Source organism: Harpia harpyja, chromosome 4, assembly GCF_026419915.1.
Source record: "Harpia harpyja isolate bHarHar1 chromosome 4, bHarHar1 primary haplotype, whole genome shotgun sequence".
Lineage (NCBI taxonomy): Eukaryota > Metazoa > Chordata > Aves > Accipitriformes > Accipitridae > Harpia > Harpia harpyja.
Window position 1 is genome coordinate 4,944,043 of NC_068943.1, and position 135,339 is coordinate 5,079,381.

Here is a 135,339-nt window from a genome sequence, read left to right on the forward strand (position 1 = left end):
CGGACTGAAAAGTACTGGTGGCACCTACCCTTTTTGAATTCCAATTAAGAGTGGACTTTCTCTGGTCAAAGCATCCCTTTATATATGGAAACAGGAGGAATGGAATCCCACTAAAAATTAAACCAAACCCAGTATGTTTTAAGTAAGCATATATATATATATATAAAAATATGCATATATGTGTGCATATATATAAACACATATGGTGTTTGTGTGTTCATGTGACTCTCCTAACAAAATAGTATTTATACTAGTTTATATAAAATGCTTATTACTATGGCTACCCAGTTAAAGAAAGCTAATCTCATTTAGGTTTTTCTTGTGGAAGAACACACACAAGAAATTAATTGCACTTATCAAAAACCTCTGTTAGTTCAAATGAATACTGTGCATTTATTTATCCTTGAACAGGTGCAGTACCCCTACAACATGACAGTGGTAGTTCTGGGTGTTTTCAAATTTGGGTGCCTTTGCAACTGCATACATACTCCAAATACACACATGTTTGAGAGATGGGAGTCTTTGAATACAGACTTTTAATTTTCTTCAACAAACTCTTAGCTCCAGTTAAATTCATCAAACCAATACATAAATATTCTCACTCGCTCTCTGTATATATACATATGCATACACACATATATATGCATATACATATACACATATATACACACTCACAAACAGGAAAGCCAAATATGTTGCCCTTTGCCCAGTAACTTGCAATATGTTTTGCTTGCTTGTTCTTCTGCTTCAGACAAAAATAACGAGACCTTTTCTCCATCACACGTTCACAAAGGCACAGACAAGCACTAGACAGCACAGGTTGGTACATGAACCAGCCGCAACAGTCAGACAGTGCTCACTAAGTAGCAGGCAACCTTTAACACTTGTTTTGGGAGAGGAAAATGGGATTTGGTAAGTATGGAGCCCAATCATTCTGAATCTTAGCAAAGAGTTAAGGCTTGAGAACCTGGCGGCTTAGCAGGCATATTTCCACAAATACAAACCTCACTGTGGGTGTATTTCAAAGTATCACATAACCGTCTAGGAAAGTCCCCGATAAATTACTCCGATGCTGTCTCAAAAGACAACATTCCCAGTCTAGTAGAGAAATTTTAACAGCAGCAACTGCTTTTATTTCAATACCAAATCTCGGCTTTACTAAAACCAGTGTAAATTTCCTAGGGACTTAAAATCCTCTCCGTAGAAAAGCATTCTGCATTCTCTCGCTGCCTAAAAAATATTGCGTCACACACAAAATGGAAACTGTCCAATGAAACATTCAAAACTGTATTGGAGAAACACTGCATAGGCTGTGAAGAACACGCTCCTTGCATTCCCAGAAATGGTCCACGGAAGTTTCACCATCAAGTGGAAATCGAGTTGTTTTCCAGCTCTAATGTATGAATCTTCCTTCTACAGTTCTTGCATGAAACAGGAACTGTGTTCAACAGCATCCAAGACTCCTCCTTTTACCACTTCTTCTTTTTTTTTTTTAAATTGGAAATCACAACCCTGGAAGCATTTTGAGCACAAACTGTTCTCACAGATGTCAAAGGGAGTTTTCAACTGACATCACCATGGCCTGAATTTTACCCCTTATGTTTGACCATGTTTTGTGAAATGCCCAGCAAAATGGGGTTTTCCACATTTGGGATACCCCTTGTACAGATAACAGTAAGAAAGGATTTAGACTTGGAGAATATCCACTTACAGGTCCCAGATGCCACTCAATGCGTTTTAAAATTCCAAGGAATAAATGCTCTTTGTGCTTGTCCCTAGAGCAGGGCAATGTCTGAAAGGGCACAGGTCATATTTAATTTACCCTGGGCTAGGTATTATTTCCTACAGACAAAATTTGACTTCTGAAGTAATTCACTAGTCTTTATTGCTACTTTTGGTAAAATACTTGTGAAGGAAGAATCTGTATGTTTCAAAATTAAAACCTGTATTTGTTTCAAAACATTTAGCTAGTTTGCATATACAAATTATTCTAGGGCTTTTTTTCTTACATTTGCCCTTTGCTTTCTCAGACAGCAGGTTTCCAGAGTTCTCTGGGTCCAGAAATGTTTTTAACCTACACACACACAGAGCCACTCAGCTTCACACAAACAAAACCTTTCAATTAAAAAGCAGACCCTGCCTAAATAATGTGATCATAGCAGCAAGCCAAACCCTGAAGGAGGTTGATCAAAGTCCAGGAAAACACAGGGTCATTCCAAAACCCCTTATTCCCACCCACCCCAGAAAATACCAAAAAGTACATACAGGACATTGACTTTATTAAAAATTATGTCATGTGCCAAAAGCTGCACAAATTTGATGTCATTTCTGGATAAAGACTTGGACGCCTGTAGGACTTTTTTCAGTTTTTTCAGTTAACTAAAAAAGAAAAAGAAAGGTATCTCTCTCTCCCTAAATCCTGTCCTGTAATTGCCCAGGCCAAGTGAGACTGCGCAGATCTGTACTTTGGTACACATGTGTTCATCTGGATTTCCAAAACATCCCTTCTCTCTCCTGTATTCGTTCACCTCCTCCCCTTTGCACCTGCTATTGCCTTTGTTATGCTTCTGATGACCTATATCTTATTCTAAATGTATGTATGCATTAAATATGCCTGTGTGTATATAAATAGACACATATACACAGGATATACAAACACAAGTACATACAGAAACATACATTAAATGCTTGAGATACATGTGTAAATTGGTTTCACGGAGACGCAGCTGGCAATCTTGTATTACTTCAGCTTAGTTTTATAGAGGTGTGCTCCTCTCTCCACCCCACCTCCTGAAACTCCTAAGGTGCTAATACAGAGCACTTCTGAGAGTCAAGCCAAGCAAGCTTATTTATCAATCTAAACTTCAAAACCAATATTGTACTACCTTGGCATTACCGTCCTGTTACCTCCTGTGTTAGCCTGAATCACCCTTAAGGTTAATATTCCAGCCTGTGATCAACAGTAAGTTGCTTCAGACAGTGAGGATTCAGCAAATGCAGGGTCATCCACGTCTTTGACAGTAGAAAACTAGAACTATATATAGAAAAGTTAGCTTTTTATCATTTTCTTTTAAGACAGTATATAGCCAGCTCAAAAAATGAAACCAGCACATAGGACACTGAGCATACATCCATCGTTACAGAAGTCAGTGTGAATTAGACATGAAGTCATTCAAATCATTTCAGTTCTGATCTTACTGTATCATTTGATTCACCTTTATTGCTTCCAGTGAGTATCTTCATGACCTGTATCTGACTAGCAATTCACTCAGTTTGTAAAAATTTAAATTTACAGCGCTCACTTACCACAGCCTGCAACACGCACATGAATTTTCTCTCATCCTGTCTGTGTATTATGTGCTGAATGACAACTTTTATTTAAAAAGGAATTCAAGAAATAAAATATTGCAGGCATTAATAAAACTTTCCAAAGAATGACATAATAGTCCCATAACCCTTTACTGAGTTGAAAACGAAGTGATCTTCAAACCTCTTATTACTGTCATCAAAAATCAAGTACTGTAAAATAACATGTAAGCTAGAGAAATTAGACTGGTAAATGAAGAAAATACAATTTTTCTTAATAGGTGAATCTAGTTGTTGTGGTTGTTGGAGCTTCTTTTTGTAGTCATTAAGTCTGATAACATGTCTAACAAGGATTTACAAGAAAAAACCCACCTACTTTATTTTAAAAATAAATTTAGGTGATATCCAGTAATAAGTAGAAACTAAAGTTACTTTGAAAAGGATAACCAGACTAGAAACCACCAAGTGATCTGAAGGCTTGGGAACAGTTCACGTCATTCATTAACATCCCTTTGAATCACCAGTCACGGGGAGCCAGTTTCTCTTTTTCTCACGCTCTTGCGGGGATGACCTTCGTGAGTCTGTCCAGCAGGTGGCTTTGATCCTCTTCCAAACGTGTACAAACCCATCAAGTGAAGTTCCTTCACACTCAAAACCATCAGTGCTGCAGTAGAAAATTAGTGGCTACATTTAAGTCATTATTTGAAGCCCTCAGGGCTTCTAGAGCATCTCCCCTGGAAAAGCCCATTTCCATAAGTCGTGCAACCTAGAAAAGAAATAACATAACAACAGTTTAGAGTTTTATTCATGCTGTGTGCGCATTAGTCACGTTAACAGTGTCAGAGATCTCTTTTCCACTGATCGGGCTGTTCAAAAGCTTACTTTTTCAGAGAGTAAGCAAGCATGGCTATGCACTGTCACAAAGACATATCTGGGACAATATGCTTGAGAACATTGCCAAAGAGATGACTGCTTTCTGATACTTTATCCAAAACCAACCGTTTGCTTAAAATGCCACACCTGTATTTTCCTAGCTGGTCCAGTTTTGAAATAAGAGTAAAATAGAAAGTATGGCACCACACATGACAACTACAATCTGACCTTGGGGCTTGCTGCTCTTGACAAGAACAGGACCTCAAGAACCTGACACTGACCAAAATACAGAATTTTACAGCAGATGCGAAAACCTGTCTGGACATCCTTAGCTCTACTTTCCTTGAAAAGACCTACTTCTTCAGATGGCATTAAAAACCTCATTCTGGGTAGTTTTTAAAATAAACCTGAAAGTTAGCCCTAAAACAGAGGCAGTACAATACTTAAATGGGTTCAGTAAAATTCTTCAAAGGATTCTACACATTCTCAAAACAGTGTAAGTCAGTGACATTTGATGGAAGAATTACCTGGAAAAGGGCACATTAAGACAGTGATTTTGGTAATCAGTAACGACTTGACCACACCTCTTCATAATATCATGTACTCGACACCCAGCCTTTTTGCTCTGTGCTAACAGATATTCAAACTATCACATGTAAAGAGCTATGTATGTATAACCAAATTTAAAGTACAGTTAAATTCCAATCTAAAGTACATTTAGAATCTACAATTCTCAATTAGGTATGACCAAAAGTCACAGTAGAACTCATCCACTTTTATGGTTAATCTTCCAGAGGGGGGAAAAACAAAGCGAGAGGGTGCAGGGAGCAGCACGTAAAATTAACTGTGGCCACTGGCAGCATAAAGCATTCCCCATCCTGCTCCAAACAGCCTTGTGACCAGACACCACAGCTCCTGAACCTGGAGGTCCTGGGCTACAGGAGCTGTCTGCGAGCTACCACTGCTCCTCCTCTGCTTGTACGGAGCCTGCAGCAGCAGAATGAAGCTGAGCAGGGACGCGGCAGAGGCCATTTACATCTCAGGAGCAATCTTCCCAGGGTGCAAAAGCAATGTGCACTGGCGCTGAAAGTACTTTAAATGCCTTTTAAAAGAAAGGTGCCGTTAAAAGCAACCTCCCCTTCCTCTAAGACACGTCCAGAACTTTTAGTATTTTTAATATTCTCTGTTTTGGCAGCTTACTGAGAAACATACTACTGCCAAGTATGCCCAGAGGTGGGGGTCCTCCTTTTCTTAATCTAAATACACTGCTACAAAACATTCGAAAATGGCTGCCTTGGTTGTCAGAATATCAAATATGGTACTGATCATTTTTGTGCCTTTCCCCCTTTTCCCCCCCTTACAACCCAATGTCAGTTTCTCACCTTCTTGTAGAGAGAGAAATGAATTGCTACTTTCGACACCTCTGCAACAATAGTGTAACTTCAAACTGGATTTCATAACCCGTAACTTTCTGAAGTTTCCTCTGTCTGATTTTTCATCTAAGATTGTGTTTTTTTATGAGAAAAAGGGCAGGCAGTGGAATAAAAGCTAACCACAGAAAGACGTTTCAGAAGAAAGGTTTTTACTGCAGTTGCCATGAATTCTAACCTTAACAAGTGGTGGATGGAACTGCAATGTTCCCATTTACAGAAATATCCAGCGAGCATCACAGGGAATAGATTGTAACAACAAAAAGCTTTTTGTCTGAGAATATTTTAACCACAGGAACTGAATCCAGCTCCAGGAAACAGACACGTATACTGGTAACGGTAATTTAAGGTGCTAAAAAACCCACAAGAAATGCAGAGATTTTTGTACCAAAAGCATTGCAAATGCTTGCAAATTTTAATCTGAAGAACAGAAGAAAACCTTGCATTTCTGCCATTTGAAGACAACTTGTGCAGTTATTGGTACAGTCCTGAGAAATCAAAAGTGCTTAGATTACTTTTTTTGCAGGGTAACTAGACAGCACTGCAAATGACAGCAATCAGGTGAGCTCTACAACTTCCATGCATTAGAAAATATAAGCATATATTGCTTTCATAAGTCTGGACCTAAAGGCTTTGGGTAAGAATCCAGCACAAGTCAGAGTAATAACTATTTCATTAGTTCCAGCCCAACAATAAAAGTTCTCATAAGCAGAATTTGTCAATAAAACAAATAAACAAACCCACCCAGCAGGTAGATCTTTTGGTCCACCCCATACCTGGCACCGAGTAGGCTTTCAGGCTGGCCAAAACTAAGTTTTTAGGTTTTGTCCCAGGTGTTCTTTGGTGTGGGGGTTTTATTTTTCTTTTTTATTTTTTTTTCCTTTTTGGACATAGCCCAGCAGGGTTGCAGTCAAAACCACCAATGCAGTTAAAGTTTTGAACATTTTGAATATAATCTAACATTGGCTCAAAACTAGAAATCAGATCACAGCAAAGATTTCTGGTTGGGACAAGCTCATTTTAAACTAACTAGAAATGACAGCATGATGCTAGCAAGTGTTGATTTATCTCCCTAAAAAAGGAAAAAGGGAAAGAAAAACTCACCCTTGAAACCTACTCTTGTTCAAGGGTAGCAGAGAACTTAGACTATAAAATGGCTAACGCACCTAACTGCTACATAGGTGCATAGATAGGCTACAACCAGAGAACTTGACTGTATGCAATAAATCCGAATATAGAAATAAGACCAATCTTAAATTCTTAAATTTCCTAGTAAATCATCCTCTCTTTTGAGAAGAAAACTATCAATAAAAATCTAAAAATCTAAATCCATACAGTAAGTCTAAATCCATACAGTAAGTCTAAATCTATACTTGATAGAAAAAACACAAACTTCTCTATGGCATCACTATGTGAAGTCAGTCAACCACATTATTGAGGGAAACATCCAAGTTTCGGACCAAAAAACTTATTTCCAAAACTTTAATTCCAAAAAACTACATGACTGAATTGGAAACTTAAGCTGGAGACCTCAGTGAAGGAAAACCTGCATGTCTACAAGACAAACAATGAAATCTATTTGTCATTCTTTCTTCTTTGAAACATTTATTTTATCAGATTTGAATAGCCCCCACTAGTGAAACTGTCTCATCTTTAAATGCAAAAGACAAGCAGTTACACATAAAAGCAGAAACTCCCAAGTTGATCTGTAACTCTGGTTTGGATGGTAATGACAATTTGCTGTCTCTGTATTGTGACTGTTATCTGATATTCTAACTTGTGCTGCTATAGAGAACGTTTAAGAAACTGTGTCAACAGATTATAAAAAATTAGTAGAGGTAATTCCTAACCAGTTTTTTTAAATGCCATTTTACAATAGAAAAATGTTTACCTGCTCTTCAGAAACCTCGGTAGGTGGAGGTGTGTCTTGTTCAGATGGGCGATGATCTTGGTAATTCGCATTATGTCTATGACGTAAAGGAGGAAACAGTCTATTCCAGTTAATCATCCCACCCTGAAACCAGACACTGCTGTCAGTCTTTGCAAAAAGAACTGCAGATATTTTTAAACAAAAAGATCATCCATCCCACACAATACGCAAGGCAAACGTTTGAGTAAAATACTTTATTTTAAACAACAAAAACTGCTGCAATGTCTTACGAAGTAGAAATTGGGACTGGTTACTGCTTTACTAGTTATTAAAAGTAATGGCTGTAAATTAAGGAAAAGTACTAACAGAAGGAGGAAAGGATGTTTCACATCCATTGTGAAAGATTTGGTTTACTACAGTGCTAGATTTCTGAGGCTGAAGGATCGCTCTCTTTACTGATGGGGATTTGCCTGGCCAGAGATGGAACACTGGGTCCTGCAAGTGTTTTGCAAGACTGCCGCTGGAGTTAACCAGGGAGAAAGAGTGCAAGAAATAACAGAGAGGAAAAAGCAAAAACGGATTCTCAGTGCATCAGCGAAACCACATCAGGAAACTCAGAAGCAGCCCAACCTTCAGGATACCTGTGATTTCCATGCAAGTGATTACTTCTGTGACACCAACACGACTATTACAGACGCACAGACCACCTCACCTAACTTCCGCCTACTAAATAACATTGCAAAATCTGGCCGTGTTCCAGTGCCAAAACATTTTTAACTACAGAGTAATAATACAAATACACAGCAGCAACATATGTACGGTGTAAATCACAGAACTGAAACTTTCTTTTAACAACCAAGCTTCAAGTCTTGTAATAGTAAGACATTTAGAATATAAAGTACAAATACTAAAGTACAAGCTTTATAATTGTCCAGAAATAATTAATCCTCATTTTATTAGCTTAAACAAACATTTTTTAATTGTGTCACACCAAAACCACAGGCCCTGCAAGCAGGGAAGAAGAGCAAACCACAAATCTCTCTTTTCTATACAATTTGTTAAAACACTTTTTGCAGTTTGCCTTGTCTTCTTCCTCCTCCCCTGCTCCCTCCGTTACTATGGAGAAGATCCCCCTCCCTTTCTGTATGTATAGGACAGGGACTTCCTTCCTCTAGTTGCTCTATTTTAGTTCTATAATGTCGTTTCTCAGAAGACCTTCCTCTTAAGAGGTTTTTCTTTTCTCTCTCAGCGAGGGCTCTTCCTGCCTTTATGTACCCCTAGAGCATTAAATGCTCTCTGCTCAATCAGATTAGCAGCAGGTAAACCCGCTCCTAGACCAAAAAAAAAAAAAAAAAAAAAAAGTTTTCCAGCCCTTTCCTTTGTTTTCTTCCTTTCTCTCCAGAGGAGACCCAACCAGCCCAGACACCACAGGGGGCAGTGCAATAGCACACTTAAAAAAACATTTGGGGAGTCACGAGATTTGAAACACTGGCTTGTGAACGGTTCCAGTCCCTTATATACTAGAGCACATTTTTCCCTGTGAAGATGTGCAATAGCTAGGAGTCATCACTGGTTTTCAAGACATAGTTTCCACTGTTCGTGATTTTGAATTTAAAAAATGATTATGTGTCTACATTTCTATTTAGCGTACTGCATAAAACATTTGCTTAAAAGTCATGAGGTTTTAACCAAAGGATTCTGTATAAGCCTTGCATTAGCCAAACAGCGTAGTGTAGTAAAAAGGAGAATTGGTTTGTAGTTTAAACCCAGAAAGGAATGTCAGACCTTCTACTGACACCATGGCACTACTCCGTGGTCTTAGAAAATCACATCCTGTACTTCCCCATCTATAATTTCCCTTAACTCAGAATTATGTTGAGTTTTAGTTCATTAACGTTGAATTTCTGAAAGTCTGCTAAGCTCTATAGTTCAGCAAGAACACTGCACTAATGCTGCTTTGCCTGTTTTCATTCTTTTGAAAAGACCTGAGGAAGAGAAAATAACGCTTCCACGGGTCATTCACATTAAATCGGTGAATTGAAAAATGCCAACAGCACTATGAGACATTCCTTTGAAGCACCAGAAGTCATACAGAATAATGTATATGAAATATAAAATCTACAATAAATGTATTAATTTAGCAGTATCCCAGCGTATCTGAAGACTGAAATAAACGTACCTTTCCAGCTATGCCCTCAGCTTCAATACTGAGCTGCCTATTCCAATTTGGTTTTGCATTGTCCCTGTCTTGCGTGCTGTCACCTAACACTACAGAGACATGTCTACTTCCTTAGCCTAAACTTACAAAGCATTTTAAATTAACATAAGCAGAATTCATTACTTTCAATAAAAAAAAGCAGATTCCTTACCAAGGTAACTATTTGGTTTTGAAAGTTTACAGCAGACATCTTGATAAACTACAGATGTGGACTCATGTATTCAGAAGAGATCCACATGAAGACCGCGAACTCTTTCCCAGAAATAACAGACTAGAAAACTTAGATCAAAATACTTGTGAAAAGATCTTTTTCAGTTGCCCTCAGAATATTTCAATTACCTTTGGAAATTGCGACAAACATAACCCATCAGTTCTTAACTATAATGGTATATGAACACTTATGTTTAGGATTAATCCCAACATTATGGTCCACTTCTCATCTGTGTATTACTTTACAAACTGCACCAAAACCAGGCACATTAGGCTTCTTTATCTTGACTGCAAGAAAATTGTTTCCCCTCACAGACTTGCCTCTAATTACATGATAGACACGCACAAAGTCAGGCTCGAAAGAGCAGAGGTTTGGGGAACAGCAGCAGGAACTATGGGACTGGTACTGTGCCCAATCCCGTACAGTAAAGGTAAGGAAAAATTAGGAAGCGCAGCTAATGACTCAGATCCACAGAAGACGGAGATCAAGGCTATCGATTTCCAGTGTGGATGGTGACTGTGTAAAGACTTTCAGACAACTTTAACTATCACAGCAGAAATACATGAAGATCTGTGAAGTTTAATTTGACCCAAAGCAAACAGCAAAAAATGTCTTAAATTAAGTAAATATCGCAAATTCCAGTTAAAAAAGTGTGCAGAAGGAGATTTCCAGACCAATACTCCTCCTTGCCTCACAGAAATGATTTTGCAGACATCCCCTTCATAATTTTACGACAATTTCTCTATTACAGTGGTTTTGACCATGCTAACACACTTACTCTGCGAGAAGTCAGGAAGATTTCACATGAAGATATCCAATCTGACGCATTTATTTAAGTGATGCTTCTAAACCACCTGAAAGTCCCTACTGGGGAATCAGCAAACAATATTTATGCATTTCACAATATACTTGAGCCCTGGCACCAGCACCCAACAGCACAGATGAGCTCACACCCATCTCCTTATCCTCCACAGGAGCCTTGTCTCAGGTAACAGAGCAATCTGGAGTGGTCCAAAACAGAGGAAGAAAAGGAGCTAAGAATTAAGCAGTGAGGATGATCAAGGGTCCAGTATGTCAGCTCCTTTCCTGAGCAGCACCTTCAGTGAGAAGTGTCTGCCAGTCCAATCCATTTAATGAAATCCAGGCAGTTCTTCTATGATGCTGGTTTGTCCACTTGTTATAAAAAAAATTAAGTTTAATACTAAATGGTTTGGGGGCTGGGACTTAACATGACTTAGGAGTAGGTAAGGAGGATGCCTTAAAACCTCTTACATTCAGGGCTAGTTTCCACAACTGACAGACTCAGGCTATCTTGCACCGAGATTATCTCAGGTGACATTTTTCTTCATCCTGAATCTTAGGTATTGGCGAGCAGCAAGCGCAGGTGCTGCTCCAAGAGGAAAGGGAAGCTGAGAGCCAAGGGTGACAACAAGGCAAGCAGAGGCAGTGGCCTCACCGAAACGTGCTGTGTTCCCACAGGATCCAAGTGAGAAGAGCAAAGCAGGTCCAGTGACAGTAACCATGGTCAGCCAAAAGTCCAGACTGCCGGGCAGGTGTAAGATCAAGCCTAGAAGTCAAAGTCAATGGGTCAGGAGCAGGGAGGGAGATACACTGGTTGGCACATGTGTATCCACAAAGCTCAGCAAGGACCAAGGGCAAGGATCTGAACTTAAAAGCGACTCCCAGTCGAAGTGGGTGAGGCCCCAACAAGGCTTCTCACAGGTATTTCTAACCACAGCTCCTTCTCACACAAGTCTGCTCCAAGGCTGAAGAGCTGTACTGTACCGGAGCTGGCCCTCAGCACAGGTAGCCAAACCCCTAGAGAGCCTGTTGGGGCACTCGGGGACACAACATAAACCAATGCCTTCCCCCAGTCAGTGCTCTGGACAGTAGCCACTTGTCACATTTTCTACGCAAAGGTAAGATTTCTTGTTCACGTCAGCTTCCTTAGTCCAATTTTTCCATGTCCAATTGTGCGAATGTTGCAAGATTTACTATAGCAAAAGGAAATTTTTTTTTGCATTTAATTCCTCCACTGCTTTGTTTGTGCTGCAGGATGAGAGGCTCAAGGTGGCCCTCTCTGCTTATGGCATGAAAACAGCCCCAAGCTCACTGTAGTCAAGAGGCTGAAGGTTCCCATCAATTTGCATGCACTGGTCCCAGGGCCTGCAGCGGGATGCTGTGAAGAACATCTAGTCTCCATTGCCAGCTGTCATACTTGTTTTCATGGCGTTAGTCAGAAACTCTGTTTTGGAAGTCCTGACCGCTGTGCTACTAGAGAGAGACAAGCACTGAAAAGTTCAGTCTACAGACTATCATTCATAAAAATACTTTGTACAAATTGGTGACCGGACCCTTATTTCTGTCTGCAACACAGTCTTCCACATTGCAGCAGGAAAAACACTTGACAAAAAGACTGCTTCATTAATTATTTGACTACAAAGGTGTCGGACACACCTAAGAAAGGCCCCTATCAGCCCTTCCTCCTCCCTTACTCCTAGGTTGTAAATTTTTAACTAAAGAAAAATTCAGTTTCCTTTGGTTTAGCAGTGCAAAGACTGGGTTAATCGGTTGATTGTAAATTCTTTGTTACTGCCTGATAGGAGACAAACATACCAAGGAGACCATTTTATCGGTCTCTGATAAGTCACTACTACAAGTGGATTAGGAGAACACTGGTGATGTTGGAACTTCTGTTACAGGAAGACAACAAACTGGTCCCAAGTTTAGATGACCAAAGAATGAGATTTAACAAAGGACTGGATTAAGGGAATGGGAAAATAGCAGCTCTTCATTGCAGAAAAGATTGTAAGGAAATGCCATATTGATGACTTATTCTTGGATAGGTGCCGGGGCTTTACGTACTGAAGTTGTGCTTATGAGGTCACATCCTTGATGTCTTTTTTTGTTTTGGGTGTTGGGTTTGTTTTTTTTTTATGGTGTCTGGTACAATACTGTTTACAAGGAAAGGAGTATCCTCCTTTCCTACAGAATAAGGAAGAGGTATCTAGAGCTAGCAAATGTCTCTGTACAGCCTGCTAAAACGCCAGTTATGCCATGTCTTTTCATGTAATCTCCTTCCTCTCTTTTTGAAAAGCAGGTCTACCTGCTTCCCATACACATACCTGCCATGGCATATTTTGTAAAAGCACTTCTTATCCAAAGCTTGACAATTAAAAATGTTGTATTATGGACAATTAACAAATATCCAGTTAAGTAGCTGTCACATCTGCACATATTTTAATTAGACTAATTTCAAAAGAAATGAAAGAAAATGCTTTATAAAAGTCCTCTTGAAAGTGATGCATGTGGTTAAGATATTTTGATAACGTTATCTCATGTATATGGTTAATGCCAACTCGCCATCTGTTTGCACAAACAGGAAGCACCTCCTGATATCTGTCCTGTTCACCTTTTCTTAACATAACAACCGCAGCAAGAGAAAAAAAAAAAGAAAAAAAAAAAAAGGAAATTGCTTTGCATTTCATCTTCTAAAGTAACATTTTTAAAATTTGCTACTCTGCATAAGAGCCATTACTTGGTACAGACATAAATATCGTCTTACTTCTTTCATATAAAGCTTCAATTTAAAAAATTTACTGAAAGCAAGAAACACTTATTTGCTTTTCAGACCTAAATTTTTCTACAAGTAATTGACTCCAAAGTACACATACTAATGATATAAACAAAGAAAAAGCATAGCCATGAATGACACAATGATACCTGCTGCCCTGAACACTGCGTAAGAAAGATCAATGGCAATGCTGAAATTTCCAGTAGACTTATTCAAATGTCTAGCCTGCTTTTTTCCGTGAGGACAAAACTCTTCTGGGTTTTTAGGTTGGTTTTTTTTTTTTTTAAGTTTTTTTTTTTACTTTAATAACTTCCTTCTTTTGAAAGAGAGTAGAAATGTAACAGTATTAGTGTTCTGAGCATCGTTCTTAATGATGGAAAGAATTTTTCACCAAGGAAAGCACTACAGCAATTTCTAATGATATTCCAATTTCCTCTGGAAATTTATCCTACAGACAAGTCTCTTTAGCCAAGAGGCTCTGTCTCCAACTCTTAGCTGCTGCATCCTGAACTTTGATGCCTGCACTGTCCCAGAGGAGCTCACGTTTCACAGAAGTTCAGAAATCCACATGTGGTCTTTTCTGAAGCCTGATCAGCTATTTCCTTTGAAATCTAGGAGGAACACCTTAATCTGGCCTCTGAGGCTGCCCGAGAGACAATGGAAGGCATTTCAGCACAGGCACGATGCCTTCATAGTAGCAGAAGCCAGCAATGCCAACGGGGAGGCACGTCTGCTCCTTGGAGGCGAGGTGGGAAAGGCTGCCTCTGCTACTGCATTCGAGCCAGATGCAGACAGCTGTGAACGCTTCCTCGCGTACTTGTGCATGCCCAAGCTCTTGGCCCTGTAGACCACTGCTTGTCGCACACGGCAGGAAGGGGTGCCACTGTTTGGCTCAGACACACGACTGGCTGGCAGTAAGTGAAGAGGCATGTAGGTACTCCCAAAAACTGGCGGTTAGCTCAGAACACTGCAAGAGTCAGACTACTCTGCATTTAACCTGTTACAGTAAGGGTGAATACCTATTCTGTACCAAACTGTGCATCACAGTAACATTCACTTTTCATTACTGCTGTGATGCAGTAATTCAACCAGAAAGTGATGAATCATTATGGCAAGAATAAAGAAAGATATTTCATATCAAGCAGAAGTTGAAAGATGGCATTTTTGAGCACTGATGTTATTCATTCGTCCAACATCAGGGAAGTGTTGAGCAGAACTCTCAGACTTTGTTTGCAACAATAAATGAGGATTTGGATCTTCTCTAGACAGCAGAGACAGGTCTTCAACCACCTTTTCAAAGTACTTCCTTTTCCAAACTTCCTGGCTTCCCTTGCTTGTGTTTTTCATCCAAACTGGGTTCTTGCTGGCGCTGTGACATCACAGATATGGTCACGGCTACATCAGTTGAAAACATGCATCCATGTCATACTATTGGCAGTGGGCCTTGTCACTTTTTCCCACAGAAATCTCAGGTATATATTGAAAAGTAAGTTCCCATTATTAAAAATTAATCTTATAAGTGAGTGCCTTGTGAGAGGTGAAGCTGTCAATCGTAATCACCAGCTAAATTTTAAGGAATGACATGATTTGGAGCTGTTCTTACGTTTGGCATTCAACACTTGCTGAGTGAGATAATCAGGAGGGGGGGTCCAGTGAGCCAAATGCTGAAGGCAGGTCCACCAGCATGAACTCGCAGTCTGTACTTGAGGAAATAATGTTAGCTCCGTTTTAGACATTTTACACAAAACAAAGACAGTTCTAATCCTTACTACATGGCTCTTTGGATGTTGACTGGTGACAGTGGACTGTCGTTAAAGCATTATGATTAGACAGATAAACCTTCATTCACCTCCTGTGCACAAACCTTTTCAAAGAGTAATAAGTAGAGGCTGAAAGAAAAGTGAGAAATCAGAGTTCCAAAATTGTTTTGATTTGACAAGCTGAGATAACAAACACTGGGCACAAAGAAAACTCAAACCCAAATTCTCCAACATACTAGCATAAACACATACCGGAGTATATAAAGGGCTAGCCTATGATGACGTAGGGAAAAAAACAGATTAGCATCCCATTTTGGGATGTAAAGATTCAAGTTCTGTCTTAGGTTGCAAATAGGAGGGGCTTCCTTTTGTTGACATCTCAAAGTCAACATACAAGGATGGTGTCATACTTGCAACACTGTTCCGCGAAACTTTTTTATCTGTTGTGCCTCTTAAAGGTAGTGCATTAACGAACGACTGGTGAAACCTGCCTGCAGTTGTTAGGTGTTAATATCAGAGTTCTAATCAGAAAACCTGAATACTAAGATGGACCACTTACTATCTGAACTACATGCTTCTTGTTTACTACACGCTATGGAAGATGACACTAGGAAAAAGAAATAGCCCATCAAGACTCTCTCAGTGCAGACTGGAAGGACAGCAGAAGCAGCCCTGGAATCCAATAACCAACCACCCCCAAAGTGGATGCCTTATTTGCCCCATGTTCAAAGCCAGAAATGAAGTGACAGGTACAGCTAAAAAGAAACTTGTCTTCTGTAACCAGGAATTGATCAGACAACAGAGAATTACATACTCTGGAAATGCTTGGGGAGATTTGTACACCAGGAGGTTTTTTCCAGGGAACTGCCTCAAGTTAAATTGTTAGAGGAAGAGAATACAGAACAATCACACAGGAGAATAAACATACTCTATTTCTCAAAAAAATATTTCCTTTGAAATAAAACAATATTTTGCTTTAGGAAGCTGTCCAACCACTGTATCAACCACTGCTTCTCCAGGGAAATTGATTACAAATAAATCAAATTCAAAGGCTATAGCTCAAAAGCCCAGTCAGACTGAAAGAGAATTTCATAATTTCAGTCCAAGAAAAAAATGATAGTTCAAAGTGTGAGCGGTGTGCTACCGAGGAGTAGGAGTCAGAGATAGTTAGCCTTGTGACTGTGACAACTGGCTGTTAATGAGACACATTCAGCTTATACTAGTGGTACTACTAGCGTCTGTCAGCTTGTGGAATTGCCAACTTCCATGAAAAAGACAGAAAAATAAAGTGATAGTCTGTAGAGGAGAGAGTCATAAACTGCTCATTACCTGAATCAACACCCTGGAAATTCATCATTTTTAATTTCACACCTAGAATCCATGAAAAAAGTTATTCAGAAAAAGAAACCAGAAATATCTAAATAGCAATGGGTTATCAACTGCTGCAAATCTTATTGAAGTGAAACATTAAAAAACCAAAGAGTTCACACATGCCAACATCAGCAGTACATGCAGTTTTTATACTCAACAACCTCTAACAGTAAAGCTCCCCTTTTGAAATAAAAACAGGATTATTCTCAACACAAAGAAAACATTATTAAACAATTACAGAGAATAAGCAAGAAGAAAATGCCAGAAGAGTGCCAAAAAGCAAAGGATGAGTCAAAGACTCACGGAGGTCTGAAGGAGAAGATACTGTTTTCTCTACAAAAACTGAAGCTTTCTGCGATTTGAAAAAAGGCTTGGGTTGTGTCAACTCGTATATCGGCATGCAGAGGAAGGGAAGAATGAAGGAATACTGAGTCTAAATTTAGCCACCACGATTACTGCTGCAGCACACATGCTTCATTCATGGGCTGAAATAAACCCATAAATCACTTACTAGTTAACAGAATTCTTTAAAAATATGATGTCAAATCTTGTACACACATCTCGGGAGTCTGAGCTCCATTAACTTTTTTATCCTATTGGTACCCTACGTACAGTTGTCTTTGAAGTTTATGGCAAGGTTGCTAAAGGCAGTTTCTATTCAATTATGTCACAAAATCCCAAAGTAGCCTTAGGTAACACAGACTAGTTGGAATGGAAACCTAAATAGAGAAAAAGACTGTGTAACACTTGGCTGAAAATCTCACCCGTTTATTTAGGTAAAGCAGTCTGGTAGATTCCTTCCGGACAATGATACGTACATCTGTGGAACAATACGAACAGGCTGCTTCCATCCAAAGTCCTGGCCGTAAGAGCAAGAGTTTATATGGAGCCAGCAACGTATAAAGGTTGCAGAAGGTCTTCAGGGTTCAAAATGTCTGTTTGAAGGACTTGTTGTTGGTACTCAAACTTGTGAAGTTATTCAAGAAGACTTCATCAAAGTGGTATGTCTCAGTGCCAGTGGGAGAGCTAAAGAATATGCTCAGGTCTGGTTCTTACACTTCTTTGAGAAAGCAGAAATGGACTATCTGGGAGTATATTCACTGAGGGATTTTTTTCTACCATCGTGAATGAGGATAACATTCCTGAGGAGGAATTCTTGGTGCCAGGGAAGTCTTCACTCCATTAATCTATTTTTTTCCAAGGTCAGGAGTTTACCACTTCCATATAACCAGAAGGTAAACGAGCGATCGAGCCTCACAGTCCTTAGTTGACAAAATGTGAAACTTGCACACTTCTCAGGATATGAGACTCCCCATAACAATAAAGCACTCAGTGTGCCTACCCACAGAGCATCCCTCCAGTGTCCCAGGAGAAAGACATCTAACAAATGAACAATTAGAGGAAGTCACATTGTTATAGAAGAAGTCTGGTCTTTGCAAGCAGTAGAATCTCATACAGAGATGCCGTGTGATATGAATCAAAGGAGAATCTGGCCTCACTGAAAAGTAATGGCAGCTGGAATAGAAGAACAAAAAGACAGGAAGCAAAAGACAAAATAAGCTTAAAGTGGACAATAGGGCAGAAAAGAGGTAGTGAAATGAAGATTTTCATATATGGCTGTAGGCTTATCGCACAGTCTGAAGCAACCTGGTGAAGCTCTTTTCTGAGCCAAGAAATTTAAGAGGAACCAGTAAGCAGGGAACATGGTGTCTTTAACACGCTCCGCACGAATGAAGGAATAAATGCTCTGCGGATACAGAAACCATTTTTACAAGGTGAAGGGACTGAGGTTCATACACTGCCCCTCCTGAATGGGCAGAGGGATGAGCGCTCACTCGAAGGAGAAGTGGTACTTAGCTGCCAACAGAAGGCGCTGACCACCTTTTCTGCAACTTTCCAGCACCTTCCACATATCTGTCTTTAGCGACAACAGTGTTGTCAATAGTACCTAGGCACAGACTCCTCCCTTATCTACTTATCTACTTGCAAAATATCTGCCAACCTCCCTCCAAGTTTCTCAATAGGAAGTGAAAGTCAAGTTGACTCCCTGCTGCCACACTGGTGCACAGATGCAGCAGCTGCTTCCCTTTTCTCACCAGAGCTTTCATTTGGGTTACAGAAAGGATAAACTTGAAAAAAAATGCTGGGAAATGAAAGAGATCAAGAAATAGAAAAGTCAGGAGAGGAAGACCAAAATGTTCATTGATATTACAGTATCGAAAGGATAAAATAGTGCCCAAAGACCTCAACTACATCTTGTCTGAACAAGAGAAAGGCAGGAGGCATCCAACCCTAAAATCCTACAAGCTTCATGATGCATCAGCAAATGATTACTGGTGGTGAGACACGATGGGAGAGAACTTTCCCCCAAATGAAGAATTTTGTACAGGAGCAAACACAAACTATGGGAAACAATGGAGAGGAAGGGGAAGAGATGATGAAAATGTGAGAGGAAAATGGCATAGTGGGGAATGAAAATGGGAAAGTGATATGAAGGGCAAAAAAAGATCAGATAATGGGAAAAAAAGAAAAATAGGATAAATTATTTAAATTAGGAAACAGGATAGACAAAAGAGCGGGAAAGAAAAGAACTAAGAATCTAAAGTTTTAAAAGCAGTAACAAAATAGCAAGCTGATATTTTTTGAGGGAATGAATACATATGGCACGCATTTTATCCTACTGCCTCAAAAGGTGCAGGGAGGTGATGCTCAGTAATTCTCCATTTGTGACAAGTTCATAATTTCTCAGGATTTTCCATGGAAGAAAAAAAAGAACAGAAAGTTTTCAATATGCACGCTACCATCTGTTTAAGGGCTGTATCCACAGCAACTAGAAACCAAGACAAAAATCAGTCACCATGCAACCACACTCCCCTGAGAAACTAGCAACGTAAGATAATTTTTTCAGTTTCTAACAACATATTCAGACACAGTACCACTGAACATTTAAGGGCTAAAATGAGGTACATCAAGTAATGAAATTGGCGGTTTATGTTCAAATTCTACCCCATACTCAACCTACTCCTCGAGGTTATGGGTGTCTGACAACCCAGCACTCACATGCACAGCTCCATGCTTCAGGCTCCTCCAGACCAGAACACTGTAGCTAGAGAAAGACTGGGAAAGGTAAAGCTCAAAGAATTGCCAGTAAAGAAATTCTGGGATGGTTGGGGTTGGTTTTTTTTTTTTTTGTAGAAAGCATCCAAAGTGAATTTTGCTTTGGATAAAAGAGCTTAGTGAACAGCAGGAAAATAAAGATAAAATTATTTACATCCCAGTATCTTGGAGGTACAGTAAAAGCAACTTATGAGAAAAGTTTTTTGCCCAGTTTCTTTCCCGGTTATGGTTTTTTAAATTATTTTTTTAAACTCTTACTCTTTTTGTGTTGGCTTGCATAACTTGTCAGGCTCACGTTCTTCAGAATTTCTTGCAAAGACCTGAAGAATAAGCTTACTACAAAAAGCATCTGTGTAAGAAAGGGGCCTCCTTATGGCCAGAACACTTTCCCATGCTGTGCGGACAATGGATCACCATTAAAACCACCTATCACGTTCTTGTGTTCTTCCATAATGCTACCAATATACAGGGAAACTTCATTGTCTCTTTTCTCAAGCAGATGAACTGAAGAGCAAAGGAGTAAGAGGAATGAGCAGAGCACCTTTTCAAGGGGCAGCTAAACAAAATTGTTGCACTATGGCATACAGAGGAAAGTTAAAGTTCACTTCCCTCACCAAACAAAACGTAAAGAAGGAGAGAAAATGTTGGTTTATCTCACTTATGACACATTACCTACAGATAGCATATTAGGACTCCACAAATCTGCACAATGTTCTCTGAGAATATAATTCAAGGCCATATTTGATGACTGATATACACTTTGCAGCTTTTATTATTTTCAGTTTCACAAAGAAAACCTCCCTAAGAAATTGATCTGCATTCTTTATCAGCTTGACTCCCACTGGTAAAATTATCATCTAAATTCCATCTCTAACGTGATCTGTTCAACTCCACTGTCTTCAAATCATACCGTTGCAAGCCTCTGAAGGCAAAAGAATTGCCCAAGTACAGCAATCCAGAAAATGGTTTTCAATTTTTTAAATATTATTTTGAGATTGAAATTAGCCTGCTTTTCATTTTTACTGCTTCATCTCAACATTTGTGAATGATGCTTTTCATGATTTAGTTGATGGCCAGTAAATTCTGTGACTGAGTCATTAAAAAAAAGGCTAGTTAAAAGCTTTCATGACACAACTTTTCTGAAGAGCCTCTCTGAAACATTCATACATTGATCCCAATGCCTTCCGATCACTGGTTTCACAGATCAGCACTATCAGTTAACTAAAGACTGCACTCAAGTTAAATGCCAAACATGAAGGTTGTTACTTGAAAGTGTTTCGGCAACTTGTAAAGGGAAGCATCTTACTGATGTTCAAACAATGTTCATTTATTTTATTTAAACCCCTCCACCTTTTTAAAGAAGTCTATTTGAAGTCAAAGATGAAAAGACATTTTTCCACTTTCATTGTTCATAGTCTAAGGAAAGGAGCAGATGAGAAGATGTTATCAACTCTTCTTTTATCATTTACCGTTCTGAACGTATTTACCACATTTTGCAATTAAAGATATATTATATATAGTCCTTCATAACTGGAAATGGCTTCTTCCTCCTATCTGAAGAAACTTGGCTGCACTCCTCCCAGCAGCTTGTAGCCCAACAGACACTTTTAATGCATTTTCTATTACAACGGCAATGTTCAAGAATTGAGTCATTTCTAGTTCAGTTCTTATGCTAAAACCGATTAATGTTCTAATGGGAATTGAGAAAAGTAGATCAGGATCTTTCCACCCGAGGAACAATTTCATCAGACTGAAACGTTAAGAAATCAAGGAAAACAAAACTATGTTATCAGGGACTGGAAACAAAGATTCATACCCCAGTTGTTGGCCAAAGCTTTATGCCATCACACCTCTGATTCTGGCAACCTATTAATGGTAACATAGCTATACCTACTTTCACTACATTACCTCAAATACAAAGAGAACTTGTGTATTAGTACAGAGCCGTGTTTCAGACAGAGGAATCTCAGTCAAGACCTCAAATTGCTAGGCTGTGATTAAATTATGAGCAATATATGTTCACATAGAGCAATGCAAGGCCTATGTTGTCCGCTACGTTTGATAGAGTAGTAACACATACATCTAAGATACAGGAAAAAGTGAACGGAGACATCATCTGCCTTGTTTTACTGCCATAAAACACCAAGTATGTGAATATCTGCGTTTGCTGGTTTGACGAAAACAGAGAAAATAAAAAGCTTCTGCTATTCTATTCAATAAGGAAATAAAACAAGAGCATTAAACATGGCATTATTACATTATTCAAAGTACATCTGCAAACAAAGGAGTTACATAGACAATTTTCAACCTCTCTGAAAAGGATGCTAACAATACAAATACTCAGAAGAGTCAGGAGCATTATGACTTCCTAACTTTCCACAATGGCTCTTACTAAAGATCACCGAGAGGCAATCACTTTACCTTTCAGCCTCATTTTTGGTGAAAGAATGCCAGAAGTACCAATATCGTTACAGGATTGTCTGACATTCTGCTTACACTTTGTGAAGCAGTTTTAACATATAAAGCTATATAAAACACTTAAATGCCTATTAGCAGTACAACAGTTTATGAAAAACTGATGGCGAAGAATAAAGAAATACATTCTTTTTAAGAAACAGGAACCTCAAAGTATATATGAACCAAACATGTATTTTTCCCGTAACTTAACGTAATCCTTACAGAACATATATCAATACCTGCTGCTGCCTTTGCCGCCTCATTTGGGCAACCTGAGACATCATGATCTGACGATCCAATAACTCCATTCTCTGCTGCCTCTGGATGTCAACTGTTGCTCCCATTCCCACTCGAACTTCATTCATTGGTTCCGCAGATGAGAAGATTGGTTCAAGAGTCCAAGAAAATATCTTTGCTACCCAGCTGGGCACACAAAGAATTCGATGAACTTTTAATATACTGCTATTGTAGCAAATACCAGAAACCTAAAACCAAAAATGAAATGTTAAAAAAAAAAAAAAACCAAACCAAAAAACTTAAATACATCAAATATACTTTGTATTTAGCTGCGGATAGCAGTTGGTCATTCTGTTTTTTAAAGCACTTTTTGTTATACTTACCCAGAGTTCTCAGACAAGAATCAGAGAAAGGATAGGGGATTTCTTTACCTCCAACTTCCCCACAACTACAGACTGTTACTTTCTTAAATTTGTGTACTGCATTGCCTATGACTCAGAAAGCTGCTTGGAATTTTTTGTTTCCGTATCTGAGCCCAAACCAAGACACCCTTTCTCAGGCAGGTCAAATTCAAACAAAATTTTCATTTCTAGTAAAGGAACTGGTCAGGGTATGCTGCATGCTGACCTGAGAAGATTAAGGCTGCCCTTGAGGATGCTGAAGCATTGTAAACACTCCCTAGAAAAACAACCCCCCTTAAGGATTCTGCCCCTACCACCCAAGTCTCTCCTTCCCATAAAAACAAAAGCAAAACCACTGATTTGAAGTTAAATCTAAGAGTATGCACAGACTTATTCCAAAAGGATCCCATCTACCTTCTAGGAGAAAAAAACCCAAAGGTTCAAAAACCAGTTCATTAAAAACTGTGATATTGAAAAAGCCAGTTTTTGTGATGCCCTTCTCTCACCTATAAGAAAAACACCTATTCCCTGCGTTCACACTCATGCTTGCCTTGGGGCTTGATTTCATTTCAGATTCAGGAGGAGCAACAGAAATTCATGCGCCCCATACATAAATGATCTACAGTAATCACTCAGCCATCATTTTAAATCCCATTACGAAGCCCTACCACTTGTGCCCAAAGTAGTCCAGCAGAAAGGCCAAAGTTCTTGCACAAACTCAGAGGCTGCATTCTGCTTTATGCCACATTTCAGTATTTGTGGCTATTTACTGTCTGTTATGCCACAAGAATTATGCTATGACAACAGTGTGAAATGAACCAGAAGAGATACGAATGCCCCAAAATCCGTAAACATACCCAAACAATCCAATTATGCTAGAAGCAATGTAGAAACTCCACACCTGAGCTATTTAACTGGGGTTATTTATTTTATCTCACTGACATTTGTATATACATACCAAATGAATTGCTGCATATACAAAGACAGACAGTATATAAAAATGCAACATTCTTTGGGAGGGGGCTATTTTTCAGATTATTTACAAGGTTATTGGTAATTATGCAGTGAGATAATGAGACTTGCAACAAAAATACATTCTGCTTTGGGAAACACTGATCTTCATTTTATTCTACTTTCATTTTATGACTGCTCTCAGGGTTGGATATAACACCAAACACAGGCTACCATTCTAAAATGAGAAAGAACAGTTTTAAACTACCCTTAATGCCTTCAACCTTTTTGTGCTATGAGAAAGGAGGTAAATGGGGTGGGATAAGAGGAAGGCCATAATCTCTGGCATCATAGTGAAGGCTGCCTTTAACAAAAATTTTCTGTACTCAAAGAAAGGTCCTGACTGGACTCCAGGAATGACAGGGTGCTGGAACAGAAGCTTCTTCATGACCTCAGAAATTCTTTCCTCAGCTCTAGTGAAACTGTTCTAGATGGCTGTAAGCCCACGACCAAAACTTGTGCACATCAGCTGGAAACTAAGATAGAACTATAATTGCCAAAGAGTAAGTGGAGGAAAATTCGTACCACTTCTGCAACTCTTCTACTTTTGGTATGTAGTACTTGAGGTATCTACCCAGCAAGAAGGTCCCTCAGAAGCTAACCACCTGGTCTCAAGACAGTTACGTAGATAGGCTCCTCACTCAAGAAAACCTAGATTATAGGGCTACCAGGAAGGCTACTTTTTTGGGAGCAAGAATTACTGAACCAGGTTGCAAATATTACACACACATTTAATCTGATGATTTCTTAGATGTAAAATGCATAAGCAGCACCAGAACCTACAAATTATCTTCCTTCCTCCCACCTTGTATCATGAGGTTATGGAGCCAGGCCTCCTCTTTGATCCCAGGGATTCTGCATTCCTGGTTGCACAGGGGTAACCAGGCAGGGAAAGCGCTCCTGCTCAAAATACTTTGTCCAACATCACAACAGCATTCCCTCATGTCTTCCAAATGTCCCTCCCAGATACTGATCTCTCTCTGCTCACTCTTATCACCTCCTTTGTTAAGGTCTAAGCCCTAAGGTTTTCAGCGCACCCTAAATCTTGAACGTGTTCAAAAAGTCACAAGAACAAAACAAAGCAAGTGGTGATAGGAAAATCTACATCTCCCTGAATGTATGACAAATCTTGACACGTGTCTGAACACATTAACCACAAACAGAATCATTCTCTTATCAACTCGAGATAGAAAATACAGCAAAGAGATAGCAGCAGCATGTTTTTAGTCTCAGAACTTTGGGACTTGTTTGTCTCAGAAGGAAAAGTGTACTGCAAGCAACAATTAGTAGCTGCATCAGTAGAAGCATTCTCATATTTTTCTAAGTGGAGATGGCTAACCATAGAATCACAGAATCTTTTAGGTTGGAAAAGACCCTTAAGATCATCAAGTCCAACCTTTAACCGAACACTGCCAGGTCCGCCACTAAACCATGTTGCTAAGCACCACGTCTACACATCTTTTAAATATCTCCATGGATGGTGACTCAACCACTTCCCTGGGCAGCCTGTTCCAATGCTTGATAACCCTTTCAGTGAAGAAATTTTTCCTAATATCTAATCTAAACGTCCCCTGGTGCAACCTGAGGCCGTTTCCTCTTGTCCTATTTGGGAAAAGAGACCAACAACCACCTCATTATAATGTCCTTCCAGGTAGTTGTAGAGAGCAAGTCATTCCAGAGCATTTAGTCAGAAGAAAAGGCTTTATAAGGCTAAAAGATTATGGACGCTGCTAAAATGGAGAATGGCACTTAGCACTGTGTGTGAGACTCACATGCATGGCTCCCACCTGCCTTCCTAGCTTTACTGAGCTCATTGGAGTAGCGTGCCTGGTCTACAGCCAATGCACCAGTTGCAGTGGGCTGTCTTCTCTCTCCTTGCTCCTCAACAGCAGAGTAGTATCTTGGCCCCTCCTTGTCCTGCCTTGGACAGAAATTCATTGCATAACCCAAACGGGTATACTTCTGTGCTCACAAAGCAGGAAGTCGAGAAGTTTGGCAATATAAAGTTCACAGTAAAATCTAAAATAAAAAGCACCTGGTGAACGAACAAGACAAAACTGTGTGGGACTAGCAGAAGAGCAGTACATCTTCTGCATCTAGTTGCCAAGAAACTTACTGTGGACCAGTAATTGTTCAGAGCAATCGTGTGAGACTGCAATTCTTCACAACTATAAACAGATGGAAGGACAGACTCAGCAGTGAAGAGCACCAAGTGTACACCGGCAATCCACCTTGTTACCTGCACATCTGTTAGGATTTCAGTGCCACTCCCCTTCCTCTCTCCCCGATTTACTACTCCGATTATAAAGCTATTAGATGGAAGTATAAGACACTTTAAAGGCTGTGCTCAGCTTTATCAAATTTTCAGGAAGTTTCATCTGGTGAGGAAGAGATAGCTATTTGCATATTTCCAATAAACCCAGAATGGAGACATTTGTAGTTAAAACAGGTCTTGTGATTCAGTCTGGTTTAGCATCATACACTCATCTTAATGTCAAGTATTTCCAAAGTACTTCCTCTTTAGCTGGTTCATATGCAGAACTTGATATATATATAATTAAAAAAAAACCCCAAGCTTTGGCAAAGTATAATGTAACTTTTTACACCATTTCTGTTACAGACATGTAGTGAATTTCTAGTGTTTAAGAAAGTAAGCCAACTTTGTTTATTCAATGAAGATAAGATGATCTCATTATATCCCAACTTCAGCACTGTACATCAGATTAAAGGTCTACTTCCCCAAACAGATGAGTCTCCAGAGTATTTTAGGCTCTAAAAAGTCACCACAGAAAGACATTGCAGTTAAGTTCACATTGTTAGAATGGAGAATTTTTGGCTGGCAACATAAAACACATCTTAGTTGTTTTCTGTTAGTCACACCACCATAACCTACAACCTCATCCACTGTATTGTATGAGGCACAATGCTAAGCAGAGGAAATGGAGTTTGCTGGAAATTGGGTAGCATGCTGCAGTAAGAAGTGTGCTTACATTTTTTCAGTTTCTTAACGTCATGGCTTAGTACTACTGGTCCTTCACATGAAGTTCCCTAACCTCTTCCCGCCCCTGTATAAAGCCCAACTTCCCCTCCCCTTCCCTCATGTCCCTCCGAAGTTGTACACTTTTTAGAAAAAGGAAGTAGCTGTAGTTTCTCGTTTACATTAGGTAAACCGAACACAGAACCTCTCCAATATTTTACATCACAAAGACATGTATGCTCCACTACTAACTGAGATATTTAAAATTACTGTACTTGATTAACACTAAAAAAGGAAATCAAATGGAAAAAACAGTAGGCAGATAGGTGTAGAAAATGAAGTTGAAAATTATTTTGCCTAATGGTTAGAAATTGACAGCAAATACTCAACTATTTTGTTCTGAATAGTTTAAATATAGTCATCCTATGTATTCAAGACTTTGCTATTTGCAGATATCAACAAATTGAAAGCAAACAGCAGTATTCTTAAGGTGAAGTGACATTTTTATACCCATTTTATCTGCTTTATCTTTAGTATGTTCTGAATCCTACACAGCTAGAATCAAAACAAGGGGTTAAAGTTTGTGTCAAGATTCTGTATTTACCTTGATTAGAGAAACACATTTATCAAACCAAGAGAGATGGTGTGAAAATCACCCAACAAATAAAACCACTACACATGTATTTTCAACTTGTAGTTATAACCTGCAATGTAATTGTAACACAACAGATTATTTTGTTTGGGTTTTCTCTGCGGAAATAGTTAGTAAGAGTATAAACAGCTTTTTGCAACAGGTAGCTTGACAGAAAAAAAAATTATAATAATAAACTAATTCTCTTCAATTTCCTTCCCAGTTGACTGGGCTCATAAATTTCCCAGATACCCTGAATTTTTTTTCTTCAGAGTCCATCAATGCTATCTTCATTGGTCAGGTGCAATCATTATCAGATCTTAATCATTCTTTGTTTATGTGCAAGCACGGCTGTACTGCTATTTCAGCACAGCACATCTATTCCTAACTTGTACTTGTGACCTAAGGATAGGTTCCCTCGGGTTTCTGCTAAAGTTCTGCAGGCGATCGTCATCATATTGTTAATCAAAACTCTTTACATAAAAGACATAGGAAGACTAGGGAAAATGTGAGCCCTCTCCGGAATGAAACAGGAGACCTGGTTACTCAGGACATGGAGAAGGTTGAGGTACTCAATGACATTTTTGCCTCAGTCTTCGCCACCAAGTGCTCCAGCCGCACCACCCAAGTCGCAGAAGGCAAAGGCAGGGATTGGGAGAATGAATAACCACCCACTGTAGGAGCAGATCAGGTTCAAGACCGTCTAAGGAACCTGAAGGCACACAAGTCCACAGGACCTGACGAGATGCATCAGTGGGTCCTGAGGGAACTGGCGTATGAAGTGGCTAAGCCACTCACCACTGTATTTGAGAAGTTGTGGCAGTCTGGGGAAGTTCCTGCTGACTGGAAAAGGGGAAACATAACCCTCATTTTAAAAAGGGAAAAAAGGAAAACCCAGGGAACTACAGGCCAGTCAGTCTCACCTCTGTGCCTGGCAAGATCATGGAGCAGATCCTCCTGGAAACTATGCTAAGGCACATGGAAAAGAAGGAGGTCATTGGTGACAGCCAACACGGCTTCACTAAGGGCAAATCATGTCTGACAAATTTGGTGGCCTTCTAGGAAGGTGTTACAGCATTGGTGGATAAGGGCAGAGCAACTGACATCATCTACCTGGACTTGTGCAAAGCATTTGATGCTGCCCTGCACAACATCCTTGTCTCTAAATTAAAGAGACATGGATTTGACAGGTGGACCGCTCGGTGGATAAGGAATCGGCTGGATGGTCACACTCAAAGGGTTGCAGTCAACAGCTCGATGTCCGAGTGGAGAGCAGTGACGAGTGGCGTTCCTCAGGGGTTGGTATAGGGACCAGTGCTGCTTAACATATTTGTCAGCAACATGGACAGTGGGATTGAGCGCACCCTCAGCAAGTTTGCTGGCGACACCAAGCTGCGTAGTGCGGTCGACACGCTGGAAAAAAGGGATGCCATCCAGAGGGACCTTGATAGGCTTGAGAGGTGGGCCCATGCAAACCTCCTGAAGTTCAACAAGGCCAACTGCAAGGTCCTGCACATGGGCCGGGGCAATCCCAAGCACAAATACAGGCTGAGCAGAGAATGGATTGAGAGCAGCCCTGAGGAGAAGGACTCCAGGGTGCTGGTTGATGAAAAACTCAACATGACCTGACAATGTACGTTTGCAGCTCAGGAAGCCAACCGTATCCTGGGCTGCAGCAAAAGAAGCATGACCAGCAGGTCAAGGAAGGTGATTCTCCCCCTCTACTCCACTCTTGTGAGACCCCACCTGGAGTACTGCATTCAGCTCTGGAGCCCACAACATAAGAAGGACATAGACCTGTTGGAGTGAGTCCAGAGGAGGGCCACAAAGATGATCAGGGGGCTAGAGCACCTCTCCTATGAAGACAGGCTGAGTGAGTTTGGGTTGTTCAGCCTGGAGGCTCTGGGGAGACTTTATAGCAGCCTTCCAGCACCTAAAGGGGGCCTACAAGAAAGCTGGAGAGGGACTTTTTACAAGGGCATGTAGTGATAGGACAAGGGGTAATGGCTTTAAACTGAAAGAGGGTAGATTTAGATTAGATATAAGGAAGAAATTATTCACTCTGAGGGTGATGAGGCACTGGAACAGGTCGCCCAGAGAGGTGGTACATGCCCCATCCCTGGAAGTGTTCAAGGCCATGAATGGGGCTCTGAGCAAGCCGGTCTAGTGGAAGGTGTCCCTGCCTGTGGCAGGGGGCTTGGAACTAGATGATCTTTAAGGTCCCTTCCAACCCAAACCATTCTACGGTTCTATGATCATGACTGGATTTATCTACCTCAACACAGACATCTGCAATTTAAAAGCCTACTTATGAGCTGGTTGTTTGAAGTTGGTTTCATAGTCAACAGAGAGAAACGGGCACCGTTATGATGTGACTCATCCTACGGCAAATGTCTCCAAAGTACGCACACAGCTGAATTACTCTCACAGATTCCCTCTCTAAACAATGGTAACATTGCAGCCATGATGGTGTACGTATACAGGCTAGAAAAGCTTGATAGAAGCAATCTACCTCTTACTGAACTAGTTGGCACAGTTGACCAAGTAGACCAGATTTGGGGCACACAAACTCTTCCTCAGATCTGAGAGAGAAGCTGAGAAGTTATAAATGAAATACAAACTGAAAACTAAAATCCATTTTTCTACAGGATCTCAGAAGCCATGGATATAAAAGAGAAAATATCTTATGACACATTATTACCTTCTCCCCTCCTTTCCCACTATTTTCTCCTCCTTCCAGAATTGGAAATATCTGCATCTCCCTCCTCCTCAAACAATTACAACCTCACTTCCACACTAACATCCCCTATATGCCAGACGCATCAACTGCTTTTCTTTTCAGATGCTTTAACTGATGCAGGAGTAAGTATCGTCAGCTTAGTCAGTCGTCATGTGTTTACATGTAGCAAGTTGTCTAAGCTCCCACCACAGAGGAAATTAAGTTAATAGAGTCAGTAGAACGTAGAGACACTCATCTCAAATTAAGTCACCAACAGTCACTCAACTGAATATCGACCATTGCCCACATGCAGATACCTCATGTTAGTTTTGGGTAGTATTCAGCACATCTGTTAGCTTACATACGGATATCTGCACCTGTCCTAAAGTCAGGAGACAAACAGACAATGCTTCTTTTTCATTTCCTAATCTCTGTTATTCTATTGCTTTTCCATTTCTTATTTCAGGCTATGCACTTCACAACCTATATGCTGAGCTTCCTGAACTGCATTGCCAGCAAGCAGGTCAAGGGAAGCGATCTTTCCTCTTGTCTCAGCATCAGCGAGGCTACACCTGGAGTATTGTGTCCAGTTCTGCACTCCCCGGCACGGGAAAGACATGGTCTTGCTGGAGCAAGTCCAGCGCAGGGCCACAAAGATGATCAAGGGACTGGAGCATCCCTCACATGACGAGAGGCTAAGAGAAGTGGGACTGTGGCCTGCAGAAGGGAAGGCTCAGGGGGATTTTATCGAAGTATATAAACGCCTGAAGGGGGAGAATGAAGAGGAAGGAGCAGGCTTTTCTCAGTGGTGCCCAGTGACAGGACCATAGGCAACGGACACAAACTGAAACACAGGAGGTTCCCTCTGAAAAATCAGGAAACACTTTGTCACTGTGAGGGTGACCAAGCACCGGCACAGGTTGCCCAGGGAGGTGGTAAAGTCTCCATCCTCGGAGATATTCAAAAGCCGTCTGGTCATGGTCCCGGGCAACCAGTTCTGGGTGGCCCTGCCTGAGCAGGGGGGTTGGACCAGATGTCAGCCTCAGTGATTCTGTGACCCGTCTTAATACCTGGTCTTTGGTGGGCAGTTCTATCAGCGAAGGGGAATCACATCAGTTACACATAAAATACATGTTTTTATTTAGGAAAGTACTTAAGCATAGGCAGAATTTTTAGTAAGTGAGTAGTCTCACTGATATTAGCAATACTACTGATACATATATTGTAAAACCAATGTCAAATATTCAGAAATCACAACTCAAGTTCCAAAAAGTCACTAGCAAGATTGTCTTAAAATCATAAGGGTTTAAAAAACAACCAACCAACCAACCAACCAACAACCTCCTCCCCCCAACTTTCCTTCACAATTTCTAAGCCTTAGGGACATTCTTTTGGATTTTGAAGTGGTAGTTTACATACAGGTTAAAAGCTTATTTTACTACTATGAAAGCTGACATTCCCCAAAAATCTTTTGACTCCTTGAGCTAGGACTTCAAGAAACACTGACAAGAAAAAGAAGAAAAAGAAAAGAAATCAAAAGCGTTGGTAACACTTTCTGCATCTTTACAAACTTTCCTGAAAAAGAGCTGTAGTTATCCATATAATCCAAAAAAGACCCTGTAGTACTGGTGCTTTAATTTTGAGTATCAGGTCTTGAAATTTTATCCTGGTCAATTTTTTTTTTTTTTTTTTGCATCTTTTATATAGCAAAACCTTTTTTTTTTTGCTGCAGTTTTTAGAACATAAGAATCAGTAATGTGCAATTTGATCCAGCTGTAGAATAAAGAGCTTTATAGCACTTTGTTACATGGGTAGGTGTGTATATGGGACCTTTGCTGACAGGTAAAACAGGATCCATGGAAGTGCCCTAGTGTGGTGCTCAAGCCTGAGCTAAAAAGCCCAGCTCATGAAGTAGGCAGAGCAAGCCCAGCTCTATACCGAGCAGCCCAGTCTATCTGCAGAGCAACACGCATAGGGTGTTTAATGGGATTTCTTGATGGTGTGGTCAATGATACTGGGTAACCAGCTGAAACGACATTTTGGCCCACTGTATCACTGGCGCATACGCTCAGCCTTAGCTGAAGAGCCAATGGCAGTTCAAGCTCCAACCAGGCACACTGATTTCAAACACAAAGGCTCAAATACCAGTTGCAATTAAAGACAAGACACCAGCAGGAAACCTTTAAATAATCTACATTCTCGGATTTATTTAAATTTTCTTAGTTATTTCCTCTAAAAATTACGTTTCTTGCTACTGAAAATGATAAAAATATGTTCCCCTGTGATCATACAATATTTCCACAAAACTAAAGACTTAAATAAAATAAAATTAAAAAAAAAAAAAAATCAATGAGAAGGCTACATTTAAAAGATACTGTTAGGGATACCCCCTTTTTGCGTCAATTTTTCAAGTCAGAAATGCACTGTGAAGCAGTATGTTACCAGGCATTTGGGTGAAAACAAGCTCAAGATGAAAAAATAGCAGAGTTTTTTTAAAGTACTATTAATGCTATTGTGAGTGCGCTAGATTTTACTTTACACAAAAACAATATTCAAAACAGTAACACATCATTTAATTATTTCTTAATTTTCATAATTCTAGTAAGTTTTGCTTTCAGTATAGCTTTTCATAAATTCTAAATTTAAAAGAATGAATTAAAAAAGTGATTTCAGTTATTGCAAATAATTAACTTTTATCTATCCTGAACTCCAATTTAAATATTGCTTGGCTATAAATCAACAGCATAAAAAACAATTAATGCATAACTTTCATATATTTTTTTAGATTATCCAAACTCAGTCCTATTAGACTGACTCTCTTCTGTGTCACCAAAGGAATACCATAAGACATTTAACTAGATATAAGTAGACTTACCTGAATCACCATTTATAATTATACAATTACAAAGAATTCAAAGCATATCATACTTTGACATTGACTAAAGATCTACATAAGACTAAATGTAGATGACTGGAGGATGTCCAGACTAACCGGAGGATGAAGAAGGACGCATGGCAGGACATGAATGTGGAGGTAACTGCATACTACATTATCAGGTTCTGATCAAAGATTCTCTTCGAGAAAGTCAGCATGTATTCAATACTAACTTTAAGTATGTAGAAGGGATGATATTTTAAGTGTCAATACTGCACTGTGTGTGTAGAGTAATACAAATGCTTCTGCATACCCTTCAAAACTTTTTTTTAAAACAACAAAAAGAATTCAGTAAGGATTGTTCAAAATCACTCAAGAAAGATGTGGAAGAAGAGTAATAACAACAAGAAAAATCAACGAGTCTTAGGTCTGATCAGATATTAACTACCTAATGTTACTTTTAAAACAAGAACTAAAAAAATGAAAGTCTGGTTTAAATATTTTGCTTCCCAGCCGAACACATCTTATCCTGTAAATGCCGATTCTAAAGAATAGGAACTCACTATAGAAAAACACCTCAGCTGAATGAATAACAGAAAGGGTGAATGAAGTTCTTAAGAAACTGAACTCAAAACAATCCAAAGTATGCTCGAGAGCATTTAACAACAGATACCTGTAGTCTGTGTAAAACCAAGTCAGCAATTTCAAAGAAATATGAATAAGAACTAAAGCATTCAAAAATCAGAACTGAAATTAAAACCAAGCACTCAACACTGTCTGAACTTTCTATCTTAACCTTAAGCCTTTAAAGTACATGCTCTAGATTACAGATTCTCTACAGTTTTCCAATATCTGAAATATAAGAAGCGCAACTTTTCATACAACCCGAGACAAGGAAATCACAGAGCCGCACAGAAACAATGCAGAAAGCTGTTGCATTTGGCTTAGTGAAATCTGCAAAGTAAACAGGGTTTTAGAAACTTCAGCATTTGTAAGGTTAAGACAATTTCAATTTCCTAAGGTTTGAACTGAACTTTACACAAATTCAAGGCAGCTCACAGAAGATTTGGGGTATTCCAAATTTTGAACTTTATGCAACAGAGGTCACCTTGCAAACAAATAAACAAATGACCCTAGGTAAGAAGAAAGAGGCTACAACACTAAAATCACAGAAAGGGTCTGAAAGATACCTTTCCCCTATGAAATATAGCCCTAGCTACAAGGTTAGCAGAAACCCTGGCATGTGATCTGTACGACGACAACATTATACTAATGAGTGGAGGGAACTGCATGTCCCAGTGGGCATCTCTCATCTGCTGGTACCAACCTGAGCTTACTTCTTAAAGCAGGTATGGTGTAGCTATGATTGAGCAAGCCTTGACATGCCCCTCAAATTTCAATCCTGCAAGAGTATAGCAATGAGAAATGTAAGCTGAGAACCCAAGAGACTTTAAAGGGGGGGTGGGGGAAGAAAAGGCGAGAGAAGATGGGTTGATATGTATGTGTCCAATGAAACACTCAAGTGGATACCATTTTCTAAGGTGTTTTAACTGTTTTAAAGAAAAAAATAGTAGGGAAACTGCTTCTGGCCTTCACTAAGCTGAGTCATATGCGTTACATGGAAGCACTTCTGTAAACAACTGTTGAAAGAATTTCTGGCTTAAAAGTCAAATGCAAATAGGCTGTATGACTTCCATGATACATCTGCAACTCTAATATGAAGTTTCCTAATTTTATGACATAAAAAACACCCTATCATAAGAAACAAATCTGGACTGTATGTACCAAGTATGGTATATTCCTGGCAAAACAAATCACAAGAAACTAAATTAGTCTCATAAATCATAAGAATAACAACATTACAGATTACTGATTACATCAGATTTGTGAATTTGTTTACAGTCTACTTTTTAAATTCTCCCCTTTTTGTAAATAAGCATCGTGTATTAAACAGCATGTTTTACAACACAGCAGCAACTGAAATTACCAGGCCCATACTGACATAACAAAAGAATGGTAATTGAGAGGCACTCCACTTCCATCGGGAGAGTAAAGAAGCTGCCTTTAAGAGTGTATTCCTATGTTGATTCAAAATTAGAGAACTAGGAAGATATACCTCATGGCAAAGACAGACACAGTAGACCTTTTGTATTCCAATAACAAAACACATGCTGTCATCTCCGTAACTGAGAAAGATCCAGCATCAAACTACAAATTGTCTAAAATTCCCTATCACCAGGCACATTACATCAATGCCTACCTGCATACATGAGACTCATACACACACGCAAACACATTTCTGTAATGATGGCATGGCTCAAAACCACTGAAAACAAGAATTCAAGGCAGTACAGTTCCCAGTTGCTCTACACCCTGCCTGGAATTTACAGGGAAGTCTTAACAGCATTAGATGAACAGCAAGGATGAACACAGAAATCCATCTCCAGTGCCACATATTGTACCTGGAAAGTCAGATCCCATTTAGTCTAAGAGTGTTCATTACATGTCAAAATATAAATTGTGAGAATTTATATTAATGTTAACCGGGAACATGGTGGAGAAAGTGGAAACTGACAACAATTCAGAAATTGTGCCAGCACCATCCATTTTAATACTCCACATAAGCAGAAGTGCAACAAAAGCTAAATTGCAGAACAGCTTCATATACAGTCATATGGGGGTCTAAGTGATCATTAGAGCTAAAAATACAGACAGTGAAGTCTCTAACAGGCAATGAACTAGTGACTAAGTATCACATCTAGCTGACTTGATGTTCATGCATTTACTCAGCCGTTTTGTACAAATACATGAAAATTTGATTCAACAAAGATATAATATTGTCGTGGTTTAACCCCAGCCAGCAACTAAACACCACGCAGCCGCTCACTCACTCCCCCCCACCCAGTGGGATGGGGGAGAAAATCGGGAAAAGAAGCAAAACCCATGGGTTGAGATAAGAACGGTTTAATAGAACAGAAAAGAAGAAACTAATAATGATAATGATAACACTAATAAAATGACAACAGTAATAATGAAAGGATTGGAATGTACAAATGATGCGCAGTGCAATTGCTCACCACCCACCGACCGACACCCAGCCAGTCCCCCAGCGGCGATTCCCCACCCCCACTTCCCAGTTCCTATACTGGATGGGACGTCACACGGTATGGAATACACCGTTGGCCAGTTTGGGTCAGGTGCCCTGGCTGTGTCCTGTGCCAACTTCTTGTGCCCCTCCAGCTTTCTCGCTGGCTGGGCATGAGAAGCTGAAAAATCCTTAACTTTAGTGTAAACACTACTGAGCAACAACTGAAAACATCAGTGTTATCAACATTCTTCGCATACTGAACTCAAAACATAGCACTGTACCAGCTACTAGAAGACAGTTAACTCTATCCCAGCTGAAACCAGGACAAATACGTTAGAAAACATCAAGAGCAGTAAGAATTACAAACATACATAGGTTGTTGGAATGTCTTAACATTGATTTGACAACCTACGTATTTCTGTAATTGTACGTATACATACGTTATCAAGTATCTACACTTGCAGTGCTAAAAGGTACCTTTATAGTGTTTCATATCCCTCTTCAGATTATTTAATATACTGTGAAATTTTACTCCTATATCAAGTTTTCTCAAAAGATCCCAAATTATCATTGCTAACAGAGGAGAAAAAGAGACTTCTTATTCACAGGAGTGTGACACATATGCTGTGCAAAAAATGGCTGAAATTCCCAACACAAACTTCTTTCCAGATTGTAGCACTTATTACAAAATGGTAGAGTGCAGCTCTCCGCTTGCTGCAGAAAAAATTGAGACTGAAAACACATCATCATTGATGATGACTTAATTTATGCTGATTGAAGCAATATGAAAACTTCGAATGATTTTTTTAAGCCTTCCTGTGACACAGAGAAAGCTCAGTTTATTCCTATGGACTTATACCTATGTAAAACACAGTGTCAACCTGCAATTAAAAAAAAGTTCATTTATGAAAAAGAATCCTAAGAATGTTGCATTATACAACTGAATAAAACTGTACATTAAAAGGGAATCAAAATAAGAACCACATAATATATTATGAAAAAAAACCCCCACAACCAAACCTATTTGAGCCATTCTTTATAAGTCTGTATAACCAAGTACACGTACAGTTCCTGCCACCAGGAAAGAGGGAGTTAAATTGCCTTTCCTTTTCTTTCCTTTCCTTTCCTTCCCTCCTAATGAACACCTGTTCAAAAGGAAGGGCTATTAAAAGAGCCAGAAGAGTAACAGGAAGGGTAGTGTGTTTGGAGGAAGTCACAGATCCTTAGGTGGGCACAGAGGCTTGGGCTGATCTGCAGGACAGTGAAATTCTGGTTTGTTAGTTGCACTGTATTCATCGATATTTAAGGTCAGACCGAATTGCTTAGCAGACTTCATTATTTACTGCTCCGTCACTCCTGTTAGTTATCCTGTGAGCTCACAGAATATTTTGGAACAGTCAACGCAAATGCTAAGAGACCAAACTACTGAGTTATAGCAGCATTATGTGAAGTGTCCACATGCATTTCACTCTGAGCTCACCATAAATTCAAATTAGTAGGTTCTAAATAGCAAGGCCACAATTTAAGTTCTTAAGATTGCATCAACTTAATAATGACTTTCTTTGGAAGAGGTGGCACTTTCACTGTTTGAAAAGCAGACAGTATTTTGGGTGAAGAAATCAGAGTCTGAGCTCCTAATTTCTAAGTCTGTAAAATTTTAAAAGAAGCTTATCAGTATCTAACAACCTGTTTTAGCACTAAGTGCCTTAGTACCAAGAACAGAGTGAGAAAGGAAAAAGATAGACCACACCGACTTTATCTGACTGGTGTGAAGAAAGTGATTTTGCACCCTTACTGCCGTTACCATAGTGAGAAACGGCTACACTACAGATGTCCTATGAGAACAGCAAAACATGAAAAATCCTCACAGCAAAGTTGTTAAAAGTTGCTTTTTGGAATAAAAGCTTGAGGCTTGCTGAAAACTGAAAAAAACCCCCAACCAATAGGGTAAACATTTCCAGCATTTCCTCAATAGTCTCATTTGTAGTGGGTCTAAAGCTATATCCATAGCAATAAAATTAATTCAGAGAGCAGTGGCACCCTGCAAATATTAACCAGCTCTTTTGTTGTCTGTCAGTTTATCACCCGCCAGCTAGTGCTTTACACCTTTGGAAGTTGAAGACGAAAACTTTCTACTTACTGTCACAAATAAAAATATTACTCAGTAATTTCAGTTCTTTTTGAGTCCAAATATACTGCACTGATTGTATACATAACAGAGCGGTTTAAGCAACACATGATTTTTAAAACAGTAAGACTTACCAATCCACTTAAGGCTAAAATCCAGATGTAGGAACCAGAGGTTAAGAGCTAGAAGACAAGAGCAGTGATTTAAAATTTTAATTTTACAAAGCTGTTGTTGTCTGAACTACTATGTTGCAATATTATATAGGCTATGTACTTATCATGACAATGGGAGAAGTCAGACACTTATCTCCATGAAAATTCAGTTTAACATTAAAAAAAGATGTATTCCAGCAGCAGAAGTGGAAAAAACACAGGGATCCAACAATTGTTCTCCTTCTACAGAACAATACATTTTATTTTCATATAGCATACTAAGTATAACAGGATGTCAGTTATAGGCTGCACAGAAAAACAAGTCTGAAAGATAGACTGAAGCAAAGGAAATGACTCAGCAGCAATAGAAGAGTTCCAAGCAGGGCAGGCAGTGCAAGTGAAGCTCTCAGATGTGCAGTCACAGAGAGACTAAGCATGAGCATCAAAATTAAAGAAATAAAGTTCTCACCCAGCAGCCTATTTGTCGACATAAAATCCAGAAATAGGTTGGAGTGAATTTTTAAGAAAATCCTGATAAGCCAACAGGGCAGCCCATTGTTTCTAGTAACGTGATTAATCACCTGGAAAAGGTTATTACCAACTGGAAAAATAGGCTGAAAATTAGACTAATGCTGGTTACTAAAATAGTTCTGCAAGATGCTGACTGAATCATGAGAACACCTTCCCTCTAGACTTCTGACTATGGAAAGAGTGACTTGAGATAAGGGCAGAGTTTACAGAGGAGGAGAAGGCAAATGACTTTTCCCTCCGCCTCTGTGTGATGGCAGCAACCGTTCGGTACACAGCAGGGAAAGATCCAGCGAAGATACAGTGATTAGTAACAGCAGTGATCTGTACCGAAGGTGGTGTGTGTATGAAAGCAAAAGGCAAAGGACACGATGAAAAAGAGCTCAGACAATATCATGGCTTGCCCAAAGACCGGAATAATAGTGGTATTCATGGGTTTGGAAGAGAGGAAACAAGATTTCTGAAAGATCAAGAAAATAAGGTGTTGGAGCAGAAGTTGAAGGAATCCAAAGGCTGAACAGCAAAAGGGATGAATGAAATGTTCAGGTGGAGCACAAGCCAATATTCTGAAACTGACCATTCATTCTAAAATACTCACTACCACGCTTCACATAACTACGGTGCTTTCCGTTGCTAGTGCTAGAGCTATTTTTGAGTCCCTGTAATATATAAAAATGAGTATAATTTCTCCTAAGTTTGCACATCTCCTGTTTCATAATTCAGGTTGTGACATGAGTGTCCGTTCATTTCTAGGCTGCTGGGGGTTTTTTGTTGTTGTTGGTTTTGAACAATTATTGCCTTTCTGTACCAAGTACCTATATTTTTCCACTCAAATTTAACATAATACTACATGATATTGCTATGCTCTACATTACACTATTTTAAATTATCTGTCACATGGTAATGCTCAATATACAAATAATATTAATTTATATAAAAGTGGAATTCAGCCAAAACCTTGATTATTTACTGACAGTCTTACCATAGAAAAATACTGTATTCTATAGCTTTGTTTGAGCTCTAACAGACAAGGGGAAAATAAACAAAATCAAGAATACAAGCAAATTAGAAAGGTAAAAAGATACATATGCCTTATCATCAGGTTTTGTTTTCATCTGGTTTTGTCTAGTTCATTTTGTTGACCAAAAAAAAAAAATTGTAGAATTGTCTATTATATTATATTATATATATATTATATATGTCCTGTGCAAGACAATCAAGACAGAAGACAATGGAAGAACAGATCACTTGCCCACCACTTCAGCATGTAGAAATGCATACTAGCAACACACGTTTTTCAATATTTTAGTTGATGGGACAGTCACTAGCTAAACATATGTGGAATCATACATGCGGAAGCATCAAAATTTCATAGATGAACATGCAGAAATACTAATTACTACATTAGTAATTCATTAAAAGATGAACAAGCAAGTACATACCATACCTGTAAACCCAGTATGTAGACCAGTGTCTTGTTTGTGATAGAAAAGTGGCCTAATACTTGTGCCACCTGCACTCTTGGAATGGAGGAATAAAATGGTACAAACAGTGCAAACACAGGACCCAAGCTGCAAAAAGAAAGATATAGATGGTTAATAAGAATGATATTAGCAACAGTAGTGCAAAACAATAAAAAAGGAATTAATCCTAAGTACATAACAATCAAAATATAATAACCACCTTGCAAACAAAGGTGTTCCTTGGGAACCAACGATTAGATAACTTGCAGCATTCAGGATAATAGATTCATTAGCAAATATGAAGAAAAGGTGGCAAAAAGCATCTTATTTCCAAATGTTTAGGATTGGAAGCAGCAGAGAAGGCAACATATTTAGTCTAATAGCAGACTTTCTACGAAACACAGCACACAAAGAACAGCAGTAGTCTCCTGCATCAGAACAAAACCTCTTTGATTCAAATGGACAAATGGTGAGGATTATACCTTTCCCAAAGGTTATGGAAACGACTTCACTTATGAAATTAAGCTCCTATTATTTGCCCAGGCTGTGTTACAGGATTGCCAATAGACTGCAGGATCTAAGACGGGAATATCAACAGTTTGATTTAACTTCCCTATGCCAGCGACTTCCACGGCCCTACAAATAACTAACTTTCTTTAGGGTCCTCACCTTAATCACAGCACAAGATGTTTATTAAGTTTCTAAACCCTCACTGGAAGCAGTTTCAGAAATTTAAGACTCAAGCACCTTTTACAATGACCAGTACCTAGATTGAACTTGTGAACATAAACTAGCGCATCTCATCCATATACCCAGATACAAAACCTGTGTTCCTCATAATAAAACACCCAGAAAACTGAACGATGTATTAATGACAACACAAGAGGCCACAGCAGAACCAATGCCAAAGGCATGAATGTGGGAGATTGTAGAACAAAAATACTTCCTAGGATAGAGAAGGGGAACAAAAAAGGTCGCTTCAGGTGCACATCTCCCCCAGCTGAATCCTTGCCCGTGGTTCTGTGTTGTCTTGTGTCTGAGAGGTGTGGGATGCTGCACGGGGTAATTTTTCACTGCTCACCAGCTTATCAAAACTTTCAGGAGTTGCAGTTTCCACAGGCCTTTACATGAAAGGGATCTTAGCTGGAATTCTGCAAATAGCACAAACCAGGACCTAAATAACTTGAAGTGTTCACTCAAAAATACATTTCCCTTCTGGAGGAACTATTGATAGGAATAATACTATGTGAAATGACTATCTGAATATCAAAACTTACATTTCCTGAATAACTGCCAAATGCAACACCCACAGCTATGAAAAAAAACCCCTTCAAATATTATTTTTACCCATTTAATGGGCTGTGGCTTAAAAGCATTTCATTATAATTTTGTTATATCTGAAGTTCAGCTTGCTGAAAAGCTTCCTCTCTGAGGACTTAACTACAGCTTAATTATAGAAACATTTTTAGTACCATCCGTTTAACACACAGTCAGATGCACTTGAATGTATAGAGAATGCTAACTCAGGAACTACTGAAAAATGTTCAATTTTGCATATAATCCTTCTTACATAAACAGAAAACACCTGTATAAACACACACAACACATTCTTAAAATAAATTTAAATTATTTAAGTTGTAGGAGTCTATAGGCAGAGCTATAAGAGTGCCACATAGAAAAGTAATTCATCAGAAGTGCTTCCATTGTGGACAATATTCACTGAAGTAAACCAGATTTTATAAGTGAAGAGAGATGAAAAACAAAGAAAAAAGATCTTTTCCCTTCTTAGAAAAGTAATTTAAAATGATTTCTTTCTACTTTTACCAAATGACCTGAGGGAGCACCAAAATTGTGGTGTGCTTTTCAGGTTTTATTCCTCCTGTGATAAATAGTGACTCAGAAACAGAGATTTCACATGCAAGAGTGCACTCAATCGTAAGATGGGAAAGTACAAAAAGGAATTTCCCATGACTGCAAGTGCATTTTAAAAAGAGATTAGAGAATGTTGAAAGGTTCCTTAAATGTTAAAATTCACCATTAATGTAAACAGAGACCACAGAAAACACCACCCCAGTCGAGGGTAGTGACGTGTGTAATTCAAAGTCCAGTGTCTGACACTGCTCAGTATCTGAAAATCTAGAGGAGCTAGAGGAAACCTAGTGATGGACCTTTTCTCCTAAAACAGTAAGTTCGTAGGCACCACAGACATATGCCTCCAAAGACAACAGGTGGGTTTTTTTAGACAGAGTTCACATCTAGTATAAATAGGTATTACACAAATATTCAGGAATCATTTTTTAAAATGTCAAAACTAGTGCCCTTCAAAATATTTTGTGAAACTCATTTGTACAGGTGACTCCAGTGTGTGAAAATTTATTCTGATTACTTTTAAACTTTTGCCCTCAACCTTCATTATGTAATTCTGTACTTTTACCTTGAAAATTTCAATTAATCTTTTCTGTTGCCTTCAGAATTTTCTATACATCACTCACGCCTTGTTTTAGAATATCTATAAGGAGATGCTGCTTATCTACAACGAGTCTGTCAGAGGAGTTACCTACGTAACAATACTAGAATATGACTGACATAGTCAGGGACAACAAAAGGACAGCTATGGAAAACGTGGACCCATTGCCCGGTGGAAAAAGGGACCTAGTGACAAAGGACATGAAAAAAGCCAAGGCACTTGATGCCTTTTTCACCTCAATTTTCCCTGGTTAGTTTTGCCCTCGGGCCTCCCAGGTCCCCAAGCCTCCTGCGAGACTGGAGCAACACCTGCCCTAAAGGAAGACAGTTAGGAAGCTCTTGAGCCCAGCTGGCCATACTGGAGTCAACGGGACCAGATGGGATGTAACTCAGGGCGCTGAGGGAGATGGCCCATGTTATCATCACCGAAACATCATGTTGATCAGGGCAGGTTCCCGATGACTGGAAAAATGCAAATGTCACACCCATCTTCAATGAGGGCAAGAAGAGGATTCAGGTAGCTACAAGCCTCACTTCTGTCCCTGGGAAAGTCATAGAGCAAATCTCCTAGAAGCCATTGCCAGCCACACGACAGACAGATTGCTAATATCCCGTATGGATTTACCAAGGGTGACTCTGGCGCTGTGGACAAGGGAGGGGAAGGCAGCGAATGTTGTACGCTCTGCCTTTAGGATGGCCTTTGACTCAGCCTCCTCTTGCGTCCATGAAGAAAAACTGGGGAGATATGGACCGGATAAGTAGATTAGAAGGAAACTGGGTGCACTGCTGGACTCAAAGGCTTTTGACCAGCAGTACAAAGCCCAAGCGGCAGCCAGTTATCAGCAGCTTCCCCCAGGGATTCAACACTGGGGCCAACACTATTTACTGTCTTTATTAACAAGCTGGATGATGGGACAGAGTGCACCCTCGGCGAGTTGGTGAATGGCATCAAGTTGGAGGGAGCAGTCAACGCTTGGGAGAGCAGGGCCTCATTCAGCTGTTCCTTGATGGGCTGGAGAAATGGGCTGACAGGAACCTGACGGAGTTCAACAAAACTAACTGCGGAGTCTTCCACCTGCCTCGGAATAACCCTGTGCAACAGTATAGACTGGCTAGAAAACAGATTTGCAGACAAGGAGCTAGAGAATCCTTCGAATGTTAATCAGCAGTTCGCCCTTGCAGGAAAGGTCAATCGCACACAGGACTGCATTACCAAGCGCGTAGTCACCAGGCCAAGAGAAGTGATTGCTCAGCACTTCTGAGCCTGAACCTGAATCGTGGTGTCCACTTTTGGGCTCCTCGCTTCAAGAAAGGCGCTGATATACTGGAACAAGTCCAGCTGTGGGTAATAATGGTCCAGTACTGTAGCAGGTTGCCCGGAGCTAGAATCTCCATCCTCAGAGATACAGCCTGGACACACAGCCCTAAGTAACCTGTTCTCGTTGGACATGCTTTGAACCCAGGGTTGAAATAGATGACTGCCAGCGGCCCTGCCAAACCTAAGCTACTCTATTCTTCTGTGAATAATCAAAGCCCTGTTCCCGAAGCTCATGATCATTGGAGGAATTTCTGTTCCTGTATTTCAGTAGGCAGGTACAAACATCCATCCATGTACTGCAAATAAAAGGGCTGGTTCTTTTAATTATGTTAATTAATTGTTTGGTAACATACAGTCAGATTAAACATCTACAAGTGGAGAACATACTCTTATTGAAGGACTACTTCAATTCTCTCTTTTCCTTCACTTCACTCTTTTCCTCTTATTTTTGCTTTTCCCCTCATCCTTTTTAAGCTCCTTTCCTCTACTTTCCCATACTTTCTCTCCTATTCCAGAGACCTTTGTCCCAGCCCTTTGTTTATTACTTTATGAGAATATCAGGAACATCAGGAACATTTCAAGCGCCATGATTAACTTCTGCTAGAAACTTGAGATGTCTGTGTGCAAAGAAAGGCCATATACACAAATGCATGCTGACTCTAAACTGAGTTTATGCCCACTTCATGTTCAGGAAGTTAATTTCAGTCATGAGTTAGAAAATAAAACTTTCAAACAAAACAGAAAGCTCTAAACCCCAAAAGATTAAATTCTAGAGTTGGAACACTCTATATGGACACCATATCCATCCCAAAGGTGTACTGTAATAGCAGGCTCTACAACAATTATATCCTCATTTCAAAGAGCATGTTAAATTTCAACATTTGCAGTGAAAAAGAAACACAGCAGACCAGACGGGAACATTCTACATCGTATGAGGTGATGAGATTGGTTTTGCAGAGAAAAAAAAACAAAACAACAACTTGAAGAAACAATAACCTTGAAAAAAATAAACCAGAGACGTAGAAACTACTGGCAGAGAAGAAAGAATCAGGGGCAAGTACTTCTCATAAGAGAAACACGCTACTTAAATTTTAAAATGGTGAATATTAAATGCAGATTAAAATAAAACATTTTAACATCAGTAAATATATGCACAAAATACAGAAAAAATGGTTCTAAAATGTATGAACAAACAGGTAGAAAGCTAAATGTTACTTCTGCAAAAATATCTGCTGTTGTTAATGGAAGTTCTGCGGGATTAAACTTGCAGAAATAACCTGTTATTTTATTCAGAATGAGTCACTACACTTACCAACTGTGGTGCTGTATTTTTCTTCATTTAAGTTCTTCATAAAAACATTAACGTGACAAATTCACAACCACGTATTTTGGGGGGAACTAAAAATATCAGTTGTAAAAGCAGCTGCAGATAATACAGAGCATGTAAACAGCGTGCTTGTAATTACGTATATTATGTAATATGTACTTATGTAATTATGAAGTTACTAAGTTACTTCAGTGCTCTGTGTTCCTATAGACTGTCCAGACACTGCCATATTACACTTAAGATGCCAGCCTTCATTCTGAAAATGTTAAACATTCTTAGTAACGTTCCTTAAAATGAGGTAGCTCCCTGGAATATGACCACCCTTGATAGTTGGGATCCTCTGCCTGATGGAGCCCAGGACTCAAAGGAACCATTTATTGCACCCAACCCTTCCACTACAGGGGAGCAGGACATCCCAGTGCCTGAGGCCTCTCAATACCAGCAAAAGCATTAGGGTACGTTACCCAATACTCATGTATCTAACTGCCAGTATTTCACAGGAATGCAGGAAGAAAGCAGAAAAAAAAAACAACCAACCAAGACAAAATGTGAAGTTGTGCATCTTGAGGAGAAAATAAAGGTTCCTCCCGTCCACGGATATCTCAGCAGAATTACTGCAACTTTGGGTTCATTAAAATATGAGACCAACCAACCAACCGAATGCTTTACAATCCCTTCATGAAGACAGCAGTCAGACACCCACATCTCCTAAAATCCTGGCATTTATTTTTTCATGCCAAGACCATCCAACAATTTATTTTGTAAACTGCTCAGCTCCATTGTAAACCAGTTTCGAGTTCCCCTCCTTTCCCATTGGTGAGCTAATATAGACCTCTCCTCTTCTGCTGACTAGAATCTTTCTTCCAATTTCAGTTTAATTTATTCCTCATTAATAAGATGCTAACATATGTAATCATTATTCTTTAGCTTTTTCTAGAAAGATCAGTTAATCCTATCTCCCCTCAACCTTTGTTGTGCAAAGCTGACTTACAGTACCTGACCATTTCTAATCTACCAGGCTGCTGCAATACACAACATAAAATTTCTTCAGCTAGGCATTCACAATGTACTGCCCTCAGGGAAGCAATTACTGCAGACCATCAAAGAATTATTCAGGTACACCACTGTGAAGATAATGTCTATTTTTATTTTTTAAATCAAGGCCCCTGTCCTTTATTTAAATATGATTAGCATGCTGCCATTCATGCGAACGCCAAAGTATGGAGATACAGACGAAACCGATGGAGCGGTATAGGAATGGCTGGCCAAATCCTGTGCCACAAATGAGTACAGTATCACAGGGACAACTGTTTACCCTTAACTGATAAGTTATTAATGTCAGCTAGGTGTTACAGAGTTAGTTACCCATGCTTACCCACTAACAGTTGCTGCTCTGCATCAGATGTCTGCAGCAAGTGATTGATGATAAGAGCTTACCGGGTAGCTTTGCTTTCATGTCTGATCCTATTAACCAAACCAGAGTTTGAGTTCAGCAAGAGAGAGGAGCTTGCACCTTTCTAAAAGGCAGGGGCTCCCAGTGAATCCTATACGCGGCTAAATCTGGCACAGAAACTGGAGCTAGGCAGAAGACATGAAGGTGTGAAGAAACGTTGAAGGGATTTAGATGGCAGAGTATTTTGTTGAGGAGGTGCAGTTTAACAGCTGTATTGAAATTTTTAGTGTCCTAAATTCATTTAGACTTGGGTGCTTAATTTCTTCTTCTTCATCTAGATTAACCTAACACATTTTATTTGGCCTCCACAGAGTTACTGTGACTCACTGGTGAGTCATCATTTACTGTTCCTCTAACTCAAATCACTTGAGAAATCATGTTTGTCCTCAAAAAACCACAGAATTCAGCTACAGGTTAGTTCTAGACACCTGACATGTCTCCCAGAAAAGAAAAGGAGTTAATTTTAGAAGGAAAGGCAGTTTTGCAGTTAAGAAACAGGCTGGCTGGATTCATTTTCTGGTTGATCCATAAACACCCTGTGTAATTCAGAAGTCATTTCTTACCTTGGGTAGTAGCTCGCTAGATATGGAATTGTGAAGTTAAATTCAGTACCATTTGTAAACTGCTCAAATAGAGTAGGGACTAAGTAAGCAGACAGAAAATAAATCATCACAGGCATCACAACATACTGGTCAAAATATTAACTGCACTCCTTTGATGTCACCACCTCTGAAAGTAACAAATTAGTATATTAATTTACACGTTACTCTCCTTGCATGCCAAAAGCAAAACAGTAAGCTTTTGCACACAAACAGTAACACCAAACATATATCACGCTTTCTGAAGCACATAATTTCTTGGTTTAAATGTTCAAATCCTGGGACAGTCAAACAGATATTGGAGAAACAGCAGCTGTGTAAGAACAGAAAACAAATAGCTAGAAGGATAAATAGCAAGTGAAAGAATGCAACCTCTATCATTTAGTTCAAGCAATTAACATCACATCATGCTAGGCTGGGTTGGTAGCTAATACATCAGTGTGACTCAACGGGTACAATCTAGTAATGTATCTTAATCAAAGGAAGGCAATATTTTATCAGATCTGAGCAGGAAACACATATTGGCATTATTTTATAATGGTAAGACTATACTGAAATAAACATTTCCTTTAATATGAAGCTGTGGTACTAACATCAGCCCTTGAGCGAAGACTACTACATGCCTGTGTATCTCAAGATTTCCCATTTCTACTACATATTTTTGCTGCTGGACAGGGAACCACACTGCAGTATAACTTTATGTACATATGAAGCAAGCTCCCTGTGCAATTTCCCTTTAAATAGTCTTTAATTCTCATTACATCATTTAAAGAGATTCTACTCTGTGATGAAGCTGAATAATTAAAAAATAATTCAAAAACAAGAAAGTAAAAAAAAAACAGAATAAGACCAGTAAGTTCTCTCAAAGACTTTCTGAATCTCGTGTTAAAAGATAAATGCCCCATAAAAACCGAGGAGTTGAAAGCCCTAGACTGAGCCCTTCAGCTCCCTGGCATCTAAGGGGAATCAAGCCATGTCTGCACTGGGAGTTCAGCACCTGAAAAATCAGTGTACAGTGCCAACTAAATGCTCCAAGTAGGCACAAAACTAGCTCACAAGGCTCTACTTCGTTCTGCTATAGCAAAAACATTTTCCGTAAGACAAGGTACATTTAGTAAAGTTTAACTTTGTGTCATTAGATCTGCATTGACTTTAGGCTTTCTGATGAGATGGACATGCTAGTTGAGATCATATATCTGCACACCTCCAACACTACAATGTCAGCAAAGGCTTATACCGTGAACACAGCCCTAACGTTTGGAAAGAGGCATTCTACCCACCATGGGTTGGACACATCATCATGCCTACTTGCTGGTTCTTTAAAATCAGGCCACTAAATGAGGCCACTTTAAAGACAAATAGTCCTTTGCAGTCATGAACGATCAGTATGAGTTCTGGGGGAAAATCCCAGGTAACTCTCAACCACAGCCTCTAACAGCAAACGACAGGGTTTTCCATCTATCTCTGATCTCCAAAACCCTCTTAACAAACACACAATTTAACTCTTAGATCAACATTCTTTGCCCAGAAACAACGTTATTCCAGGTAACAACGGGTTACCTCACAATTTGACATCCCATTCCTTTCCTATTCCCTAGCTGCCCATTCTTATCAATATCATTTTAGCGGAATCAGATACGTGTTTTAAAAGCTTTTTATCTTTAATGTGTTTACCTTACATGTGTATTATTATTACTATTATCCTTGCTCAAAATCCAATAAATGGCTTACAAAGGCACACATCCTCATTAATCTCTCGAACCACCAGAGCTCTTCAACTCCCTTACATATTTTCAAAGGGCATTTCTGTAAAGCCTCATCATTACGATACTAAAACAGTGCTGGGAATGTACACAGGCTGTCCAGACGTCTGTTTTTACACAGTATCTCAGTATGCCTCAGTTCTGAGGTTTGCTTGTGCTCTGTCAGATTTGATCAGTAAGAAGCAGTTTTAAAGCATGTATTGATCATACAGTTCTTTGCTACAAACTAAATTTAAGTTATTTTTAAATGCAAATGGCATATAAACAAAGTTTTTCACTCAGGGATTTTAGTTGGTCAACAGTTAGTCAAGCAAACCTCTGGGTAAAGTCCCTTCTATGAAAGTCGGTAATGCGTAACTTCAGGGGGGAGGCAGGAGGGTTGTTTCTAATTACTCTCTTTGAACAGACTAATTGTAAAAGGATTAAAAATAGATGCTTTCACATCCCATAAAACAGTAGGCAGCAAATCAAGACCAGCGTACAAACAAGGGTTTTTTTTAAGCACTTGAAAAAACCTACCCCTCCCACAAAAGAGACTCACGTCATCAGTCTTGAAAACAATGTGCAAGGGTAAACTTTCGCAGTCAAGCCATCCTGCTAATGCCCTTAACTGCTCAAAGGATCCAAGAAGCTACAGATATGTAAGTACAGAAAAGAATTAACTTTTAAAAATTTTTCACTGAACAACAGCAAACAATTCCAGAAAGATTATTTCTTTTTTGCATTATACTGAATATTTTCATGTGGTAGGAAGGATAAATGATCTTTGGATGGGAGACAAGGCTCGTGGAAGAAATTCTGTGATATTTCATGTTTACACATTAATATGCTGCCAGTTAATTTTTATTTAAAGGATCTGTTGACCCACAGCATCAACAAGTTATTTCAAGTCCTTTTTTATAACACAGCCTTTCGGCAATCACAGGGAAACACTGGATAAGCTAATGCAGTATCAAATTTTTTTAGCAATAGTAATTTAAATTATGCTAATGCAGAAATAACAGATGTACAAATAGTAAGGGAAGCATCTTAAGTCATTCACCGAACCTTGCAGCCTTAAACAAATCCACACTATGGTCATGAATGCATAGCTTGCTCTATCACATGTGCTTCTCACCTATGAAACAGCCTTTACTATCAGCTCAAGAACTCCTCAGTCACTCTTCTCATGCTTAAATATTGCAACAGTATATTTTAAGAATTCAAAGTTTTACAAGCTAATTCCTCTTTTACCTTCTGACATGCATTTCTTTCAAAGTTTTCAGAAGGAATTCTTTTTCTGAATCACACTCACCAAATGTCTTTCTCCTTATTACTTATCTTCATGCCACAAAGCTGAAGAAATATTTAAAGTGGTACGATTTTTATACATCTTCCCAATTAAAAAGGATCCATTTTTCCCATTATACTGGCAAAACAAGATAGACTGTTCAACAGACAATAACTCAACTATTATTTATCTTAAAAAACAGAGACGGCATGCATGCCTTTGAGCACAGAATACAAGAGATCTGTCTAACATTTTCATGGCTCCTCCTGAAGAGATGAGGGAACTGAAAACTTACCTGGCAATTAGTCTTTAAAAGCTCAAATCTCATCCCTTTCTGTTCGAAAAATTGAGGAATCTGTATCCATGTAATAAATAATGAATTTAAGCTAGAGTTCTGAAGTTGTAATCCCTAAAATTAAAAACTGTACCTGTACAGGTCATATAAAAGGTGTGCATGTTTTCTAGTACTAAAATACAAATAATTATTTGACCCCTTTTTTCTTCTGCTTGTAGGAATGTAATTGTCAGTGGCTCAGCTTCTTATTTTGTTTAGTTGCTACATTTTAGGATCTCTCCTTTTTACATTCAGTATACTTAGGCAAGTAAACCAAAGGAAGGATAATCATCTCTGCATCAGCACAGCTCTTCACATTAACATGCATCTCTGGCAGAGATGATTTATGTTAGATAGTTCTCACACTTTTCATAGGACGGATCACATTTGGAAACAGAGATCTAACAGATAACAGCAAGACATGTACACTTCAAATGACTTCCACTTTTTAACTAGTTATGCAGCACTTCAACTCAACTTCTTTATTTCCATTTCGCTTACTGTAGCTGCTACTATTTTTAAGCGCCAAAAGTAACTGTCGTACAACTTTTTAAAATCTGTAGTAGTAGATAAAAGCAGGACCATAAAGATCCCACCCACAGCGTATGCATCTGCAAATTTTGTTAAGCACTTAAAGAATATTATAATTCTTCATAGCCATCATTAAGACAATTTCATTCATGAAAGGCATACTTCGGATTCTCTGACACGTGGCTTACAAATTTGGCTTTAGTACTCCAACGAATTTGGGTCTATACCAAGGAAGAATAAAAGCACTAGCCTGGAAACTCTCCCACCAAAATTAGCTGTGGGTTGTGACCTGGGGATTCAGTCTTCAGGTCATTAGGCCTACTCGTTGTCATTTAGGACACAAAACTCAATAGCTTTTGAAAAAAGATAAATTAACATAATGCACTAGAAGTGTATGAGTATTAAAGTATTAGAAAGGAACAGGAAGCTTTAGGACACGCCTGTCTCTTGCCTCAGCTTTTATTAAACGACATGCAGCTCCCAAGCTGCCAATACATACACCTAGATATAGGTACCTTAGGTATATGTTCTTTTTATACTAACAGTGTGTTCTACTATGCAACTTAGCATGCACACTTTTTAACATATATAACTTAGTTGAATCAAGCCTTTTTCTCAGAGAAAACACTCTGCAATGAAGATCACTTGTATGGTAAATTAGAAATTCAAACAGTAAATATGACTGGTCAACAGAAAACAATTAATTTTAGAGATTAAGGTAAAAATTAAACCTACATAACCACAGCACTGCATATTTCCCATCTTCTACTGTTTTGAAACTGTAAGACTTAGACAGCTTAACACCTACAGAGGATTGCAAGCTCAGTAAATCCTCAGGTCAGGCACTGCAGGGAAAGAGAATTCTCTTTCCCAACCATTCCTTTTAAATCATTTACACTCTTTATGCGTACATAAACAACATTATTCCCCAATACTGTTTGTTAAAGAAATATTGTCCATCTCAAAGTGACTAAACCATACTATGTATAGAGCCAGGAGACATCTTTCTAATGATCTGCTGTGCCTTTCCGAGAATTTAATTAGTATCCCTCTTAAATTAGCTACTGGACAGATGGACCAGGGATTCATCTCCAAAGAATGAAAATTATGACGAGAGACAGACAAATCACACATTAGATTACAATACACAGTTACAGCCTTCTACATGTTCCCTGTTCTGCTGAAAAGACAGATGGTGCTCCTTCAGCAAAAGCAGGAGATGAGAACAAGAAGAAAACCCATTTTGCATACAGAGAGCCTTTATCACTGCTTGCACACAGTCCAAACCCATGTAATCTAAGGTTGCAACACTGCAATTGCTGGCTCATCATTTAAGTCTCTGCTTGTCAATAGTTAAAAGTATGTAACATTATGACACTACATATAAAGCTCATCATACATGAACATCTTTATGAACCAGGGCTTTGGATTATGTAGTACTTCCAGACTGGAGCCACCATTCTGTTCGACAAACACCTTTTGCAGCGGGGACTCTGCTCTGAGCTGGGCTTTTGTATACTGCAGTATAAATGTAAAACAAATGAATGATGCTAGTCAAATGACTTCACAGAAAACCAGTCTCCTAAAACAACTTATTTTCCTTCTTTGATGAGATTACAAAATTGGCTTAAAAAGGCACCTGCACAGATTTCAGACATGCTAGATTTTGTAAGCAGCTTGACATGGTACTGTGTTTTTTCTTCCCCGAGTGGATACTATTGCTATCAAATATCAAGAGAGAACACAGAATAGACCAAAAGCTGGCTAGCTAACAAATCTCATCAAGTAATTGGCTAAAGAAAATATTTTTTTTCCATTGGTGGTCAGAAAGCAAATACAATGCTAAGACTTAAAAACAGCAAGTGAGAGAACAATAAAGAACAACCTGCACTGGTCGTAAGCCTGGGCATAACATTAAAATTAATTTTAAACTCTCCCAGGCGTAAGGTCCTCCCAGCTAGAAGCAGAGAGCAATGGTCATGCCCCTAGACTGGAGATATCCTAGGACACAGTGAATCTGAGAAGTACTCCAGGATCACAGCGAACTCACTTCCCAAGCTTCCAGTGCAATGCTACACAACTCTATCTCGGATACCTAATCGACCAAGCAGAAAAAGCAGGGCCGTAGTGGTGAGTATGTTTCCAGGTACACCAGTACCAAGAGGCACCTGGAACCCCATTTCCTGTGTGGGACTAAGCTGAGGTTAGAACAGGCGTCACGGGATTATTTTGCCTTGCGATGAGACATTTGAGAACTTCACCTTGAATTGCCAAAACCGTGAGATTGTATAAAGGGGAAAGGCTCAACAAAAACAGCAACTGCAGATTAATTTCAGAGAAGTTCAAACAAGACACAGCCACATTTTTTAACAGGGAGGTTGATTGACCAAAAACTACAGTACAAATGGCTAATTTGCTTTCTCTTCAGTTCTCCAAATCAAGACCAAACAGCATTTTAGAAAATATGCTTTAAATGAAAAGTTAGTGGAATCCATAACAAATAACTAAAATAGTAACATAACCTGGATTACACAGGAGGTCACATTAAATGAGTAAGTGGTCTGTGTCACTGAGCATCACGTGTCTGCAGACTCAGAAAACATAAAAACCTGAACAATCTTCTTTACAACACCAATATAAAGACAGGAATTTTAAATACTTTATGCCTTAAAATTTTGCATGTACCTCTATGACAAAAAAATGTGACAATGTTTTCTAAAATTATTAAATTGGTAAGGTAAATTAATGTTACCTTTTTTTCAAGTATATACTTCAAAATAGTATCACTAATAAACTCAGAAAGCCACTGAGGAAGGGTATTTAATCCAACAACCTAGAGGAGCAAACATTTTGGTAGTGATTCTAGGGGGTAGCTTCAATGGTGCATCTGGATTTGGGACAGTAAATGGCCATGTTCTCATAAGGTATTCAGACACACAGCTCATAAAATCAGTAAGAATTAAGTCCTGCTAGTCTGAGGTTTGCAGCAGTAAGGAGGTAACATTCTCCATTTTTGCTCCAAGAATGCAAAACACACAAAAAATACGCAAAATGGGCCTGTTGCTGTTTTTTCAGATGCATTCTGTGGAGGATGTCATATGCTTTGTATGTATAATAAATTGATCACTAAGGACTGCTGCCAAGAAATAAACAGCAACCTGACACAAGGAATAGGATTAAAAAAGAAGTCTTGTCTTCCTTAATAGTCTAGACACCTTTTAGGAAGAAAGTGTTTTTTTAAATGCAGCCCTGTTCAAGATTGACAAGAAAAGGTTAAATACTTGCAGAGGTGAATGGAGTTCATCCAACAACAGTAAGAGCTCAGATGTACAAAGAAGTTACCATAGGTCAGGTGATGTGCATAAACTTGATGGCAGCAACTTCATCATCTGTTTGGGCCCCAAACCAGATACAGTATCTCAGGTTTTGTTGTTTTTTTTTTTTTTTAAATGAAATATATTCAGGTAATATAGCACCTAGACACCATGGGCAAAAATGCCCATACATACCTACCTATAGAGAAAATACTAACACTCATGTAGAGTATTATAAAATGTGCTCCCTATATTAACAGCCAAAATATTTGGGGGATAAGAGAGGATCAAAAAGAACACTTTCCCCACCCAGGGCTGATTCCCACAGCAGGCAGAAGAGCCTGCTGACATCCTCTGTCAAGGAGCACAGCTTAGCTGACGTGCACGCTGCCCTGGAAGGCCCGTGAGCTGTGGTCCTCCAGCTTTCTTCTCATCTCTTTGTGGCCAGTTTGTCCTGCCATGGAACTGCTCCCCACGTATACCCATGCTAGCACCACGGATAGACACAAACTCTCTCTCAGCTAGGACTACTTCTCAATATAGCCGTGGTTTTATGCAAGGGTGAACATCCTATTTTAAGCAACAACAAGTTCTAGATGAATTTATTTAGATTCTGGATAGAATTTATTCTGGATGAATTAAAGATCTGACTTCATAGCACAAAATTAGGTAACATGCATTTTAGGAAATTCTACTCTTAATATTAAAAAAGTATTTCACTGAAATTATGGAATTTTTCCTAAACCATAGTTAAATGTGTTTGTATAATAGATATTCTACATTTTACAAACATTTATAGAAAGACAAATGAACGGACCTGACAATTATGGACATCATTTATGAACCAAAACTATTACAACTTTACAGTGAAAATAAAATTATGCAGTGATATGCTGTAGCTAGCTACTGCAATAGAACTGTTTATCATAAATGGTAGATTATTCTTCCTTACTTATGTTTAAGAAATTATTTTACCTAAATTTCACGGAAGAGATGAGTGCAAGATAGATGTCATGCTGGGAGGGTGAACAAGTAATCAGAAGCACTTAAATAAGAGAAAGAAAAAAAAATACCTCACTGACTGTTATCCAGGTGCCTACACAAAACCCACGCCATCTTCTGCAAAAAGCAGTCTGTTACACTTATATAAAACAAGAGCTACCCTACAGGCTTCTATAAGTGAAAAGACGAAATGGAAGGAAAGTATACCAGAACTGTCCTCAGGGTAATAACTACTGCATTAATCAATCCTCAAACACACTAACACCAAGATACTGTGAACGATGCAGATACAACTAACATAAAATTCCAGACTTTCTTAAGTCTGAACTACAGCTGGACTTGCTATTTACCAGTTTAATTCCCTTATTCAAACCACAAAACTCCCACTTCAGATTTGACTTCCAACCCTGAATGCAGTATTCCCACATCTTGACACATGGTACATACTTCACGGGTGTCTAACAATCAGAACATTGTACATCTATCAGTCAGAAATCACTCACCTGTCTTTCCTACTGCCTGTGCAACACAGCAAACATACACTTACTATACTACCTGGATGCTAAATTTCTTCCTTAAACGTATGTAATATAACTCATTTATGTATTCTAATACACATCATCCACTACCCGCAGGTTTACTGTTTACAGAGAACCTTCTGCACCCTGCTAACCTAGCCAGAAGTCTCATCAGACTTATAATACAGTATGTGTTGCAGGTACATTAGTTGTGAATAACTTGAAACAACTAGGACAATCTCCTCAAAACTGAAAGAAGATACTAACCTTTTAATGCTTTCACAAGTTAATAAAAGAATAATGAATACTTTCTAAAATGCAAAGCTTAAAACCCTTAAAACTGAGATTTTCCAGAAAGACTTTTTTAAGGTACAACAGGCTACAGTTGTTTGTAAATATTGTGTGTTGAAAGGCAGATCCTCAGAACTAACCTAGACATTTTAATTAAAGGTACCAGATGGACTTAAAACTCAGGTTACAACAGCTTTTATCTCCAGATAGTATTCTGCATTAAAGCAAAAGCAATCTTGTTTTGACTGCTGTTTTAATCCATAAATGGTGCCTCCAAGAGGCACCATTTTGCAGAACAGCTGCCTGAGGAGTAATGTTAGGTGCCCCATCCTTTCTGACATTTATGCTTACACTACGCAACTGTCAGGTAACAACACACCTAAGAAATATTTCGCACTGGAAGCAGTATCAACAGGATGGGGTCCTTTCCGTTTCTGAAATTCTACCGGATCATTTTTTATATTTTTAAGTCCCCCAAATCACTGCCACTTTGCAGCTCTTCCATGCTACTTCTGACTGTGCAGGTTAAACAATTTCTAAAATCTGCTAAATTGACAACGTGTAAAATATTTCAGCTGGGTTATCTCTCTTTTGCAGCACCACTAAAGAGTGAGCACAACTAAAGTTGTAGTCTTAAGAATTTATCTATGTAACAACATTTGAATTAGATTCCAAAAGCCAATTCTTAAAATTAGTGTTAAAAAAAGCTGAATTACTATAATGCCAATATGGTAAGAACACTGAAAAAAATTAGTTTCTCTAAACGATTTAAACCATCACAACGTGAATTGTTAGAAACAAAAACTCCCTAAAAATTAACTGAAACACATTTAAAAGATTTTGTCTGCTTGTCTGACTCTTGGGGACTTATGATGATCCTTTAACATGTGGTTTCTTCACACTCCTTTTTCCCCTCAGACTGCTTTAAACAGTCTCCCACCTCCTGAACATCTATAAACTTCACTTTCCAAATACATTACATCCCTGGTTTATTATTTTGCCTCCTGTCTGATTTTTTTCAGGAGACAAGGAACTAGGATCCAGTACCTAAAGGGGGCCTACAAGAAAGCTGGAGAGGGACTTTTTACAAGGGCACGTAGTGACAGAACAAGGGGTAACGGCTTTAAACTTAAACTGGGTAGATTTAGATGAGATATAAGGAAGAAATTCTTCACTGTGAGGGTGGTGAGGCACTGGAACAGGTTGCCCAGAGAGGTTGTGGCTGCCCCATCCCTGGCAGTGTTCAAGGCCAGGTTGGATGGGGCTCTGAGCAACCTGGTCTAGTGGAAGGTGTCCCTGCCCATGGCAGGGGGGTTGGAACTAGATGATCTTTAAGGTCCCTGCCAACCCAACCCATTCTATGAAAACAGAAAAGCCAAAAAGAGCCATCTTTTTGTTTGTTTTCAGAAGGAGGTTTGGAAAGCATTTCACCATAATGAAGTTTCATTTCAGTTTTTTACAATCTTGCTTTTTGTAACAGAGGTTGGCCGTTGTTATGCAGAAGAAGTTTATCTATGTTTATTACAAAATGTTCCCTTTTGGTTTTCTTTTCATGTTAGGTCTACTGAGCTTCCTGCAACAACAGTGGTTACAGAAATGGACGCTTTCACAGCTTCTCAGACAAACAGTTCCACCTGTGACTTATATGAGCACAAAGATACAGCACGGATACTACTGTCTGTCTTCTACAGCTCCATCTTAATTCTTGGGGTGCTTGGAAACGCCATTGCCCTCACCGTCATTTTTAAAAACAGAAAGAAGATCAACTCCACTACCCTCTATTCAACAAACCTCGTCTTCTCCGATCTCCTGTTCTGTATCGCTTTGCCTACAAGGATAGCCTACTACGCCCTGGGATTTCACTGGCCATTTGGAGAAGCATTATGTCGAATAACAGCTCTCTTGTTCTATATCAACACCTATGCAGGTGTAAACTTCATGACATGTTTGAGCATTGACAGGTTTTTCGCTGTTGTCCACCCCTTCCGATACAAGATCAGAAGGATTAAATATGCCAAGGGCATTTGTGTCTTTATCTGGTTTCTTGTATTTAGTCAAACTTTCCCATTACTTATACAACCCATGTCACAGGAAGAAAAAGAAAGGACTACATGTATGGAATATCCAAACTTTGAAAAAATAGCACATCTACCATTTATACTGCTTGCTGCCTGTTTAGTAGGGTACCTTATTCCCCTGGGGATTATACTATTTTGTTACTCTCAAATTAGCTGCAAACTTTTTCAAACAGCCAAGGAAAATCCACTGACTGAAAAATCAGGGATAAACAAAAAAGCCATCAATACAATCATATTTGTAATTATAGTGTTCATCATCTGCTTTACCCCTTATCATGTTGCAATCATAAAACACATGATTAAGAAGCTGCAGAATGAACCCTCGTGCACCGAAAAGAAAATTTTCCAGAAGTCACTCCATTATACCGTGTTTCTGATGAATTTTAACTGCTGCCTAGATCCTTTCCTCTATTTCTTTGCATGCAAAGGATACAAGAGAACTGTAATGAAAATACTGAGGAGACAAGTGAGTGTATCAATTTCAAGTGCTGTCAGGTCACATCACGAAGAAAGCTCACGTGATGTGGGAGAAACGCAAATGACGACACTTGCAAAATCTTCCAATGGAAAGATACCTGAAAAATAAAGTCTGTAGTACACCACAGTGGAGCAAGCTTAAAAATCCAGGGTCCACAGTAAAAACTCTTAGTGCTCCCTGTACAGCAGCTTCAGTAAGATTCTGTTTTTCAGGATGTCAGGAAATCAAGGAGTGATGTTGGACTGAAAAAGAATTGTCACAGGTCAGCAGGAAAACTCAGCATTATAATTTCCTAGCTGTATCATTTTGACTGATCTCATTATTTTTTCCAGGAAATATGCACCACTGTGAATGTTCAAATTCCATACTGCACATATGTATGCCTGGATGTTATTAACTCAAGCAGAGACTTGATTCACAGTTTGGGTGTCTGAGAAAGGATTAAACACAAATAGCTTACAATTCAGACTGACTACAACCAGAACATCTGAAAATTGCAAGACCTCTAGCTGAGCTTCAATTACAGCAATGGTTTTGTTAGCCAAGTCACACAAGGAAAAGAAATCAAACTTTGAGATAAAACGGACAATTTCTGTGCACGCTTGACTATCACTGGTGCTGAGTTTATAGCCCTTTAGAGGTGAAACTGCATTTTATAGTGTTTAGAGCACAAATGTCTTATTGGACAATCCTCGTACATAACATTGTCAAATGTAATAGATGAAAAGTTAATGAACTGTTTGGTCCTCCTCAACACTCGAGTATCTCCTGTATGTTAAATCACTCATCTTTGCAAGGTGTATTATCTCTTTACTCCTTTTCCCAAAGGAGAACTTTTATTTCTAGTGTGTATTGTAATGAGTCTCTACTCTAGTTGTATATAAATTATTTATAAACACAAAAAATAAGTTGAAGCAGGAGACTGTAATATGAAAACTGCACTGTTTCAGTTAGAACTGCAGTGATATGGGGTTCTTCAGAACTTCTGCTGAAGTCAGACATGGACACAAGACAAACATTTTGGAAACAGGAATAAATGTTCACAGTTGAAGCCATCAAAATGTAAATTAATGGGTTAATTCTGATGGTGTGAGATGGCCACCTCTTTTTAAGCGCTGTTTACCTGAGAGATCAATAAAAGAGAACAGCAGGATTGGCTGGGAAAGAACAAGCTTTCCCATCACGCCTTCATACAGCGTAACCGGGATCCCTTTGGGCACACTGAAATTGGGCCAGGAAAGAGACCAAATGACTTAAACGCATCCTGCTGGAATCGGCTCAATACCAGTTGAGTATCCAGGATGCAAGCCCTGGGTTCCTGCTGTCGTGCCCTTCCGTCATGTGTCAGTTTCCTTCCCCACTTCATTCCTGGCCCCCCGTCTTTTCTTTTGTCTTCTATCTTATTAATATACCTTCATCTGCCAACACAACTTGGTAATTGCACCATGAGGTTGTGATGGAAAAGGAAAATTAAAGAGCGCCTGATAATTACTGGTAAAAGCTGTGCCAGATATCATAATAAATGTTATTTATTGCAGCTGTACCTCTCTGGCATTGAGGTTGTACTTCAAGTCAGACAAAAATAGTTACATTTGTCATCTTTGCAATTCCTTCCTTCCTCACGTGTTGACTTCCGCCTACCTGCAAACATGGAAGGGTCATATCTGAACAGCAGTATGGAAACATTAAATTAACAATTACTTTCTTATGGGAAAGAAAATGCAAAAGACCCTATATTTCATACCACTTAGATTGTCAAACTTGAGTTTCTAATTACAAAAGACACTATGCAACTAACGAAAAACAGAGAAAGAAAAATAATTCTTAACAGAAGTTCTACTTAATTCTGTACGCTATAGCAGTTCTGTTCTTGTCAGCTTTTTTAATAAACTATTTTAAAATATTATTTAAGAATTTGTTCCTATTGGAGTAAGCAAATGATGACCTGAAAAAAACACCGACAGACCACTCATGAATACCTAGAAACTGTAGAAATAAAATGTATGTATTACTAACATCACACCAGTACAAGCTCATTTTATTCTACTAATGTCTTCTTTTTAAATTTTTATATGTGTTTCATCTAACTGTGATTATAAAACCTGAAAGGCAAGAAGTCTTTTTTATATTTGTCTGTAAAATATAACTCATGTATTACAGCACCACATAATGCAGATACCTATTCTCTTCTAAGTGGAAACAAAGTGAAGATCTGTATTGAAAATGTTTCTCTATCCCTGTTTTCTTATGTTAGCAATTTTGTTATTTTCAAATTTAGACTTTGTTTTTCACAAACACACATCAACGTTCTCAACCAGCTAACTTTACATCAAAATACCAGTTTTGCTCTAATAAGCCTTAGAGTGTTGGTCCAGTCAGATATGGGTTTGAGAAAAGCTGGGTTTTTTTCTCCCTATTTTGATATTTCTCAAATGCTGAAGAAACCAATAAAATAAAAACCTTTAAAAGCTAATATAAGCTCAGCTTCCTGACAAGAGTCCTAAAGGCACAGACACACATACAGTGACAATTTATAGCTGTGGCAGCTGATGCCACTGCTTCCCCTCACTACTTGTCAGCGTGCACCCACAGCTCATGCACACTCATATCAATGAGCAGCCTCTTTTCTGTGTGCTTATCTGAAACTGCCGAAAGCAGAGGTGGTGGTTTCAGTTGGCCTGGGACAACTGCATTGAAGTCATTTAGAGAGCATCTGTCCTATTTCTTCTACCAGCTGTGCTGTGGGGCTGGTAGCCATCACCACAGAGATCTAACAAGCTGCTGCATGGGAGCAAGGGAGAGCAGTAATATTGAAAACTTACAGCTGTTCTCCAACAATTGGTTTTCTTCAAGATGCCCTTATCCATTTATCCTGCTGGTACTCTTCCCCCAGTACTGTTTGTTGGAGTATTTTTACGACAGCAGTTACTTGTAGTGGCACACCTCAGGTCCCTCTCCTCCTGCATGCCACACAGACATGAAAGAAGGGGGTAAAGCCATACCTGGCATCTCTTTTCCTCTCCAACACCAAGTACATAATGGATGTGTCTGTCTTAAAAGACACGAGCATGCCGTGCCATGCAACATGTGGCTGAAGCAGTACGAGCTTTGCAAAAGAAAATGAGCTTTTGCTTTGGCAAAAGCTTTTGATATATTCTAGGAAATGCCCCCTCCTACGTGAAAGGCTGGGAAATGGTCATACAGATCTGGAGCTCGCTCACTCTTTTCACATATAAAACCAGCAGCTGACAAGTAGCAGCAGGTTCAAATGGCTTGCTCATTATGGAGATCTGACTGAAGTTCTTTAGAGAAATTGGATCTCTATTTGGAGGGTGAAGTCCAGTCAGGATCTTAAAACCCGTGCTCATGACAAAACGACAGAGTAGCTTTTAACTTTGCACTTCAGAGTATAGGGCTAGGGCAGTTGCTACGAGGACTCCAACTACACTACATGTCCACTGCTGACATGTCTCAAATCTCACCTGGTAGGGAATGCGACAGAGCACACAGAAATAAAAATGATGATGGGGGCCAAATGGTACGTTTTAGCTGTCTCTGTCCAAGTCCAGAAAAGAAAGTTGTATAGACTCTCGTTGTTGAACACATGACCAAATGAAGGTGCATCATGCAAAAAATCTCAAAACACAAGCATTTTCAGCAAAAGAGCATTTAGTGCCTTCACCTTTTCTTTCACTGAGAATGCAAAACTAAGGACTACTACTACAAGTGCTCAGATGGGTTCCCTCAGCTGCCTTCGGCTCAAAGATATTGAAGCCTAACTGAAAGTGTGGAGATAAAGAATGCCATCTCCTGTGGCTTACAGTCCCAGCAGAAGAGGACAGGTATTCCCCAAGGCATCGCTGCCTGACTCTTTTGGCTGTGGCCGTGAAAGCTATGCAGATGAGGAACCTGTCAGCAACATGGTTATCTCCTAGCAAAAGACAGTAACAGCAACTGTCCGAAGTGATAAACAAGCTACCACAAATAACACAACTCCTGAAGGTGGTTAATGACTCCTCTTAAACCAGCAAGCTCATTAGTATAAAGAAAAAAATGGAGGGTTTGGGGGTTTTTTAAACAGATGTTGCATTAAAGACTAACATTGTTCTGAAACTCAAAAGCTTTCAGGTAAGCAAAGAATGAATAGACTCCAAGAAAACGATGAGACGGCCTGCAACATAAGAAAAATAAATAGGGTGCAGCTGAAGAGAAGGTTTGCCTTACATGACCAGTTTTGGAGAAACTGAAAAGCAGCGATGTACTCTGTCTCATTGATCTCCATGTCCGTGGTACACAGCAGGGGAAGAACTCAAGACAAACTAAGGTTTGTATCTTAGCAGTATCCCACTGTACTGGCTCAATACAGACAAGGTCAACGGACACCAAGAATCACTAAAACATCAAATTCATCTAAGTGAAATATTTCCCATACAGTCTTGGCTAAGCTGCAGCCTGCAGACTAAGGCTCTGGTACAAAATGAACTCAGCCAAGCTGCAACCCTTTTCTGAAGAAAAACAGGGAATTGCTGTTTGTGTAGTAAATGCTCAGACATATTTCCTCATTTTTTTTTTCTCCTTACAATACTCTCTTGGCTTCCTGCAATGTCTAACTTTGGACGTCCTGAGGCAGATTTCTCATCTTTGCACATGACAGTCCTTGATCAATTTTTCTTCCATCAGCCTGTCTGGTCCCTTTTTGAACTCAAATAAAATGTGCCTGCAGCATCTTGCAGCAAGAAGTTCCACAGACTAACTACCCATGGTGTCTGGAGCCATTTTTTTTCGCTTGTGACACCTGTTAGTTTCATTTGAAGTCCCTGCTTCTTGTACCAGAAATGAGTGAAAACAGCAACTCCCTATTTACCCTGCCCACATTACTCGTGATTTTACAGACCTGCATCAAATCCCCTTCCTTCAAGTCATCTAGTCTCTTCTCCTATGAACAGTCAGATCAAAGCTGTTCACCACTTCTTCCAAATTATAAAGGAAGGAAAGAAGGCAAGTACAAAAAAAGAATGGGAATCCAACTGTGTTCGAGCTGGGTGGCAGAAGAGAACAGGGTATCTCTATACAAAGGGAGATCAACAGTGTACTGATCTACTTCTCCTACCACAGTAGCATACAGGTACATCTCAAAACTAGGATGTTACCCCACGACTACCAAATTTGGATAACCTTGCTCAGATGCATTAAATACAGAAGAACAGGACCTCAATGGGCTGGAAAAATGTGCTCACAGGAACCTCATGAAGTTCAGCAAGTCAAATGCAAAGTCTTGCATCCAAAATGGAATAACCCCATACAACAGTGCAGGCTGGGCACCACCTGGTTAGCAAGCTGGTTGGCAAAAAAGGTCTGGGCACCTGGTGGACAACAAGTTAAAGAGAAGTCAGTAGCGTGACCTCACAGTCAAACACATACGGGACCGTGTTCAAAAGAACGTCGAGGCAAGCAATCCTTCCCCTTCATTCAATACTTGTGAGATCATACGTGGAGTCCCGTACCCAGTTTTGGGCTTCCCAGTACAAGAAAGATACTAATATACTGGAACAAGTCCTGCCTGCAGAGGGTCACCAAAAATGATGAAGGGGCTTGCAGCACATGCTATAGGAGGAGAGGCTCAGAGAGCTGAGATGGTTCAGCCTGGAGAGGGAAGACTGAGAGGAGATGTTATCGCTGTCTTCAACTGCCTAATGAGCAGGGGTACAGAAAAGATGTCAACACCCAGTAACAGGCAGAAGTTGCAGCAAGGAACAAATAAACATTAGGAAGCATTTTTTTCATCATGAGGTTAGTCAGACATTGGGAAAGGTTGCACAGAAAGCCTGTGAAATCTCTATCCTTAGAGATACTCAAAACTTGACTGGACACAGCCCTGGTTAAACTGGCACTGCCAGGGTTGGACAACATGATCTCCAGAGGCTCCTTTCAACCTGCATCCTTCTATGACTAACAAATCTGGTCAAAACTTTAAGTTAGACAAGAAGGCAACACGAAACTCAGTGGCCTTGCAGTAAAACTAGCAAATGATAAAACTTTAAAATCTCCTAGTGTTGTCCTCTATTTAAGCCCTTATCAAAATGCTGTCATTAGCATCCTCCTAAAATAAAGAAAGGTCAAGACACGGCCTAGATTTCTTTCCAAAAAGCTGCATTCATTTTTCCTCAGTGCAAAACCATGAGTTTCTCCTCTTCCTCTTTTCTTTTCCTCAGTTGTGACAGATGTTGTGCAAAGGGCTGAACTAAAAAAGCAAATTTTGCACCTGTTCTGAAGGCAGCAACATTTGTGGTTATCCTATTCCTTCCAGAAGAGTATACGTTGTCTTATACCATGCACAAGGAGATCTATGTTCCTCCCTCTAATAAGCTAGACTTAGCAGTTTCATCCTTCCTGTGGCATGTAACTTTCGAGGGAAGTTGTGGTTAGTTAACAGAAGGCACTCCGAGGCAGCCTACTTTAAATATAGAGATGCTGAAAACTGATTACTCTCAACTTACTAGCCTACAAAGCAGCCAGATAGCGTTTTATCAGCAGCTGCTGATACTAAGGGGCTAAGAACTTGATGAAACCTTAATATTACAACTTCTGAGTATGGAAAGTTCCAGCAATTCTGTCTAGAAGTAACAATGACAGATCATTGTCCCCAGTTGGACAGGAAGAGATGAAGCATTCCTGTCAGCTGCACACGTAAGGCATTTTTGACAAAAAGAGACAACTGAAGACTCCTGACAAGTTATCAGACTATAAAGGCAACTCCAGGACAATTCTTTTTTTTTGTCCTTTAAAAAATAAATACAGTGTATTCACAATGCCAGCTACTTGAAACAGCCCGAACACCCATGAGAACCTTACTCTTTCACTCACACAGATGGGGGCAAACCAACTATTTTAAATGTGTCACAGCTACCTACTAGGATTGATACATAATAATGTTATTTATGCTAAAAGAGGGAGAGAGGGCAAAGCTTCACATTCATATCCCCAACACGTAACAACATCTCATGATCTCTCCTAGTGGCTTTGTTCTAGACAAAAACTGACATAAATGATCAGACAGGGCATCTAGAAAGAGGCCCGCAAGAAGATAACACATTGTATTTCACTATTGAAAACGTCACCTGGAAGAAAAGTATCTCAGTTCTGTGGACAGGAAAAAAACCAATAATCAAGCCACCTGAAATTAGTGATGTAACAGATTACATTGTATTAATCTCATTAAACGAAGGATCTTTCCTCTTTAACTCCTCTTAGCCCACAAGCTAGAGCAGAAACTCTAAAACTAGCATGCTTGGATACCACTGGCAAGCAGACCTAGTGACCGCAAACGCCAGGGAAGACTCCAAAAAGAGCAGCTTACAACTCTGGGCGCAGCCAGGACATCTCTTTGCCCCTCCTTGCTTTTCTCCTGCACCGTTCCAGCCATTCAGCTAGCAGCCGCATCCCATACCCTTGGCCGTGAGGAGTCCCTCCGTACCCAGGAGCGCAGGGAGAGCTGTCCACAGCTAGGCAAACCTACAGAGGCCAAGCTCATGCTGAGAGCAACTAGCTGAGGACCGCTGTAGATGGAGAGCCTAGGGTCAGGGAAATGCCTCCTGTTGTCTGAACAGATTTTACTGCCTCCATAAAAAGTCTCTTTACATTTCCTCCACTGCACGTGGAAGCTGAACTTGGAAAAATTAATTCCCCTGGCTACGGCCCTGCCTTCCTAATAGCACGGTTGCTGGTGCTGTGGAGGCACTCCCTGTACTGCTCAGCATCTCTACTGAAGCAGTCGAGCACCACTGCCATCATATATCCCTTTGCAGTGCTTCTTGTAGCTGCAACTTGCAAATTCCTGCTGAAATTAAATGATCAATGATCAGAACTGTAATTAAAAAATGTCCATAAAAAAGATTTTTTGGAACAGATATCAATAAAGAGTTAGTACCATAACTTACTTTAACTACAGATGAAGTCTCATTGTCATAGGGCCTAGATAAGGCCCTCACAACTTTAAAAAAAAAAAAAAAAAAGAAAGAGTAGTATTTGTCTTTAATGTTTTAATCAGTTCTTCTAAGACTGAGCAATCTTTATTGGTTAATTTACATCCTCTGTCAAAATAGCTACGATTAGCAAGGCATAAAGATGGAGCTTGAATTCTGAAATTACTTCTCAGAAATCTGATTCTAATGCTCTTTCACAAGGTGCCACTTTCTAGTCACAAACAAAAACAGGAAGCAAGCGTGCCTGACCGGCCACAGACACGTTGGAAGAAGTTTTTGCTACTTTCTTTTCACAGGTTTATCCAACTTTGTCAGCATCTCAAAAAAAGGTCGAAGCAAATAAAAACCATGATTTACGCTCCATCTAATCTGACGATATAACTGAACTGCTCACAATAGGACTCTTCCACACACAGGACAATGACAGCAGTGGCCAAGTGGGAGGGGAAGAATGTCAGGGCATACCAGCAAGACTCAGCAAGAGCTGCGAAGTGCCTCAGAACTATAAAGGAAATTTTACTTTAGTTAAGTGACCTTTGCTTAGAACAGCAATACTTCTTCAATCCATAAGAAATCAGAATATCAGCAGTACTTTGAATCAAAATGCTTGCAATTGCAGAAGTAACCTTACCAACAATGATTTGTTTATCTACTGTAGTAGCCAGCAGTGGATGACTATTCTGTGAAGCGTTAGTGATCCACATAACCACTAATCGAGGTGTATGCCTCTGTATCATGGATACTGTGTGACCGCTAGTTACTCAAAGTGTATCTAATCAATAGTATAATTAATCAGTGTATGCCCAGTTAATACATAATTACTCAATGCGTAGTCAATGTACATGTAATCTTAAGTACATGTATAGTGTATTGTCTCATTCATGTGAATGATTATATGCAACAGTTCTGGAACTGCAGCTTTATTAATGAGATAAGAATAAGAGAGTATATTGTCCAAGGGAGTCTTAAAAGCTCAGTCCTCACTCCTGGCTTGATTCTGTCAGTGACTGATGAATCTGTACGGTGAGCAAGACCCTGGAGGAACACCAGTGATCTCAGAGCTGGTGAACCGCACCATGGATGGGATCTGCACCATATGCTGTCCCTGACCAGAGGTTCAGCCAACGCCGTAACGTCTTGGGGTTCCCAGCATTGGAAGGGCCATAAGATTTCATAACTTGCTATTGGCTCTTCTGGGCTATTAATGAATAGTTATCTGCCTTGCAAGTGTTTGTGCCTTTCTTATCAGGATCCAGAAAGAACTGTCCTCTCCTTGGTGCTAAACACTTAGCATTTTATTTATCACTTTTCCAACTGTCAACACCAGTAGGATAAAAGATGAGTTGTAATTCTTTTTCTCCAAAAAGTATTCTTTCAAATCAGAAAGATCAAAGTAACTAAGTTAAAAAACTTAAATTAATGAATTTTTGTTATGAGCAGAACAAAAGTGGACAAACTAATGATAAGGTTTTGTGGAGAATAATAAAGAAAAAAAATGCAAGCAAATTACTGGTCATGGAGAACTTAACAGTGAGCTATCCTAAAATCTGTGAGAGAGAATCAAGCAGCGCTCCCTCTGAGAAAAACTGTAATCAAGCAGCGGTTGTAAGAAAACAAGGAATTAAAATATGAATTTGAAAAAAATCCTACTTTTTAGGGTATTTAGGGTGGCGACAAACACTCAAAAATATAACAACCAATTAACGCTACATGAACTTTGAAAAAATGGCTAAACATTTGTAGTGATTTCTGTGTTTCATTCATAAAAGCTTAAATACTAGTGTCAACAAAACCACAAATATCTCAGAAGCTAAATAAACTTGTGTTTTATTTGTCAAAAAAAACCTGGTGAAATAACAAGATATCTTAATTTGAAAACTTAGATTTTACTATTTGAGTACTCTTATCTGTGCTTCCCAAAAAGCACTTGATGGCCTTTGGTAACAGCACCAAGCAAATGAAATACCGTGGGCAACATCACAATTTGCTCTCCCCATTTGGCTTCAGTTTTAACTTTTTAATATTTTGCAACAGGCATGAAGCAAAGATTACCAACAGAGTGGCTACAATTCTATTGAAACAAACAAGTTTTCCATTCTTTCCATCCACCTCCCTCCTATAGAAACTGGCTGTATGGGGAAATAATTTCTGACTGAAATTTTAAATTATTTTATTTTTTAAAAGTATATTATTGCAGACAAAAATATTGTCTGTTTTTATTTTAAAAAGTTTTGTAGAAATATAAAGGGTAGTAATCAATTTATCTTTCCTCTTCTTTCAATTTAATTTTTCAAAGTTCACAATGTTGGTACAAAGTAACTCTCGGTAGTATCACCTCCCCCCTGCCAGCTCAACCCAAACTTCATTCCCATTTCTGTTTCCTCACACATAATAAGAATAATGGGAATTGCCACATCAAAACACATTTCTCTCTAATCTGCTACCCTGATTCTGATAGACAAATATTAAAACACTCCGAGAGATGCAACGCCTCATAATAATATGCCTATTGTGCAGTTTCTTCATAACAATTACTGCTTCTTCTAATAGCCCTTGTTTAAAATTATCCAGTACAGAAATCCAATTACAGCTCATTTATCTTTAAAAAGGGTTAAGACGGCTGGCAATACGTAGCCAAGTTGGCAAAGATACATGTAATGTTTACCTCCCTAAGCTGCTTACAGAATACTGACTGCAGAGATTAATCCTGCTGCAGGGCAGACCAGCTTCTCTCCCCTTAAATAAAAACACATTTCCAATCTGAATAATTACACTTAGTTCACAGATCTTATTTAATAATGACATGCTTGATACTTTCCACTCAATAAAAGCAGTTAAAAACAGTAAGTGTGAAAGTGGTGACAGCCTGCAATTACAAATGCCACTTAGCACTCTCTGAATTTGAAAGGGGCAGCTCAATTCAGGGAAGCCCTTCCAGAGGTGTACCACCTTGCTTCCAGATACATTCAACTACTGGTAACACTTTTTGTTAAATTACCTCCACTGCTTTCTTCTTCTTAAATAATGTTACCCAACTGTGTATTTTGTGTGCATGCACGTGTGCCTACCTGAGAGGTGCAAGAGCAGACAGTGTTCACATCCCAACTGCAAAGCAGAGGTAAATACCCTAATTACTGTAAAAATGGAGCATTGCCCCATTTCAAAAACACCCTCAAAATCCTCTGCAGATCCTGATACCAGTTAAGAAACAGCTGATTATCCATTTGTTATTATAGTCTGCTATCTCAGATAGCACAGCTTTGTATAGGGCAGAGCTTTGGGCCGATAATGACTTTTTGGTTTCTTCTTACAGTTACTATAATCGGGGCTTGGTGTGACAAACTGTGGAGAACCCCAGTTCAGAGTTTACGGTCTTCTGCCCCATCTGCCCCCCTCCTCTGGCAGACGTTACTGACTCCACAGCAATGCACACCTTAACCTCAAGCCCCCGAACCCGGGCTGAAGCAATCAACTGTGAATCCCGTGGCACAGGGTAACAGAAGGAGGAAATCCCTGTTCTGCCTTCCAGCTACGCGCTCCCATTGCTTTCCTTGCTCTGGTGCTGGCATTCATCCACCCAAAAGTGAGCAGGTTTAGAAACTTAAGCCAGTGGGAAACGATCCCTGCAAAAATACATATGTATACATGGTTTGGTTTTTTTAACATTATTTTATCTCCCTATAACCACTGCCTGTAGGAGGTCAGATGACTTGCACTGCAAGTGGTAGACAGGAAAGTACAGGCTGGGGCCAAGCGCTTGCTCCATAAGCAGCACCCTACACTTCAACTGGCTCAGCCCCGCTATCGAACTGCACCTTCAGCAGGTGAAAAAGCGCCACACGCGCTTGTTCTTGCTGCCTCCTTTGCAAGGCTCTGGTAGAGGAGTGGAGAACACCGCTGGGGAAGCCATGTTTTATGTTTTGAATTAGCACAGCTCTTTCTTTCCATCAGTTGAACGCAAGTCAGAGCCCTCAGTTCAGAGCACGGGTGCCTCAAGCTCCCTTACGCTGATTAAGTGTCACTTTGCATTTGTTAAGACTATTTTTTGTCTACCGTTATTCTGCCTCTTCTGCCCCACGTATTACGATCTTCATAGTTCCCTCAAGAGTCTAAATACTCTAGGTCTCATTTTCTGATCCTGTCCCCTTACTCTTTAATCTCTTTTCACAATCACTACTGTATTAAGCAGAAATTACTTCAGTTGAGTTTACTGGTGTACATATTTGACCAAGATTTTGGGGGGATGGGATAATTCATTCACAGTCTGGAAGTGTATAACTTAAGCACGTAGGGGCAAAGACTTTTAGCTTAAGAATACTAGTAAGGTGGACTCCTGACTGTCTACTCCCCTTGGTGGTTGAACATAGCGTGGAAGGAGTGAAGCACACCCTGTCTTTCCCATTTGCCCATCTCACACTTCCGACACAAAGAAGGGGCTCGGCAGTAGACGAGAAGATGGAGGTATGCATATAGAGAACACATCCCAATCTCCAGTTATAAGCAAGTAGTCCTTCTTTTCCTTTGAATGAATATTTGTATGAGCATTCACCAGGATTATTGCAAACACTCACCCCTCTTAACCGCAGCCCAAAGAAGTTCCTTGAAGAAGGAACGTAGTGCTCAGGGTAAGAGAGATCAGACTGCACAATAGCTACTGCAAATGCTGTCTCAGGTCTGTAGCCAAAGCACCACTTTCACTAAGGTGTGAATAAAACACTGATTTTTATTTCTGGAGTGGAAACATTCCTTAATGATTCCACTGTGGACATTGGGGCTCATGCCTGGTGTTTACCTCTAGCTCCCTTGTCGTCTCACAGTCTGCTGTTCACTACGGCAGTCTGTACAGAGACAGTTATTGCACTGAAGAAGCAAGAAACACTCCTGAACGACCTTTATAAACATAAAAAAAAGAAAGTGTGTTTGATGTCCAGGAGGCACAGAGATGCCCCAGTTCTAGAAACATGAGGGTTTAGATGAAACACCAGCAGGCTGATTTTCTGACAAGTGATGTAGAAATCTGGGATGAATTCTGAGGAGAATCTTAAAAAGGAAAGAGGGAAAGCACAGGATGTTATACTGCTTCAGCAACACGGGCTTGAATCTTTTCACACTTCTGGCAGAGCACACAGCTACCAAAACACTATCTTCATCAAAAGGTGAAAAGAGCTGGTGACCACAGGCTCAAAGAGCAGTAGTGTGAGGAAATACAGCACCAAATTAACAACCCATTATGGAAAAAGATCATTAAGCAAAAGCAAAACAAACAAACAAACAAAACCACTTCTCTCATCAAGCCCTTGATAAAACTCATGGTGACAAGTGACAGAAAAGCTCTCCACAGAAAAGCAGAGATTACTGCTGAGTATCCCTTTATGGAGCTGATTTTATTTTCTTAAGTGTACGAGACACTTAAGTAAAAACATAAAATAACTGAACAAAAGTCTTAAAAGACAGAAAGGTATTTTGTCTCACACCACAGGGAAAATCGGGTCATTTAAGAACTACAAGAGAGTAAGCGCTGCTGCTTCTGACCGTTTCTTACCAGGGTTTAGTAGACATGCTTTACCGATCCCAAACACTAGCCCCTGGCTGGAAAGCAATGACAAAAAGCAAAGAAGCAGATGTGGGGTGACTGCATTGTTAGCTGAGACAGTCTTGAACAAAAGCTGCCTCTCAGATGACCTGGTGCCATCGCAACTAACTCATCTGCATCCTGCCCTATCTCTCTGTATCGTCAGAGAACTGGAAAAGGTGGCCTCGTGTCTGACTGGCTCCAGAACAGAGGAAAACATTTTTAAAAATAGCTCTGAGAAATCATCTCAGATTTCCTGCTTGTGACACACCTGACTTAAGCACTCAAAATCCCACTCAATTTGCCAATAAGTAAAGTAAGTTCCACCAAATGATCGACATCCCTAACCAAAGCAAGAGGGTGATGTGTCACCCTTCATGTCTGTGTAATACACCTCGGTACTGTCCGCTATCACTGGTTGGATAAGTTGAACCTTGACGGATAAATGATCGCCTAGCCCACCTAGTCTGAAGCTGTTGCATGTCTGGTACACAGACAGGAAAACTCAAGACGCAAGGTCTCTGTCCCTCCAAAGATATCGGAGAAGGTTCCTGGTTCAGGTAACAGAAACCTGTGACTACATACCTAATAATGGTTGAAGACAAAAGGCTGTAATCCCGTGGGCGTGTGCCTTACCGCTGCCGTATGCTCTCAAACTGTGCCTATGTGCAAGCAACGAGCAAAGCATCATGTATGGACAAACTGCCAAGCGGCTCACCGAAGCTACACAAGTCCTGAGGGACGTGGGGGTACACATCCCAGCCTGAGTAAAGTGCCCTCCAAGCCTGGACAGGTATAGCCTGGCAGCAAACTCACGTTTCTACAATGGTCAGCTGAGCCTTTTACAATCTTTATGAATCTAAAGAGTAGATAGCTACTAGCAGTTGTTAAGGATCTTGATGCTTATTCTGGTAAGCTGCCATTCACGAGCCACTCTACTGAACCAAGAGCAGGCAACTTCATTTAAGATAGGCACTTACTTCAAGAGGCCCTTGAGACACATATAACCTCAAAAATGGAACCTTATACGGGGAATGGTTCAACTTGTAATGGGGATTGGCTTTTAACCCTGTATCTATTACACACATTTTCATTCTGCAAACTTCTTGCCTCAGAGAAAATACATCTGATCAGTAGTGATCCAGGACCCTGGTATGTTCGATGCCTGAATTCAGGAGTTATGATTTCATTTGCTTTTAAACATGATTAGTTTTCATAGCCATTCTTACTTTATGTGAGAAATACTTTCTTTTCAAAGTGTGCAAGTCCTACCTGAACTTATGGCTCCCATAACTTCACCTGTTTTATGCTTCTGGTATAAAGGAACTGCAGAGAGAGGCACAGGGTAGCATCAACCTCCCAGAACCATTTGCATGGACAAGTTTTGACCGTGCTGGGGAGGGAGAAGTGGGCACCATAGGCGAGTGAGAGCTTCAGCCTTTCCTGCCAGCTTCTGACATCTGATCCTCCACTTCGCTATGAGTTCCCACGTTCCAGCACAGAAACCCCGCTTCTCTGCACCCTGCAGAGCCCACATACGGAGCACATCGCCCAGTCCACACCTAAGCAACCCAAGGGCACGCCTCATTACATGATGGACTGAAGAGGCTCTTCACTCCCAGCTCCCCACTGATTTAAGCACTAAATGATGATCTTTTATCAGGATCCGTATTTAGCATAAAGCTTGGGCAGAGCGGAGCCAAAGGATGGCAATTTATGATGACCTATGTTGCAAAGCACGTAAACTATTTTTGCCTCATTTATTATGACCTATTTTCATGGTAGAGACAATAAGTTGGAACTAACTACCAAAATGTGACTCATATATCCGCTGTTCAAGAGTTTGAGTGCAATTCTGTAGCATAGTCTAGTAATTGGCTAGCCCTCAGTCCTCTTCTACAGTAAATACTATTCATTATTTTTTGGCTGAGCCATTTTTTAAACTACTTTTGAATTCTTGGTAAAAAAAAAAAATAATAATTTTTTTTTTTAATTAAATCTCTTCTCATAACTTACCACATATTTAGTACATTGTAACAGACATCATAACATGTCTTCAAAGGCTAAAATCTAGTAAAAAGAGGTTTTGATGTTCATCTTATTCGCACCGTTTGGCTTACTTCACAATACTTGAAAATTAAAATGCTTCCCACAATTTTGTTTTTTGTCAAGACACCACTCACACCTCCTTTGCATTCATGGCTGTAGCTCATCTTTTCTTTTTCCAAAGAGAGCTCTGTGAGTATTCTAAGGCCCAAACTGCTGGCAGGAAATTGTTTAGCTTGTTCATGACAAAACAGAAACAAAATAGAAAAGCTGTAGCAGAGAAGTGATTTCTTTGCAAAAAATACTTCCCCATTAAGACCACCATATAACCCTTTTTCACAACTACAGACCAAGGTGTCTTAAGCAAAGTGATGACTAAACAAAAGGAGAGTATTCAGTAAGCATAAAATAAAAGCAAAGAGGAAATTTTAAAAGTCATACCAAAAAATCTTGTTATTTATACAGAAAGTCTGCCAAGTCCTTTAACTCTGAAAAAGAGACGTTGTAATTTCTTAATTCTTTAGTGAAGCAACCATGTTCGGTTTTTTTTACTAACTATATGCACTGCTTTTTGTCTCATGTGTGTTTATTTTTTAAAGTCTCAGTCATACAACTGTGCCTTCTCAGAAAACCACTGAACTTACTGAATCAACTTCTGTCCATTATTTTGGTAAATCAAGAGGGGCTTCTTTAAAGCATCAGCCACTGCAAGACCTCCTTTGTGAAGTTACTCAATTATCCTCCTCTTCTTTGTCCTAAGAGAGCAATCATACCTTCTTTATTTAGCAAAAAGACATGACACAGTATCTCCTCATACTAATAACATCTCCAGCTGGTTTGAAGAATTATTCATCCATTTTTCTTCCTTTTTCCTCCACCCCAATCAAATAATTAGCTGTCCTACAAATATGAGGAGAGGGAAGAGAGATACATAGACCGTCGTTGGAATGGAGACAGTTCATTCCATGATGGAGAGGGATATTTTATCCCTTGTATGAAAGGATACCAGATCCTTAAAACAAAAATGTTGTAGCAATCCATGCTCATAGCAGAACTTCTACAGATAGAAAACAACTGATGTTTCTAGGATGTAATGACGACTTTGAGATTGTTTTCCTTCAGATCAAGTAACATGGGGCACCAGCAACAGTAAGCCCATTTGCAAACAATAGCCGAAATTATCATTTGTACAGAATTGTTTGGCACAGACATCTACAATTAGATGCAGGATTTCCTTTTAAATTCCAAAGGGATTTCCACATCCCTGTCTTCCTTTACTACGGTTGAACATGAGGAACAAACAAGGTGTTCCTACTTCCCGAAAGAGGAAGAGAAGAAGGGAAAAAAACCCACAAGCTGCCAGTAAAGACAGAAAGAAAAGCTGATTTTCTTAGAGTTGATCATCCCTACATAGACTGAAAATAACCTTCAAGGGTCAACTATTAAGCTAAAAAGGAGGCCCCCTACTCCCACATAGGAAAGAAGCCATTGTTTATTTTCCTGAAATAATTTAATCATAAAACTTTTAGAATACAAACACCCACTCCTTCAGAAAAATGAAGTGCTGTGGTAAGAAAGCTGTTGTTATTTTGCCTTATTTTGATAGAGACACAGCAGACAAATAAAACACAACAAAATCAGGAGGTGGGTGGCTTTAAATACACAGGGTTGCTTAATTTTTAATTTTAGTTTTCATCCTTGTATTATATAATAAAGCCAGAAGAATGGTAAATGTTGCCTGCAGTCCTCCTTCTTCCCCCACTAGGCGTCTTCTATTCTTCGCTTTTTCAGGGTCAATTCAGACTATACACAGTAAGGAAGTCTCTGCTTACAACTCGTTCTCAGAATTGTATCTTATTGTTCAAAAAGAAATGCAAGGGGGAGACCTATATGAACCATAACTCTTTGAGCAACAACAGAATTTGCAGTTCTACAACTACAAGAACGATCAAAGCTTCCATGCCATGCGGTACCTCCCTTTCATGGGGGAGTCAAAGTGGTTTTCACTCTTCATATCCAGTTGTGCAGGAAAACTGCTTAAGTAGTGCAGGTCTATAAAGGAATGACCCCATTATACCAGTTTTCCGTGGTTCCAAAGATCTGTTGCTATGCTACCTAAAGATCTATAGATGGCAGCATTGATGCAGTAATTAATCTTCATCACAGAAGAGGTCAACACGCATTTCACAAAACTGTTTCTTGCTGGAGGGAAAGCCCCATTTTCAAATGGCAGAGACCGTAGCACCAGGCAGTGTAAGCATTGGGCCAGGAACTCTCTGGCAGTAAAGAGAAGCCAGATCCAGGATCACTACTAAAAGACACTACACCAAGCACTCATCCAATAAGTGTGACAGTTTAGGCCCCATCGTCTTGGAAATAAACTACATCATCTAGACTGTAATGAGCACCGTGAGCCATGGGCTGCTTTAAAGTGTACATACTTTAAAGTGTATGTGTGTTTGTAAAAAATATATATATTTTTGTAGTTGAATAGTTGGTCAGAAAGTACAGAGTCCTCTGACAGGACCCAGCCCTGTACCTGCAAAGACAGTGACTCCTCTGAAATCATCTGCTCACAGCCAGCTCTGATGTCGTCCTTTGCCAGCTCAGATGGCCTTGTCCCAGCATTCAGGGGCACTGAGCATACTCACACTCAACTTCTCCTCCGTTCCCCTCCAAGGACAGTGCTGAGCCTACACACCAAGCAACCCTGCCCTGCAGAAATCCTAACTAACCAGATTCACTGCTATGTGGCAGGAATCGAGCTGTTTTGTCCCGGTCTGGATTATGCCAGCCCCTTTACCATCTCGAATGCTCCCTCTCACGTCAGCTCAACTCCACCACAGCACACCGGGCTTCAAAACCCGAACACATTATTGTGTTTGTTAATCTGTGCCAGAGACAGGTGGCACAGGCAGAACAACATTAGAAGACTGTCACTTCATCAAAGCAAGCTACCTGCCAGGGCTGGGCACCACACGCAGGAATGCAACACACAGCAAGGTGCCCTTGAACTTCAAGGACAGCGCTTATTCTAATTCAAATCTTGCACAGCTCACTCTCATTTCAGGTACTTCTGATTAAACACTTCACTGGCATGCTAAAGTGTATGTAGCAATTTTTAATTGTTTCATTTCTGATTACATATACTCAGGCTAGTAACTGAGCAGAGGTCGTCCAAGCTCCTTAACTCTGGATGAGTCAAAACGATTTTCCCTACTTCTGCACTAGACTTCATCAAAACAATCTGAGTATAAGCAGCTCCCAGTAAAGACATTTCTCTTGAAACATTAACTCTATCATATCATATCAAGTTTCAGAACAGTACTCCTAAGCACCTAAGACTTTTAAGAGCAGTTTAGTAGTAAAAATATCACATACTACATACTTAGTAAGGAAAGAGTATTTGAAAAAGCTCTCCTAGACACTTCCAAACTAACTCATTGCATAGCTCCTGACAATGCATACAGAGTTAAAAAAGAAAAGAAAAAAGCTGAGTATTCATGCAGGTTTTAAACAACTATGAAATATTTGTCATGAGAAATCTGTACTTTTTGGAAAAAAAAGCTGCTTCCCAACACAACAGAACACGGGTGGAAAACACAACACAGACACAACATTTTAAGAAATCTGCCAAAGGCAATATGGGTTCATCAAGAAGTATGGAGCTGTGTTGGTATTTGCCATGAGCTAATACTAGACTACATATATTCTGAGATTGTTGCTGTGTAACAAACCACCATCTCTAGTCCACTACCCCACTCTCAGACACCTTAGAGATGCAACTTTCATTTCAATTAATTTTTGAAGTATTGCTTCTTTCAAAGGCTGATGCTGCTGAACAGGTGAACTGCAGGCCAGATGCACTGTATATTTTTAGGGTATTCAGTGACACAGGGTGTGTCCTGGCTGCACAAGAGAAGGAGGGGAAAAAACCCAAACACCAAACAGGAGAAACATTGAATGTCAGTTTCATTATTTATTTTGTTTTAAAGGAAAAAAATCAGAAACTCCTTCCTCAAACCATACCGAATTCTAGCAAAACACAGAAGAGAAAGCAAAATGTGACAGTAATTAGGACGTCAGGCACAGCTAACTAGGCTGCAGTCCTCTCAAGCTGCTCTGTTTCTCATTTCTTCAGCTCTGCTCACACAGCGTTTATATTCACTCACAGGTTGAGGAGTGGGAGAAGAGGGACTGCTGTGCCATGATGCAGCCTCTGAGTAACACACATATGGCAAAACTGGAAACAATTGCAATAAGTTTATGCATTCAGTGCCATGACAACTTTTAACCAGTAGTCTATTCTTAAACCTTCACTATGGTACAACACAATATGGGAATAAAAAATGAAGCACAATTTCATCAAGGTTGAGAACAGCAAACCAAAACTACACATGAACTCGCCCACATCAAGCCGGTAAGTTAACAAACTGACACATGGGAGAGTTGCTTCCTGCACCACTAGTGCACTGGACTGTGCAAGAAGCTTCAGTTCTTTCTTTTCAATAGGTCCAAAAGATATAAAGTTCAGAAGGAGAAGGACAACACAAGCTCAAGCCTGCTCCTTAACAAACTGAAGCAGAGGGTGATGCTTCTGCCCCTCTGCACGCAGAGCTTCTCTGTATCAGCTGGACAAAGCTTACATTACACGCTAAGTGGACAGGCAAAATATACTTTTCTGTACCGTGACTAAGCCACTGAAGGAGAAAGACCCAGCAGTACATTATTCCTGCAAAAGCAATAGCATGAAGACAATGCCTTCAGTGCTGCACTTTCATTGTTGCAAGTGGTCAAGCTCATTTCTTCTGAGGCTTACTGCCAGTGAAGGCAGCATGACAGACCACATGTGCACTCTGCCTTATCTTCAGACATGAAGTACATTGGCTTAGCTTTTAAGTACTCAAAAATGGCTTTAAGAAAACATAATGCAACTAAAACTATCTTCTTTGCTCTCCAAACTTCAAAAAAGACCCTGGAGGGAACTGAGCATTTATTTCAGTAAAAGCTAGAGCAGTGGAAATACTCACCCTTCTGAGGAAAACCAATGCAAGACACTCATCTCTAGCTGATAAAACGGTACAGAAGGAGAAAGAAACAAAAATAGAGCCAGGTGCTTCCTACAACACAAACCAAAGCGCCAGGGGAACGCAGCACAGCAGAGCAGCCCACTGCCTCTCGCAAACCACAGTTAGCACAACTCTCTGCTCGGGTGTTCACATCCAAATGTTTGTCAGCCTGCAGCTGCAGCCAGCCTGAGCACCTAGACAAGAAGGAGCACACGCTCACTGAAGTCCAAACACCTCTTTTCAGCACACCGCTGCCAGACAGAGCTGCCCCACCACGCTCAGGGGGAAAGCCTTCCAGCCTGTCAGCTGCAGAGCAGTTCGGCTGCCTCTTCTCCACCAGGCAGACTGTGAAAAGCCTGGGTGAAAGCAGAGCACAGACTGACGTGTATATCTTACGGCAAACCAGCTAGATGGCTAACCTGCCAGTAAACGCAACCGGGCTGCTGTCATCCACCTGTGTAAACTGCTAAGTCAGCCCTCACCAGGCATGACCTGCCCTGTAGGGTCAAGATGTCAGCCACCTTCTTCAGAAAAAATGAGACATAGCTGTGAAACCTAACCCTTCTGACCCTCCAGCAAGAAGACAGCAAGCCAAGAGGCATTTCACAGCATACAGCTTTTCTGATCCCAGCCTCAACATCTGCCTGGTTTCTGTCCAAATCCAGAATGACTTTTGTACTCCCTGTTCAGCTAAGGGGGGCATTGTCTATCCACTTGCCTGTTTCGGTACATTCATAGTCCAGTTTAGGTGGGAAGGGACCTCCAGACTTCTGTACTTTGTTTTTCCCAAAATAAAGTACTCTTGCCGAGGAGAGTTCAAAAGCCTAGTTATTCTCTTCCAGGAGTCATACACTCTTTTTAAAACCTTTTAAAAATATGTATGTCACTGAATCTCAATGAGCTTTCACTAAACTTGAAAACAGTATGAGTGACTCATCCTGCTGAAGCATGCTCCAGAGTTGTTTTGCTAATGATAAAGCCACTGAAGAGTTTTCAACATTGGTTAGTCCTTTTAAGATACGCCTTAATCCTACAACATTAAGCACTTTTTAATAGATTTATATTTCTACAGGATGGTCTGGATAGGATTTGCAGCTCATTGCATTTAAAAGGTCTCTGGAATGATCACAAAAACTGTTTGGTCTTAGTTCACCTAAACAGGAAAGACCAAATATTTAAAGATATTATTAATCTACACACTGATAACCATACCCAGATCCCTCCCTGTGATTACTTCACCCATCACATTGACCTAAGCAAATACCTACGCACTACCACAAACCCATTCAGCTGAGATAAATTACATGACTCTAGCAGAGAGGGTGTTTTTCACAGAAGCTATCTTTAGCACTAAGTGAGGATCACCTACCTACGTTACTTTTACAGTCAGTGAAGACAGACGTCCCCACAAACAAACCTGATTCTGGCTACATCTGAACTGCAGGACTTCATTGCCTCTGGCAGCACGCACACATCCTGGCAAATTCTTCACTGCGTGCCAGGAGGAGACTGAAACATTACTGTTCCTTTCCTCAACACACAACTCTGCTTCATTTGGAGGGGAAAAACCCAGGAGGCCTCAAGAGGTACCACACTCTCTGTAGTGTGCTTCAATGTCCCAAAGACTGCCGGTCAGAGACCTGGAGCTAGTGAGCGGTCTACAGAGAATTTGGAATGATCTCCTTCTCTGAATGGCTCTTTCAAAGGTTGGATCTTTTTTCCAGTTGACAAAGAGAAAACGTAGGAAATTAGTCTTCTTTACCTATTAGCCTTTGTGAACACTCTCATCCCACCAACGATGTCTGTTGCAGTGGCACAGTTCAGAGATTTTAATCCATTTTAACAAAGGCTAAAACCTCTCTTCATACAGCATTCTTCTGCAAAGGTCCTAAATAGGCATGTTATTATTTTAGACAGCAAATAAAATATTGAAACACTGCTGTTGTGTTAGCAAAACATGGTAAGTACAGGCATAAACAAGGCTGTGAATTCAAGTGAATCAAACTTCTCATTTCAAATGTAGCGAGTTTCTGTCACTTTCAGGCTGACTACTATCCAAGGCAATATAAATAAAACGGGGATTTCCACAAAAAACAGACTACACTCTACAGAAAATACACTTACATTGTGCTTATGAGAAACTTCTGCATAACCAAGATGCGTATTCTTGCAGATACCTTTGCATGTAAATGTGAACTAAAAATAGGCTTTTATTATATCACAAACATTTTAAAATGTATTTTAAAAAGATACATAGCACAACAGCCCAGTTTGACCACACTGGAAATATTGTAAAAGCTTGCCTGTTGAAAGGTATGAGAAATATCAGTTCACAAACACCGCACGTACGTGAAATATTAAGTATGACCAATAGAAGGGCTCAGAACTAGCTAGATTACGTCATTGTTTCCTGCCTGTGAAAAGGAGCTATTTTAGCTAAGTGAAGCTGAGTAGAGAAGAGGAAGTCTAAACCTTCACAGATTTGGGGCTATGAAAGGAGCATCTCTGAAGCAACTTTGCAGTGCACAAAAGGTGAGTAACAATCCATTATGCTATGCTAACAAAGTAACTTGGATGTTTGTGTATGTTGCTAAGAGAGACTTCTTTCTTCAGAAGCTGAACGCAGGCATTAATTCTAGAACTAATGGAAAGATATTTAATTCTTTAATGCACTTTCAAAGTATCAGGAGCATTCTATAAATAACATTTAAAGCAAAATGACTGCATTTGTAGAAGCATAGTACCATAAATACTGTTGTTTAGGATTTTAACAATAAATTTAAAGATATGCAGTAACTAAAAGCATTAGTAAGTACGTTATCACTAAAGGAAAAATGTTTGTTTTCATTAAACTAAAACCAGGAGAAGATCTTGTTGCTTGGTCTCTCTGTGCTTCACTGAAAACCATGTCCTCCTCAGGAAAATGTGAGCAAATGTAAGGGACAGCCAAAGAAAAAAAAAAGGGGATTGGGAACAGAGATACACAATCCTTTAAATGGAGTCACTGTTGCCTAACTCATAGTACGAATATGGAGGAAGAGATTTAATTCTTTTGTTTTGTTCTGAAAATCGTTGTTCTCATACACAGCACCTAGATGGGCTTCACAATTCACATTAGCTATTCAGGACCTCAGCTACCATTAAAAAATTAAAACAGATTGGTAAAACACATGGACCAGCATCAGAGTAATCGCTCAGAATTAACACAGACATGCAGAAACCGGTGACTCCAGGGGCTCTTCAGCAAGTGCTTTAATCAATACCAGTAAGTAAGTGTTCCCATTATGAAAAATGGCAACTAGGGCAAAACTATCCACTCAGAGGCACCCAAAGATCTACTTGGGCTGACCTGGGAGACATCAACCTGAACTCCATGCAGACAAGTACTGATGAAAAAGCAGAACATCTGCATTCGTGTATAAATGCAGATAGGTAACTACACACTTTTAAAAAATCTCATTATTTCATACCTACATAAATGTTAAATTTTAGATTCTTAAAAATTAAATTTAGGAGAAATACCTAATTATAACACTGACATGCATTTAAACCCAGAAAGTTTGAAAACAGTGTCTTCAACAACTAAACAACCCCCCCCCCCCTTTTTGTTACAGTAGGTCCATTCTTTGATACATCTCAAAACTGGCACAAACTTGAAATAAACAGTAAATAAGGCATGGAACCACAGGTTTTCCTGATAGAAGCTCATGCCAGATTCAGCTTCCTCTCTTCCCATCAACATCAGCCTGCTGGTTCTTTTGGAAACAGGACCTGACCAGAAACAATTACAGTCACTGCAAGCCCAAAGGAGAGAAGAACAAAACCAAAACCAAAATCCATGCTGTGTATTAACATTCATCTATAAAAAGTGAATTCTTCTACCTATCCTATACATTACTACTCAATTCACCTGTTAAATCACTCAGGATCTTGAGATAGGTAGTCATGCACTATGTCATACACAACCACTAGCAAGAGAGAAAAAAACAGAACAAAAGAGAAAAAAAACACTTAAAATGTGCAGGGGCTGGGGGGGTGGGTGGGTGTGTGTGTTAAGCAATATTTGGACAATTTTATGCAACAGTAACAAAAGTAGGACAGTATGCCAGAAAATCTCTCAACTGTGCTACAAGCATGTGCTACAAAAATTTTCTTTCAAGCATATGCTATCCACCTTTCAATAAGGTCTGCTATCACTCCATAATTTTTTTTTATTTTTAGTGTTCTTCACACAATGAGGTATTTTAGAAGGAATACATACAGATGCCCTCCAAACCTCTTTTTTGTCAGTACTATACGCATAGCTTTTCCCATACAGAACATGAATTCTGTTACATCTGATCAGAAAACACCTTTTTGTTTTGTACAGCTAAAAAACTTTTTGCTTTGTACAGCTAAAAAAAAATATCTTTGAGACAAAAGTTTAGGGCTAAATATTTGTATGCATGATTTTTTTTTATATCTGTAAACTGGAGAATTGTAAGAAAATCAGAAGTCCAAACTTAATATTTCAAGGCAGAAACTAACCTGAAGAAACATTTAATAGGTCATACTTAAGTTAGTTACTCCATGGATACTCTTCTGAAAAGCAGCTGATATTTGCCAGTGTAGGACCAGAATGCTAGATTAATAAACAGTGGTTCAATCCCCTGTGTATTCCTATACCACTGAAAAAAGTACCCGGTAACATTATGGTGAACGCATAAACCAGATGAGCAGTAACAATAAGCTTTTTTTTTACGCATTCTCCTCTTTTGGAGATAAAACACACAGGAACTATGCACTCTTCTGCTCTTGAGAACAGTTTTGGTGCCTAACTTATTCTGTAGAAGTTACTTGGCTGCCTGTCACAAGTGGGAAGACCAGACAACCAACTAACTCCTTCCACCTCCTCTTCATAAAGCTGCCACACGGCTGGGTAAAAGGCCAAACAAGAGGAACTTTCCCGTGCAAAGTCATGAAACTGTGACCACAGCAAGAGCCAGGAAAGCAGGGGGATGCGGGTTAACCAAAGCACCCATACAAACACCAGCTAAGGTCCGCCATCCTCAAAGGGCTGCCCAGTAAACCAGGCGATAATCTCTTTCAGCTCTCATCACCTGAGTCTGCGTAATGAGATTTCAGAGGTCCAACGCCTGTGACCAAGAAGCAGAGAGAAGCAACACAACCATGCTCTGGAACAGCTGGCTACCAGTCAGCAACTTCCCCCCCCAACAAATACTGTTCACATAGGGCCTGGTTGGAGACTGCGCTGCTTCCATCTTTTTACTTTTTTAAATAGGAAGTCTATCAATCCATTCATGTCATTCAGAAGCTATTAAGATAGCTTTTTAGTGTCTTTTATGAGCAACAGCACGCACCTATTGTTTTGGGAGCTAAGTAGTTCCTACATAGATAAAATGCAAAGTCAATACTTTTCATATCCAAATGTCACTACATGCCATGCTCACTTATTTCTTTTCAAACTAGTCTTAGTCATTAATTTTTCAACAGGGGCAACTTGAAGAAATATTTTCTTTAGAAAATAGCTCTCTTACCTCAATTACAGCCGTTTCAATCTAACTTTCCACTACTGAAGCACACTCAGAGCAGCTGGTCAATCTTGACTTTTTGATTCCTTATATCAGAAATCTCTTAAGTAATTAAAAATATTTAATTAAAACTAGCTTATAAATACTATTTCTCACAAGTCTGACAGTACACGTACTTCCTTCAGAGCACAATTATGTATTTGTAGTCAGAAAAAGCAACAAATCTAGCACATTTTCACATTTTCACAGCTAAACAATACAATCTCATCACTAAGCCCCATCCTACAACAATCATCTTGTTTGTTTTTAAAGAAAGCTTTTATCCGACTGAGCATAACTTTTCATATTTTATTTATTTATAGGGTATTTATGGAGTGCAAAAACTATTCCTAAGTTCAATTCAAATATGATGCCTGGAAGTCACCACCCTGAAGAATACAGGATTGCATCACTGGTCTTCTACAGTTTTGTGTTCACAGTGGGATTGTTAGTGAATGCCACTGCACTATGGGTTTTCAGCTGCACTACCAAGAAGAGAACAACTATAACTGTATATATGATGAATGTGGCATTACTTGACATAATTTTTATATTTTCCTTGCCTTTTCGGATAATCTACCACGGGAAAGAAACATGGCCTTTTGGAGATACATTCTGTCGCATTATCAGTGCTTTCACTATATTTTACCCAGCCATTGCTCTTTGGTTGCTCAGTTTTATAAGTGTAGACAGATTTATGGCTATTGTCCAGCCCAAACACGTCAAAGAACTAAAAAATACAAAAAAAGCTGTGCTGGCTTGCACTGGAATCTGGGTAATGACCCTCGCAACAACATCCCCATTGCTGTTTTTACAATCTGATCCAGACAAAGCCTCGAATTTCACCACCTGCACGAAAATGCTTGATATCATCCATTTAAAGGAAGTAAATACACTGAACTTTTCTCGCTTGATTTTTTTCTTTTTGATTCCTTTGTTTATCATGATAGGGTGTTACCTAGTCATTATTTACAACTTTATCCGCGGCAAGACTTCCAAACTGAAGCCTAAGGCCAAGGAGAGATCCATAAGAATTATAGTGACTCTGATTGCTCAAGTACTTGTCTGCTTTGTACCCTTCCACATTTGCTTCGCCTTCCTGATGCTGCAAGATGAAGATACAACTTACAATCCCTGGGCAGCCTTTACGACCTTTCTGATGAATCTCAGTACATGCTTGGATGTTATACTGTACTATATTGTTTCTAAACAATTTCAGGCGAGAGTCATCAGTGTAATCCTTTATCGCAATTACCTTCGAAGCGTGCGCAGGAAAAGTTTTCGAACTGGAAGTGTAAGATCACTCAGTAATATGAACAGTGAAATGATATAAAAAGAGAAAAAAATGTCAGGGGACTTTTATAATGTAAACAAGTGATTCTTTTTCCAAATTCTAGCATTATGCCTACACTGAAGAATGGTCTATAGCCAGAAGTAACAGATAAATTTGTTGCACTGCAAATATGAGAGAAGCAGAATAATAACTGCACCTCTTTAAGTTTGCTCAACAGCTTTTGTAAACCTGAAATGAACTAAAACTTAGTACCGGTGTTAAACTTTCCAAAGCTTTTGTCATATCAAAAGATCGTGAATATTGTCAGATACGAAAAAGTGACTATTAGTATAATAAAGCAGACAACACTGAAGAATTATGATGCAACTTATATATTGATTTTTTATATTTGCACAAACAAATGCTCCTGAAACTACTGTATATTCCACACTTCTAAAATTAGCTTCATTCTCTCAAGATCAATGTCTGCACGACTTAAATAGAAAGCATATGTAGGTAACATCTATATTTCATTCAACTAAAAACTTCTTTGATGCTAATTTCTTTGTAACTGACAACATTCTGCAGCCATAGATAAAAATACCATCAAAAGGTATAATAGTCAAACTGTTTATTAGTTCCCTGTGGGTATGATGTGCACATTTATTACACCCTACTCTTGCACACAGTATCTTTTTACACAGATGAAAATACTGAATTTGTCCAGACACAGTAGCAGCCTATGTCCCAGCAACAAACTTCAAGGTAGCAAACGTGATGAGTAACTGCAGTACTACTCAAGCTTTCAAGTCCTTTTGAATACTCACACACTACAAAAAATATATCTTTATAATGTCAAACACACACTATTTCCTCCTTATTAAATCAGTTGTTAGCTACTTTCAAGGGACACACTAAAAAGGCAGAAATAAGAAAGCCTAATATGGTGTTTAATATTAAAAATCTCGCTCCAAGAACTTTTATTACCTGAGAGTGTGCGACACATGAAAATTCAAGTCTGTATGAGGCTGATCTCACCTGTAAGAAGCTTAACCGCAAAGGCTCTGCAAGCTCTACAGTTCTACTGTAACATGAACATCTCTTACTAAGTGCAGAAATCTCAAATATACGTTATGCAAAACTGAACCACTAAATATCTTAAGGCTTTAAGAACTTCAGGTGCAAGCACTAAATGGAACAACATGCTCTAGCAGTAAATTTTTGAAACACAAACATACAAAATAACAGTATGAAATGCATATAACTGCATATGCATTTAAAAGTGAACATGAAGATATGAATTACAGTTGTGCTGTCTTTGTGGTTTAAGAAAGAAATCAGCACCAATGTGATTTCAGTTTTCAGATTCACTGAACTGAACAAAACGAAATATGGCAATAATTTGTGCACTGCAAGCCGTATTTCAATCATGCTGATAGTGGAAATGGGACTAACAGAATGGAAAGTAATCATTATATGGATAAATTATAAATTAATTAACCACAGATCACAACTAGGAAATGAATGTTTGAAAATATAATAGTTGTGCCAAGAACCTTTACACTGTAGCTCAAGATTAAATTTAGTTTGAAGGGTTACATGAAGAAAGTTTTTTTTAAATTAAAATCTGCACAAAATAATCCTTTGAAACTGTATCTAAAATAACCAATCCATTAGGAGCTACTTACAAACCAGAAGGCAAGCTGTTGATGGTGATGCCAAATATATACTGAGCGATTTCTACAAGGAGAAGATCAAACAAAGCTGAGAGCATCCAAGCACCCAGTAAAAAGGACTGGAAAGAAAAAGTTTGATTTGAATTAATTCAACAGTTTAAAAATAAGGTTTTAATACATCTCTAAATAAAAGAAAAAACAAGAAAACCACTATACTAGTTCAATTAAGACAAATAAAATCTTTAGCACAACATAATTCCAGATCTACACATCTAGATACTGAAGATTGGTTAGATTTGTTACCAAAATTAAATTCTATGGGTCTGATAACTTTCAACTGACACAGCTGCAAACTTTAATTAGAATAATCTATTGACTACAAGATATTATCAATATAAATTTAGATTTATGGAAACCAAACTCTCTTTAAAACCCTTTAACATATATCTCTATACAAAATGTCAGTAATAAAACTGCTATATTAATCCAAGACTACAAGATTCTACACAGCGTAGAAAACAGTTCGTTTAAAAAAAAAAAGTAACTGGAACTTACTGAAAATTTTCTGCTGCCGTATCTTCTTTCAAATATTCTAAAGTTGTAAATGAGCAGACTGCTGCAGAATGTGTCTTTCAGATCAAGACATATTGTTCTCCCACATACAAGTCTCCAAATCTAGGAGGTTAAAGATTGTCATGTTAAGTCTCTCTTCCTTCAAGGAAATTCTTTACAGAATTTGTGCTCAGAGTGAAAATAAAATACCAAAGTCAGGTAACAGAAATGCAGTACATTTAAGGAGGGAAGTAAACAGAGTAGAATGTTATGGAGCATTCAAGAAGTCTGTTTAAAATATTTTCAGGGAAGAGGTCTACCTGTTATAATAAATCTATAATTGAAATGAAGTCAAATACATTTTTATGTCCCTAGTTCACATTTACAAATAAAAATGGAAACCACAACCCTAGTGAATTGTAGAATTACAGAAAAAAAATATTTTTGAAGCGACCTCCAGATACCAACTAGTCCAGTGTACTGCTCTAAGCAGGTCTAATCAGATCGGCCTCTCACAGCCAGTGTTCGGCCACCCACATGGTTTAAAAAACTAAATCAAATCCCTACATCTAGGCAGAATTTCACATGTTCTACCTTGCGTCCACTACCTCTTGCACTACCTCAGTGCATCTCCAAGCAGAGTCTGGCTCCAGCTTCTCTATAGCTTCTGATCAGGTACTTGCAGACAGCAATAAGGTGTCTCCTGTTTGCCTTCTCTTCTTGAGGCTGGATAGACCCAGTTCTCTCAGCCTCTCCTTGCGTGTCGTGCTCCAACCCTCCGACTGTCTTGGCAGACCCGCTCCACTGTGTTCATAACTTTCTCGTACTGAGGATCCCAGAACTGGGCACTAGTGAGACCACATCTAGAGCACCGTGTCAACTACAGGAACAGAGTCACTTGCCTTGACCTACTGGCCACACTCTAACACAGTCCAGGAGATGGCTGGCCGCCTTGGCTGCAAGAGCGCACTGTTGCCTTCTGTCATCCACCAAGATCCACAGGTCCTTCTCTGCAGAGCTACTTCCCACGCACTCACCCCCACCAGCCTGCAGTGTTGCAGCCTGGGGTTATTCCATCCCAGAAGCAGGACTTTCCAATTCACCAAGTTCCCGTCAGCCCATTTCTTGGGCTTGCCAAGGTCTCTCTGAATAGCAGCCCTGCCTTCCAATATATTCCCACCAATGTTCAGTCACGCACAAACTTGCTTAGAGTGCACTTCATCCCATCATCCAGGTCACTAATGAAGACACTAAATAGTACTGGTCCCAGTACTGATCTCCGAGGCGCCCTCCCCTAATTAATACCTGCCTAGTGGACTTTGCACTAATGACCATAACTCCACTGAAAGTCCAGCCAATTTTCCACCCATCTTCTTGTCCAGTTACTCGGTACGTACCTCACCAATTTGTCTTCAAGGACACAACAGGAGACTGGGTTAAAGGCCCTGCTAAAGTCAAGGTATGCAAAATCCATTGACTCCCCCTTGTCCGCAGCACCGTTTGCCTCATGGAAGAAAGCAACCAGTTGGTCAGGCATGCTTTCAAAGAATCATAGAATGGTTGAGGTAGGAAGAGACCTCTGGAGACCATCTAGTCCAACACCCTCTCTCAAAACAAAGTCAACTAGAGCAGGATGTTAACTGACCATGTCCAGTCTGGTTTTGACTATCTCCAAGGACAGAGACTACACAACTTCTCTGGGGAAACTGTTCCTCTGTTCCATCAGTCTTACAGTAAAAAAGCTTTTTCTTCAAATGGAATTTCTTGTATTTCAGTTTGTGCCCATTGCCTCTTGTCCTTTCACTGGGCCTGGCTCCCACACCTTCCCATCAGGTATTTACGCACACTGGTAAGATCCACCCTGAGTCTTCTCTTCTCCAGGCTAAACAATCCCAGCTCTCTCAGTCTCTCCTCATACGCCAAATGCTCCAGCCCCTGACCATACTGGTGGCCCTCTCCGCTGGACTCTCTACAGTACGTCAAGGTCTATCTTGTACTCCAGGGCCCAGCATAAGGGACAGCACTCCAGATGTGGTCTCATCAAGGCTGAGAGGAAGGATTGCCCCACCAGCCCTCCTTGTGAGGCTCCTCCTAATGCAGCCCAGGATGCTGCTGGCCTTTTTAGCCACAACGCTGCATTGCTAGCTCATGTTCAACTTGGTCTCCAGTAGGACCCCCAGGGCCTTTTCTGTAAAGCTGATTTCCAGCTGGTCAGCCCCCAACTTGTACAGGTGCATGGGGTTACTACTCTCCAGGGGCAGGACTTTGCAGCTGCCTTTGCTAAATTTCATGAGATTCCTGTTGATCCTTTTCTCCCCTGTGGCAGCAGAACTAACTGGTGTATCAACTACTCATCCAAGTTTTAAATCATCTACAGGCTTGTTGAGAGCATACTCAGTCCTGCTGTCTAGGTTATAAACAAAGACACTAAACAGTATTGGCCCCCATATTCATACCTGGTGTACACCACTAATGACTGGCCTCCAGCTGGACTTTGTGCCACTGATCACAACCCTGTGAGCCCATCAGTTCAGCCAGGTTTCAGTCCACTGCTCATTTATCTTATCTGTACTTCATCAGTTTGTCTAAGGATGTTACGGGAGACACTGTAAAAAAGCTATACTAAGGTCAAAATAAACAACATCCACTTCTCTGCCCTCACCCACCAAGACAGTAATCTACCTCATCACAGAAGGCTGTCAGGTTAGTCAAGATTTCCACTTCATAAATCTGTGCTGACTACCCCCAATCACTTTATTGCTCCTTGGGTGTCTGAAAATGGTTTCTAGGAGGACTTGTTTCATGACCTTCCCAGAGATCCACATGATGCTGACTGGCCTGTAGTTTCCCAATCTCCTTTCCTGCCCTTCCTGAAGATAAGAATGACATCTGCTTTCTTCCAGTCCTCAGGAACCTTCATAGACTGCAATGACCTTTCAGACATAATCCAGAGTGGCCTCGCAATGACACGAGCCAATTCTTTCAAGACTAGTGGGTATATACCATCAGGTCCCATGGACTTGCATACGTCCAGTTAGTTTAAATGTTCCCTAGCCTGAGCTCCCTTCACCAAGTTTAAGCCTCTGTTGCTCCAGACTTTTGCACTGATCTCAGCAGCCTGGGACTGCTGAAACCAAGTCTTCCTAGTAAAAAACCAAGGCAACGCAAGCACTGAATACCTCGGCCTTTTCCATGTCTTCTGTCTCCAGGTCCCCATTCCCATGCAGCAGCAGGCCCACATTTTCCTTAGTCTTCCTTTTGCTGATATTCCTGTAGAAGCCCTTCTTGTCCTTCGTGTCCTTTGCCAGATTGAGATACAGCTGGGCTTCGGCTTGCATGCTCAGACAGTGTCTCCATATTCCTCCCAGGTCACCTGATCTGCTTCCACCTCTTGTGTGCTTCATCTTTATGTCTGAGTTTAGTCAGGAGCTCCTCGTTCATCCGTGCAGGCCTCCTGATGCCTTTGCTTGACTTCCTGCACACTAGATGAGCCATTCTTGAGCCTGGAGGACACGATCCTTGAAAACCAACCAGATCTGCTGGTACACTCTTTTTTCTGGAACTGTATCTCATAGGAATCTTCCAAGCAGATCCCTGAACAGGCCAAAGTCTGCTCTTCTGAAGTCCAGGGCTGCAATCCAGCAATTTGCCTTGCCCCTCCTCTCAGGTCCCCGAACTTCACCATCTCATGGTCACTGCAACCAAGGCTACCCCCAATCTTCACATGCCCAACAAGTTCTTCCTCCTTGTTTGTAAGTATGAGGTCCAGACACAACATCTCCCCTCATGAGCTCCTCAATCATCTGTGTTAGGAAGTTGCTATCAATGCACTCCAGAAACCTCCTGGACTGCTTGTGCTCTGCTGTGTTGCCCTCCCAGCACATATCAGGATGGTTAAAGCCCTCCATGAGGACCAGGGCCTGAAATCATGAGGCTTCTTCCAGGTGTCTGAAGAAGGCCTCATCTACTTCTTCATGATCAGGTGGTTTGTAGCAAACACCACCACCAAAGCTGGCTGTGCTGGTCTGCCCTCTAATCCTGACCCATGAACTCTCAACTTCCTCACGTCCCAAGACAAAGCTCTGTGCAGTTCTGCTGCTCTTTCACACAAAGAGCAATTCCCCTCCTCGCCTGTCCTTCCTAAAGAGCTTGTATCTGCCTGTTGCAGCACTCCTATCACATGAGCTAACCCACCACATCTCCATGACCCCAATGAGATTGTAGCCCTGTAATGGCATATGACCTTTAATTCCTCTTATTTGTTCCCTGTACAGCATGCATTAGCATACAAACATTTCAGAGAGGCACCAAGTCACACTGATTTCCCAGAAAACATGTGGGAGTGTTCCACATAATACTGTCCCATAGGCACTTCCTTATTTATGTGTATACACTTGAAGTAGGTCCTTTTCAGTCTTGTTTTGCTGATTACAAGATCCCTTCTGTTCACATCACCCTGTACCCTTTGCTGGCTAACCCAGTCCACTGCCTCCTCACTTGACCGTAGGTTGTCATCTCCCTCCTGTGTTGCTCCTGTCTTAAAAGTTCTCCTCACCAGGCCGGCCTGCCTGTTAGCAAAGATGCTTTTGTCCCACTTGGTCAGGTGGATCCCATCTCTTCCAAGTAGTTCTCAATCCTCAGAGAGGGTTGCATGGGCACAAAACCCAAAATCCTGTTGCCAACACCACCTGTGCAACCAATTGTGACCCACAGAATCTCTCTACTTCACCTTGGTTGGCTGCTCCCAGTCACCTTTGTGTCCTGCATGTTTTGAGAAACAGCTTCTAAAAAGATTTGCCCCACGACCTCCCTAGGGACCAAGGTAAGGCTGACTGGCCCGATATTACCTGGATCCTCCTTTCTGCCCTTCCCGAAGATGGGCGTGACATTTGCCTTTCTCCAGTCATCGGGTACCTCCACCAAGTGCCATGACCTTTCAAAGATGCTAGAGAAAGGTCTCACATTTCCAGCACCTTTGGCACCCTCAGAGGTAACCCTTATGGGTCTCATTAATTTACGTGTGTCATTTTTCTCAATGGTGGATACTGGTTCACTCTCACAGACTCTGCTAGGAGGCTTAGGGACCTTGGAGGCCTGAGGGCAAAACACACTAGTACAAACTAATAAATATATCTGCCTGAATACCTCAGCCTTTTGCATATTTCTTATCACTAGGTCCCCTGCCACAATGAGGACCGGGCACACACTCTCCTTAAGCCTTTCTTTTGCTGCAGATGTACTTACAGAAACCTTCCTTGCTACCCTTCATCTCCCTCGCTAGTTTCCAGCTCAGCTTTGGCTCCCTGCTCCCTTTCCTAAGTCACAGCCTGCTAGGCATTTTCCCCTCTGTGGAAGTTCAAGTGCCAACACACTGCCTGAGCCTTACGTTTCTCAAGGTCTTTAGGCCTCAACCAATGCTTCTGCCTCTAACTTCCCCAGCATACCAAAGGACTGAACAAGAAGAAATTAGTGGGACCTCACCATTCTAGCTGTCCCATGTCAACATGCCCAACATTAAAACCTAGCATGAGTACCACCCTTCCTGAAGTCGAAACTGGCTGTGACCTTGTAGCTGAACATTTCATGATACACATTAACTGAATAGCCCTCACATAGACTATGGAAGTCTTCTAAGCCTAATTGCTCTTTAGTCAGCTTAAAAAATGCATAGGTCTAATGTAATCAAGATCTTCATTTTACACACCGCATCTTCACTGCTCTTCGAGGGTCCCCTTTATGGAGACAAAGATCTTTTAGTTTTGGGCAGTACATATTTTGCCTTCCAAATCAAATGTACTCTTCTTCAGCTGCATGCTTTATTTCCTATGCTCTCTACCAGCTTTAACAAGTGTTAATATCCAATATCTGAAATGTCTGTTCAGCCCCTGAAAAAATTCCATTCCATTAAACTCATCCCTGCAGACGAATTTATACTAAACAAATTTTCTTTGAAGTGTTCTCATTTGAATATTAGCATCAGACAGGAGTTAAATGATCTGCTCTCCTTGATCTCAGAGGTACACAATTATATATATATATATATATATAGCTTACTCCAAAGGCTATGACAATAAATGAAACAATTTCAGGAAAGAAAAAAAACCCAAACCCACAAATTCCCCAAAGCACCACAATAAAAGTATCATAGCTTCTACAGATACCTGTGAATGTTTATGCTTAAGACACAGTAAACATGGTTTCTTTGAATAAAACACAGCTACTACTGTTTTTCAGCAGATCAAACAAATGAAGAGACGACTCTTCTAAAGACAAACTGCAAAACAAATAACCAAACAAACCCCAAACCCACAAAATTTCCATTTAAAACTTCAATAGTTTCTCAGAGTTTCTCCTCCCCCTCTGCAAACACTTGGTTGTAACATTTTTAAAAGGCAGATGTTAATTTATGTGTTTTTGCTGCACAGCATTAACAAGACACTTGGAAAATATGAGCAGTGCTCTTGCAGAGTTGTAATCTACCTTATTACAACAAAGCTCTCGTTCTTGACAAGAAAGACCACAGAAAGTGCAACAACAACTATCACTAGCTAGGTCTAACAACCTTTTAAGGCTTGTAGGCTACAGCTGACATTCTCGAACACATTAAGTTGACTACATACTTTTTTTTGATGTAACTGTAAAACGTGGGCTAAGATAATTACAGAGGCCTTTGCTGATCCTTCTCTGTCAAGAGAAACTCCCTCATCACTTGGAATCTTCAAATTAGAAGCAGCAGTTCTATTCAACAGGCAAATTTTAGTTTCCCACAACTAACTAGAACAGAAGTTACAGAGTGAAAGTTATGGCCTCTGTGTTAAAATAAGTCATATATAATCGGAGTACCCAACCACAATAGCCCTCTTCAGCCTCAAAACCTAAGCACAATAAGATATTGATATTCATATCAAAATACTTCTATTATTACACGGGTTAAAGCACACTTCATTCACAGCAAGTATCCAAATGCCAGTGGCTGAAAGGAAAAATGATACAAACCCAATCATTTCCCAGACAAAAGAAAGAAGTGAAAAGCTATGTTGAACGTTTCAGATCAGCTTTTCTCACTTTTTCCAAAAAGTGGCATACTGGGGTGACATAAAAAAAGTAAGAACAAGCTGGTCTACAACAGTGAACAAAGGGAAAGAACCAGAGGAGAAACAGACTGGGGGGGGGGATCGCATAGAAGAGTGTAGTTTGCAGTCTCTTTCCACACAAAATGAACTAACTCTTACCTGAAAATCCTCTTTTATAGCTTGTAGGTTATATGCAAAGAACTTCTGATAATGTTGGAAAAGCAGCGTCAATAGAATCGAGATGGCACTTGGGACTAGTAACAGACTCTTTGACAAAGGTGCTTTATCTTAAAGACAAAAAACAAACAAACAAACAAAAGCCATTTCAGAGAAAAGTCATTTAAATGACTTGAGAAATGTCATTTAAAAAGTGACATATTTAAACAGGGGATTGGAAAACATAATACCAGTGGCACCACATTGACTTTTTATCTCAACAACTTCCCAAATTCTCAACAACTTGCAAATAGATAGGAAAAACGCACCAACCAAAGGAAGTCTTTAGAGATATTAATGACAGTTAAACATTAATCAGACATTTTGTTTTCAACAGTCTCTCATGAAATTAATTGTTTGGCTATAATTAAACCAAGCTCTCTGCACCTACAGAGGTCATGCCTTCCTATGCAGCGCTCCTAAGGCTCAATCATGTTTCAGGAAATAAAACAATCACTCTTTTTCGCTAGCAAGATATACATGCACATCTAGTTAAAACAAATAGCTTTGCTTCCTTTGCGTTAGGGATTACTAATAGCTTTTTTTCTAGAGGCTACGAAGCAGGAACCACCTGAATAAATTGACTTTCTCTTCACCACACTTGGATCCGCTGTTCAAGGAAACATAACTACATTAATTTACATGACATTCATCTTCCTTCCATTCAATCATTACAATTATTAATAAAGAAATTAATAAAATCAGGACATTTGTGAAATCAGAACTTCTTTCCCCCGGTAGCATGACTTTCAGAGAGGACACTCAGAAGAAAACAAGCAGAGAACAGAGAAATCTGCAGTACACGTTTACTAAAAACCGCTAAGTGGAGTATCCAGCAGGAGTATACCCAGCAATTCATCCTAAGCTGTTGGTGTAGTTGACACAACGAAACACAAACTCTTGCCCAACAATTCAAGCAAATACAGAAACTCTGAAGTACTATTTCGTCTATGACTTTTCTCCTTTTCACACATGCAACCTGAATCACATTTACTTCCTTCCCAAACATCCCAGTTATAGCACAGAATCTACTGATTTTCAGACAACTGCTTTTTTGCAGGGTATTATGAAATCTGTAGCTCTGTTGTCATTGTTCTTAGATAACAAAAGAAGCAATAAGACTACTTTAAAAGTACTAATGGGAAGAAATGAGCAGGAGCACAGGAAGAACAAAACTGCATTAAAAAAGTTTAATACAGGAAACATTTAGTACTTGTCTAGATAAACTGACTACCATGAATGATTCCATCAACATCTGCTGCACAGCAGAAGAGCAAACTGCTATAAAAGGAAGATGGTAATAGGCACCAAAGCCAAGATTTTAATCATGGCACAATCCCACTGCCATCAAAAATATGGTTCTTACTACATAATTTAAGCATGATCCTCATCCAGGTTCTAACTGATGACATCAAGAACAACTTTGATGGGCCGTTAGCTGTTCTCAGCTCACACCACCTTGAAGTCTCCAGTCTTCTGACGTTCACCATGTGAAGAAAACATCTCTTCCTACATGTATCGTAACGTAAACCTGTACTTAAAACTCTTCTTTCAGTCCATGACCATACCTTTGAGTTCATTATTTACAGATTCACTTTCCTTACTCCATTTAAGCAATTAATGCCTTGAAGAACTATCCTTTTCTAAAAATTAGACAGTGACTTGGATTCACACAGGTTAACATTACTCTGCTAACCATAAACTCTACTTTTATAATTAGATTTTTTGTGTGAGACACATCAGGAGGGCAGAAAGCCTGGCTGAATTTTTTTAATGCAAGAAAACTATCCACCTTTCAATTTGTATCATTCTTTGGATTTCTTTGCTCTCCAAAAATAAGGTCTATAGTCTTTAGACATCCATTTTTTAAATTACTCATCCCTCTGATTTAGTCGGACGCTTCAAAAAAGTTTGAAGCTATCAGAGTACTGTAGAACACTGGGGGAAAAAAGACGCTAGAGCTGCCTGAAAGTTACTGTGCACACAATGCACACACATATTCACTTGAAACCTCAGGCAATGCTCCCTTAGTTAACTTAACTTAGTTAAGTTAACATTTCTTGATGGGAAAAGGTCAGTTTTATAACCAGGATACAAGAGATATTTGAAAGCACAGTCTAAATCAGAACAATAGTAGTAGTCACAACAGTAGACATTTCTGAACCAAAGTTTGATAAAACTTGTTATTTTACTATCAAATACATTTACGTTATTTCATGAGTTTAAATAAATTTTTAGAAGAACTCATTAATCCTATAATACTTTTCACGTAAGGATCACAATACCATAAAAAACATGGCAAGCAAATAACTAGATTTCCCACTATGACTATATATTTCTATACAGGTTTAATATTTAGATTTAGATTTTACTGTAATTTTCATATCATTAGATCACTTTTACATTACAGGTAATACACACTTGAAATACTTTATCCTATCAAGTTCATTCCTAATTTGAATACATTCAGAAATAACCAACAGAACCTTATATGTTTTCTCCAGAAGTGTGAACAAATATTTTTATTATGAGCCTCCTTCCAGCTTAGACACTTTAAACCTTGTTATAGAGGAAAAGTACTTATTTTTAAGCATGTCATCAAGTGAAAAAGCACAGAAGTAACTAACCCATTAATGTGACAGTCACCCACAGGGAACATCACATGAGTAACGGAAACGTCTACTCTCAAGCTTATCAAAATGTCGTCATGTTAGGTAAGTTTCTTCTTGTCCAGTAAACTTGAGAAAGATAAACTCTTCCAGATAAATAATGCATCTCCTGAAATGTTTTTTCCAAGTGTTTCACTGTACAATGTAGGAGTTTGCTTTACCACTCAACAGCATATAGATCCTTATCAAAGACTGCTGTGAGGTCACCAGTGAAGGAACAACCCTCCCACTGCTGTGGAATGCCTCAACCAGTAAGACCAAAAATGACTAACGATCCCAGATACTGCACAATCAGGCATTCTGACACCCATTCTGACATTTACTTAGAATGTAAAGGCAAAATTTAGAAAGCAAAATTAATTCTAGTCGAATGGATTTGCAACCATGTGCAGGATGGAAACAGGTTCTACCAACCTACCGGGATACCAGTACCTACTGGCAGCACCAGTGTAAATGTGCACAAGGAGGAGAAAAGCACAGTGCCTCTATACCACATAAAGAAAGCAGAATGAAAGGATAAACTCATATTTTGACCCTGAAGAGTTAAAATACATCAAATACTCTCTTCAAAGACCTTGGAATAAATTTGCAACCCCAAAGTACTCCTTAAGTGGCAATTCTTTCAAACAACAGGCAGAAATAGCTTTGGTGCTGCAACACACATACTGAACTTCCATCTAAGTGAACAGAGAAATTTTGTAATAACCAGCAGAACATGCCCATACTATGATGAAGAACAAAGAACTAGCTTTCACTACAGATCTTTGCTTCCCCCTTGTGCAATGGAGAAGTTCTCCCCAAAACTGCCCTAATAATCTCACAGGCAAGCACCCCGACCTTTGTGCTACCACTGTGCAACGCGAAGCTGATCCTAAAATGCGACATGAATGAGAAAACCACCTCTAAGTCTCCACTTTCCACCCCTGCACTTATTACAAAGCCTACAAATCCTCTTCTTCCACGACCTACTACTTTTCTGGCTGCCAGTACCACTTTCAAAGTACAGAGAGTTAAGGAATAGATGTGTCCATCTGTCATAAACAGACGGGGAGGTTTATGGCACAACTGCTCAGGCAGTTGCAGCTTCAGAAGCCACCACTGCACTAATGAGAACACGAAAGTTGTGGTAGCAGCAACAGCTACAGTTTTTTAAATTATTTCCTGTTCCGTGCCTGTTCACCACTCACAGGTGGTGCATGTCAAAACAGGCAGCCAGACCAAGCTAGTTTCAGAAGGGCTTTTTGGGGAACAACTTCACCCACTGGACTGCTATTCCTGGCCTGAGACTCAAGCGTTGACTTGGGAGAGGGCCTCATTGCCAGCACCAGCTGATGAGCAGTGGCTGCAGAAGCTCAAATTAGCTCAGGACATTTTTTGTGGGGATCCCTACTGAGCTTACACCACAGCTGCAGACAAAACATGCTGTGTTTTTTCTACTATCATCTGCAAACTTCCCAAACCCAGCTGCTATGAGGCTGACACACCACTTTCATACAGACAATTAACTGTTGGGGGATACTATAATGGCATGAAATACGCACGAACCATTTTTTAGTGTTGATACACAAGATCTGTGAGTCTTTTAAACCACAACTGATGCACATCTGAATGCAAAGTACTTCCCAAATGCACTGATAGAATCTGTATTTTGGGTGGTTGTTTTTCCTGCGTTAAGCATCATGCAGATATTCATCTATTGTATTCCAAGATCTGTCCAAGAACCTGCAGGAGGTTCACCAACCAACAGTGACATTTCAAAATGGTCAGAGTTTTCAAGGACTCTTGCCTACTATTCTCCCTTCAGATGCAGGTTTGCTACACATCAAACAGCATGAACACCTCCTCCTGAATACTTGGAAACCTTGCTTGCCCTTTATTGTAATGGTCGACGCAACCCACTGTCAGATATGCAAATCTCAGTAGTAACTTTTAAGTGCTTCCTAGACACCAACGTGTGCTTTTGGGAGATTGGAGCAACCTTACTAGATCTGAGGAGTAAAAGCTTGTTGTTATTATAACCACACACAGAGTCCTGAACAGTAGCCGAGAACAAACGACAGCGTGTCATGGAGGGAAGATGACAAGAGATCCAGACACATGCAATACTGCTTGAGGAATCTGGAAGATACCAGGAGACTGTGTGCTGACTGGTAGGAAGGAATTTAACCACATGATGATTTTTTAGAGTTTGTTCAATCCAGTATAAGTATTTTCCTAATACTTCATCCTTTGAAAAAAACCATGCACTACCAGAGGACCCTGCAAAGCAGTGAAGTTACTGCTTCCTGAAAGTATTACACAACTGAATGAAGTATTCTGGGTCAGGAAAGCAGCTCATGCCCCTGGTCTAGGCACAGAGCACAGACACAGGAAGGGGATCCTGTGTTCAGACTGTCACTTCACAGCATACTCTGGTGGTTAATCATCGTGATGCCTGCAAGTGAACACAGTAAGAAGAGTATCACTGCAGGAACAGTTTTTCATCAAATGCTTATAAACTTAATGCAGAAGCTGAGAGGTGAAGAACATTAGTATATATAATCCGAAAGTCAATAAAGAAACCAACTGTGATCGTGCTTTAAATCTTTAAATTTTTAAAAGGTGCTGGTAAGACTTCAATCAAACCAGTTACCTATACATTTACTGTTTAGAAAACTGCTGATTTTAGCCTGTCACAAACTATAAAAGAACGAGCCGCTACAAAAAGAAAAAAAAAAGGGGGGTGGGGGGGAAGAAAACCTTTGTTTCTAAAAGGAACATATGAAAAGAAAGTGAAAAGGGTTGAAGTTAACAAAAAACGCTCACCTTGTTGAGCAACCTTTTCTTCCTCCCAACCACAGAGCATATTACCATACTACTATTAGTATCCACTGTCAGAAAGACCGGGTATGGCTACACCACAACACCACGTGGAGATCCCCACGTTAGCTTGAAACGAGGTAGCTCTGCAGCAGCAGCAGAATAGCCACATTTTTGTGGCGTTCAATGCATGGCTAATTGAACTGGTGTGGCTATGCTGCTCCAAGGACTCAAGCTAATATTTTGAACCAGGTTGCACTGTGGCATGCTGATGTACAAGCTAATTTGTTTTCCCATACAGTACTGTACTGCATAATATTGTTATGTACAGAAGTCTGATATATTCAATACATACTTACTTTTTCCTTCAGCTGTGCCGCAAAGCATCAACTTACATACCTTTATTATTTTCCTGACGCCCGCGCACAACACAGTTCAGCCTTGCAGGTTACACAAGCAGAAGAGCACAGCGTTCCCTTCTTGCCTTGGGGATCTTTAACAAATTGCTAGCACTGCACTACAAGGTTCACGGAGAGGTAAAAGCATAAGTTGCATTAGTGGAACTGCTTGCATGCAAGTTCAAAGGACTCTACTCCCTACTACTACAAGAAGTAGCTTGTGTGTAGTAGGCAAAGCAACCAAATATTTTTCACATGTAGCAAGTGGATAGGCTTTAAAACACGGATTCAGATTTTACCTTAATAAAGACTAGCTCTAACAGGCTTTCCTACTATACTCATGTGCAGTATTGCACATAGCATGAAGAATATTGGGAGGGGATATTACAATGTCTGCAGAAAAGTCTGGTGTTAGTCTTACAGGTTTACGTTGTTGGAAAGGCCCTGCTGTCTTACAATGGAAAGCCTCCTGCGTGTCATACTTTGCTCCTGGGATGCAGCACGTTGGCGAACAAGCACCAAATACACCTAAGCAGTGCTACAATAAATCAGACAGCCCAGTTTCAGTCTTCATGCACTCATGCTAGCCTTGGCGGAGCCACTGAAGTGTTTCAGCAGCATTCTTCATGGGACTCAAGTTGCCGGCAGAGTGCAACACAAGAAACCAGTCTGGGTCCGGCACCGCAGCCCACCTCTCAAGCCCTTCCTTAAGGCCAGGTGCCGCAGCATGCTTCCTGAACACACTGCAATATTGTTTTACAAGTCAACTCAACTGGATTAGTGTCTTGCTAAGTCATTTGAGTACGCCTGTGCTGTGCTGTTTATTATCCAGAGTAATTGCCTTTTTTTTTCCCCCAGGGCATGCCAGCACCTCCAATATTCCAGATAACAGAAACAGTTTCCCTTAAGAAGGGCAAACTGTTTTTGTCCTTTTAAACGGCGTTCTTCCTTGTTTGCCGACTTCCATATCTCATAGTGGTAACATGTACCAGGTACGTTTATTTTTACATCTCCTCATCCAAAATTGTGTGTCGTGCACTGAGTAGGTGTGTTATCAGCTCCCAACACAGTCATCATCTGCTACACCTGATACTGCCTGTCCAGAATTCAGCGTATCACTCCTAGCAAAGGACCTACTTGTCTCAACTGGCTCACATGCACCCAGCGTTGGACTGTTTGTTTGTTGGAGGGGTTTGCTTTTATATATGTCTCTTATAACGTCACTTTTCAAGAACCTCTCTGCCTATGCATGTGATTTTAAAGAGTACTGAACAGAAGTAGGATGGGGGATTTATACCAGGAAACTCTTAAAATAGGATAAGAAATACTGTAGAAACACTTTATGTAAGAACTCAACTGCAGTGCTCAAAGTCATAAGACATCTCCTGAAAAGGCACACAGACAAGGTCAAGCACTTCACTACACAGGCTCAGCTATGCAAGCATTATTTACAAGAAAATCTAACTTCAGTAGAGGTGGTCAAACTTACAAGGAATACCTGAAGCTGGATCTGTGGTAGAGAGCTCACGAGTTTTGAATATTCCTTGGATGAAGATAATATCATCCACCCCACTGAACTACAGAGCCAGGACGTGAAACGAACTTTTCTGTGTAGCCACGTATCATAGTGTAGCATCCACTGGCACCCATAGTACAGAGATGACCCACAAAGTCAGCTCACGGGAAGTAATACAGAAATAGTTTGTACTTGCTAATAACTTTGGAAAATATTGTCTGTTCAGCATACTAGTGGTATATTAGCAGAAATAAAATCTGGCCATCAACCAAGCGAAGATCCATGTAACAAAAACAGCTCAAGGGTCTATCTATGCCTAAATCTAGATGATGTTTTTTAGGACTGTTTTATCAACTGACTGTAAATAATGCAACAACCTTGCCCTGAACAAAGAACAATAACAATCAGGACAGCTACAGTAGATAAGTGGACTTCAGAAAAGCTTAGCTGAGCTATACTTAATCTGTTGTATGTCAGGGCCACCTTGTAATACAAAAGCAAAATGCATTCAGAGTGAACAAACCCAACAGTATTTGTGATCTAGAAATCTGGAAATGCAGCTAGTCAGTAATCTGCACAGATACATAGCTGAACCCCTTTTACTGATGAAATAAAAATACTCAAGTTTTTCATGTACTCAGTCAAGATTTTGTTCAATGCCGGCAGCCAAAGATTTTCCCAAATAAATGTTATAAATAAATTGTGCTAGCAGGAAGCTACAGTGTCTTCCTCCCACGTCTCCTAGAAACAGTACATCAGTCTACCAAACTTCAGTCATCTCTTCTGCCACATTTTGTCACATTAAATGTTTGGAATATTAAACAATAATTTAATTTTAGCAAGCACACAGGCTTTTTATTCAAATTATAAGCTATCTTCTCTTGAGCACATACAGTTACCATGTCTGGGACATAACAAAAGACAGAACTGACTATAGGGTCAATCAAAGTTCCACGAATTTTTTACAGCAAGAGGAATAACGTGTGATGAAAAATGTCCAAAACTTAATATTCTGATTAAATTATTCTATGTAATGAGGGTCAAAGACCAGTTTAAAATGCATATTTAGCAAGAAAATATCCTAATCATCTCAGTCTCCCTGTAGTTTAAAAGAAGAGTTTCATTTTCATCAAAACATCAAGAGATAAGAGAGGCAGCCTAGAAACACTGAGAAGACAGGATGCAAGAAGGGGAAAAGGGACTAATGCAGTATCAATCAAAGGGAGATAGGCTTCGTAGGACATTGATTACGAATTTCATCTATGTACTGCATCAAACAAAACATAAGGATTCTTGAGTTATTTCTCTCATTTAGACCTCTAATGACAACACAGACCATTAAATTGATCTTTATATTGTTTCCACAATCTCCTGGAATTATACGATATAGTCCACTGTTATTTATTTTGGTTTATTCTGAAATTAGCAGAAGAAATAAAAACCAAAGAATTCAGAGAACATGGACAATAATATCCTCATCCAAGATTCTATCAACCTTCATTAGATTAGTATTACCAGATGGAGCAAAAAGTTTATAACCAGCTGCAACTGCTGCCACTGCGAGCCACTGGTTACTCTCCTATCTCTTTCAGAAAAGTATTAAATGCAATTTCAAGAATTAACTAAGAGAATCTACACGAACTAAAATACTTCAAATGAGTTAAATAATTATTTAGGTTCTCCTAAGGAGTTTCAAAATCAAAAAGAAGTTTTTAAAAAGGTGAGTAGGCCAAACCCAGACTTGCTTCCATAAAACTAGGGACAAGGGTGTCTCTGGCACCCTTGTTAAAACACTTTGCATAAGAAGCCCAGTAAGAATCACGTTACCAAAATGTAGTAGAGCTCTGGGGTCATTTACTGTTTGTTTGTTTTCCCATTGCTAAAGAGGGGAATTCTGCAGAAAGGAGTGAAAACAAGGTGATGATGAAAACAAGGCAAAAAGAATACAGTAGCCTCTGACGTTTCTACCACCGCATCTATGAAGATGCTAAAGCCCTTAATCTAGTAGGAATATAATCAACAACTGGGTCACTTTTTAAAATTACCTACGATACACATGGCTAAAGAGAGCTTAGTATTACTAAGTTTTACCAAATGGTATTGTGATATGGCTTTAACCAAACGTTATAGATGTTAAGAAGTCTGTCAGAGCTGGCACACCAGGCTAGAGGAGCCTTCAGTCTGACCCAGCATGATCACTCTTATCGCTCTTGAACCAGGTGTCTGGTTATTTTATCTAGGGTCTCTGATACAGGTCCATTTATCCACCAGCTGTGCCTCAACAATTGTTTGTCATTGCCCTTCTGCCAGAGGTTACCGCTCCCAAGACCCAGGGGCAGAACAGAACATGGACGCACATGTACGTTTCCCTGATGCAACATCAGGCACTGATTCATTAGCTGCCTAAAGCATCAGATTCTGCACATCAGCGACTGAATCCTACATACCCGCTGCTACTGCAGCAGACACTTCAGCTACAAAGGCAGAAACAAAAGTCTGAGGGCAAAGGGACATCTTAAACTGCCACAGTTGTGCACCAGGTGAGAGTATGTCACTGCCACCTAACTAGAGTTTGTGCCTCTACTAGAGTTTGTCAGTGCACCAGTACCAGCCAAGTCTTATTGTGAAAAATCACTTTAGGTCAACAGGTGAGTTCACTAATAGTGTACATTGCACCAGTTTTCCAGAAGAAAAAAATTCTTAAAAAAAGTAAAACATTTACTTTTTGCAGAATGGCATCTTGTCTAGATTTTTCTCCTAGCACAAATATGTTTCTTATGACTCCAGTTTTCCACTCATCCTTCCGATGGACCTATCTTGGAGAAACTTTTAAATACTGACTGCGGCTTTCCACCCATTCAGCCAAACAAGGATACGCTTCACCCCACCTTCCTTCTCATAGAATTATACACAGACACATGCCACCAAAAGGTTGTTCTTCTACAGTACCTATTACTGGAGGAAAAAAAAAATTAAAAAAATAATCAGGAGCTGCGAATCAAGTGCAGTGTCACCAGATCCATCTGCAAAAACATGCCCCCCCTCATTTGGATGCCTCAAACAGAATACAGCTACAACTAATGCCCCTTCTTAAGCGGCAGACTTACTCCTCCCTTGCTGGAGTGTGCTTTCACACTCAGAGTTGGATTTTGCGTGAAGCACGCAGTTAGTCAGCAAAGTTTTGACTTATCCTTTGTCCCAGCCTGCTCCGTAGTGCCGTAGCCCACTGCAGCTCTTCGTCGCCGTTTCTAAACGCAGCAGATTCTTTGCCCTGTAAGCAAGCTCAGAAGCAACCCTCGAGGCCTGCGAAGTCCGTCCAGGTACCGCTGGGATATGAAATGATTTACGTACGCCGCACATAAAAAATAAACAGAGCTGGAAACGTGTTTGCCCTTAAACCTGCCTTGCCAAAGAAGCGGTTTAAACGACAACCTTCTCTTCGCGTTAGAAGAGAGTTCTTTCTCCGCTCTGATACACACCTATATATATTTTTTCACATACACACACACACAGAGGGAGCTGGGGAGCCGGCCCCGGGACAGCCGGGCCGGGAGAGGACCGCTCCGCCCAAACACAACCCCTTGCCGCCGGCCGGCCCAGGCGGCAGAGCCCGTGAAAGCGGAGACACCCCCCCCCCGCCTCGCCCCCCGAGGCACCGCCGCGGTCCCGCAGCGGCAGAAGCGGTAAAGCCCGAGTTTAAACGCCAGGCCGCGGTGTGCGGGGAAAGGGGGGGGGGGGGAAGCGAGGCCGGCGGGCTGCCCCCCTAACGCCGCCCTACCCCGACCGTCCTCCCCGGGCTGCGACGGGGCCGGTACTCACAAAGCCCGTTGGAGCCGGTGCTGGTAAACATGGCGACGGCCCGGCCGAGGCGGGCGCCGCCGGCGGAACCCCCAGAGGCCGGGCGGACCCCCCCAGGAACCGCGGCGGGCCGGGGACGGCGCGGCTAAGGCGGCCGCGATGGGCCAAACGCCGCCGTCAGGCGAGCGGCCGGCGCCCCCTGCAGCAGCTGCGGGGAGCGGCTCCTGTCAGAGGCCCTGAGGTACGGGGAAGGGCTCTCGAAAGCTCGGGGCGTAGCCAGGCGGGGATAAAACCCGAGTTAGCCTGCGTGTATGATACCTAATTACTTCTGTCTTTATAATTATGATTTAAATTTGAAATTTGTAGGTGCCTTGGGGAAGCTTGGCTCCTCGCGTTCTGGAAACCTGAGAGAGGCTCGCCCTAGTCTTGGGAGTCCGTGAGGTAAGTGCCGGCTGAGGAGCCGTGGGTAAGCTCTCGTTACAGCTAACGGAGACATAGTCAATCAGACGGTGGAGTCTGGAGAGCTTTGCAGACGGTCAAATGAAGGTGTCTGCTTTAGGGTGAAATTAATTGCTCCCTAGGCTCCACCGACTGTACTGAACTGATCACCGCTGGCTGTAACAGGACATTAGACACCTAGTTCTCTACCAACGTGGTAGACGCCTAGTACAAGGTGACCCAAATTCCCAGCTTCATGCCAATAGTGGTATAAGGCTGAAATTTTTCAGGCACCAAATTTCAATGACGTTTCCAAGGGAAGTCATGGTTTACTGAAATAAGTCGCGCTAGGCATTTAACAGGTGGTGATGCTCTGCTCTGCATCACAGGTGTGAACGTCGGGAAGAAACAGGACGAGGTTTGCGCGCTGTGTGTTTGTGCGCTTGACAGAACTGAGGGCCTCAGAGTCACATTTAGTTTGCCACGGTACAAGACTGAGAATAAATGTCACTCTGGAACTGGAAAATATGACTTGTCAGCTAGGTAACAAGTTTTAACAGGCCACCATTAGTAAAAACTTTTTAGGCAAGTCATGAATTTGTTAGATTCCATAAAATGCCTTTTAATATTTACCTTCAAATGCCTTTTAATAATTACATTCAAACACAACTGTTAAATAGCACTTGTAAATGTGAGGACTCTGAATCTTTGTAAAGAAAATCTCTTAACACTGCCAAGGGGACATAAAAAGACCTTATGCTTGGGTCCACAAAGACTTAAGCAAAGTTCAGCATATCAGTGTGTAATTTTAAAATGTCTGGCTCTCAGCGCTAATTTCAGATTTCTGTCTCTCACTTGTCCACTCTGTACGGGGCCTGCAGTCAGGCAGGTAGGAATGGGAGTCACAGTCAGCTCACGGAGCAGGAGGTATGTTTAAACTAGCCAGAAGGAAGAACCAAAGAGATAGTGCACTGGAAATCCTGACTCTCTCCCAGGCTAAGGTTCTTTCCTCAGCAAAGAATTTGAATTGGATTCACAGCAGGAAACCCATCATTGTCGTTGTGTCTTTGGCTACAGACAACTGGCTTACTCTTTGCTGTTAAAGCACAGCTGGAAGAAGTGGTTTGCTACAGAAATTCTTCTTTCTTTCAAACGCAAATGGCTCTGGCTGCTGTATGTTACGCGTGCAAATTCTGTCTTGCCAGTATGCTGCTGAATGCGTATAATCATACATAAGTCACTGGCAACCCTCATTTCTAAGAAAAGGGAAGGTAAAAGTAATGCAGTGCAAAGCTTATAATAGTTCCAGTGTGCAACCTCATTGGGAAAAGCTTGCATGCCTCCTGAAGCTTTAGGGATCTGATGAGGTACTCGTGGATTAATTAATCACCCTTTTGGACTTTTTGACTAAATTCCACTTAAAGTAATTAAGCCTTATTGTGGATCTGGCTTTCATATAGGTGAGGATAAAACCTGCAAACTTTTCCATCCCTGCCTGTGTAATAGGCTTAGGATTGCTGTTTTGATGCTGCATACAAAGCTCGCTTTTATTCCTTTTCACAGTCACGCAGAATGGAGTGACAGAACAATCATTAATTTAGAGGTTTACAGTCCTGATGGCCAAGAACTAGTGTTGTTCTGTTTTATAAGCTCAGTTTTGAAGATTTCCCTAGATTGATGTCCTACAAGGTAATCATATTATAGGGATTCTTCTCAGCAACGTTGAGCACTGGAATTGCATTGAAGTCAGAATCATTAAACATACTAGAGACTTCTCTGTGTATTTTGCTGAGTAAGGATGCATTTGGGCAAATATTTAAGAGCTGTTTTGAAAGCAGCTCTGCGGACTTGTTATCGCTGACAGATACGGCAAAACTGAATGAGTAGCAATAGTTGGCAACCTTCTCCCAACAACATACCAAAATACTTTCAGATTAGTCAGTACTGCTGGGATACAGGGAGCTGGCTCTGAATTTATTTGCCACTGTCTTACTTAAGTCTACAAATATATTACTGAGTCTTTGAAACATCTAATGATATCCCTTGTTTCAAAAAAGATTTATTAAGTCAGTTTTTCTGGGATTAGATCAGATGAGATATGCTATGTGGTTTTGAGAAACTACATACCCCATGCTAATAATTATGGTTTCACATACCGATTGAATGGTAGGTAGAGGAAATGTAGTTTTTGCCCTCAGATACAGTGCGAGGCAGAGAGGGTTTTTTATCCCAACACCGTCAGTGTCAACTGGTAGCTTGTCCTAAGAATTATGCAAATTATTTGCATTATTTAAATATACAGTGTTGTCCCCTTTAGAGTTAAATGAAATCATCAGTCCTCATACTTGCCTTGGAACATATCCCAGAATAGGAAAGCTAGCACTTATCTACTAATCTACTCAGAACAAGCTTAGAAGGCTTTCATGCTGTTCAAATGTCAGCTTAAATATCTCCATTTGTTTATTACATCTAGTTAGTGGGGTCAATTTGGTATGTTCAAAATAAAGTTATTTAAATTTCCTGCTCAAAAGAAAATCCCAGGAGACTGGAGTTTATATTTCTAACTATTTTCTAACATGATTAGGTTGCTTTCTTCTCTGAACTTGTGATGTTTTTGAACCAACTCTTAATTACTAATTAATCTCTAACAGTCAGATGCTCCCCTGCCATATAGAATGAAGGATAGCGGCAGAGTAAAACAGGGTGGAAATGTAACACCTCGCTCAGGAATTTTCTGTCTTAATTCAGTGCAGGTCAATGATTCTGCAGGTTAATGGCAGGTGGTCTAGTCTCTTTGATGTCTGGGGCTTCCATGACATTCATAGTAGCACCTGCGGTTATTACAATTACCTGAAAATATTAGCAGATACCTGAAAAGAGGTTAATGTTTAACTTAATGATTTCAGTAACTTCTCCCTACAGTTTCCAACCCTCGTCTTCAGTTACAGAAGACTGTAAAGAAGCCGTGTGCCATACAAACCCTACAGAGGAGACTTCTGTGACAGTGCAGCTTGCCGATAGCAGCTTGCATGGGAACACGAGGAAGGGCAGAAGGCAGAGATTCACTGGGCTGAAATCAGACTGATTGGTCCTGTGCCTTTCCAAAATTAGAGAATTTCTCTCAGAAAGTGAATAAATCTTTGTACTGCAGCAGACCTGCTGTCCTCTTAACCTGTAGTGGGTTCATTTCCTTACACAGATTTTTATTTTTTAACTACAGCTAGAAGATACAGAACATTTTCTAGATTAGTTCTTTCCATGTAGAGCTGGTAGGCTTACAGTTAATGTGAGGAGCATGGAGCGGCTAAAGGAGAAACTTTTAGGTATTTCTTAAGTACGTTCTAAAGAAGTGTGCAAAGGCAGGCAATCTAATGGAAAAAATGGCAAGACTATTAGGTTTTATCTGTTTTTTTTCCAATTGATTTTTCATCACACTATTATAAAAAAATGTTAAGAGTGCTCAAAAGTTTTCCATTTGTTATGGTTCTAGCCATTTCAATGAGATGTTTTGCAAAACTTCAATCACCGTGTTAAACCTGAACTCCATATCGACGTCTAGTAATATGAATATGTGGGTAACTATTGCTTCAGTAACTCAGTTCAAACAGCACTATCTTGTTTTTCAGCTAGAACCCTGGAATGGGAGGCAATGGCAGTACAGTGTTTAAGGGACTGGCTCATCTGGAGCTGAGCCACGTCACCAGCTGATGGCTATCAGCAGCCACAAGCTCCTGCTCTTTGCATTGCTCGCCTCCATCCCCAGCCAGGGCCTTTCCATGCCTACTTCAAGCCTTAACCACCTTCCAACAAGTGTCTCTTATTTTGTCCCAGCAAGTCACCAGAAATGTGCTGCATCTGCCACCTTCTGGATTCAAGCCATGCCCCTCAAATGTGGGTGAGAGGAGAACAATGGTGCAGTGTGTCCTGCAGAGATGCAAGGAGGAAGCACAAGAAGAAAACTACTTGCCTGGACCTGTGGAGGCAACGTTGCTTTCTTCTTTGTGTTGTGTCTTTGTGGACTGAACATACACACTGACAGTTTTACGCTGAAAGTCTTAACCATCGCTTCTCTGGTAACGGTCGACCATGTGATCCCAGGCACGGACACCACATGCACCCAGATGTTGGCATCTCTGTGTTCAGGGGCAGCACCAAGCACTTGATCAGCAGCTGTGTCTCTAAATACTTGTAAAACACTCCCTTTAAAGTTGTCGTCCTTAAATTCTTTGTCACAGGAGCCAGGCTATTTACTTCAATGAAGGTTGAGATCCGGTGAAAAACAAGAACATATGGTAGCATAACCAGGAACTAGATCCTAATGCAAACATATTCGGAAAACAAGTTTACAATACGCAAATTGATTCTGATGTTTCTTAATTGTTGATTTTGATCTCAGTTTTTATGTTTAATCTTCTATGTTCATGTTCCTTTTGACTCGAGTGAGACCTCATTCTTGTGAGAATTAAAAATACACTGGTTCTGCTGCCCTTGGCTGAGCAGCTGTCACTGGATTTTAGATCGCTTATCTGAAGGGCATTAGTTTACTACAAGGTAAATTGCAAAACATCAGTAAGCATCAATAAAATGATGAAATTTAAGGATAGTGCTCAGAAGACCCAATTAAGGAATCCATTAGGAGGGCAAAATATTATGTATAGCATTGCATAATGCAACATACTTGCATATCTGTACTCTTCTATGCGTACTAGAGATCGAGCACTAGCCATCTATTTCAGACTGAATTTATGTCAAAGAGTACCTTTGTGATCTGGAGTATATGCTAAATTACCCAAGAAAACTGTCAGCAACAGTGAAAAATTTAAGCCTGTAAGATGCAGAAAACGAGTTGCATTGTTCCACACAGGTATGGCTGTGCTGAAACTGCCTATTCTGAAAATCAGATTTTAGAAGATATTTATAGGGGTATTCAAAGGATTTTTTTCTCTGATACCTATTGATATTTCTCAGATATCCCCCTCCTCTTGCTTCACATCCGTATTGTAGTCCTATCTGTGTATCTCCGCACAGTGCAAAGGTTATTAAACGCCCATATTTACACTCAGGGGCAAATCTGTGTTTAAGGAAATACGTGGCCACCCACATCATGATGTTATCAGGCCTGTAGCATAACACTGCTAAGAGATAAAAAAAATGATAAAGCTTCAAGCGGTTCTTCTCCCCAAATGCCATTATCTTATTTGTATTTGATTTATTTAAATTCAAGCATGAAGGAAGTGTCTTGTCTTTTTTTCCCCCCTAACTCTAATTAGCCATACCAGAGGGTGTTGTGTTCCTGTGATTTTATTGAAATACAATGATCCCTCAGAATAACTTGCAAAAAGTTGAAGAATGTTCACCCCAGAAAAGTACTTGCACGATATTTGCAACAGGGGTACATACGCCTCCAGGAAATAAGCATTCCCGGGGTTTCTTTTTTCCTCTAAAAATGTTAGTAATGGCAAAGTTAGGTGCCAAAAATCTATGATGTCATACAAAAGTGTAAAATTTTGCCCAGCTGAGGCCTTTAAATTGCCATCAGAAAATGAAACTGGTCTTCATTACCAGAAAGAGGAACTATTGTAAAAAAACCCAAGCAAACAGTGTGTCGATAAATCACACTTAAATAGAGTGGAGCTATTAGAAACACAAAAAATATGGCTTGTTACAATTATTCTTGACCCTATGCTATACTTTTTCCAGGGTGGGCCATTTTCTGTTTGCTGCTACAAGCTCTGTTATGCTAGGGAGATTTCTAAAACTGAGGATTAGATCTAGTCTAAAACTGAAATATAAAACTAATTAAATGCAAAAGCCGGGATTCTTACTGTTCTATTAGCTCCCTTCTCTGCACGTAGGAAGTATTTCTTGTTTTTTCTTGCTAAGCGCAATTTAATATACTTCAAGATTTTTTAAAAATACCTAGAGTACGTTATAGATTGAGGTTGGGGGCTCTGCAAAAATCAGTGTTTGTGGGGCCGGTTGTAGCAGAAATCGGCACCTGCGGCAAAGAAATCTTTGCTGGCATGGAGGTGATGTTCTGGACCTGCACTCAGCTGCCATCCTGGGCTCGTCCTCTCCTCACCCAGGAGGGAGGATGGTGCCATTTTCCAGTCAGCCGGCACAACAGTGAGGGCGGTTTTCCACTGAGCTCCCAGGACAGACTCGACCGGGGCACTAAACCAGAGAAACAAGTGCCGACATTTCGTGCCTTTGTAATTTTTGAAGTAAACCCCAAAATATCTGGATGCTGAAGCTTCCAGGGGATTTTTGTGCGCTGCCTTCAGCCTGGACAGACCGGCCTGAGCTCCGTGCCCCCATGCTCTCGGGCGGCTCGGTGGCTCCTCTCCAGCAAACGCGCCTGCGCCCAGGGGAAACAAGACAGCAAGCAGGAATTCATCAGGAGAGGAGGAACTGGAAGGCCTTATTTGAAGGGGTGTCTAAACTGCAACATTAATCTTTTACTATTATTACAGGCACAGGCCGGAGCTCTTGCCACAGACTCCTCTGGGGGCACGTGCCCGGTGGCTGGCATCCAGCGATGTCTTTCTTACCTGCTCATATACTCATCTGGCAGTTGCACTAAAGGTTGCATTAAGGCCATTTTTGGCATGTTAATCTTGTCAAGAAATAACAATCAAATACTAAATCAGCTCATACTGAAACTCAAGTTTATTGTTTTGTCCCTACTGTAAAGTAAGTTAGCAAGCTTTTCAAGTAGGAGAAAAATAAACCAGCAAAGTCAATAAGCTCATTTGTACATACAAGACATGCATTCGCTGCAACATTTGTTCCTTAAGTAGCTATTTGGTCTCTGAGTATATATACTAGTAAGTATATATTTACAACACAAGTCATGTTACACAGGTGACAAAAAATTACTAGTACAAATATTGGTTTATTTCAAGAATACTGGGCAGGACATTATTTTTGGTTAATTTTATATGTGGAAGTATATTGAGAAGAGAGTATTTTCAGTCATTTTCCTACGGCTTCGATTCCACATTTCAGTGTGGTTAGTCCTTCCACAACAGCATGGTTGGGGTCTCAATAACAAATGATTGAAACATATTATCCATCAATATGAGCAAGAACTGGTATGTTTGTATATGCAGGAGAAGCAGCTTGCAAGCTGAATTCAGCATCAGTGATCTTGCTGGCAACATGTGCATTTGGGGGCAAAATGTGTCCTAGGCAGCATTTTGGTGTCATACAAACCCCAGACATGTTGCTTACTTGTAGGTAAACTGTTTTCATCTGAAGGTCACTGTGTGAAAAGGCACGGTGTCCAGGAAGAGCACCAATCTGGGGCTTAAGTACCTGCATTTGATACAACAGTTGAGATGTGTCGGTACATTACACTGTAAAACAGGAAAGAAAAAAAAAAATTGCAATGAAAAAGAGCACGTCAGCCCCAGATGATTTATGGCCTGATTCAAAGCACCCGGAATTCGACAGCGAGAGTCCCGTTGTGTTTTCAGCGGGGTTTGGCGCAGATGGATGCGCTTTAAACTTCCAAACCGCAGTCAGTACAGCAGTGAGCTGGGCCAGATGGAAAGTGCCCGTCACAGCCGGGATGATTCAGGGAACAGATGGGTCTCTGCTTTGTTTTGAGAGGGGAGCGGGAGGACGCATAGCTAACATCGGGTGGGAGGCCGCCTTCGCTCTCCGTGGATGGCAATGGCGTGAAAGAAGATATTAAGGCGAGAAGGAAAAGAGAGAGGAAGGGAGCGGTCGGAGGGGAAGGCTGGAATGTGCGGAATTAGCACGGGGTGGAGCAAGAGACGGGGGGGAAAAACAGAGGCATGCTTGGGGTTATGCAACTTGGCCGGTCTTAAACCTGCTACTGGCAGAGCAGGAATCCGTAAAAAGCTCTGAGGAGGAGATGTGGCGAGGGGGACTGACAAGAAAGGTAACACGGATGGGCTGGAGCCCAGGTGGTCTGTGCAGGGTGGAATGATGACTTAAAAAAAAGAAAAAGAAAAAAATGAAAGAGAAAATGAGGTAAAGAAAAACAGTAAAAGAAGAGTTGCTGAATTATCTTGAAGAATTCTGGTTGCCTTGTATGTTGTATCCATAGAGTGTCTTTTTCTGTAAGCTCATGCAACAAAAGGGTTTTCTGACCTGCACTGTCTAGCTAGGATGTCCTGTATGCTGAGTACCCTCATGTTCCATACAAGGTACAAAAGAGGTGCAAAAAGTGTCTTCCCTCTGTAAAGCCCAAATGTTATAGGACCTCCTGAGTGTGTGTGTGTGTGTGTTGGCAACACAGGGCAAAACCCTCCAAATAACGTGCAGGTAAGCAACTTTGCTTGGGGAGTGCTTGTCAATAAATATCCTGTGTACGTGCACATATGCAACCACAATACACACAATCCATAATCCGTGAGCTAAACTAAGGAGGTGCTGGGAGGCCAGCTAAAGAGGTCAGGGTACTGCTCCAGCAAAAAAGCCCACAGTTTAAAAAGTAATTTTGTCTAATATGGGTGCTTCTGTCATGGAAAGTGCTTAATAGAAACCTGGACTGATCATCAGGTGGCTATTTCATAGTAATCAAAAGTAATGACACATGCAAAAAAGCCCCATCAGCAGCTTCAGCCTAAGAGAATGAACCCGTGCCTGATACGAGCAGAAAATGGGAAGAGAGCTAATTGTGCTCTGTTGGAACAAATCCCAATATAATTTAAAATTCGATTAAATAGACTTTGAACTGAAATTTGATGACTCACCAGTGTTTCGGTGATTACTACAAGCACTCTTAAGGAAGTTTCAAAATTCTTTGCAGGTAAAAGGCTAATACTTTCTAGATCCAGGGGGTATGCAACCTGGCTTCTCTCTTTTCTGAAAGAAGCTCAAGGAAGAAAATCAGTAAGTGGATCACTTCATTCAGATGACATTGTGTAACCACCTATGGTAAGAATTTAGGGTGAGGCCTGAGAAACACTTTATCGAGATGGAAAATTATAAAGGGTGTGTGTCTTTCATCACGTATTGTATTTCTTCATTTTTGTCTTGCTGATATAGTAACGACCAGGATGATCTTCTCAGACATAGCCATAATTAAAAAGGCATTGGCCTGGATTCAAGATAAAGAGTGTTTTAGACCTTTAAAAACAGAACTGAGATCCAAATGGGTAGTAGATTACTCACTGCTGAATGAAGACCTTCAAGGATTTAATGAGAGTATGGAAAAAAACCAAGTAAACTTTCATAGTGGGCAGAAGTAAAGGTGGAGGTGCGTATTCTCTCTTTTCCTGGGCTGTCACGTCCAGCAGGAAAGCTGAATTCCTGAGAACCAACAGACAATATTGTCAAAACCCAGGTGCTAATGTTGTCCCAGCTAGACCACAGCAATTACGATCCCTCTGTCAGCACCCTGTCTGGCACTCCAAGGAGTGAAGGATATTTGAATATATTTACAAATAACAATTTAGTCAAACAAAAAAATGTAAGTGTGTTTGAAAGGAACTCTAGATTTTGACCTGTCTATTTGAGGAGATAATTAAACAACAGATGTTCGTGTCTCCTACAAAGGTTGATTGATCAATAACCCTACCCCCTTAAATCACAGTGCACAGGTGAGTGTCTGGTCTTTTATTCACGGTGTGATAAAAAACCAGGGTAGTCTGCCTGATAAATCACTTCTGCGCCTAGGAATATTTGCTGACAGACGTACTGCTTTCATAACCAAACCGTCTCCTGACCCAGCAGGGATTATTTTGTCTCTTCCTTGCTCTGAGAGGACTCATAATGTGCTGGATTGATTCCGCATATTCCCACTGCCCAGGCATGAGGGAGCTGGCTGCTACTATGGCTCTGCCACAGTTTCTTTGCGCAGATCCCTAGGCTTTCAATCAGCTATGCTGCTTCATGGCAAGAGAGGAGCCTAATTAAATTATGTGGGCTCAGAAGACTGTAAATGGAGCTGTGGCCTCACACGTTGTGTGACAAAAGTGCCAGGGGCCAAATGCCTCGTCCACCCTCTTCCTCTTCAGGTGACCTTTTCCTAAAGCTTGTCTCCCTGCAGAGTCTTGTGCAATAGGTATGAGACACAATTAGAGTTTAATAACTATTTAATACCTGCCCTCTGCATGGACTTTCCTATCCTGCAAGAAAAGCTGTCCTGAAGTTGAGCATAACCAAACACAGAATAACTTTTGCACACAAAACACCAGCAACAGACTCAATGCTATCACTTGGTACACAGCACCTTTCTAGCACTCGTCGTTTCAGGCTTTTCCTTCCCGTAAACACGTTTGGTGGAATTTTTCATAACTTGCGCTCACCAACCAGCAATATTTATTTCTCTCAGACACTTGCCATCAATCCTAACTAGAATGTATGCTGGAGCAGCGGATGAGCAGTCTCAAACAAATGATTTATAATCTCACTAGATCACTCATAAGCAGAGAAGGACTTACACAGGGATTCAGAAACAAATCAAGAGTGACTGAATCAAGATCATGATGTCCATTTCAGGGAGGATTTTGAGGTGTTACATTAACAAGGGTTTGGTATTCACCCAGATAAAAAAAAGGGATCCCAAATGCTCGCTGTTCTAACGGACTCTTCCTCAGAAGAGAAAGCATGCGCAAGCCCTGGACAGCACGGTTATTAAGTCTCAAAGCTCAGGCACCAGGAGAAAATACCCCGTACGAAGGAGGAATGGAAGCCTAACAAGGAGATATGCCGGGCGTTACGCTAGCTGACGCTTCAGCTCCTAGATAGTGCTGTTGGCATTTACAGGAATTATGGAGAGAAGGAAAGCTGAGGTGTGTGAACACACAGATGCTAGCCAGTGCCATCCTGCAGCCACAGGTGATAAAAAGAAACCGAGGGGCATCCGCGCATCTCCGCTCTGATCACGAGGACATGCCGGGAACAAGACAATGACGGCAAAAGGACTGCTCTCCAGCGCAAGTTTACAAGTGGGAATCAAATGTCTCTCTAGCTGGGGCTTTGTCCAGGTGGTTCAGGGGGCCAAAGCACTTGCTCACCTACTCCACCATCACCTTCATTAATACTCCCTTCATGAGAAGCATGCCCTTACACGAGAGAGAGACGATATGGTGCTGTAGTGCCCAGCTGTTTTGCCTCTTTCACATCCAGCCCCCAACACTCCCTGACTCGTGACTGTAGTGCTCAGAAGGGGCTATTTCTGCGTACGGGGCCAAGAGCTGAGATGGCTATATGGGAATTTCTCCTCGTCTGTAAATCCCATGACTAGGTTATGTGCTGACTCTACTTATTTCCCTTTCTGTTTTGACCCTTCCTTGTATAGACATGTGCTCAAAAATTATGCAAAGGTAAAGGTTTGATTCTCCTTTCACATTCACGTGAATTCAGATTCAAATTTTTTATGTGTGTGTGTGTGTGTATATATATATATATATATATATATATATACACACACACCCCCATATATTTTGCTCACCATGACTGACAGCCCCGGAGCATGGAATTATTTGTGTGGAGTACATGTACAAACAAGCTGGTAGCAGTGTGTGTTTCAGTACCTGCCTTTGCCATTCTGCCTCAGCACTGGAGAGACTGCAAGATGAAAAAGTAGCCCAGATGTATTACAGCATCCTGTAATTTTATTACGAGACTTACTATATTTTGTGGTCTTCTTTTTACCCAAGAGGCTGAAATCCAGATATTTCCTGAGAATCCCTGCTTTGATTTTTCCGAAGAAAAAGCTTTGAGGCCTTGGCATTGCAAAGAAAGATTTGAAAAATGCAAGGCAAGTTTGCCACAGAGATTCAGAAAGAAAACACCAAAGATAATAAAAGGCACTTTATTATCCAGAAAGGCTGACTCATGTGTTTTGGGAAATGCAATCTGCAGTATTGTGTAGGGTCACCTCTGCCCTACTTCACCTAGGGCAATCACTCGTACCAAAAAACCAATTACAAAGCATTACTACTCTTATTTGTAATATGCTCTGCTCCCTGGTCCAGACCAGCTACACAAAGGATAGAGCAATGGTCCTGTTGTGTTTTCCTGAACTTCTTGGGCAAGCCTACTGCTGACCCTAAAACACAGCTAACCAACATGGCTCTTCTCTGGGGAGACCACCAGAGGTCAGAGGCAGCAGGTCAGAAAGGGATGAATTTTAAGAAACGGATTGTGCCTGTAGACATTCAAAATAGTTGAAAGTATACAGAAACTCTGTGCTCAGACTTTACGTTCACATTTCTAGGTATTCTGGGGACTATCATCTAGCCATTGTCTTGGTGTGCACAGCTGACGTCCCTATGGCTATTTGCCCCTTCTTCGACAGAGACAGAGAGGCGAGAATTCCTCAGAAACAATTAAGCAATTCGGGTTGGATAAAATGTCAGAAGGATGAGGTATTGTTAAACAAACCCACCAACCCCAGATGACAAAATACTGCATGACTGGAACGGAGAGCAGAATAGTTCAATGACATGGAAAATGAAACAATACGACAAATCTAACAATATTGGCCAACAGTTTCCTCAATGTGTAAGCAAGATTGCTTTCAACACAGCCGTTCTCTCTCCACCTGTCATAATGAGTTTCAGAGTTGACAGTCTCATAAGTTTCATGGTTATGAGTTATAAGAAAATTTGATGCAGATCCTTAGATGGATTAAGTCAATCTAGCTTCACCCATTCATTCCCTTGAACCAAAATCCATTTGTTGCGGTTGAGGATCTGGCTTCCTCCTCCTCCACAACTGAGCACAGATACAGCTTCCTCTTACCACTTGATATGAAAGCATCTCACTCACAAAATGTGTGAGTTGCTTTTAACTGTGTTGAAGTTCATTTTGTTTAAGCATGCAGTTCTCTTGCCTGAGCACAAACAATATGTGCAGCTATAATTTTCTTTGTGACTAATTTGCCCTCATAGCTGTGGGTGATTAAATGGCTTTGCCATATTTGATTGGCAGAGAGGTAAGCACCTTTAAATACATCGTAATTGGGCTTTGGGGTTTTTTTGTCTAGCCTTGTTAAAAGCTTAGTTAACACCTTTCTTGGAGCTGACTGCATGAACACGCAAATGAAAAACTTCTCAGAGTTGTTTTGTAAAGCACAGCGAATTAATACAGTGAAGTACAACTGAGTTAAGTAGGAGAATCATAGCCCATAAATAAAGATAAGGAAATTATAAGAGGTGTGACTCGTATGAGTGTAATTACCTGCTTGGGAGGCAGAGATTTGGGAGGCAGGAAATCCTGTGTCGTAATCCTCATTCTACCCATGACCTGTGCTGCTATAGGCAAGTTGCCCTGCCTCTCCATCCCCAAACGGTAGTCACTCCATGAGAGTCACGTAAGGATTTATTAATAGAATAGACAAAGCATCTGAAACACTTAAAGTGTGATTTAGGTACTTGTGAATATTACATGGAACAGATATTGTCCCAAATTACAATTTTCTGGCACCATTCTCCATATCCTATTCAGAAGTGAGGAAACGGAGACTCATCACTTCTCAGTGGTTGCTCTTTGAAAGTTAAACAAATCTGATTTTTGTTACTTTAAAGTAATGGATTACAAAGCAGATTGCTAGAAGGGAATTATCACAGTAAGGTGCATGATCCCGAAAAGAGTGCTGCCAAAGGGCTGCCGATAGCACAGAATCAAGATTTTGTGTCTCCTTCAGCCAGGAACAAGAAACCACTGTCAATCCTCAAAAAAAAAAAAAGTCTCAGTTATTGACAATTAATAACCAATAAATCTGATGTTATAACTCCATGTTAATCTAGACTTTTACTCAAAAGCAATGTTTATAAAAGGATCTCAACTCCCGTTTTGTAACATCTCACTCCTACAATAGACAGAGGAAAAAAGATCTGAAGATGGGGAAATCCGAGAGGAAGTCAACTGGAGGTTGAGTCAGCACTGGAACCTTGCAGTCAGAGGGTAGATATAAAATCCTGAAATGCGCACATCTGCTTCAGTGAGCTTTCCCGATCCAGGTCCAGATGCGTTTAGACAGACGGGGGAGATTCCAGTCATCTCCAGGGTGTTCCTCAATATTCAGACCCCCCTGTGTGTGAGGTGTTTTAAAAACACAGCTGGAACATCTGCGTTCTCCCACATCACACAGCGACTGCCAAATTGTAATACCGGCTTGTTTATATTGTCTCATTTAGTAACGTATAAGGCGTGCATCTGAAGTTATTTACCCACCTTGAGTCTGAACAAATCACCTTTCTAACCTGTTAGGGTTTAGCACAGGTCTGGTGAGAGGATTCCTGCACGAGTTCCCTCTGGGCTATTGCCACCGGTGCTGTGGCTTTTAGGGCACAGGAAGAGGAGCAAACCCTTTTCAGGTTCCTCCTACCACAGTCTGTAAATCCTTTCTCTTTTCAGTGCATTTAATTCAAGGAAGATTCTTACCTCTACTTAATTAATTTAATTAATTTAGGCCAAGTCACCTTGCATACATGCTTGACCAACCACGGCACTGTGGCTTCTCTTGCCTCTATACCTCTGTGACATTCATTCGCAAAGAAGTCCTGAATTTCCTGTTGGGGTGGATAACTGCACCTTTACCAGGCTGAGAAACAAATAGGCTGGCCTCTTTCAGACTTTTCTGTTCTGAGTCATCGCTGAGCAAACAAACGCTATGGTGAAGAAAAGAAACTAAGAAAATGTCCGAGCGGGACAGCGGAGCTGCACGTTGGTCCGTTAGTGCTGAAAATGTCAGGAAGCGCAGAAGGATAAGTGGGGATAGTTTTGACCTTCATCCAGGAGAAGAAATCGGAGAGGTTCCAGTAAAAAGTCAGGCTAATGAAAGGTATTTTGCCTTTTTTTTTTACAAAATTCATTTTGCCTGTGTACTTGGAAGACAATGACTGTGACAATACTACAGCTGCAGCAAAATGGAAACCAGCCAGGTCCCAGCTTTTGTTTCTGGCAAGGAGCTGAAGCACTTAATACCTTTGATAGTGTTTCATGAAACCAGGCGGGTGAATCATGAAAGAGTAGTACAGAACATGAAAATGTAAAAGTGAATTGAAGCATGTAAGAAAGCTCTTTTCACCAGAAGGTAGGTAAAGAGGGTGAAACGCTGGAGAAGGTTGACTGGTCTAGGCCTCACTGTTTTGAATAGTTGACTCGGATGAGGCAAGACTGTTTGGATCGGGAACATAAGATTGGAAGGCTGGAAGACTTGGGTTAAACATTAACAAAACTAGAATTTGTGAAACAGAGGAAGTTACCTAGCCCAGCTGGAACGTACAAGAGGAAGAACAATAGCCTTGCACAGATGTCAACACAGAGATCTCAGAGCTCTCCAACAGAAAAGCCCAGAAGCAGAAAGACAAGCACAGACCAAATTTCAAATCATTTGGAAAGAAAAAAAAAAAAATTAGAGCGCTATACACATTGAAGCAAACAACATGAGCCAACACAATGTCTGGCATCGGGATGATGGTATAAAATCTGCACAGGATTACATCACTCTGCAAGAGCATGCCAGCAGTAGCAGGTTGCTCACAGCGGGCTCCGGGGGATGACAGCAGCCCTGCCAGCTCAGAGGAATGCTTTGTACAAGCATTGACTGCACAGCGCGCCAGCGGAACGAATGAGCGAGGGAAGCAGGGAAGGAAAGAAGGAAGCATTGTTCGGAGAACAAATGGGATATTTGCGCTCAGGTGTGCAAGCCAGCGTGATGCCAAAGGCCACTGGTACTTGGGAAAAGATACAGCAGTAAAAGGCTGGCACGGGAAAAAAATCTGTTCTCGCTCTGGCTAGCTGATCATCAGTAGCAGGGGTGCACTACCTTAAAGGAGAGTGATCTGGCAGAGGCTGAGCAGGACTATGGCATGGTTGGAGGGAAACTGAAGTCCCTCTCTGAGCAAGGACTGCAAACCCTGAAAGGCTTTGGGCAGGAGGCTAGCGGCGTGTCTTTTGATTTTTGCTGTTCGCCCTATCTCTAGGTGAGTTGGGAGCTGAGCTGGTTGAAGGGAAATGTTCAGAGTCACCTTAGTAAGACTCTGGTCACAGATTCCTGGAGAGACGTGTTTAACACTACCCACTGCAGGTGGCTTTGCAAGCATCTGCAAAGCTGGGGGTGGGCGAGAGGGCTGGCATCCAGGGACTGAATTCCAAAATGGTAAAACTACAGGATTACCTCTAGCAAGAGGGGAATGCATAAAAAACTGCCATGAGAAAGGTGACTTTGTCAAGGTTTGTGAGGCTACAGAAACAGTGGCGAGCCCAAGCCCTCTGTGTGAGACTCATCAGCCAGGGCTAGGATTGCTGTGGACTTTACAGGAGCTCTGGCATTGCTCTACGCAAGACGCAGCTTTTCGTGTATTTTCATAGCAGCTGGCCACTCTTGGGGACCATCAGTAAGCAGCTTCTGCACTTAAATGGATAAACTGTACACAAGCCATATCTCCGATACTGCATTCAGCCCACCTTGTGTGTGTGCATTGCGTATCTGACCCGTACAAGTGCTGCAGTTGGATCCACTGCAGTGGCCACACAGAATGGCTTTCCATCCCACAGCACTCAGTTGACCAGACTTGATCTTCACACACGTTGTATAGACAACCCACATATGCTACAAGGCAGAGTAGAGGCCTTCGCTACACTGCCTCGAGCCTCCCAAATCTTTATGACACCCTTGAGTACAAAGTTCAGCTCGCACCGTGCTCATGGTGGTGAAAAATAAGAGTTTTTCATCCAGTTCTGGAACTTTCATTTTCCAGTGAAAGCCAAGGCTTGTCCCTCAGGGAGCATAGTATCGTGAGGGGCTGTGAAAACATGACAGATGCCACTCAGCCCACATCATGTCACCTTTCAGTAGTTCTGGACTTTTCTTTTGGGGCCTAAAGTATGTTATGAGAAGAGTCAGCTCTTAATTTCAATGAAGGCTGCCTTTCTGGTAACCATTACCTCGCCTTGGAGGATAGAGAAGATCCAGGGTCTCAGGACAGCATTCAAGTACGCAATATTTGCAGTATTTCAGTCAATCCTGCTTATGCCCACTTCCAGCTGTCTTGAAGTTCCGTGAAAATCACCTCCTTCCACATCTTGACTTACTTCCCTAAACTTTGCCTCACCCCAGAAAAGTAAGACTTCAAATACACGCTGTAAGGGGTTTCGGTTGAGACAGAAGAAAAATAATTCAAGGATATGCCAGTACTATTCCCAGAAGGACAGGAGGGGAAACTTTACGAGGTTATCCACAATAACCCGATGCCAAGCTGAGGCATTTCATGGCTGAGCCACAGCTCGTCCTCCCGGAGTGCAGGCAGAGCTCTGGGTGCCCTTCCAAGCTCTGCCGTCAGCCGGCATTTGCAAAGCAGGTAGGAGAACTTTCGACACCCACTTACCAGACATTACTCCTTAGCAAAGCCTCTCATGTCAGAAGCCTGCGCTGCTTCGGGAACATCTTGCAGGCATTACGCAGGCTATGTTAGTCAGCGACAAGCCATTAGATAACTGTGTGTTACCACCAGGAACAGAACATTTCTGTTAACGTTTCTTCTTAATGGAGAAAAAAGTAGTGGTAACATTTCGAGAAGTGACACCCACACGAAGTCGATAATGCCCATTTCTTTCCTAGTGCCACAGATTCCCGCAGCTATGGGATCCTTCGCTGTAGGGGAAGCCAAATGATGATTCAGTCTGCTCGATGTACTCCTATTGTTCAGGGTGGGAGCGCAAGCCCCAGCTAACATGGCCAGTGAGTCCGCAGGCACTCCAAGCATGGAATCTGTGTGGAGAGTTTTTTCCAAGACCCACAGTTATTGCAAGAAAAACAAAATAACTCTTTTTTTACTGACCACATCTGGATGTGGATGTGGATGTGGATGTGGTCAGCCCCGGGTTCTGTCCCAGTGTTGCCGAAGCAAAACTCTTTGTCCCATGAAGCCCTGTCTAAACTCACTCTATCGCAAGTATGATAGCAAACATTTTGAAACACGGTTATTTTCCTTTCTGTGACATGCCCTTGGACTCTGTTGGATCAACCGCTGACAGAGTCAAGGACCTGACACCAGCCTGGAGGAAGGCTTTCTTGCTTTTTTTTTGATTTTCTCTTTTTACTATTTTAGTCACCTACTAGTATCTGAGCTGCAAACCAACACAGATGTGATTATCTCAGCTGTCACTGGGACGGAAGTGGCATTGTAAATAGATAGGATCCAGACCACATAGCACTTTAAAGATCCAATTGCAACACGCCGATATACAAATAGTAACAAATGGGAAACCACTGCAGCCTTTCAAGCATCAATGCAAAGCTTTCACAAGGACTATCACCATTGTCAGCTATTTCATTCATACCTCTGAGTACCATCTTACATAGAGTGTGCAGCAGAAGCTTCTTCTCAAAGCTGCGTGTTCAGCTTTAATGAGAAAAGGAAACGGTAGGCAGAAATAAAGTAATTGAACTGCCACAGTTATGGCAACCCTAAGAGCGGCTGAATCAATGAGAAGTGAAAAGTATATTATGGGCGATGCAGGTTTTCAAAAGGAAGAATGTTATTGAGAAGGGCATGGTTAGAAAATCATCATTAAAACTAGATTTAAAAGTATAAGTAAAGACCTAGTCAGCCTGAAAGAAATTATCTTCACACAATTAAGCATATACTTAATTTGACTTCTAAGCCAGCTTACACTTAAGCAGTTTTCCAGTATGAGTAGTAGTTGTTCTTATCACAGCAGATGTTCTCTGAAATTTTGTGTCAGCATCCATTGTAGGTAAACCAACCTGTCTATGGAAAACAGTTCTTTTTACAAAATCATAGGGCTTTTGACATCCAGAACAATTAAATAAAACATACATTTTGCCTATCTTTGTGTATTTATAGGTGACTGATAACTACAGCGCATCATCTGTAGGTAAGATAGTCTTGAATGGCTAATTAATTTTATATTTGCAGATATAGTATCGTTAAGTCAAGTCTGATTCTGCTAGCAATTCTAATACCCTAACTTTGTATTTTTTAGGATTCTTACCACATTTTCCAACAAGTATTTTCATTTCAAGGGGGCTTTTCAGGGAGCAAGATGCTTCTTGGGGTGAGTAGAGCTGGCAATACTTTTAAGGTAGACTTTAATAGTAATCAAATCACTGATTTTGCTAGACTTCTCTGAATATTATATGATGTTTGATTTACTTATGTAATAACTTACAGGAGTTTATTTTTACGTGTTATGTTCAAAACTGTAAGTTTAAGTCCCGCTAAGTTTTTTGTATATTTATTAGAATCAGAACTAGTTATGAATAGAGATAGGTCATTCTTTGACTCTTCCATTGAAAGCTTATCGGCAACAAACTGTATTATATAAACTCCAATGTTTGATTTTATCAGTCAGATAACTGAAGTACGTGTTGCATACTTCAGAGCCTAATGTTACTAAGCTGTACAAAATCTGTAAACAAACCACAGAATTCTATTAATGCAAATATTACCATGGGTAATTTTCCTTCTTTTTTTTTTTCTCCTCGTCCTTTGTAAAAGTGTATGAAACACAGGCACCTGATCGAAGGACTCCCAAAGACTACCTGGCGAGGGCGTTTTGTTCACGTGCATTTCAGAGTATAAAACAGAAGAAGGTTTATTCCATTCTGCATCTCCGAATGAAAACTATGTTCAAATATGTTTTGAAGTGCCAAAGGAAATTACTACTCAGGAAGAGTTCAGGTCACAATCTTGTGTTTGTCTTGTAAGGGACACAGGTTCCGTGCACTGTGCTGACCTCATTGATATGACTGCGTCGACTAGAGGAGCTATCCTGTGATTTTACAATTGATTTTGCTTGTATGGTGCAAACATATCCCATCAGCATCCTTGTCAAAGTTCCAGTTTTACATCTTTGTCCTCCCTCAGGCTGCAGCTTGAGACAGAATCTCACACAGGACAGTTGTGGGGAGGAAAGTTAGGTATCTAAAAGATGCATATCCATATCTATACCAGTGCATTATACTTCCTTTAGCACTGATGGTCAGAAAGAGACACCTCCAGAGAGCAATTCTTCTCACTCTAAGGTAAACAACTGAAGTAGATCAAATGAACTGCCCTCTGGAGATACTTGTTGCTGTCCCTTACTATATAGCCGGCTTTAGGCAACTATTTAGGTGGTGAGATGTACCCCAACTTCAACGTCTACTTTATTTTGAAAACAGAACTGAGCCATTTAAGCCATTTAGGCCTTCACGACGTGGGAGTCGCACACAAAGCCTTTGGTGGGATCCCAAGGTTACTGGTAATTTGCAGCTTCCCCAGGACTGCAGCGGTACCTCTCCAGGACTCAGCGCGAACCCAAACCACCTGACGCCCGCTCTAGCGTACACCTCCCAGCTATTGCCGTAGCCAAAACGGTCTCTGACTGTGCTGCTGCCTCAGGGTATTCTGACGGGGCACAGTGGGGCCATTCTGCCAACCCTTTGCCACCCAAAAATAGTCTTATGATAATAAAAATGGGAGGTGCAAGGGGCTTTGTTACCCATTTGTGTGAAGACAGCTCACACAGGCTGTGGTAGAAGCCAGTATCTGAAGTTCAGCTTGTGCAGTATCCAGCCATTACAGCACGCTTTTCCTTAACATTTTTTCACCAATATACCACGTCTGGCACAGCCCAGTGCCTTTTCCGTGGGTGCCGCAGACCTGATCAACTTTTCCACACTAGAGCTTACACCGCTGTTGCCACACACCTGGAGCTGTTACGAGGTACAACTTAAGAGAAGCTCAGCCTATGGAAAGGCTACAGGGGCTGGAGATCCGGCTGGAAACGACGTGCCGTGATGGGAGCCGGTGGGAACGACGTTGTTACCGGGCAGCCCTGGAGCAGCGCTCACACCCGTGCTCAGAGAGCTGACCATCAGGTTTCATTAGCTCCTCCGGCTGCTGGAACAACATACTCTAATTTAGAGTAGAAAGGCACCGTCCCAGTTTTCTAGGACACCCGCTTACTCTGCTCTTTCAATTAGAGTTATTCGCCCTTTGCAGTCTAAACCACTCTAGACTTGTGGATGAGGGAATAGTTAATTTTTGAAGAAGGTGACACAGGGCAGTAGTTTTTCACAGGCCTGATCTCCAACAAAATTATATATTTTTTTTTTACTGTTTGATGAATTTGCTTTTTTAAGCTCATAATTATAGGTACTATAACCATTTACCTTGGTTTACTGCAGCTTTATAATACCCAGTGTGATACACTTTAAAAAATGGACTAAATTCAGATTTCAGGTTCATTTTAACAGCAAGTAAAACATTTGGCTTGCAAAACTTGCCTTTCGGTAGGCTGAATGTGTTTCCGTGCTAGCAGCTTCCAGGAAACTCTGAGGTTACAATTACAAGAAGTTAAAACTGCAGCAGCAGAATTGTTAACTGGAAGTCAGAATTTCCTTTACACCACTCCTCTTATGCTTAGTGCTAATGGGCTAGCTTAAATACTTTGTTTCTTTTCTTTTTCTGTTACATTGTTCTGGTATTTTGGTGAGTTTTTTTCTTCCTGATCCTAACCTCTTCATTATTCGTTCTTTGGTCGGGTTCTTTTACCTTACACTGGATTGTCTACTTACAGCAGCATTTTCTAACAACCCTTCCAGGTTATGGGACTCTCTCCTTTAAATTTATTAGGGATATGCCCAATTCTTAAAACAGGTTAAAGACATTTTTTGTATTCCTTTCCAGGCTTCCTAATTACATGGTCAGTGATCCAAAGAAGAATGTAAGCAGGAAAAGTCTGTGATAAGAGCAATAAAAACAGTGTTTGCTCTAAGGAACAAAACTGAAGCAGACTTCACAGACTAAAGGAAGGGAAGGAAAGAAGGTAACGGGTGGATCCAGTTGAAAGAAAAACACGGGGATTTTTCTTAAAATAATAATTTAGACAATGAGAAACTATGAGTGAAGGTTACTAGAGCATAACAGAAAATCTGAAGAAAGAAATGGAAGCATGATTTAATAAGGCTCAGCAAACAACGAATCTAGGGATGATACTGCAAGACAGATGGTATCCCAAACAGGTCTGTGCTCTGCAAACTCAGATGACCCCTTTTCTTTAAATTAAGATGCAAGGAGATGACCCTGAGAAAGTGAGAAAGTGAGAAAGGACTGGGCTGGAATGCTGGCTGAGCGAGCCACAGGGACAGAGGACAGTTAGTTTGATCCGTCTGTTATTTGAACATAGATCTGAAAGATCATAGGATTGAGCAACCACGCTGAGAAATGGAAACAAAATTTGTGTCAGAAGAAATGACACACGAGGCTTTATGTTTGCTTACTTACTATATATGTAAAAGATAAAAATAATATATATATGTTTATATGGTTGGTTGTAGAGCAAATGTGAGGTTCACAGACAATTAGTCACTGCTGCAGCCACTGGAACGTGCCAGTAAATCCGTGGCCCCGTGTCTCCTTACAGCTGCTTTTATATTTGGAGTATAAGCCATGTTAGCTTCTGAAGGATTTATCAGTTTAGAGGACAGCTGTGAATTCTTAGGAGAGAACCTAAGGATGACACGGCTCCAAAATAAATCTGTGTTTGGCTACGCCATCTCCTGACACGTGAGACTTTTCTACAGAGAAAAGACTTCCAACGCAGAAGATGGAGCCTCTCAGGGATCTCCTGCAATTACTTCCCCACTCTACACCACAGGCTTTGAAGGCTTCTGTGAATTTTTCTTGTCCAACAGAAAAAAGAAGAGAATATGTGGATAGATGAATAGATGGAATATGTATTATTAAAAAACATTCAAAACATTCCAACAGACACACTCTTTCTCCATGAGAAAAACCCCACATTATTCACATTGCTTTGTAAGCTTCTGGAAGGCTCTTCGGTGTGATGGTTGCTATAGATATTACTACCCAGAACAAGGTAGCTGTAGCTTGCAAATGGACAATAACCTGATCAGTTTGTTGACAACTTATTTTGTTCACATATGCAATTAAAATGAAACGTAAGGACTGTCTGGTAGTTTTTGGAAGACAGAAGAGTAAAATCTAAGCGATGTAAATCCTCTGTAGCAAGCAAGACCAGTTCTGAATGTAAAATGCTTTTCTGTTTATTTTTTGTTTTTTCTGTGGTTTGGTATTTTTTTTTTTTGAAACAACATAAATACATACAAAACAGCACATCAGGAAAACCTAGGAAATCAAGACTAAAATGACCTTTTTCCTTTGTCCTTGCAAAGGAAGGCTGACAAATGCTCGCTCATGAGCTTCCATTCATCATGTTTCATAGGAAAACAGGAGACAGTAAGCATCTTGAGCTGGTCTGTATTGATTCACGCACAAGGATCCTCCTCCAAGACCACTGTGCTTAACAGCTAAGCAAATTCCACCTGCCCTTCTAAGAAATCTGATTTTTATCCTAAGTCACATTGGTCATTGGTCACATTTGAAATGTTTCAGATAATCATTTGAATGATTATTTTGACTAGGAGATGTTGCTTTTAGGTAGTATTGCACCAGGTTATAAATTCCAAAATCTGTCATATAGTCCAGGATTGATTAAGAAATATTTATTCTTATTTCTTGGAAAGATGTCTGAATTTTGCCCTTCCGTTGTGTACTAGTCATGATAATTTCAGCATTCGGTTTTACGATTTTCTTATTCACACCACATCCACAAATTCACTCTTGCAGCTGTTCCTCATGTGATTATTTCTAGTAGTTTCATTGTGGTTACCCATGTGAATAAGGCTTATTGTTGTGGTATACCATCATAGGCTACAAATATGCAAAAATTATAAAGAGACAGAAAACTTTCAAAACCTTTAAATAATTTCTTTTGTTTTTGGATATGCGTTCTTTTTTGGTTTCGCTTGGGTTTTCTGTTTTGTTTCATTTTGTTTGGTTTTAAGATTGCCCTGCAGCTATTTAAAAATAGCTTTAAAAATTTTAAAAACTGCTTCCACTGATTTTCTTTAAGTCAACCACAGAATAGCAAGCAGTTTCAAAATCTGCCAAAACTTTAGCCAGTAAGTAGAAATTAGCAATTATGCAGTTATTTTTATTAGTTGCATATTGTATAAAAATATAACTATCTATACAATAAAATATTGTCTAGAATATTTTATTTCATAACAGTATATGACATTTATTTGTGACAGTGTAACTGCTATGATTATTATAAGTGACAGACAGATGAACTGGCAAGGAAGAAATCATAGGAACAAAAGTCTAGTATTTTGGAGTATGTATTTGAACTGGAGAAACAAGCTCCTAAATATACTACTGTTATGGATACTGGACAAGCATGCACTATACAAAAAAAAATTCTGTCTTCCTCTTCTTGTGAACAGCATATGGTGAAAACTGTTCTCTGGTGCCAGCAAATATCTCTGCTGCATCAGTTACTCTGCCATGGAGATAAGAACTATGAGCTTTTGGACTCGCATACAGTGTAAACAATCACTGCTTGATCACTTTGCTGAATACAGCTCACATCCTATTACTTATTTCTCAGCTCATGTCTTGGAACTGTATCTAAACTGACCTCAAAACACGGAACACTTATCCAAATTCTTTGTGTATGAAGAAGTTAGTTACCTACTCAGAATGAAAGAAATGTGAGCTATGCCAAATCAAGGGAATAAGCAGGCAAGTCAGTAACGGAGGATTTGTAGTCATAAAGACTACTTTGAATTACAGTGTCTGCAGGATACCTTTTATGTGTTAGGAGGTTATCAGCCATCTTCTCCATGCTGCTCCTAGTTTAAAGCGGGTGGGGAATCACAAATGTTAACACTGCAAGAAATATGTTACTGGTTTGTGTAGTAAGGGTTGTAGTCTCATAATAATAAATATTGCACCTGAACACTGAAGGACCAGAATCATTCTGCAGTTTTAATGGAAACATCTTTGACAACATCAAGAAAGACTGATTACAGATAAGAAATCCAGGAATCAGCATATGGTCTGGCTTAGCTGGAAATCTCCATCACTCCTGAGCAGAAAAATCCTCTTCTAAAGGCTACAACAACCCTTATGCTGATAATAAAAGAAAGATGTGTCCCACGGTATGCACTTAAGCAGCTGCTGGTGGTCATGACATGACATGAGCCATCTCTTAGAAGTACACAGCAACCCTAAACAGCAGTTCAGTGAAAGCTGTGGAAGTAAATAAACATTTTAAATTGTAGAAGTTAAACTCTAAATCATTAAAAAAATCTGAGTTAATTAGTACAAAACCCTATGCATCCATTTTTACTTTTGTTAGATGTAGCCTTCATTACCTCGGTTTAACACAAACTCTCTCAACTGAGTTTAGACAAACCTAAATAATCTAAAACAAAATCAGAGTAGCCACTCAGAAGTTCTGCATCAATTTCCTATCAGGTTTAAAATCAGGCATTTGTTGTACTCCATTGAAAATAGAAGAAAATTATGTAGAATTCTGTTGACATTACATGACTAACTCCCCAAAAGGTATTACTAATACTCACAGGTAAGTTCTTACAACTAACACTGAAGGACTATTATCCTAGAAGCCTGAATTAAACTGATTAATTGACTGATAAACTGAAAGAAGCATCATAGTTGTCTTATGAGTCAGTGGAAAAGGCAGGAAAGGAATTATTCTGTATCCTCCTGAACTTGCATAGGAATTTATTTACATAGAACTATAGTTACCCTAGTTGGAGTTTAGCCAGGACATAAGCAGCAACACCACCTCTGCTTTTAAGAAAAAAGAAGCTATATTTATGCCATGCAACAGTGCAGAGAGAAATTTAGTTGCTTAAATTTATCCTGCAACACCTCTGCTGAACATGAGAAATATAATTGGAAAAATGAGCTTTTAGAATTGCACCTGAATGGGTCGAAAGATCACAGAGCATTTACTTGGTCCTTCCTCAAGTTTCTGTTGGCAGGGTTGCAATAATTAAGCCTAAAACGGAGTTACACTGAAACTGATTACATCATTCTGCGAAGCAGGTAACGCATGTAGTTTTATGAACAGTAACATGCTGGAAGTTACTGAGAAACCTCCACTAAATCTTCTTGCCCTTCACCACATGATATATCCAGATTTCCAGGTAAGGAATAAAACAGAATATTTTTTGCATTTCCATTTATGAGCCACAGAGACACACATACACATACGTGCTCTTTCTTACTAATATTATCAAAGGAAACAACATCCAAGTAATTTATGGTGTATCTGCTCAGTGCAAATACACATTTCCTCTACCTTACACTAAACAGCCAGCTTCAGGTATTTGAATTTAAGATGAATAAGAGACTTTGTAGACCTGGGGACACTGACTGACAAAAAAATGGTGTTATCTTAAGAATGCGTATTATGGATTTCATGGGGTATATCAGTGTTGTAAAATCAAAGTAATTTGTAAATGCTTGTACCTTTCTGTGCATAAACTTTGGCACACTGTTATATTCCACTGGAAAAAAAAAAAAAAAAGAACTAGAAGCTGTTATTCAGAAATATCTGTGTGCACTGCTTGCATAATATTTGGAAGGACAGATGAGCTGCATCTGGGAAAAAGTCAGTCTTAGCCAGATATAGAAAAACCACTCCATTATTCCTTTCAGGCATTGGGAGAATTTTATAAAGGAGCTCAAATGTACCTACTCCAGCACATCACTGGATGGGTTAGTATGCTTGAAGATGCTTCGCCATCCATCAGCAGTATTGTTTTACTTTAATTTTTACAATTATACAGAACTAGTTGCTCATTTTAAATACTGATAAAATGCTATCAAAATGTAGCTTTTTATGCTTCTGCCTTTTAGAGCACAAAAAAAGGAATGCATCTTTCTTACCTGGATTTTAAGATCCAGTTCTAAGATGTTTATTATCCGTAAAACCTCCAGAGTGTCTGCATATCTAACATTTAGTAAGTACTCCCTTGCTTCCTCTATTCTTTTAGCACTTACTCTGACCACATCATTTGTTATGATTTGGCAGCCATTAGCTCATCAGCTCTTTTCCTAACTGAATGGATTTGTAGGCCAGAAAGGTTATTATGATCATCTAGCCTGACCTCCATAGCAACATAAGCCAAGAAATTTTATAACGTGAACTTTGCTTTGAGTCCATAATTTGAGGGATGACTTAGAGCCTAGGACTCAGCAGAGATATTGAATCTTAATTTAGAATTTGGGAGATAGAGTTCAGTGGGTCCCTAGGGATATTATACCAAACAACTCCTCTTGTGGCTAAAAGAAAAGGATCTCGTGCTTATTCTAAATTAGTGTAATTTCACCTACCAGTTACTGGTTCTCACTGCCATCCTACCTGACAGATTAAAGAGACTTCTAATATTTGAAATTTACTCTTTTGCAAATCCTAGTACGTTATGATCAAGCTTTTGTATAAGCTAAACAGATGCTTCTTCAGTCTCTCGCTGCAAGGCAGATTTTCCTGGCTTTTCCAGTTCGTCGCTTATTTGTGTTAAAATGCAATACCTCTATTTCAGTAATAGTTCAATGAATGCCATATATAACAACAACTTTATTACCACTTCTTGATATTCCTCTGCTTTTACATCCAAGATTTGTACCATAAGCATGAATCTTTTTGAGTTGTTCATAACCACACTATAACACCTCTATAATTTGACTTTAAAATATTCTTTGATCTTAGA

General features: G+C 40.2%; 3 protein-coding genes and 1 long non-coding RNA gene across 7 annotated transcripts; 3 read left to right on the forward strand and 1 right to left on the reverse strand.

Annotated features, from left to right (window-relative positions):
- Positions 1–519: 519 nt before the first annotated feature.
- Positions 520–107,515, reverse strand: UBAC2 (UBA domain containing 2). The gene is made up of 9 exons (XM_052785712.1): positions 107,370–107,515; positions 96,112–96,239; positions 88,883–89,002; positions 88,340–88,446; positions 40,382–40,505; positions 38,389–38,436; positions 22,427–22,672; positions 7,501–7,623; positions 520–4,072 (listed from the first exon to the last, which is right to left on the reverse strand). The coding sequence occupies exons 1-9, from the start codon at positions 107,398–107,400 to the stop codon at positions 3,965–3,967; spliced, it is 1,035 nt and encodes a 344-aa protein (XP_052641672.1). The 5' UTR covers positions 107,401–107,515; the 3' UTR covers positions 520–3,964.
- Positions 49,874–61,156, forward strand: LOC128141146 (G-protein coupled receptor 183-like). Of its 3 annotated transcripts, XM_052785710.1 has the most exons (3): positions 49,874–49,964; positions 53,399–53,588; positions 58,143–61,156. In XM_052785710.1, the coding sequence occupies exon 3, from the start codon at positions 58,180–58,182 to the stop codon at positions 59,245–59,247; it is 1,068 nt and encodes a 355-aa protein (XP_052641670.1). In that variant the 5' UTR covers positions 49,874–49,964; positions 53,399–53,588; positions 58,143–58,179; the 3' UTR covers positions 59,248–61,156. The 3 variants fall into 3 exon arrangements, with proteins under 3 accessions (XP_052641670.1, XP_052641669.1, XP_052641671.1); XM_052785709.1 differs by lacking the exon at positions 53,399–53,588; XM_052785711.1 differs by lacking the exons at positions 49,874–49,964; positions 53,399–53,588 and adding an exon at positions 55,501–57,697.
- On the forward strand, positions 82,235–87,042 carry GPR18 (G protein-coupled receptor 18). Of its 2 annotated transcripts, none has more exons than XR_008234925.1 (2): positions 82,235–82,340; positions 84,712–84,834. XR_008234925.1 is itself a non-coding variant. In XM_052785713.1 (2 exons), the coding sequence occupies exon 2, from the start codon at positions 85,746–85,748 to the stop codon at positions 86,709–86,711; it is 966 nt and encodes a 321-aa protein (XP_052641673.1). In that variant the 5' UTR covers positions 82,235–82,340; positions 85,702–85,745; the 3' UTR covers positions 86,712–87,042. The 2 variants fall into 2 exon arrangements, 1 of the variants encoding a protein (XP_052641673.1); XM_052785713.1 differs by lacking the exon at positions 84,712–84,834 and adding an exon at positions 85,702–87,042.
- Positions 107,516–107,594: 79 nt separating the features above from the next.
- LOC128141150 (uncharacterized) lies at positions 107,595–110,939 on the forward strand. The gene is made up of 2 exons (XR_008234926.1): positions 107,595–107,789; positions 110,709–110,939. It is a non-coding gene; the product is annotated as an uncharacterized LOC128141150 (long non-coding RNA).
- The last annotated feature ends 24,400 nt before the right edge of the window (positions 110,940–135,339 follow it).

Coding starts and splice junctions, on each gene's coding strand:
- UBAC2 (XM_052785712.1), bottom strand. CDS start 107,400: ATGTTTACCAGCACCGGCTCCAACGGGCTTT. Junction 22,673..38,388: donor TTTTAGCCTTAAGTGGATTG/GTAAGTCTTACT, acceptor TTTTGGTTTTAG/GTTTCTGGTATTTGCTACAA. Junction 4,073..7,500: donor CCGAGGTTTCTGAAGAGCAG/GTAAACATTTTT, acceptor TTTCTTTTCTAG/GTTGCACGACTTATGGAAAT.
- GPR18 (XM_052785713.1), top strand. CDS start 85,746: ATGATGCCTGGAAGTCACCACCCTGAAGAATACAGGATTGCATCACTG.
- LOC128141146 (XM_052785709.1), top strand. CDS start 49,924: ATGCCCTTAACTGCTCAAAGGATCCAAGAAGCTACAGATAT. Junction 49,965..58,142: donor ATCCAAGAAGCTACAGATAT/GTAAGTACAGAA, acceptor TTTTCATGTTAG/GTCTACTGAGCTTCCTGCAA.